The 144,179-nt window shown below is 47.6% G+C and overlaps 2 long non-coding RNA genes and 1 pseudogene across 7 annotated transcripts; 2 read left to right on the top strand and 1 right to left on the bottom strand.

Annotated features, from left to right (window-relative positions):
- Nucleotides 1-5,939: 5,939 nt before the first annotated feature.
- On the bottom strand, nucleotides 5,940-33,177 carry LOC128096349 (uncharacterized). Of its 4 annotated transcripts, XR_008213625.1 has the most exons (5): nucleotides 33,064-33,177; nucleotides 31,570-31,716; nucleotides 20,382-20,539; nucleotides 11,055-11,265; nucleotides 5,940-6,276 (listed from the first exon to the last, which is right to left on the bottom strand). It is a non-coding gene; the product is annotated as an uncharacterized LOC128096349 (long non-coding RNA). The 4 variants fall into 4 exon arrangements; XR_008213624.1 differs by lacking the exon at nucleotides 5,940-6,276 and having other exon boundaries at nucleotides 8,569-11,265; XR_008213623.1 differs by lacking the exons at nucleotides 5,940-6,276; nucleotides 11,055-11,265 and having other exon boundaries at nucleotides 16,277-20,539.
- An 836-nt stretch (nucleotides 33,178-34,013) lies between these two features.
- On the top strand, nucleotides 34,014-105,924 carry LOC128096350 (uncharacterized). 3 transcript variants are annotated; one of them, XR_008213629.1, is made up of 4 exons: nucleotides 34,014-34,128; nucleotides 97,472-97,577; nucleotides 100,579-100,685; nucleotides 101,195-105,924. It is a non-coding gene; the product is annotated as an uncharacterized LOC128096350 (long non-coding RNA). The 3 variants fall into 3 exon arrangements; XR_008213628.1 differs by adding an exon at nucleotides 47,894-48,098 and having other exon boundaries at nucleotides 34,023-34,128; nucleotides 100,579-105,924; XR_008213627.1 differs by having other exon boundaries at nucleotides 100,579-105,924.
- Nucleotides 105,925-107,224: 1,300 nt separating this feature from the next.
- LOC128096348 (microtubule-associated proteins 1A/1B light chain 3B-like) lies at nucleotides 107,225-107,848 on the top strand (annotated as a pseudogene).
- Nucleotides 107,849-144,179: the final 36,331 nt, after the last annotated feature.

Below are 144,179 nucleotides of genomic sequence, written 5' to 3' on the forward strand. Positions count from 1 at the left end.
AGCAGCTATGGTTAATTGCACAAGACCAAGCCAGGCAACGTTCCAGCATGGATGGGAGAGATGCTCATGAGAGCCTACCTCTAGCTCAGGAGCTATTGGCATTAGCAGCTGTCGGGATAAGGGAAAACATTTTCCTTTGGAGTTTGGCTGCAGTAGTTTGCCCATGCCTCAGTGGATGACCCACAGCCATGTGTATGTAGGCAGCACTAATCGAATTCAGAGGGCTATAGAAAAAAAAAAGGATATGGAGGTGGAAGGGGAAAATATTGGAAAGGGGGTTGGAAGTGTTTAGAGAAAGAATAAGAGCTGGAATGTTTAAAAAGTAATTAAATTTTGGGCTGGGGAAATGGCTAAGTCAGTAAAGTCCTTGTCCTATGAGTATAAGGACATGAGATCAATCCCCAGGACCTATGTAAAAAGCTGGGTGTGGTGGTGCATCCTTATACTCCCAAAGCTGGAAGGCAGGGTCAGGCATATCCTGGTGTGGCGGGGGTGGGGGGGGAGAGGGGGGCTTGCTGACCAGCTAGCCTAGCCTAATTGGTGAGCCCCAGGCTCAGTGAGAGACCCTGTCTCAAAAACTAGATGAATAGTACCTGAGGAAGAACAATACCTAAGATCCTCTTGTGGTCCCCACATGCACATGCACACACTTGCACACACACCTCCACATACACACATTAAAACAAAGAGGCTGGGCAGCAGTGGCGCACGCCTTTAATCCCAGCACTTGGGGAGGCAGAGCCAGGTGGATCTCTGTGAATTAGAGGCCAGCCTGGTCTAGAGTGAGATCCAGGACAGGCACCAAGACTACACAGAGAAACCCTGTCTCGAAAAACCAAAAAAAAAAAAAAAAAAAAAAAGAAAAAAAGAAAAGAAAAATAATTAAATCCTAGCTGAATATTTTATACTGTAGGATGAAGAACTTCTCCAGTATTTTTCAGAGTTGACCGATATTTTGATTTTGTAATTGTCAATGCTGAGAATGTTGTTTTGCATAAATACATAACATGAAATGGCAGAAGTATGTTTTGGGTCATTTCAGAAGTTGTTGGAAATTATGTCCTAATCCCAAGCTGAATTTGTCTAACAGTTTTAAAAAGGGAAATCCAAGCCAGCAATTGAAACAATTAAAATAAAAAAATTATGTTTGCTCTTCAATGTAAATCTGGATTTGTTCCTGGCCTTCTGCCACATGGCTTCCAGGAGTCAAACTCAGGTCCTCAGGCTTGGCAGCAACCTTTACTCACTGAGCCATCTCATCTACCTGAAGACAGCATTTTTAAAACCCAAATATTCTAAACACAGTACAATCCAAAGACACTAGTTTGATGCTTACATGTTAAAGAATGATAATAGAAAAATGTTAAACGTTTTCGTTTTTCATATATCCCCAGTGTGTCTATAAAAGCAAAAAGAAATGTGTGTATGCAATACAATCTCTGCAGTTCTTATCCCATGGTAGTCTCTGCTCTGGGTTGAGGTGTTTTGGACAGCATTTGTTGGCATTTCTTGGTGTCAGGGCATATGTAAGGCATATGTGCATATAGTGAGAATCAAGGCTACAGCAAAGTCACATGATGCAGCATGGACCAGCACTGCTGGAAACACCTCGGGATTCATCACTTGTTTGATTTTTGAATTAATTGTTGGTTGTACATTCATAAACCTTTAATGGTACCAAAAATTTCACAACCTCAACCTTGAGTTATACGACCCCATATAAGGTTGTGACCCATAGTTTAGAAGCTGGAGTCCAGATCAGCACAAGTTTACCACCTTGACAGTCCTCGGGGTCAGAGTCTACAACATGTCTCACCAGATTAGGATGGTGTTGGCAGGGCTGCTGGAGGGGAGAATCCCCCCTCTTGCCTGTTAAAGCTTCTAGTGGCCACCTGTTTTTGTCTTCTCGTGGGCCCTGAATGCTGCAGTCTCTGCTTCTCCTGTCCCTCCTCTCACTATGACCTTCTTCCCTCCCTCTCCTGGGGCCCTTGTGATGATATTGGATCTGCCTTGATGTCCCAGGATCATCTCCCCACTTCAAGGTCCGTAGCATAATCGCATCTGCAAGATCCCACTGGCCACACCCTGGTGGGTGTGGAGGAAGGGCCTAGACATCCTGAGTGGGGGGCTATGCAACTTTTGGATGAAAACACTAGGATTCGAGAGGATGGAGGAACGTGCTTAAGTCATCAACCAGAAACTGGCAAATCCAGCCCTCCTTGAGCTCGGCCCCAGAGTTCTAACCCTGAAGCCAGAAGGCTGAGTATGTGTGTGTTGGGCATGAAAGATGTTTGCGAGTGAACCTTGAACCAGGGTTTGAAGGTGTGCCTTGAGGACCAGTTCAAGCAAAAGCACAGTGAAGAGCAGCTTAACACCTGCAGGGTAGTGGGGTTGGGGTTGCTAAGACTGACAAGTATATGAAGTCAGGTGAGATGGGACTGCTAGGCAGGATTTGGGTCCAGTAGCGTGAATGGCAGTCAGCATGACCTGAAGCTCATCTTTAAAGGTTGGAAGAGGCTGGACAATTGGAGCTGTGGGTCTTGCTTCAAATGCCTTTCCTTCTTTCCAGGCATGTGAAATGGTGGGTCAGCTCTTCTGCCAGCCTCTGGCCACCTGGCCTGGGCCCATCCATTTCCCAGCAGGAACAGAGCTGGATGGTCAGCCCCTCCCCCACCCCCAGGACAGCGACGGTTTCCAAATATCTGTCTGTTGAAATAATGTTCTCTGGGCGCTGGCCTCCCCCTCCCTCACATTCCTGGGCGAGCCCGCCTGTTTGGCTTGCTCGGACAAATATTGACTTTCTCTGTCCTTCTCGCTCTGGGTCTGTTTAAAAGGCATCAATCTTTGCTGGGGTGTGCACTCCCTCTCTGTAACCTGTGGCCTCTGTGGGCCCATCTGGGCAGGGAGTGGTTGGGGAGGGGCCACGGGCTCTGGGGAGACCTACAAGATTTCATCTGTAGCTTTCCACAGTTGTCCTGTAAAGGTTCCGGATGCCTCTTGCCCTGGCACACACCGGTGACCTTTCATGAAGATTTCCTCAGACTTTACAAAACCCAGGAAGGACAGTCATATGCTTCCCCAGGAAACTCTGCCCATTCAGATTCTACTTTAAAAATGTGTTCCTCAGTCAGGCATGGTGACGCCGCTGTAGGCTGTGACTGGAGATGTTGGCTGGAGGATCACTTGAGCCTTGGAGTGTGAGTTCAGCCTAGGCAACATGCTGGGACTGTCTCAAAAAGGGGAAAATCTACTGTTCATCCACTTCTTGGCCTTCACTGCTGTCATCTGAGGCCAGATGTTTCATCTCCTGCTGGGATTGCTAGGGAGTTCCATCTATCTGTTGTCAGCTTTGGAGCAGGGGGATTCTGCAAAGGTTGGCCACACCTGCTGCCCTCCCGGTCCTCGGCCATCCTGGTTTGCTTGGTTTGCTCCATGGGCCATCCTAGCCTCCTGCTGGCTCCTCACTATATTAGCTCGCTCCATCGAGAAGCCCTGGGCCTCTGCTGTGGCCTCTGCCTGGGGCAGCTGTCTAGGAAGCAAAGACCCCTTCTCACCTTTGTACAGTGGTTTTGCCTAGTAGCCTCCTCCCCAGTGAAACATTTCCTGAACAGTAGAGTTCCGAGGGAACCCTGCCTGGGTCCTCTCCATCAGCACTTTCCTGGTTTGCTTTTTCACCAACAGACACACACACACACACACACACACACACACACACACACACACACACACACGCACGCGCACGCACACGCACACGCGCACACGCACACACACACAGGCACAGACACACACCCAGACACAGATACACACACACACACATCACAGACACACACACAGACACAGACACACACACACACATCACAGACACACATATGCTCAGAGCCTTTCTGACTTTTTTGTGTGGGGGGGTGAAGAACAGAAGAATGATAAGAATCATCTAATCAATACTCCTCTGCCCTTTATCTAGAGTTAGTAATCTTTAATATAGTTTGTCTCTTCTTTCCTCCCTCATTTCTCCCCAGCGTGTGCGCTCTTTCTCTCTCTCTCCTTTCTCTCTCTCTGTCCCATCTCCCAACTTTGGCACATGTCTCTTGACAAAAAAGCATGCTTCCATGCTTCTCCATTACCACAACACAGTGATTGTCCTAAAATTATAACTCTGACATTATGCTATCATCTAATATAGAATCTTATTCAAATTTTTTAATTTATTAAACAATACCTTCTAGAACATTCCATTCTAGTTACCTTGTCTCTTTAGTTTCCTTTAATCTCCAAAAGCCTCCCAGCTTTTTGTTTGTGTTTTCTGGGTCTTTCCTGACAGTGACACTTTTTAGGAGTTTAGCTCGGTTATTTAGCAAAACACCTCTGGATATGAACTTGCATGCTTCCTGGAGAGTAGGCTGAGACTGACCATGGGCAGGGCTACCCTCTGACTCTGGCATCTGTCTTACTTCCAGTCCCCCCTCCCCTCAAGTTTCCTCTGGTTTCACTAGTGCTGGACCTGCCTCTGGCCCTGTCCAGCCTCATGCTCTGGAGGGTGGGAAGTCCTGATCTGGCATCAAGCGACTGCATCCGAGGAGCCAGGACAGCAACCAGGATGAGTACTCAGCTAACTGTAGACCTGCCTCTGCAGAGGCTCTGAGGCCGTCGTGCACCTCAGAAGTTGGAACAGGAGAACCTCTACCTAGACTCTACCTAGACTTGTCTTATGAGGCAAAGCAATGGAGACTGCCCTCACTTGAAGGGTGCTGTGTGTGATGCATGTGTGTCTGTCCACATGTGGTATATGTGCCTGTACACACACACACACACACACACACACACACACACACACACACACACACACACACACACATCTTCTTGGGCTTAAGCTCTGATCTCTGCCTATCAGATTCCCCCTGTTCCTGACAGGCCCCTAGAGACTTTCTTAGAGTCCCTGGGACAACTGATTGGAAGAGCTCCACAGACATCCATGAGACGGACTCTGTGAGCTAGCTCTAGGGGATGAGGGATGGAGAGTGGGGTGTCCCAGCAGCACAGCATGTAGCTTTGCAGGCAGGTGGATCTTACCCTGCTTCTTCCTGCTGTGCGGGTCTGGGAAAGGAGGTGACTTTTTGAGCCCTGGTTTCTCAATTTGTCTAGTGGGAGAGTACGACATACTTCCACACATTCTTGTGAAGGTAAGATGCCCTCGGAGGCCCGGCACACAGGGGATGGATGCCTCTTAGTACACGAGGAGAGGAAGACAGTTTCTAAGGGCTGAGAGGCTGCCTGCCTGCTGCAGTGCAAGGCTCAGGACTGATGGCCAGACAGTTGCCTCTGAGGCACACAAGGCTCCTTCCTCTCCATTCTGAGCCTGTGTCTCTGCCCTGCATAATCAAGACAGGTTTTGATGGCAGATGTAGTGGATTAAGACTGGGGAGAGTTTCCAAGTCTAGTCCTTGGCAGCTACTTTGAAGAGAGAGATAGATGTCCAGGGTGGTGGAGTGGGGCATCAGGGAGGTAGGGAGCAACCTAATTCACCCCAGCAGCCTCTCTGTTGGTATTACCCCACTCCATGCTTGAAGACCACAGCAGCTTGTCCAGACATGGCAGAAGAGCTGGTTCCATAGCTCAGTAGTTGGGGTTCTGAGTTCTTGACCTAGCCCAGCCACTGGCTCTGAGTGTGAAGAGTGCCCTCCCCCCAAACTCTGGCATCTGTAAATGCTCTGTGTGATGCACGTGTGTATATTGGCTGCATTTATGTATTCCCTGACATTAATTGAGCATTTTCTATGTACGAGGTGCTGGAATACGGTGGAAAGCAGGCAACAATCCTTGCAGAGCTTCCGTTCTGATGGGAGAGATGCACAATGTGTCGTGAGAGAAGTGGCATGTATTGGTGAAATTATTAAGGCCACTCCACGTAGTTAAAAGGAAGATTTATTTAGTGGGTAACTTACAAATGAAGGGATAGGTAGGTCGCGCAGGGTCTGGGGAAGGTGTATCGCAGTCCAGAGGCACGTTCTCTGGAGCTCTCTCGGTCAACCTCCACCGTCTAGGGTCCAAGAACAGAGAACGCTCTGGCCCATCCAGATCTTGGGTCTCTCGGTGCCTCCCTTGGCCCCACCTTGTAGGCGTGACAGTTGCTGAAGCCTCATTGGGGGTTGGAACTTCCTGATCAAAGCTGGAATGGCTACCCACTACAGGCACTGAGGTTGCATGGTGCTCTGAGGTTCACTGGACGGTTGAGAGAGCCAGGAAGGCATTCCTGAGAGCGTGACACCTAAGTGAGCCCTGAAGGATATGTAGGAATTGGTTATATGACGTGTATAGAAAGTCAAGGGAGCACTCTTGGCAGAAAGTTGTATGTTCAAGGGTCCTGAGGCAGGAAGAGCACAAGTGCTTCACAAGGCTCTGCCACCCAAGAGCCCTGCCATGCCCTCCTCATCTTATTGGATTTGTGGAAATGTCTCTGCCAGAGGATAGGATGCTCCCACCCTGCCTTCTCTTCTTTGTTCATGTGGAGTGGGAGGGGCAAGAAGAAGTTGGGAGGGAAACGTTTTCTTGGTTTGAAGACCCATCAAGACTTTTCTTGCATCTTGAATCCCACCGTTTCCCTTTCTCAAAAGGACACACCTCAGCACAATCAGAATTTCCTTATTTCGTATTTAGTTTCCTCTTCTTCTGGTTCTGGTTCCTTTCTTCCTATCAATCATGGCGGGGGAGGGGGCTATTGTCTGCTATTTAATTTCAAAAAGACTTTTATTTTTTAAATGTGTCAGACTGCCCCATCTTGGCATGGGTGAATCCCCCACTTTGAAAGGCAAACAACAAACAAACAAACAAAACAAAACAAATTGTGTGTGTGTGTGTGTGTGTGTGTGTGTGTGTGTGTGTGTGTGTGTGTGTGTGTGTTTTCCATGAAGTTGTGACCTCTACAGGGAAATCATTCCCAGTTCTGAATGTTAATGGGGGCATCTGGTCAGGCCTGTGTGGGTGACAGGCAGTTACAAAGAGGTGGAGTTAATCACAGTCAGGAGAGCTGGCCTTCAGCTCTCTCTGGCCTTGGTGTGGATGGCAGGAGGAAGGGCATTGGAGGGGGCCTCTTCTCCTGGAAGTCCTACTCACAGGAGTAGCCACGGCCAGAACTCCACTGCTACAGCAAAAGGATCTGTTCTTTGGCTTGTTGAAGGTGCTGCTGTTGGTGTCCTGGGGTCAGACAGGAGGCCAGACTCCTCTGGCAGGTCTCCAATGCTGCTGGGCACCTACAGGCTCCTGTCAGAAGTCCCACTGTGCCCACGTACATAGCTGAGAAGGCTAAGATCACCCATGTGGCTGGTCTCTAAGCAGACCTCTATTAGGGGATTCATTCAGGAAACTGGAGGGAGAGCAAATGCTATGTGTGACCATTCATTGACTGCTACATCTGTACAAAGTGGTGGAGATGGAAGACCCAAGTGGGAACAGCCAAGAAACTTGGTTTTGGAGACCTCCAAAGGATTTGTTGGAAGTGACTGTCTGGGAAAGTTATCACTGAGGCTGGGGAGCCAAAAGGTATGGGTTGCCCCAGCCTAGTGGGAGGGTGACCTCCAAGGACCATGGCAGGTGACAGGACATCCTACGGAGGGATGGTGCATCCTCTAAGCTGCCTGAGCCTGTGCTCTGTTGCTGGTTGAGCTACTTCAGGTCCTGCAAGTGTGGGTAGGCTAATCCAGTACAGATGGACTTGACTCAGAGGACAATTTAGAAGAGCTCTGCTTCTGGTCCCTCTATTCTCACGTCCACCGATCTCTGCTCTAGGGAAAGGGGCCATGCCCTGAGCTGAGCTGAGCCCTCTGAGAAACTCAGCATGACTTCTTTTCAGCCCAGTCAGTGAAGTCTCGCTTCATTTTCCCTTCCCTAGGATATCCATCCTCACATAATGTCAGCCCCTCTGACCCACCCCCATACTCACTCCATTCAGTGAAGAGCAAACCACTTTCAGAGCACACATGATGCCTTCAGCTCGATTCCCTTCTCTCCTCAGTTCAACCTGAATCCAGTCAACAAAGTCTAACTGTGTGCAGACTGTTTAACTCCACTGAAGAGTGCTCAGTGTTACTTAGTTTGCATAGACTGGCTGTGCTGTGTGGGCGGAGCCTAGTCCTGTGCCTCCAACCATGCCTAACAATTTAGCCTATCAGGTGTCAGCTGAGCTGATTCAATGATGCTCACCTGAAGTTTCCTCACATGGATTTATCTTAACCCTTCAATAACTCTCCTTAGAATACAGACTCTAGGGCCTAGAGAGATGGATCAGGGATTAAGAGCATGCACTGATCTTGCAGAAGACCAGAATTCAGTTCCCAGTACCTAGGTTGGGCAGTTCACAAGTGCCTATAACACCAGCTTCAGGAGATTAGGTGTTTTCGTCGACTCGACATACACTTGTGCTTAATATAAACACATACCCACCCTGCCCCCCATATATATATATATATATATATATATATATATATATATATATATATATATACACATAATTAAAAATATGTTAAATCTTTAAAAATTTATTTTAAAAAGATTATGAGCTCTACAAGGGCAGCTTTATTTGTTTAAGTCATCCTGTATCCCAAGAGCATATACAACACCTATGATCTCCATAGTGGATGCTCAGTATGTGGTTATGAACTGGCATGTTGAGCAAAGTCTTCCTACTTCTCTTCAGTCCAGCCCAGTGAAGCCCTGCTTCGCCCCCCACTTCCTTTGGCTATCCACCCTAATCTAATAACCCCAGTCCCTCTGACCTACCCCATACTTACTCTACCCAACTCTAACTCAGTTTGGTTGAATTTTAAAGTTCATTACTATCGACCATGCAAACATGTTCAACTCTGTGCCAGGAATACTAGCTCTGAGAGTGTTACAGTAATGGGCTGGAAGTCTCTACCCTGCTTGAACTTACACTTCATAGGTACTTAATATGGGACAGTGATAGGTATACTATGGCTAAATCCATCAGGGTGAAGGGTGGTGTCTGTTAAAGAATATGGTGGCCACAGAAAGCCTCCTTGAGATGATGTTTGAGCATACATCTGAACAAAGTGAAGGAGAGATCTCTCTGACTTTCTGGGGTAAATGTTTTCCCAGAAGAGCAAACAAGTACCAAGGCCTGGGGGCAGCAATGAGGCTGGTATGTTCAAGGACTGGGAAGCAAGTACGTCTAGAACAGTGTGAGATCCAAGAGAATTATGTAAGGCTAGTTTCCCTTTGCTATTCTTTTAGCCTTGGGCAGTCAGGATTGTCTTTCACACAGCTGTATCCCTCACTTTTGGCACAGCCTGATGTACAGTAGGCACTAAAAAATTTTTTTTCAATGAATGAATGGATTCAACTGAGCACCATGCAAATTAATTTAAACTGAGTTAGCATAATTTCACTTGACATATTTGAATTCAGCTCACCAACAGGATGTGTTTGGGTCTCATAGCTGCTCAAGGATGTTTTTTGTTTTTCCCAGAATTTTAGTTTCTTTGACTCCCCAAGCCTCGGTGACCTCTACATGAAAGTGACATCAGCCTCACTTCTTTCACAGGTGTGGTGGGGTCCACTGAGATTCTGAGTGTGGAAGGTCTTTGTAGGCAATAAAGACTGAGGTGACCTTTCTGACTTTGGAGCTGCAAGGCCATAGCCACTTCTGCTCGCAACATTCCACATATCTGTGGTTCTCTGGGAATGCTGAGGACCCAAAGGTGTGCATGCCCTCTCTGGTTAAAAGCATTTCCAGGGGAGCTCAGTGGACATAGGATAAAATTGCAAATCCTCGCAATGGCACAGAGACCCTAACTGGCCCAAGCTTTGCTCTGCATCATGACCTCCGCCCTCTGCTCCATTTTCCTGCTCTCCGAGAACTGCTTATCTCCCAAGACTCTGCCGCCTTAGGGTCTTCCTGCAGCCCTTGATTTTCGTCTCTATCCGGTTGTTCCTGTGACTTCTCTTTTTAAATGGACTTGGGTAGGCACAGCAAATGTATTCTGTTCCCTCCTCTGTGTGCCAGCATAGTGTCCTCATCTTTTCCGCCAGGCCTTGCTTCAGTTCATTGTATTTTCTGCTCCCCTCCCCCAGCTCCCAACCCCCCTCCCACCACTCTGTTCCCTATCAGATTGTGTTGGTGCATGTCATTGGAAATGCACGTTGTTCTGAAAAAATATAGGGTGTTGTTTTCTTTCCGTATGTTTTTAATTTACGTAACTGGCATTTTCCTTTACTGCACCTTCTGGTTCTGATTTTTTTCTCATTTGACACATTTTTAAGGTCTATCCATATCACAGCATATTCCTCTCTGGCCTCGTCAATCCCTTCTCTGTCATATGTGCTGTAGCCACACAATGCCTCTTCTTTCCCGAACAGTACCTCAGTAAGTGCTTCCACACCTTTCTTCCCAGGAATCAGGGCATGTGTCTTTGTTAGACATGCATACCCAAGCAGAAGATAGCTCTCAGGGCTCTAGAGGTGCCTGGGTTTCACTCCCCTGAGCTCTGCCTGGTTGGGCCTGGACAGTACACTAGAGGGGCAGGTGTTCAACAATATGTACAGAATGATGGATGCAGAGACGGACCTCACCATGTTAACTGAGTACCTCTGAGCACTAGTGAACTTGAGTTTCTAGAGGCTCCAATGCCTGTGACTCCTTCTTATCCATGAAGCTTCTGGTCCTTCAGGTCTCAGTACAGACCTCCCAGAGGTCCTTCCTTGACTCCTGTTGTGGCCCTGTTCTCTGCTACCCTGACATCCCCCATGAAAGAGCTTACTCAGTGTTTCCTCTGCTCTGGGCTGAAGACTTCTCCAGGTCTAATTCCTTTCCCCATCTCTGGAACTCACACAGACTTGGCTCAGTGGAAGTGTCAGGAAAGCTGCTGGTCCTTCAGGTCTCAGCATAGATGTACCTTCCTCCAGAGTTCCTGTCTTGGACACTGGGTACTCAACTGCTTTTCTTGCATATACTGGTTATCAATTGTTACCAAATCCAATCATGTTTCTTACTCTCCTGCTTCACCCTAAATTTACATCCAAGATGTTTCTCCACGGCTCACCCTTTGCCTTTATCTTGGGGATGAGAGCTGATGGGTCCAATGCGGTCAGGGCATCAAAAGCCCAAAGTGCCTCACAGCTGCGCGTGTGGTTCTCTCCTGAAAGGCTGTTGGCAGTGGCCTGAGGCCCAGCCTGTGGCTGAGGTAATCCTCACCAGCGTCTGCTCCCTTCTCTTCTGCTCTCTTCTTTTCCTTCCACATGGTTTGGCAAAGGCTGAAAGGCAGAAGATTACAGGCATGCAGTACAACCCCGCAAACCAGCGTGAAACCCCATGCTTGTCTTTTTCCACTCTCTGTCTCTACTTAGTTTTTCCTTTCTCTGAGGAACTAGTTCCCGACATCTCCTGCTTCCCCAGGATCAATCAGTTGGCAGGGTGTTGTGGGAAAAAAATTTGCATTCAATCAGGCCCATGGCGACCATCATAAGCGAGGCCCATGTTTCTGTCCCCAAGCCCAGGCTCCAATCTGTTTTGAAGGCTTGGGGTTTACAAAACTCAGTGGACTAGAACATAACTCTTAATGGCACATTTGAACAGAGTTTAATGAGGTTTTAGAAACAAAACTATAAAGTGGTTTTTTTGGTGAGGACTATTATTAATCATAAGAATAGCCATAGCAATTTATCTCATCTGCCCAGTATATTCCAGGATTCAAAGTATTTTCTCATTAGTCACCCATTTGACACTCTTCACTCTCCTGGGAGGTCGGCGAGGCTGGCAGTGTCTTCTTCAGATCTGGGCACTGTATTTCCTTAATATTAAGTGCATGTCCAGCACCTGGGGATCTTGCTGATCTGCACATTCAGATTCAGCCTGTCTGGAACTGGCCTGAGGTTTTGCTGCAGATCCACGGACCACACTGAAGTGATGGTAGGAGTGGCTTGAAGCACTGGATCTCAGAGGGTGGGTGACAGATCTGTGTGTGCACAGATGAGTAGACCGGGTGTCCAATGTTCTCTTTATCCCCCCCCCTTTCTCCCCTCTTACCTGTTTTTCTACAAGCACCAATCAAGTCCTCACTACAGGCTAACAGTTTCTAGGTGTGGGAATGAGCACTATAAACATATGTAACCGATAATGGCATTCACATAGGTATCGTGCTCCCAGGCTGGATGGAAGCTTGTCTGCAGGCCCCGGGGAAGAGTGACCATAGCCAGGCAGATGTGGATGGAGTGAGGATGCTTAGTACATACTCTCCTTATTCAATACCAGCTCCAGAACAAAAGGAGAAACAGACTCAGACCAGAGAGGCCACAAGAAGACTGTGGGAGCTGGTAAGCTCAGGAGACCGTGACATTCCATTCACAGGACTCCTTCACTGTACATCCCCAGGACTCAGCCCATGCAATAGTGTTTTATAAAAACCCACCTCCAGGCCTGGTGACAAGGTTCAACAGGTAAAAGGGCTTGATGTGCCAGCCTGACAACCTGAGTTCCATCCTTGGAACCACGTAAAAGTGAAAAGAAAGAACCAGCTCCACCAAGTTACCCTCTGACTTCCACACGCGTTCCACAGCATGTGTTCACTCACACACGTGCATTCATACACACATATACACATTATACACAGTTGTAACAACACCACCTTACACCCTGTTCTCCAAGAGAGAATGCCTGGGTAGGGGTAAAGGGTATTCAAATGAGGAAGTGGTTGGGTCTCTTTATGGTGAACTGAGTGAGATGGAGCCATCAATAAAGGATTCCTTGAGCAGGCTATCCTAGAGTTGACTTTAAAGGTCAGGGCATTTGTCAGGCTGAGAGTGGGGTAGTGGGCAGGCCTCACAAGGCTTGCCTCCTTAGCTGCTCACTCCTCTCTGTGTTCCAAGCAGTTATGCAAAGCTTTCCCATCCATGGCACCTGGAACCATCTGGGCATGTTCTCTAAGTTCTCTTGGCTTCTTAGGAACATCCTCACAGAAGCTGAGGGGCCCCTTCCTGGAGGATAACTCTGGAAGCTGGAGACACTGGGCTTCCAGAAGACTTGAGCCTGCCTGGGAAGGAAGCATCTCATGGCAGAAGCTGGGGACTCAACATGAGTCAAATGGGTCCTCTAGCAATTCACAGCCACACACTTCCAGGTTTAGCCTCATAGGCCGATGACTATCCTAGCTGACAATGCGCACTTTCCATGAGCCCCCCCCGCGTCTACATTCTGTCTCCACAGTCCCTGGCTCTGACCCTTACTGCCTTGCCTGTCTGCTCCTGCTTCCCACCCTTTATTATGGCTTTCAAATCCGGGCAGGCATTGTAATGCTTGTCCTGTGGGTATGGAGACTTAGGATGTACAGGGAACTTGAATGCAAGCTCTGGACTCCGATTTCGGGTCCAGCCACCCATCCTCAATCAATCAATCACTTAATAGACAAATACTTGGTTGTGCCAGACTCAGTTCTAGGCTTTGAGGAGTCATCAGAGACAGCAGAAGCAGAATCTCTGCCTTCATGGAGCTTCTCTTTGTTCAGGGATGGGAGACATGAGCAATTACAAATGAGAAGTAAAACACAGTGTGGGAGATGGTGACTACATTACAGAGAAAATAAAGATGGGCAGGGGAAGTAAAGTCGGCCTGCGGGGCCACGTCTGCCATTTCAAGCAGATCAGTAGAGTCTGCATCCCGAAAGCATGGCTTTCTGATAAAAACTCGAGAAGCCCTGCCAATACTGGAGGGAAGAAACTTCCAGCAAAGGAGGAATAAATTCAAAGGCCCTGAGGTAGGAACAGAAGCTGCTGTACTTGTTAGGAGCCATGATGTCATTTGGTCCATAAGCCTCACAGGGACTCCTCACTTGTGCCCTGTGTCTCCCCTGCGGGACTCCAGAGAGTGGCATTGCTAAACTGGAGCACCAGGAGTCCCTGCAGCTGCTGGAGTGAGTGGTGACAAGCCAGCGAGATCATTTGAGGAAAGTCCCCAGTGCAGGGGTGCCAGCTCTCTAAAGCTCAAGGACCTGGACCCAGCCTGCTGTCTGCTGCCCTGGGATGGATGTCTCAAGAGCAGCCATGGTAGTATTGAAAAGTTGATCTCTCTATTAGAAGGGATTTGTCAGCACGAGCTGGGGCTTAGTTGCCTAAGCCTGGGTCTGAAGGCTCAGACAGGTTCAGGGCCCAGAGGAGCTGACTCAGGCCTGGCTCCCCCGGGAATCCAGGAGGGGCCAGCAGCCAAGGCCACTGGGGTCAGGCAGGATGAATTACTCCATATCTCCAGGGACACTGCCAAAGCTACTGTCATCTCTAGCGTTTTTCCCAGGATCCGGAAGCAAGTCTCAGATCCCTCAACTGGCACAGGAAGCCACACAAGCCACTGTGCTCACTTGGGCCCTATGTGTTTCATACTGCACTCTCTACCCAGGGCAGCTCCTCCTTTGCCCTAGTCTTGGGGGTACCATGTGCACTCCAGTAGTTCCAGTTTCTGCTAGACTGATTTTCCAAGGGCCAGAAGCCCTGTGATAGCTTCTGTGATGACCCACAGACTCTCCCATGAAGGCATGCATCCACAGTGGCTCCCTGCATCCTCCCTGCATCCTCCCAGCCAGCAGTCACAGTGAACTTCTACCACTGCACCCATTTCCAAGGAGTCCGGACTTTCAGCAGCTTTTGGCTGTCTCCCAGATGACAAGGCCCTGTCTCCCAGATGACAACATTGAGGAAGGGTGTGTGTTTTATATCACATAACAATTGTACTAAGTCAATGAATTTAAGTTCAACTGGGAACACCCTACATCCACTCCCCCTCTGCCCCATGTCCTATCTGGGCCACCATCATTGATTGCTCTTTTGAATTTCCCCATTAGGTCTCTTCCACACTGTTTCCTCAAATCTTTTCTCTCCAGAGTGCTCTGGGTGATCTCTAAGAAAATACAGCTCACCTTTAATCCCAGCATTTGAAAGTCAGAGGCAGGCAGGACTCTGTGAGTTCGAGGCCAACCTAGTCTGCATAGTGAGACTGTCTCAAAAAATTAAGTAAAATAACATAAAAGATAGAATGGACTATGTCCATTATCATTATTTTGAGTGGCGTTTAGGCTAAGACCCAAGCTCTTCAACATGTTCCCACGACTCTCAGAAGTTTGTGGGAACCAAACATAACTGAGTTACAGTTAAGGGATTGCTGAACCCAAGGCTTTCCCATGGAGCTCACAGCCCAGCAGCAGGGTCTAAGTCTATGTGGCTTGCAGCCGTCTCACTCATAGTGGACAGCAGGGGATGCTGATGAGGAGGCTCTCAACCTCTCTTCACTTGGCCCTTATTCTTCTCCACACGTTGGATGCACCACTGAAGCTGTGTACATAATTCCCTTTACAACAGTATTCTCAACCTGTGGGTTGCAGCTCCACGATGTGTGTGTGTGTGTGTGTGTGTGTGTGTGTGTGTGTGTGTGTGTGTGTGTGTGTGTGTGTATGTGAAGTGACCCTTTCATGGGGGTCATCTAAGATCATCAGAAAACACAGATATTTATATTAAATTTCATAACAGTAGCAAAATTAGTTATAAAGTAGCAATGAAAATAATTTTATGGTTGGAGGGGGTCACCACAACATGAGGAACTGTATTAAAGGGTCGCAGTGTTAGGAAGGCTGAGAACCACTGCTCTACACAGTCGCAGTCACCAGGCTCTCAACCTTCACACCTGCTGCTCTCCACTTGCCCAGGACTACATGTCCCAAAGGTCCCCCACTCTGGACTTCACTCCTGTAGGGGCCTTCTTTCTGTGCATGAGCTGGTTGAGGGGCTTTGCTTGTTCTCAGCATCTTGCTAGCTCTCCTCTGATACAGTGCAGAGGGGAGGCCTGGGCTAACCCAAGCTTCCCCTACAGTGGTGACCTCGGGGTGGGGCTCAATGAGGAGTTGAGGAAAGATGCCCTCTTAGAGGAAAACCCCTGTCTGTGGTCTCTATTCCTCCTGATCTCTCAGGTTCCTCCAGGAGGCATATGCCTTCCCACCTTACCCCCTGAAACTAGACCATTCATATGCTGCTCATACCCACTAATTTCCATGAAGGGTGGGAAAGCAGAGGCAGTGGAAACAAGTGTTTTAGAGTCAGGCAATTACAGACCAGAATCCTATTATGTTGTGTTAAACTATAGGAATCTGCCTTTTCTAGACACCTAGCTGCCATACAGCAGCTGTTTCGAACTCTCTCTCTCTCTCTCTCTCTCTCTCTCTCTCTCTCTCTCTCTCTCTCTCTCTCTCCTTCCCTCCCTCCCTGCTCCCCCTCTCTGTAGAGCCTTGTGTATATTGGGCAAGCACTCTATCACTGTCTTATATATCCAGTGCCATTTTATTTTTTTTTAATTTGAGGCAGGCTCTCACTAACTTTCCAGTCTGGCCTTGAACTCACTCTATAACCCAGACAGTCCTTGAACTTGCCACTCTCCTATCTCAGCCTCCTGAACAGCTGAGATTACAGGCTTGGGCCAGAAGTCCAGGCCTAGATCTCTTTTGGGTTTCGTTTCCTCATCGGTAGCATGGCAGAAGGCTTAGTTGAAGAGTTGTGGAGAGGAGAGGAGAAATTGGGCCACGTTGTGTGCATAGAAGGTTGAGTTCTGGAGACAAGAACCCAAACTTGAGCCCTAGATTTCCTGTTTTATTGCAGTTCCTTACAGAGTCTATTTGGGGTAGATTAAAGAGAGTAGAAATTCATTCCAAGTTGTTGGACAGCTCATAGGTGCTGGGGAGCACCTCAGGAATATGGTTTGAACAGTCTGCAGGGATGATTTAGTAAAAACCATTGCTTGGTTACCTAGTCTCTACAGCATTTGAGCTGGATGCCAAAGCCTCCGCCACTCAGAAGACTGGATGCTTCTGCCATAGGTCCAGACACAACGGTCCCTCCCCTGTCCCTGTCTCTTCCTCCTTCTAAACCCAGGTTTCCCGTAGGTATGCTGATTGACAGCATCTACATCAGCTGCCTTAGCCTGGCTCTCAAAGGGTCCTGAGGATGAAGGAGAGTTTTCTGGCTTCTACCTGCTCTACATTGGATCAATGCAGGAAGGGAGGGTATTCAGAGGACTGCTATTTGCAGTATCTTCCAGAGCACAAAGTAAGCTGTGTGATCAGAGGCTAGAAACTTACCCTTGTTGAGACTGTTTTCTCATCTACAGAATAGAATAATAGTAGTATATCAATGATTGTGAGGCTTTAATGCATTGATTTGTAAAAACTAAAACAAAACAAACTTCAGAAGGGGAATATGGCCTAAGACAGAGCTTCAGTAGATAGTAGCTGTGCTTGGATTATATTGTTATTGTTGGAATTCAGACCTCTGGGCACAAATCTTAGTTTGGAGCTATCATTTGAATGCAAATCTTGGCCTGAGATGTAGATGCTCAAAATTCCTCTTGCAGCTGAGAGCACCTCAGACAGCCAGGTCCAGTGGTGCCCTGGGATCAACCTGAATAGCTAGTTGTTATCTAGCTTTTTGGGAATCTCTTGAATTGATTAATATCATCTTGGCAACTTGAAATCTGCAATTATGGGAGAATTTACACCAAAAGAGTTAGCTGATACTCTAGACTTCCTCTCTTCAGCAACAGCAACTTGGCACCATTACATCTAATCAGCACATCACGGCTGGTATGGAGTATGTGAAGTACATAAGACACTCAGCACATCACAATTGGTATGGGGTATGTATGTGAAGCACATAGGACACTCAGCACATCACAGTTGGTATGGGGTATGCATGTGAAGTACATAAGACACTCAGCACATCACAATTGGTATGGGGTATGCATGTGAAGCACATAGGACACCCAGCACATCACAGTTGGTATGGGGTATGCATGTGAAGTACATAAGACACTCAGCACATCACAGTTGGTATGGGGTATGTATGTGAAGCACATAGGACACCCAGCACATCACAGTTGGTATGGGGTATGCATGTGAAGCACATAGGACACTCAGCACATCACAGTTGGTATGGGGTATGCATGTGAAGCACATAGGACACCCAGCACATCACAGTTGGTATGGGGTATGCATGTGAAGCACATAGGACACCCAGCACATCACAGTTGGTATGGGGTATGCATGTGAAGTACATAAGACACTCAGCACATCACAGTTGGTATGGGGTATGTATGTGAAGCACATAGGACACCCAGCACATCACAGTTGGTATGGGGTATGCATGTGAAGCACATAGGACACTCAGCACATCACAGTTGGTATGGGGTATGCATGTGAAGCACATAGGACACCCAGCACATCACAGTTGGTATGGGGTATGTATGTGAAGCACATAGGACACCCAGCACATCACAGTTGGTATGGGGTATGCATGTGAAGCACATAGGACACTCAGCACATCACAGTTGGTATGGGGTATGCATGTGAAGTACATAAGACACTCAGCACATCACAATTGGTATGGGGTATGTATGTGAAGTACATAGGACACTCAGCACATCACAGTTGGTATGGGGTATGCATGTGAAGTACATAGAACACTCAGCACATCACAGTTGGTATGGGGTATGTATGTGAAGCACATAGGACACCCAGCACATCACAGTTGGTATGGGGTATGTATGTGAAGTGCATAGGACACTCAGCACATTGAGGTTGGTATGGGGTATGTGAAACACGTAAGACACTCAGCACATCGAGGCTGGTATCGGGTATGTGAAGCACAAAGACACCCGGCCCTGTGCCATCTCTTTTGGTCCTTTTACATGTGATTCTTTTACAAGTCACTTAGTCCTTATAATTAACTTCCCTTTTCAGATGTCAGATCCTATAGACAAATCTCTGAGTTCACAGAGTTTTCATGATTTTCTTAGTGGCTACCTGCGTTTGTGTTTATATATGTGGGTACATGTGTGTGAGGATACACATGTCTATATGTACCTGCACATGTGGATGACAGAGGACAATTCCAGGTGTTGTTCCTAAGGCACCATTCACCTTGCTGTTCTGTTGAGACAATGTCTCTCACTTGGTCTGGAATTTGCAGATTAGGCATGACTGACTGGCAACGAGCCCCAGAGATCCCCTTCTTTTGTTTCTCCAGCACTGAGATTACCACCATGACTGGCTTTAAAAAAAAAACAAACACAACAACAACATGGGTTCTGGGGACTGAATTCAGGTCCTTGGGTGTATGCAGAAAGTGCTGTGTGGACTGAGCTATCACCCCAGCTCTGGGTACATCTTTTTCATTCATGATTTCCTACCAGACAGGAAGTCCTTTGAGGACAGGCTCCAACAGAAGCTACTGCTCACAGCTGAGGAGGCAGTACTGGTGGGATCCCTCCATGGACAAGCATTTTGTAACCAGCAGCCTCTCCCCTATCCCCACTAACTGGCAACACTTGCCTTTCTTTCCCTTTCCTGGGGCCTGTTAGGAAGGCATTGTTGATTCTGCTCCTGCTTTCCTGGTGTCTTCTGCTGTGTGGCTCACGTAAGGTGGAGCGTTGTAGAGACTGGGGAGTGGACGGGGATACTCCAACATCCGGTAAAGCTCATCCGGCTAGGAGGCTGCCTCCCGCTTTGGACTCATTCCTTTGAGTGCTCCATATAGCTCAGCAGGCTGCCTCGGCTGAGCAGGAGAAGGAGGGAGAGGCAAACACCCTTCATTTTAATTAAAGCCAACTTTACATTGTTGTTCCATTTGCCTGTGTTATTGCATGAGCTTACAATAAAGTTATATGGTGCCCCCAGGGCGACTTGAGCTGCGTGATAGAATGTGTCCAAGTTCAGTGCTCTAGGACTGTGCATAGCTTCTCTGCAGAGTGAGTCAGAGCCCCAGGTTCTCTCTGGGGCTCCAAGCCATTGCTTAGGCTGAGACCTCTTAGCGGTTCCATTATTTATATTGCATTTGCTTGAAGAAACATTTATTGAGTATTTTTCTATGTGCCCAGAAGTGGGCTAGGTGCCCAGTCTGCCCCTGGCACATTGCTGTGGACCCCAGGGAATACATTCCCTAGTCTCCAAGGATCTGGCCTTCAACCAGTCTCTCCAATGAGGAGCCCATGTGATCACTCCCAGCTCCCCTACATGCTTATTCTGTTCTTTTTTTCCCTTGCTTTGAGGAGGTACTGGGGTTCCAGCTACACAGCCTCTTCTTACATTGCTATGCCTGAGTTCCTTCACGTTTCTGATTATCACATTCCCTTCCAAATCCTACCCACTCTTGAAGGCTCCATGTAAATGCTGGATCTTCCTTATAACCTTTCTCGATGACCCCTCTCATAGACTCTGGTGCTTCCTATGCCAGTTTTTCATGGATCTCATTGTGAGTTCTAAAGTGTATATCCTACCACATTCTGTGATATGTATCTAAATGTGGTTTGATGAGATTTGACAAATGAACACGCTGATGTATGAGCTCACTTTCATGTCACTGTGATGCAACACCTGATGTCTTAGAGATGCAACACCCGATGTCTTACAGTTTGGAGAGCACAGCCCTCTTGGTAGGGGAGGCAGGATGGCTGAGGTAATGGCTGGGGTGGCTTGGTCCCTGGTGGAGTTGTGGGCCAGCTTGTTCACTGTAAGATAGGAAGCAGAGAAAATGAATGGAAGTGGGGTGGGCTATAAATTCAAAGGCCCACCTCCAATGACCTGTCTTCTCCAGCTATGCTTCTGTCCCCAAAATTCTATGGTCTCCCCAAACAGTGCCACCATCTGGAAATCAAGCGCCCAAGCATATGAGCCATGGGAGGACATTTCAGATCTCAAACCATAACCTACTCCAATCAAGCTAAAACATTCCCATGCCCCGCCCCCTCCAACTCCCTCACGGCTCATCTTAATCAGTTCCACCCTCCATAGCCATTGTTATAACTCCTAACACTAGAAATTACTGTTTGCATATGCTCTTGAACTTCATACAGATGGAATGAAACTCTTCTGCTTTTCCTAGACTGTTTGTGAGCTTTGTCTGTGTTGTTGGAGGGTTGTTCTTCATGAAGGCCGGATTGTACTACATGAATGGATCTATCCTATTTTGTTTATACATTTGTTTGGGTTGTTTATACCTTGGGGGATATTATGAATAAAACTCTCATAAACATTTCTTGTATGAAAGAAATGGATATATGTTTTCATTTCTCTTGTGTAAATGCCTAAGAGTAGAATTGCTGGGACAGAGTTGATGTATTTTTTTTAAAGTGTGTGAAAATGACAAAGGGTTTTCCCAACTGGTGGTACTGTTTTGCCCTCCTCCTGCCAGCGATTATGAGCATTCGGATCACTCCACATCTGTGCAACAGTTGCTATTCTCAGTCTTTTTAGTTTTATATTTTACTCTAGCTGGTGTGCATGTATACCACTTTGTAGTTCCAATTTAAATGATGATTAATGATGTTGAGTACTCTTCCCTTTTTTATGAAACCAGCTGATCTGGAACTCCCAGTTCTCCTGCCTCAGCCTCCTAAGTGCTGGAGTTATAGGTGTGTGCCACCACACTGACATACTGTGTTCTCTTTTGTGCATTTACCAATTATTTGCATAGCTTATGAAATGACTAAGAATCTGTTCATTTCTTGTTGGACTGTTTATAACTTTATCAAGATTTTTTTCTATGTACTTAGGTACATACACACACAGGCATACACATTGTGCATAGGATGCTGGAATACTCACAAAGCAATGACTCTACCACTTGAACTACACCCCTAGTCCAGAATCCCTTATGCTTTGGACACAGGTAATAGGCAAGCTGTTTTCTTATTATCTATCGATGAACAAAAGTTTTGAGATTTGGCCAAGTGCAACTAATCAATATTTTACTTTGTGTTAGTGCTTTTTGTATACTAAGAGGATTTTGGAGGGGGCAGTTTTAAAATTTACAGATCTGTACTCATATGCTTTCCCTAGGACTTTTACAGTTTTTCTTTTTAGGTTTAGACTTATAACCAATTCTGAAGTAATTTTGGGGGGCATGGGATGAAACAGTGGTTGAGGTTTGCTTTTCTCTATGTGATTATCTAATTGTTCCATTGCTACTTATTGAGATACTTTATGCTCCCTCTAGAATAGATGTGTTTAAAACCCAATTGACTTTGCATGCATGGCTCTAGGGTGGACCCCAATTGTTCCAGAGATCTGCCCATCCTTTCACCAGTTCTCTTCCTACGACACTTCCAGGGAGACTTGAGCTGTGTGCTAGAATGTGCTCAGGGTTGTGCATGGTTATTTACTCACCTTCTGAAACCCAGCAGCCATAGTTCCTCTCAGTCTACGCTTTTACACCGTCATTGTGTGGCTTTCCTAGGTCATTTGCAAATACACATAAATTGTTCGCCCATCATGGCGAGGGAGGCATGGTAGAGTAGAGTTGAATGGAGCACCAACTGGAAAGGGTCAAGGCAAGACACTACTCTGGAGGACCTGCCTCCAGTGATCTACTTCCACAATCAAGGCACCATCCACCTTCCAACTGTCTACTCAAAATTTGAATCCATCAGCGGATTAAACTCTTCATTAGTCAGAGTCCTCATGACCTAACCATCTTTCCAAATCTTCTCACAGATGTGCCCAGAGGTGTGTTTCAACAATCTCTTAGGTTTTTCTCAGTCTAATAAAGTTGACAGTCAGCATGAACAGTTGTTATAGCTTATTTGGATTTGATTAGGTCTATGCATGTAAAAGATATTGATGGATGACTTTTTTTCCTTTTAATGTCCTTATCTAGTTTGGGGACCAGAATAATGAATTGGGAAGTATTTCTGTCTTCTGTATTTTCTGAAAGAGTATATGCATATTTTATATAATTTATTACCTGAATCTATGTATTATTAATACATTATGATCACATATGATCTTAAAATTTTATATAATTTTATTTGTGACATTCTAAAAAAACTATGAATGGAATTTCTTTAAAGATACAAGACTATTTGGATTTTCTTTGGACTACTTTTCTTTTTTTCAGCAGTGTTATTAGTTTTTTTTTTTTTTTTTTGGTTTTTCGAGACAGGGTTTCTCTGTGTAGCTTTGCACCTTTCCTGGAACTCGCTTTGGAGACCAGGCTGGCCTCGAACTCACAGAGATCCGCCTGCCTCTGCCTCCCGAGTGCTGGGATTAAAGGCGTGCGCCACCACCGCCCGGCGTGTTATTAGTTTTATGCTGTGGAGGAATCCTTTTGCACACTGTAAAAATTTGTCACTCGAATTGGTTTAATGAAAAGCTGTCTGGTAGCTAGACAGGAAGTATAGGTGGGACAGCCAGACACAGAGGAGGCTGGGAAGAAGGAGGGCAGAGTCTTGGGAGTCTTGAGCAGATGCAGAGAGAAACAAGATGGACATGCTGTACTGAGAAAAGGTACCAAGCTAAGTGGTAAAGTGTAGATAAAAATATGGGTTCACTGAAAAGGTAAGAGTTAGCTAGTAACAAGCCTGAGTTATTGGCTGAACATTCATAATTAATATAAGTCTCAGTCTTATTTGGAAGCTGTTGGGGGACAGAAACTTCCACCTACAGTTTTAAGTACAAGGGTCTTGCAATATATATGTATATATATATATATATATATATACATACACATATATATGTATATATATTATTAAGAAATTTTTTATTCATTTTACATACCAATCACAGATCCCCCTCTTCCCTCCTCCCACCCCTCCACCCCCCCTCCCACAACCTATCCCCAATTCCCTCCTACAAGAAGGAAAGGCCTCCTATGGGGAGTCAGCAGAGCCTGGTATATTCAGTAGAGGAAGTCCAAGCCCCTCCCCTTGCCTCAAGGCTGTACAAGGTGTCCCACCATAGGCAGTGAGTGGGCTCCAAAAAGCCATCTCAGGTCTTGCATATATTTTGCTAAGTTTATTCCTGAATTGTTAGGTTTTTGATGCCATTTGAAATTGTATTTAAAATTTTTATTTTTCTAATTGTTCATCACACATATAGATACATAAATAATTGATATAATATCATATTCTTGATAAATTCATCTATCCTATTATTTTTAATAAACTTTTGAGATTTTTCTGCAACTCAGAATCTTATGACAGTATTGGTCAGTTTGCACCACTCAAGAAAATTGTTTATTCCACCTAAGTTTTTCTTAATTGCATGAAGTTGTACATATTATTACATCATTTCAGTGTCTGTAGGGACTATTGTAACGTTTTTTATGTTTCTACCACTGGCAATTTGTGTCTTCTCTTTTCATTCTTTTTTCTCATTATGCAGTCTAGGCTGACCTGGAACTCACTGAGTAGACTAGGTAGGCCTCAAACTTAGGGATCTGCCTGCCTCTGCCTCCTGAGTGCTGGGACTAAAGGCCTGTGCCACCATGCCTGATTTTTTATTCCTTCCCTGTTTGAGGCAGCTTCTCTTATTTATGCTGCTATGCTCCTACACCAGCTTCCAGCACGATTGCTTGTCTCTGTTTCCTCTCTAGCCACGAGTGCTGTGATTACAAATGTATGCTACTACAGGTAGCTAAAAACAAACAAACAAACAAACAAACAAACAAACAAACAAACAAACCAACCGTGGAGCCCAGTGGTGGTGGTGTATATGCCTTTAATCCCAGCACTTGGGAGGCAGAGGCAGATCGATCTCTGAGTTCAAGGCCAGCCTGCTCTAGAGAGCGAGTTCCAGGATAGCCAGGGCTACACAAAGAAACTCTGTCTTGAAAAACCAAAAACTAAACCAAACCAAACCCAAAACAACATGAATTCTGGGGGTCAAACCCAGGTCCTCAGGTTTGTACAGAAAGTACCTTTACCCACTGAGCCATCTCCCAGAACCTCTTTTTTTATTAACCTCAAGCAATCTAGTTGGAAGATCATTGATTGATTATCAATTCCTCCAAAGAACCAGCTTTTTAAAAAACACTTACTTATTTTTATTTTATGTGCATTGGTGTTTTGCCTACATGTATGCCAGATTCCCTAGAACTGGACTTACAGACAGTTGTGAGCTGGCCTGTGATTGCTGGGAATTGAACCCAGGTCCTCTGGGTCAGTGCTCTTAACTGCTGAGCCATCTGTCCAGCCCCCATCGTTCACTTTCTATTTCAGTTAATTCAATGCTTTTGGGAAGGGGTGGGAAGAGTTTATTTTTTATTTTTTTGACATGGTTTCATGCTGTGGTTTTGTTTTCGTTTGTCACTCACGACCTCAGACTGGCCTCAACGCACAGAGCTCCTTTTGCCTCAGCCTTCTGAGTGCTGGGCTTACCATTGTGAGCCACCAAACACAGCCTCACTCTTAAAAATTGGTAATTCTTCCCATCTCTTCGTTTCTTTAAAAAAAAAAAAACAACCTCTAAAATGACAATGTTGACTGATGATTTAATATCATCCTTCTTTTAAAAACAAACTCTGAAACTTATGAAACTTACTGCAGGCCCTGCTTTAGCTACATCCTGAAAATTTTATTGCCTTATTTTTACCAATATTATGTGTATTTAATGATCATTTAAAGATCATGCCCTTATTCCATTCATGTTTGTGTTCAGTAGTCAGTTCCATAGTCCTTTTAATTGATCTATGTAAGTTAACCCTTTCATGCTTCCTTTCTGTAGCTAGAGTTTTCCTGCCTGGCCCACAGTCAGGACAAATCTCTGTCACCTGCCAGTTTCACAGCCGCTCAGACCCAACCAAGTAAACACAGAGACTTATATTGCTTACAAACTGTATGGCTGTGGCAGGCTTCTTGTTAACTGTTCTTATATCTTAAATTAATCCATTTCTATAAATCTATACCTTGCCATGTGGCTCGTGGCTTACCGGCATCTTCACATGCTGCTTGTCATGGTGGTGGCTGGCAGTGTCTCCCTCTGCCTTCCAGTTCTCTCAATTCTCCTCTCTGTTAGTCCCGCCTATACTTCCTGCCTGGCCACTGGTCAATCAGTGTTTTATTTATTGACCAATCAAAGCAATTTGACATACAGACCACCTTACAGCACCTTTCCCCCCATTTTCTTTCATTTTTAACCACATCTAGTCCTCCAGATTTAAATAATATGGTCAACCAATCATCAATCAATTAATATTTTTGACACTTTCTTAGTAGCTGAGGATCACCTTGAACTTGGTACCCTCCTGCTTCCACTTCCTGATTATTGGCAGGCACCACCTTACTCAGTTCTTGCAGTGCTGGGCTCTAACCCAGGGCTTCATGCCTGTGAGGTAAATATTCTACCAAGTAAGCTAAGTCTCTAGACTTCTCTGTTTCCATCCCTTTATTAAATTTATTTAATTTTTTTATGGTATCTGTGGTTATATCATTAGAATATATGATACAGTGCATGATTAAGTCATTATTTACTTTTATCTTTTTATTATTAGTCCTGTCTACTAAGACACTTAATAACAGGAACTGTATTTTTTGTTTGTTGATACATTCCATCACTTTAGAAGAGCCCCATAGACATTTGTTGGATAAAGGAATAAAAATGTATTTAAGCCCAGTGCAAACTTGGAGTAAAGTTGGGAAGCAGCATCCTTCAGTTTTTCAGTTCAGCCTGTTCATTCATATGCATCTTGTCCTGCATCTGTTTGATCCCTGGCTGCTGCCTGTCTCTGTTTCCAGACTGACCACTCATCCAAAGGCAAGTGCTATGGCCGAATTCACCAGTACCTGGTGCAGGTTTTTAACACCATACACAGGAGGGCACAGCAAACCCTGACAAATGCCAAGTGAGATGTCAAGTTAGCAGTAAACAGGGCTTACCTGCCAGCCCAGAGACCTCCCCAGGACTCTGGAGATTTGATATGGTGAAAGCTTTTATGTTTGGATGATGATGGGTTTGTCTGTGATCTGGGGCATGAAACACATCTGTACCATGCTTTCTGGTTTAGAAAGCTCTTTCCATTGTATCATCATGCTGAACGGCCTCATCACTATGAGGAGGGCATTTTTATCCTCATTTTCCAGACAAATAAGCAGAGATTCAGAAAGTTAAAGACTATGCAACCAAGAACTGGGAAACTTGAGACTGGATCCAAGGTTTCCGACGCCCCTGATCTCCTCATGACATCATGAGAAGAACCATGTGTGTGCCTTCCAGGCAGGCTGGGTTCCAAGTCCTCATGGATGGACAGAGTGGTGGGGGGTTTGTCCTTGGAGGGACTCAACAGGTGCAAGAGTGCAGCAGACTCCAGCAAACACAGTTTGGACTTCGTTGTTCTCTCATGCAGATACACACAGATTTGTGTAGGAAAAGGCCACTTCCCACTATTACTAGTTAAGATCTTTGGACAAAGGCTCATTCTGAGCCTTGTTATTCACATGTTTACAGTGGGGCTTACATTCCTACTCCTAGAGCTGTTGTGAGAACGACATGAAACTCAGGGAAGTGCAGGGCCCCTCTGCCTTAGACAGTCTTCCCTGTTCCCTTCCTGAACCGTGCTGTTTCCTTCCTGAACCGCGCTGTGTCAAGACTGCTCTCCTGTGCTTTACCTCTCACTGCTATCAGGCAAAAGGATGGTGAAGCAGGGCAGAGTATGGGAATCTGCCAACTGCCCTTCTTCTGTTATAGAAAATGGTCCTGGGGGCTGGAGAGACAGCTCAGCAGTTAAGCATGTTTGTTTGGTTTTTTTTTCTCTTGCAGAAGACCTGGGTTTGATTCTCTGCACCCACAAGGTGGTTCACAACCATCCATAACTCCAGTTCCAGGGTTCTGATGCCCTCTTCCAACCTCCATGGGCATGAGGCATATGATAGCCATACACATACATTCAGGCAAAGCACACATACACATAAAAAGTAAAAAGATGGTCCTAGCTCTGTGGCAACGACCTTCTAGGGGTCGGGAGGTCAGCTGGTGTGAAGCCACAGCATGCACAGAGTGCCGGATGGGAAGAACAACCGAGCTGTCATTTCTTGACTACTACTGATTGCTCACTCTGAAGGCATTAATTGCTTTTGATTATTGTGATACAGCACCTGACACAGACAAGGGAGGAAGTATTTATTTTGGCTCATAGTTGCAGAGAGTTCTGTCCATAGTCCTTGGTTCTGTTGATTCTAAGTCTGTGGTGAGGCAGAACACCCCAGCTGTGGGAGCGTGTGGAGGAGGGGGAGGTTGTTCATTTCATGGTGGGCAAGAAGCAGAGAGCGAGGAAAGGACTGGAGACTCCAGGAACCTACTTCCTCCAAATAGGTCTCATCTCCTAAAGTCCCAATAGTGCCACCATTTGGGAACCAACCATTCAACACATGAGCCTGTTGGGGACATTTATATTTTAACCACAGCACATGAATATAACAGATCGGAGCCCAAAGTCCTTGAGTAGACTTTTAAAAATTCCTCCTAGACTACGAGTTTTCCTTCCCCTGATCTTTGGGCAGCTGGAGTCTGTTCCTTCTACCCAGTCTCTGGCTGTAATTTTGCTTCAACTCAGACCCTCTGGGCCTCCTCCTTTAACATAGCAGCAGCAGCAGCAGCAGCAGCAGCAGCAGCAGCAGCAGCAGCAGCACAGATTGGATGTAGCAGGATCTGACTCCAGCTACTTCATCCTACACATCTGTCCTCTGCAGTCTTTCCTGAATTGTCCTCAGCACCAATCTGCCTCTGCACCTCGGTTTACGCTGTGCCCTTCTCTTGGAGCACTTTTCCACAGAGTTCCCACTGTATTTGATCACAGTTGAATGGCTAGTCCAAGACCACCTATGCCAACCCTAACCTGTTTTACTTAGAGGGACCATGGAGCTATGGTTCTGTAAACCTCATTGTATACAAGGTAGGAATGCCAAATTTACAAAGTAAAAATACAAGACACCCAACTAGACTTGAATTTCAGATGAATAAGGCATAGTTTTTAGTATGTATGTATAATGCTTAGAATATACTTATACTCAAACCTATGTATTTATTATTCATTATTATTGTTATTAATTTTGGTTTTTCAAGACAGGGTTTCTCTGTGTAGCCCTGGCTGTCTTGGAACTCACTCCACAGACCAAGCTGGCCTCCAACTCAGAGATCTGCCTGCTTCTGCCTCCCAAGTGTTGGGATTAAAGGCATGTGCCACCAATGCCCAGCTCAAACCTATTTATTTATCTGAAATTTGTAATTGTATTTTAGGTGGCTACTTTGGTTTGTAAGTCTATAGTATAGTAGCTCAGCATCCTTTTGGGAAGGGTGTAGCTAGAGTTTTCCTGCCTGGCCCACAGTCAGGACAAATCTCTGTCACCCGCAGTCCCACAGCCGCTCAGACCCAACCAAATAAACACAGAGACTTATATTGGTTTCAAACTGTATGGCCGTGGCAGGCTTCTTGCTAACTGTTCTTATAGCTTAAATTAATCCATTCCATAAATCTATGCCTTGCCACGTGGCTCGTGGCTTACCGGCATCTTTACATGCTGCTTGTCATGGTGGTGGCTGGCAGTGACTCCTGACTCAGCCTTCCACTTCCCAGAATTCTTCTCCTCCTTGTCCTGCCTATACTTCCTCCTGCCTGACTACTGGCCAATCAGTGTTTTATTTACTAACCAATCAGAGCCAAACATTTGCCATACAGAACATCCCACAGCAGAAGGGTGAGGAGTTTTGTGGCTTAGACTGGAATAGGGCCTAGGAACCTACAAATGAAGGTGGGCTGGGGCCCACTCAGTCTAGGGCCCTCATTTCACAAACCAGAGATTCAGTTCACACTGTGGGTGGGGGACAGAGGGTGGCTGTTACTCAAAGCCTGACCCTCACTTCCATCACAGCTCCCTCCTGGGCCAGCAGCCTTGTCTTCTGGGCTGACTGAGAGCTCAGGTTCCCACTCCCCTGCCCCTGACCTGCCCTTGGCTGGCTTCAGAGGGGGGTCTGATGACGAAATGTGATCCTGTCATAAAATCTATACCAAACCAACTCTTCTCACAGCCCACCCGTCTGCCTCAAAGGGGGCCACCTAATCCTCATTTATGGAGACTAGCAGCTGGGGCGGGTCTGAGTCTTTGAACGTGAGCTTGGGGTACTCTGGATCAGTCAGTGTTGGCCAAAGGAACCTGAGAGTGAGAGCATTTAGCTGAGAAAGTTGAGGGGCCAGCTGGTCATGGGTCACCAGCCCAAAGAGCACCAGGCAGAACTAGAGCAGTCAGAGGTGCTAGAGATGGAGGAAAACCCCACGAGGCACCTCTCTGAGAGTGTGGCAGCTGGACCTTCTTCTATCAGTGGAGGAAGGAGACTACAGAGCTTCCCGGAAAAAGCAAGGAGAGATAACTTCTGGGAGATGACTTCAGAGCCCTTAGAAACCTCTGGGCATATAAGTGAAGGTCCAGTGAGGATGTCAAGGTTGGGGTGTCTGGATGCCGAGATTGGGTTAGGAATAAACCATGGCTCTGGTTTAGGTGATGTACAGGGCAGAGGGACCCATACAGAGATGGGGACACCAGGAAAGGAGCAGGAAGAAACTAGGCTCCTTTGAGCCATGCCACCTCAGAGGACTCTTGGAAAGCTTGCAGAGATGTGACTGGGTAGGGAGAGACAGGATGGAGATCCTGAGGTAGTGTCTTCATCTGGACCCGATTCCCTTTTACCAAGACTAGAAAAGAGGGTCTAGAGGCCAGAACTGAGAAGGACCCACACTCAAAGCAGGGCAGCAACAGAAGAGCCTTCAGGAGAGATGGAGAGGGTGGTCAACAGAGACAGAAAAGCAGAGGAACAGGGCAAATGGGAACCAGGGAAGCATCCAGGTGTTGAGGCTGAGTCCCCAGGCCCAAGGGGAAGGTTGCTTGGGTTTACAACTGGCCTGGTTCAGTGGATGAGCAGGAAGAAGGTGGCGGTGCCTAGTGTAGACAACAGTCTAAAGAAGATTGCTGGTGGAGACATCGGAGGGGACAGTAGCTGGAGGAAAGATGAGGCTTCCCGAGGAGTGGCTTGTGAGAGTTTCCAAATCTAAGTTGAAGGTCAGGAGGTGGGAAAGAGGGAGAGAGCATGTTTTTTGCACTCTTGACCTCAACTCAGTCCCCCTGACATTTCCTCTCAGTCCTGGGTCACCAGCACTCTCTGACACACACACACCCAAAACAATTGTGTCACCATGCACTTGTCTTTACTGTGTGTGACAATTTGATCTTGTTTCTTTTAGCTTTTTTTTAAAAAACCGTTGGCTCACAATGGTCAGTTTGAGAGACCTGGGAAGCTAGATAGAGGAAGGGTCAGGGTGGACTCTTCAGGGGACAGTCAGATGGAAGGACTGTCTTCCTATGGGGAGAGGGATCATATTAACCATTTGAATGGGAGGAATGGAGGCTGAGGTTTGGAGTTCTGGGCATGGCACGCCGGTGGGGATTATCTGGCCTTGATGAAAGCTAAGGTTGGGACCCAGTCAGCTCTCCCAGCCCTACACCCCTGCCATGGAAGTACGAAAGTGAGAATTACATGTTTTTTGAAGTGTGTGGGAACACAAGCTATAGACACAGATGTACAGGGACAATTATAGATGCTTGTGCAAAGGCAAATGCACGCATCTTTATTCCTGCTATTACAGCTGCATACACATAGCACTCATATTCATATACAAATGCTGATCTAGACAGCATGTATATATCTAAATGGACAAACACATTTTAAGCATGCATACATGTGAGTACACATCTTAGGGCACATTCAAATCACATACCTACGTACATGCAAGCTCACATACTCAGCAGGCAGGGAGATCCAGGATGAGGCTCATCCATTGCATTCAGATGTGCTGACCACTGTGATTTCCACAAATGCCAGAATCGGCTGCATAACTTGTTGGGGGCTCTGTTCCCACATTTCCCTGTAAAACAAAAGAAAAAAAAAGCATGTGTACAAGCAAGAGCACATAAATACTGAACCCCAGGACTTAAGAGTGCTCCTTGAGAGTTTCCCTCCCTCCACTGGCCCCACTTCCGTCTCTGTGTGTCTTTGTCATCCCTCACTGCTCTCTTTCTCAGGCCCAGTCAAGTCCTGGAACACTTTCTCAACTGCCTTGGCCCTCTCATCTTTCAGCCACAGCTATGTCGTCTCCCTTCCCAGAGGCCTAGTCTGGAGCACCCAGTCAGCCCCCTCCACTTCCCTTCCCTGACAGTCCGCCTCCTGTCTTCCTCCCTTGCAGGTTCCCCCGGATCACCAGCTCTTTCTTTCACGGCCCTATGCAAACAGGCCTTAATAAATAAATACAGGCTGATGAAAGAATAACTACTGTGTGGAGTAGTTCTGAGTCTCAGGAGCTGGAGGAGGTGGGTAGTGCCATTATCTTTCCATTATTGTCTTTATTTTCTTTACATTTATTTATTTAAAAAATATTTTATGTTTACGGTTGTTTTGCCTGCATGCATGTCTGTGAGCCATGTGCATGTACGTCTGTGTACCATATGCATTCCTGGTGCCCGGGGAAGGCCAGAAGAGGGCACCAGATCCCCTGGTAGTAGAGTTACAGACAGTTGTGGGCTGTCATGTAGGGGATGGAAATTGAACCCTGGTCCCTTGGAAGGGGAGCCAGTGCTCTTAAGCCCTGAGGAGCCCTTCCAGCCTCCCTATTTTAAATTTTAATTGTGTGTGTGTGTGTGTGTGTGTGTGTGTGTGTGTGTGTGTGTGTGTGTGTTGTGAATATCTCTGTGTATGGGTACCCACAGAAGTCAGAAGAGGGTGTTAGACCCTCTGGAGCTATAGTTAGAGGCATGTATGAACAGCCTTAAGTGGGTTCTGGGAACCAAACTAGGGTCCTCTGGAAGGAGCCGCAAATTCGCAAATGCTGAGCCATCTCTCCAGCCCCCAATGCTTCTACATTTTCTAGCGGAGCAACATAAGCATCCTGTGTGTCACAGCTGGGTCTGAACTCTATTGCCAACTGTTGGCTTTTCCTCTGGCCCTGGAGTCTGGTCCTACTGCAAGGGAGTACAACCCCTCTTCACAGCACCCTTTACTCTGTTACCCAGGCAATCTTATTGCTAGCAAGGGCCTAATACTCTGCTGTGGATCAGCTTGACGAAAAGGAGTTACAGGGAACACACCTGGCCAGGTGTGTCTGGGGTTGCAGCTGTCAGGCGGTTTCTGCAAGGAACCCTGACACAGGACAGAGAATGCCCTCTCGGAGCTGGGTGCGAGTCACCAGTGGAGGCCAGAGGGTCGCCAGCGCTCTCACCTGTCGGGCCGCCGCCGCCTGGGCGGGTGCTGGGTGGGCTCGCACTGCCGCTGGGTGGCCTGGCCCGGGTCCGACAGCGCGCGTGCTCTGGGGACCCTCCGGGGACTCGCTAGGGAGCGGCGAAGAGGCAGTGGCCTGGCGGGGCCAGGTGGGGCGGCAAAATAGCTTTTCCAGCTCTGGAGCCCCGGCCGCGCTGTTGACACAGTCGCCGGTTTAATGAGAAATCTGGAGCGTGCGTGGGAGACGCGGCGCGGGGCGCACAGATGCGGCGCTGGCGGCGCGGCCCAAGGGAAAGCACTGGGGCGCGCTCACCTTTGAACTGCCGGGGACGCTGTTTACCTTGGCTATCCGAGTGGCAGTTTTACAGATATTAAATACCGACCCGAGGGAAAACAGGGCTCGGGGGCTGCCTGCGCCAAGGGATCCCGCGCCCTCCCTGCAGCTGGCGGTCGGATTCGGTGCTGGGGAGACGCCCGGCGCTCGCATCTCATCCAGTCCCAGCCGGGCTGTCTCCTAATTCGATTTTCCGTGTCCGGAGGAGGAGGTTGAGGGCGGTCTGGGCCTTGCTCACACGCCTCTTGGCATGTCTGTGTCTAGAGATCTCCAGTCCAGGCACCTCCTCGGCGGCATTCTGGGTTGCCTGACTCTCCTCGTCTAGGGGCAAGAGAGATTCCCCCACCCCCAAGACTCTTGCGGGACGGAGGAGGGCTCTGCCCGCGCCCCAGGCTTCAGCCGGCAGTCAGAAGGCTCCCCGCAGAGGCACAAGCCATGTTGATTTTACGGAGAAGGCTGCTATGCACATTTCACTGCTGATTTATTGGTTTTTAACTAGATCCTTATGCTGGGCTAAAAAAGCCATCTTGCACTTTGTAAGGCTCTGCTGACTGCTGCTGAAAATGACACAGGGGCTCCTCCTCCCCTCCCCCACCCCACCTTATCCTGCCGAAGAGGCGAAGAGGCGACGGTGGAGGTGTAAGCCTGGGATATGAGTCTAGGGCCCTCTTCTGAGCAAGGAACTTTCCGAGGCAGCCTCCCAGCCACTGACTACCTGCGGTGTGCACCTGGGTGAGTGTGTTGGTGAGTGGAAGACTGCATGGGTCTGAAGGGAGGGTCTGGGAAAGGCTGGAACATACTGCTCACGTTTTCTCTCTCAGACACCATAGAGCTCTCGCTGTACATTTTAATGAACTTGGGAGGGAGGGGGTCAGCAAATGAAGAGGGACACCCTGGTTCTTTTCTTGGCTGTGTGATTTGGGAAAGTCACAAAAGCTCTCTGATCTCCTCTAATTTGTCATCTCTTACCTGTGATGTGAGGATCAAACAGAATCTTGTTTTAAGCTCTTCTAGCCCCAGGCCCAGCACACAGATCACAGATGGGGTAGGGACTTAATGGTTAGAGTCCCTTTAGAGTCTTTCCACTCTGGCTGTTAACTCCTGACAATGGAAGACTCCTCAGCAGAGGTTGGCTAACTTCACACCACCTCCTGGGGCTGCATATAGTGTTTCATAATTCAAATGGAAGATTAAACAGTATAAACCACACATGTATAAATTATAAAGCACCTTCAATCCATCAGCTTACCACATCCTCAGGTAAGTTCTATGAGGGAAGAGACAGGCTAAGTCTCCCTGACTGTATGTAGGGGCTTTCTCAGACCTGTAACTTGGAGCTGGGATGGACAACTTATGTCTTGATGTCCTGGTTGCCTCTCCTATTACGTAGCAGCACTCCCCTTTTCCAGAACAGTTTCATGGGAAGATTGTTGGTGCACACATGGTGTAAATTCATGATGGGAGCCAGGGGAGCTTTTTAGGGGATGGAGACCCACATAGCCAGCCACCTTTAAGAAGGCCCCTTTGGCCAATCCTGGAAAAGCCACCAGAGAATAGGGTGGGCACAGTGAAGACAGGTCTGATTGAGACCCCCACAACTCAGGGAGCTGAAGGAGGATGCTTATGCATCTGTAGAATCCATCAGCGGCTTGATGGGTCGCTGTTAAACAAAGATGGGATAAGGTTACATGTGTTTTCCGTGGGAGTCGGCTCCAATTTCAGCCTGATGATTTAGTCAGGTGTAAGCATGAAGTTTCCAATTTAGAGGAATAAATCTCCAGTGATTTTATTATCCCCTGTTTTACCCTGACACCCAACTTCACCCCGGCCCCCTGTCAAAGCCCTCATGATGTGTTTATATAGGGCGCACTGTAATTGATTGGCGTGCAATAGAACATGACACAGAAAATGTGGCCTTCCCCACCAGGCTAACTCTGGAAGCTTCCATATTTCATCATCCTCCAGGCCCAATCAGTGGCTCCCACTCACTGTGGTCACAAATTCCTGGGATTCTGGGTTGTCTGTGAATAGGAGTATGGGGCCAAGAGGTTCAGCTGGAACCCCCCAGGTGGTCCCGGAGAGTGTTTTGGCCTGGGGCTGTGGGATGAAGAACACCAGAGAAAGGCTTCTGCCCTGGGCTATTGGACTGACTGGATTCAGGACTCAGAGATTCTGCCTGATGTGAGAGTAGCCAGATTCAATTTTCCATGGCTCTAAGATATGGTCATTCCAATGTCCTAAGCTTCTAAAAAGGTCAGTTTTGAGTAATATGTTGTTTCAAGTGTCTATGAGTCCATGGTATTAGAGTAATACATCTACAATAAGACCATGTGATATAATGGTATGCTGTAGTAATATCACTAACAAATATGAATGCAAACATAGAAGTGGATCTTCATATTAACAGCAATGTTAAAGCCAATATTAGTTTCGATATTGTCATTTATTAAGACTTTTAACATGCTCAGCATGCTACTAGGCGGGCTGTACATTCTTTTATTTAGCTTTCCCAACAATGTTATGAAGACATTGCTATGTTCTTTTGTACATGGTACCAATGAAGATCAAGAGGGTAATAACATTTAAATTGGGTTGTTTAAGATTCTGAAATCTTAGTGTTACTACATTATAGGCAGCAAGCCAAAGTGGGGAAAGCAGACAGATGTGGGGTGAGAAGCAGTCTCAACCCCTTGAGTTGTCAGGAGCATACTTCATAAATGCTCATAATCTAGTCCATGGTCATTGACCCTGTCCTCAGCCCCAGGAGGTATTAAGGTAAAGATCATCCAAGTCCTAGGGTGGAGAATGAGGGCCCAGACAACCCAAACTTTGATGGCAGAAAGTTTCCTCTGAGTCCTCTAGAACCCTACAGTTTCTTAGTCTAAAGGGGAAAAGATCACTGTAGCTTAGTCTTTCAATCAACATCTGGGTCCTTCCTGCTCCCTGCCTCCTGTCATGAGTGGGACACATCCAGTGATAGCAATCCTCTGCTTATAATGAGCTAAAGATTACTTTGTTGTAGCTTTGACTTAGGGTTCTCAGCTCTGTCCTGTAGGGCCACAGAACACATCTGCTTCCCGTGCTCCATGACTCTGGAGAGTTCAAGATACAGTAAATCGAATCTGTTTACCCACTAACCACTCATCCATCAACACTCTTTCCACCCTTCCTCCTTTTATCTACTTGCTCATCCATCTATCTGTCCATCCATCCATCCATCCATCCATCCATCCATCCATCCTCCCTTCACCCACTATCCATTTTCATCAAATAGTTCAGCTATCCATCAAATTTCCACTCATCCAAAAATGATACTGGTTAGGAACTCTGGGGTGAGGCATAAATATATGCTTTTAGTAAACTTGAAGAGATCAATAAGCAAGATTTATACTTACTGATCTTACTTATTTCAAAATACTTATCATCTCCGGACTTTCTTGGCAACTTGTCCCTTCACGCCCAGTGAGGAGTCCAGTTTCTGCATGCAATCAGGATGGAGAGGAGAGGGGTCAGTGTGGGTGAGCTCAGGGTAATTTCTTGTGCTCTTCACTTTACAGACTGGGGACTCAGATACAATCTTTGCTTGGACCAGCACTGAAGTTCTTCTGTCCCTAACCCCATTCAAGTCCACCCACCCATTCCTTTGTTCAGCACAAACATTGCCTTGTGTCAGATTCCTCAAATATGGTGGTGAGCAACACCTAGGTCCTTATGCTTGGAGAGCTGATCATCAAGCAGGGGAAACAAATGCTGAACAAACAAGCCAATGATTAGGATGCTTTTGGATTGTGAAGGGTTATTAGGAAAAATAGAAGTCCACAGAGCAGGAAGGCAGACATTGTTTTAGACAGGACAATCAGGAGTCTCTGGCAGTTTTCACTGGAGATGCAGAAGATGGACTAGGGTCAGAGGTGGCGGGAGACTTGGGCTCCTGGTTGTAGAGAGAGAAACAGTAAACCAGGAGGTAGGCACTGAGAGTGCCCTTGAAAAAACTGCCCCGGAAACCAACCCTTGGTGCTCTCCACAGGGCATTTCTGGGTTTACTATGCTTGTCTGGCTGGACACCACTCTCATTCCTGCTGAGGAACAGAGACAAGTGATTTGTCTGGATTCCAGAGTGGGCCAGGGGGAATCAGGACATATCGTGTCCAGTGTGCAATGTGGCTCCTGGTGCTCACCTGTCCTCCAGAGTCCCGTGTCTCTGCTGCTCTGTATGGCAAGCCTCTCCACTCCACCTGTTCCCTTCAGGAGTGAAGGCATTGGGGGGGGGGGTCTTCTTCCTTTAGGTACAGAGCATAGAGTTTGCATTATCTGAGCTGATCTGGAGGCTGGGCATCCAGATACTTGATCTCCACCCTGGCTCTGGCTTGCTGAGGGACACTGGGAAATCTCTATCCCTCTGAAGAGCTCAGCTTGCCTCACTGTAGAGGGCTAAGCTAGGCAGCCCCTATGAATCTTTCTAGGGAGAACACACTTGGTTTGAATGGGGATAAACTAGATGATGACTTCAGCATTGAGGGCTCAGTTCTGATATCATATGCAGCTACCCTATGAAACAATTTTCTTAATGTAGCAGTACATTTTACCTTCCTGAAAGCTGACATCCAGACACAGGGTTAAGGTGGGATCTAGCCTTGAGGAATTGATGGTGCTTTGCTGGTATCCAAAGATGATTCACTACGTATCATAACTCCTGGTGTGCAAAGCCCTATGAAGTTCCCACTCATACTGAATCTGGACTCACCTGCTGTGACTCCTTCAACCAACAGAATGTAGCAAGGGACCTGAGGTTCTGGCTGGAAGGTATTTTATTGATGTATAATGAATTACTACATACTTAAGGCTTAAAATAAAACCCATTTTTTTTGTGCATGTTGAGACATGGTGTGGGTGGGCTCCTGCTCAGGATCTCATGGGTTGAATCCTCTGGAGCCCCTGTTCCTTGTTCAAGTGCATGCTGGTTGCTGGCAGAACCCAGTACTTTGTGACCACAGGCCTGAAGTCCATGTGCCAGGATGTGCACATGTCAGCTCATTAAGTTCACACAAGAGCTCTAAGAAGTGGGAAGTAGCATAGCCCCATTTTACAGATGAGGAAATAGAACACAGAAGTGTTAGATCACTTGCTCAGTGTTACACAGCCAGGAAGGGACAGGTCCCATCGCTTCTCTGTATGCATGATCTAATTATGAGAGTCTAGAATTTCAGAATTCTAGAAGTATAAGATTCAACAACCTCCTAGCTATTGACAGCCCCAGATTCTATCTGCTTGAAGATTCTTGAATTCTCAGGTGCTAAGATTCTAGTATTCTCATATTCCAGCTTGAAAGGCAAATGCCTTCCATCTGTAGAGGTGAGGGTCAGGGACTTGAGGGAGAGTGACCCTCAGCTTGCCAGTCTCTCTGCTCCAAGAGTCCAAGAGGCTGCTGCTGCCCCTTGAGGAACTCAGTTCATGTCTCTGAAACCTGACACCTCTTTAGAACGGGGAGCCCTGGGTAGTTGAGAGCAGGAGGGAGACCTCACCAATAATGCCTGCAGCATCCTCGGAGAAGGGCCAGAATAAGCAGTAAGCCTGGGACACGGAGTTCCCTGAAAATGATAACATTCCCTGCACCCTGCAGACCCCACACAAACCTATGTTGCTTTCAGCACTGCTGAGGCCAGAGGAGGAAGAGGGAGATGGTGCGACCACCACCCCAGGCAGGCTTATTTCTGATGGAGCCTGGGCATAGTGTCCAGTGGTCCTGAGATAGATGTCTGCTCCAGGACCACAGGGAGGCCATCCAGAGCCCGGAAGCAGAGCTGGCTGGCCACGTTGTGCAGGCAAAGCTAAGGAGCCCTGCAGGTCAGGGTTGACATGTGGAAGCATTTAGGAGCCTGGGAGCTTAGGTCCTGCAGAATGAAATGTCCTGGAGGGCTGGGGGCACAGAAGTTCCTGGACTCTGGCAGCCTCATTATACAGATGGTGAGACTGAGGGAAAAGTGTTCTCTCCATGATATAGTTAGTGCAAAGCTCAGTAAGTTCTCTGGTACCCATGGGGTTCTGCTACACGGGCCAGCGTCTTTCACCAAGCTTGGGACCTTTGCTGATGTCCTGCACTCCAGTGCCCACCACTCCCTTTCTTCTGTTGAAGTCTTACTCCTTCAAGGCCCAGCTCCAGTGCTCTTCCTCCAGGAAGCCTTCTGCAATCTCTGGTGTCCTCTTCTCCTCTGAGTCTTATGAGCGTTCCATCTACAGCTCCTCGTTTGCCATCACTGTCCTTCAGACTAACGCTGGCATCTTTGGCTCAGATTCTCTAGGCAAATTTCCCACACTTCCCTAGTGAATACCCACAATAGCCCCTTGGACAGACAACAAGCCCTGAGAATTAGAGTTACCTGCTTGAAGTCACACAGAAAGTTCCAGGGATGGGATTCATGCTGTAGTTTAACTGGATCCCTCACCTGCACTGAAACCCCTGGGTTCCCACTCCCTTCGAGGTCACTCCTCTTCAAGGACATGGCTTGTGTCCATGCTGCCTTCATGACATCATCTGAACACTTGACCCTTCACTGTCAGGGGAAGGCTCCTGCTTTCTGTGTATAGCTGTTCCCAGCACTGGCCCCAGACTGCTTGGTGGAGGGTAGGTTAATGATAGACTCTGAGGCTGTACAGAGTCCAAGTGGGGAGTGTCCAGGCATGGCCTGGTCTCTGCTCTGGAGACTGCCTCCTGGGTGGCTAGCTGAGCTAGCCTTTGAGAGACCGATGAGAGAAGTAGGAGGCTGCTCTACCGGGCCATGAAGAGAGGCCGGCTAGAGGGGAGCTGTATAATGCTGAAATCAGAGCCACAAGCCACAGTTGTGATGGGGATGGGGGTCCATGGGGCTTAAGGAGTGTCAGAGTGATGGAAAGTTCCAGGGCTCCTCAGGTGGGATTGTCACTGGACATGCTTCATGGCCTCTCTCAGGGCTCTTGCCTCTGTTTTTGGTGACAGAGATCGCTGCCTCCCCGGAGGGTGACTCTGTGGCATTTCCTGGAAGAATTTCTGGGGTAGAAGCATTTGGAGACAGAGTGGGGTCATGGGGTGAACATCACTCTCCCTTATCACTCCTGCATCTGTCCATCCTATCCATCCATCCATCCATCCATCCATCCATCCATCCATCCATCCATCCACAGAGCCCGTGGCTTGTGCTGGAGAAAGGCAAAAGATGGAGGCGCAGGGTTAGAAGCAGCCACAGCAGGAATCATTAAGAATCTCTTGATCCCATGGTAGAAACTGGCCTATAAACAGAAAATGGCAATAGAGGGGCAGTGATACCCAGAGGAGAGTGCATGAGAACGGAGTGGGGACCAGGCCTCAGCTCTCCAAGTGCAGTCACATTGGCAGTGAGATCTGTAATTGTCGGCCCATCTCAGCCTGAATGGCCCAGAATTTGAGGGACTGTTTCTCATCCTCGTAGTTGTTCTTGCAGGAAGTTCATTGGCACCTGGAAAATAAGCAAAGCCAATAAGACTCCTTCTACAGGCTCAGCACCCTCCAACTTGCAAGTCTCTCCCTGCTTAGTACATTCCCCACTTCAGTTTCCTTACAAGCCTTGGGAGGTAAAAGAGCATTTCACAATCACCCTTCAGAAGAGAAGAGTGAAACCCAGCGGGGAAAGGGGTTCCCCCAAGCCTGTGAGAAAGCCTAGGAGAGTTAGGATCAGGATGTCTATTTCCTGGCCTCTTAGGCCATGTGATTGGGACCAGGTACTCTGTGTTTGTGTGTGTACGTACACGTTCATGTGAACATGTGCATGTGTGTATCCAGGTGCATGTGTGCATGTGTGCACATGGGTGTGGAGGTGAGAGGCTGACACTGTTTTCTCCAATTGTTCTCCACCTTCTTTTTGGAGACAGGGTCTCTCACTGAACCTGGAGCCTGGCAGGCCAATGAGCTCCCAGGGGCTGCCTGTCTCTGTGCTCCTACCACTAGGGTTACAGGCCTGCACCATCATGCCCAGCTTTTAGGTGGGTGCTGGAGATTTGAACTCAGGTCCTCACATTTGAATGGCAGGCATTTTACTGACTGAGCCATCCCCCCCACCCCCCAGGCCACCAGGAATCTATCTGTAATGATTCCTGAGGCCTCAGCAGAGGCTGAGGAAAAGACCTTGCTGGCAAAGTCTTGAGGAGGGGAGAGCCAGTGAGATTTTTATATCTCTCCCTACAGTACATAAGTGACAAATGGAATTGGGGCCCATGGGAGGCTTATAGGGCTGTCTTTGCACAGAACCCTATAGGTCACCAAGGTGGGAGCTAAATGGAAATCCCAAAGTGAAGACAGGAGAAATGGCCTATCCTCTAGGGGGCCCCATGGAGCCCGAGTGAAGGATCCAAGAAGCAAGCACACTAGGTTTGAAAGTCTACTTTACTGCCTCTCATCAAGCAAGTTACCTACATCTGCGTTTCTCCGTTTTCCCCAGGCCAATATGTACACAGCCATCCTGATAGTCCAGAGCGTCAGATGAGGTAATTCCTGAAACGTGCCTGGCAAGGGTCCTACACACTCAGGGGACATTAGATGTCGCCATGACTTGCTTTCTCCTTGCCAGAAGGGAGTAAGAACATTTACAGCTAGATTCTCCCTTCCTTGGGAATCTCGACAGCACAGGGGTCACCTGGAGGGAGGAGGGTGGCCACACCCATCTCCACAAACCAGCACTGAGGAGGAAGTGGCCAGTCGGACGGACTGCTGTGCCTGCGAAGCTGAGCGAGCGGCTGCCTCGAAGTCCCATGCCAGCCTGTCCCCAGTGATAAATCACACACACATTTTTAATGATTATTTAAAGCCTTTGGCTGCGTGCCTGAACTGGAAGGGCCGTTTCAGTCTTGGTCAGGCTAGGGCAGATGGAAGGGAAGCTTGTGCATCACTTCATGATGGTGGCTTCTTTTATTCCATTATTTTCTTAATAGACTCACTGACAAAATATTGCTCTTGGCCCCAGCCTGGCCTACAGCTTGTGTTTGGAAGTAGCAGGCTTCCCTGGGCTAGGGAAGAACAAGATTCTCTCCCAGGCAGAGGCAGGCATAAGGGCTCAGCAGTCCCTGTTGCCCCAGGGTATTACAGGGAGCGAGTCTCCATTTGGTGGTCTTCAGGCCCGGGCCCCAGTGTGCTCTCTACCCAGGAGGCTGTGGATCCTTTCAGGGGATTCTGTCACTCGTTAAGGAAAGTTGACAAAAAATGAACTCAAGTGCTCAGTACTGTTCCTATCACACCCTGCCAGAACCTGGGAAGCTTTGGAGGACCTTCTAAGGCAGGGTTTGTCAAAGTGGGCCTCATAGAACTCTAGTGTTCCTCAGAAGTAGAGCTGGCTCATAACCAGGGTTGAGGATACAGGGAGGGGAGATCCAGCCTCCAACCCTATTCCCAACCCAAGCAGCCATGATTTTATTTTGCTTTAATTTTGGCTTTCTCTGTAATGTTTTGTTTTGAAGACAGATCCTGCCAGTTAGGGGAAAAAAAAAGTTTGATTACTGCTGGCTAACTTTCTCATTGTACAAAAGGGGAAACTGAGGCCCAGAGGGTGGACAGACTTGCCCTAGGTCATGCAGACACTGGCAGAGTAAAGCTGTCTCTCTTGACTCCCCAGGTGTGTGGGGGGCTGGAGTCAGTGTGTGAATCGGAGACCAGGAGACCCTGGTCTGGAGCCAGGCTTACTGAGTTGCCCCAGGTATGTGTGTGACTCCAAAAGAACACACTGTCCCAGAGCCTCAGTCTCTGGGTGACACTGTAACAAATGCCATTGGCTGGGTGGCTCACACACAGAAATGTGTTTTCTCACAAAGATCAAAGTGCCAGCTGCCTGCGTGGCTGGGCTCTGGGGAGGACTCTCTTCCAGGGTTGCAGATAGTTTTTTTTTTTTTTTTTCTATGTCCTCATCTTGGGAAGAGAGACAGGAAGGGGGTGAGGGAGAAAGTGAGAAGGGGGCAAAGAGGAAGAAGGAAGGGAAGGGAAGAAAGGAAGGGGTGGGGAGAAGACATCACATCTCTTCTTCTATGAATTCCATCTTGGGGACCCTACCTCATCATCTAAACTAATCCTGGTACCTCCCAAAGGCTCCTTCCAAATATCCTTACACTGAGGGTTAGAGTTTCAATATGCACATCTTGGGGAACAGAACAATTTCTTCCATTATATAGGAGATTGAGTTTTCATGGCTCAATGGGAATGGTCTCCATGGGGTCCGGTCCCCTGCCTGATCTCCAGCTAGCTTCTTGAGTCCAAGGTTTAGGAACTTGGGACCTGTTGGAGAAGAGTCTCCTGGAAACAGTGGCAGGCAGGGACTGGAGGATGCTCAGGTTGCTTAACGTAGGTGGATTTTAGAAGACAGTTTTAGAAGGACTCTGTTGAGTTGCCTCAGCAGGTAAAAGCCCTCGCTACACAAGCCTGATGACCTCTACACATGTGCTGCAGTAGGCACACACACACACACACACACACACACACACACACACACATGAACACGCACATACATACACGCATGTGTGCACACACCACAAACACACATGTGTGCACACATATACATAGGAGTGCACCACACATATACTAAAAAGCAAAATGCTATAAAGCATTTAACATTAAGTTACCATCTTGGGCAGGGCAAGGGATGTAGTTGAGTGGTAGAGTGCTTGCTTACCATGCCGGAGGTGCTGAATCTGATCACAGCACTCCAGCACAGAAAAAGAAACACATCTAAATAGATCATCATAGTTTTTAAGCTTCAGCGGTACTGAGTACAGTTGCAGGGCTGTGTACCACCATGACCTCTCTTTCCTAAAACTGTGCCTTCTTCCTTGGCCAAAGCTCTCATCTATGAACTGCTAGTTCTCCATCCACCCTCCAGCCTGCTCACCCAGGGTAACTGCTGATCAACTTTCTGTCCTTAAAGTGGCCTGTTCTAGGTATGGAGAGAAATAGTTTATTATTACTATTATTATTAAAGATTTATTTATTATGTATACAGTGTTCTGCCTGCATGTATGCTTGCACGCCAGAAGAGGGCACTAGATTTCATTATAGATGATTATGAGCCACCATGTGGTTGCTGGGAATTGAACTCAGGACCTCTGGAAGAAAAGCCAGTGCTTTTAGTCTCTGAGCCATCTCTCCAGCCCATTATTATTATTATGTACTAAATCTTTTTCTGTCCTGCCAGCTAGCTCCCAAATAATGACATGGAGACTTCTTATTAATCATGAAAGCTCAGCCTATAGCTTAGGCTTGTTCCTAACTAGATCTTATAACTTAAATTAACCCACTTATATTAATCTATTTCCTATCACATGGCATTACCTCTCTTCCATCCTGTACCTCCTGTTTCCTCTCATGTCTCTTGGTGTCTCCCACATGCCTAGATTCCTCCTCCTCTTCCTTTCTCTCCCTGGAAATCCCACTTAATACCTCCTACCTAGCTATTGGCCATTCAACTTTTTATTACACCAATCACAGCAATACATTTTCACACAGTGTACAAATATCCTACAACATTATTATTTTATTTTAAAAACTTTTATGTGTATAATGTTTTGCCCTGTGTGGTGGTTTGAATAGGTATGGCCCCCAAAGACTCATGTTTTTGAATGTTTGGCCCATAGAGAGTGGCACTATTAGGAGGTGTGGCCTTTTTGGAGTAGGCGTGGCCTTGTTGAAGGAAATGTGTCATTGTGTGTGGGGGTAGGCTTTGAGGTCTCCTAAGCTCAAGCTAGTTCTCTGTCTGCTACCTGCTTATCTAGATGTAGAACTCACAGCTCCTTCTCCAGCACCATGTCTACCTGCACATTGCCATGCTTCCCACCATGATGACAATGGATTAAACCTCTGAAACTGTAAGCCAGCCTCAATTAAATGTTTTTCTTTATAAGTGTTGCCATGGTCATAGTGTCTCTTCATAGCAATAGAAATCCCAACTAAGATAGCCTGCATGTAAGGCTGTGCACAACATATATGCCTGGTGCCTGAGAAGGCCAGAAGAGGGAGGGCATCAGATACCCTAGAACTGGAGTTTAGATGGTTGTGAGCTGTATTATGGGTGTTTGGAATCAAATCCCAGTTCTCTGAAAGAGAGAAGGCAGCTAGTACTCTTAACTGCTGAGCCATTTAACCAGCCTGGAGAAAGTTTAAAGGTGTTGTTTACAAAGGTGTGGACAGGGTTTAGAAAACCAGCAAGGAATGGAACTGGCCCTTGTGGTTGGTAGGACAGGAACCTTGGTAAGACATCAGGGAGGAGTTACTGAAGCCTGGGCTGACTTCACAATAGCCTTTCCTGTTGGGGGTATGTGGGACCTTACCAACAAGGCTATGGAAGGCCTTGGAGCTGTTTAAGCTCTGGTAAACTAAACCACAGGGTAAGTGCCCGAAATGAAAGGCTCTTGTGGGGGTTTGTATGTTGACCAACAATGGGAAGGTGTAATGAAATTCCAGTTCCTGTCCTTTGCTTTCTGACAACGTCCCACACTCAATAACTTGCTTGCAAGTTCATTTAGCTTTGTGAAAGATGAACTACATGCTGGGAGAGTTCCCTTGCTCCACAGTATTGCTTTTTTTTTTTTTTTTTTTTTTTTTTTTCACTGAAATGGCCTATTCTTTCCTGATTTCACATTTACTATCTGCTGACTTTGGTTTGTTCCAGGTTCCAGCTTCCCAACGAAATAGTAGCCTAAATGCTGAAGCATGGACAAGTGCGTGGCATGGAATCGGGGAGTAGGAGAGACCTCTGGGGCACTGTAGATGTCCAGTAGACTGCCTTGGTGGGCTAGGGTGTCTAGGCAGGAAGCAGGCAGAGCTAAGGGACAGGATCTCTGTGCCCATCCAGCTTTGGTCTACTTCTATTTATTAGTTATCATACACTGATGATTTTCTATGAATATTGCACATATTTTTAAAACAAATTTACTGTAAAAAAACCTGTAAAACAGTAGTTCCTGTTCAGAAGGAATTACTTCTGTTTTTCAGAGGAGGAATTGTAGGTATAAAGAGGTCAAATGACTTATTAAAGGTCACACAGCAGTCTGTTACTGAGCTAAGATTTGAACTGAGGTGGGTCTCTTTCAAAACTCTTTCTAACCAATAAATGCCTGGTCACTGGAAACCTGTAAGCAGAGACTGAATGGCCACTTGTCATGGACAGAGTATGGCTCAGCAGCTCAGGAGAAAGTTTCTTTGTGCTCAGAGATGCCAAGATCCATTCTGGGGAGTTGGATTCAGATATTCATACTGATAGGGCCTCTTGGGAAGTCAGTAGCCTCACCTCTCATCCATGGGGGCAGGGTGTAATCCAGGTCCTCCAGTGGATGGATGCCCTAACTATGGAGAGCACAGAAACTCAGATTCACTATGTCTCTTCCTGTACATGCACAAACTCAATGCCTTTGCCATTTTAGGTAAGCATTGGCCACACACCGTGGTCATACCTTTTGCTGCTTGAGATGCGACAGTTAAATTCACATATTTCTTTTTTCCTTCTTCACAATTTCATAGATATAAGATTCATTCTTACTGCAGATCTGGGCAAACTTAGTTTAAGATTTTTTTCCTCCTTGCTAAGAATATTCAGCTTTTTATTTGATGGAAGCACTTTATAGCTCATGTTTGGCATATCCTAATCACCAACATCACTACCCTTGTTCACTGTGGCCACTGTTAAGTAAAGTAAGGACTCTGTAAACACAGCACTGTGATACTGTAACAGTTAATCTGGTAACCAATATGGCGACTGGGTCATAGGTGAATAGCTCATATAGTGTGGATATGAGGGACTGAGAACCCATTCACAGCCCTACAGAGCTGGGCAATATGGAGTTTCATCACACTACACAGCAACACACAATTTAAAACTTACAAATTGTTTATTTGCAGAAGTTTTCCATTTGACACTTTTGAGATTCTGGCTGACCTTATGTAACTGTGAAATTAATCTGTAGACAAGGGAGCTACTGTAGATGCTTTGGTGTGGCATAGTTATGTGAAGAGGCAGGAGTCCTGGTTTGTAAGGAGTAGGGAGAAGGCATGCTCGCATGCTCGCGCGCGTGCGTGCGCACACACACACACACACACACACACACACACACACACACACACACACAATGGCCACTAGTAGATGTAATCAGGCAGTGAGCTCACTTCTTCCCTTCCTGTTGTTTCTGGTTCTTTCTTGTTACCCTGGGCCCGTTTCTGAGTCCCAGATAGACAATATTTAGAAATACATTTTCTGTGCAGAAATGTCACCAGACTTGTAGTGTGTTCTGTCTTTACTTCATAGAAATAAGCCTAGGGTGGGAAGTCAGAGTGTGTGGGTATGTAGTGTGACTTTGGGCATACCTCCCCATCTGTTTTATGAGGGGCCAGGGAGGCTCACTGTGGAGGACCCTTTGGGTTAGGGCATTCTGAAGCAGGCTTATATGTGTGTTGAGCCATGGCTGCACTTGGGGCAGGTATGACATGTATTATTCTGTTTTTTTTTCCTGCTCTTTCCAGCCCAGGCTCCTTTACACCCAGTCTCAGAGAAAGAGGTGGTTCCAGAGAAGGGGGAGAGCTGGGTAGAAGAGAGGTAGGACCTCTCTCTAGGAAGCAGCTGGCAGAAAGGGACCTGGCTCATCTTCATTTTTCGTGAGACTCAAGCCACCTGCTGTCTCTGTAGCGACACTCTGCTCGGGCTCTGGTCCACATTGCGGATGACCAGGTTAGTGAGTGGGAGAAGAGGAGATGATGCTGGAGCGTATGCTATCTGCATCAGTTATCTAAGGCCTTAACTGACTACTCCAAACATAGTGGCGATGCTACCATTTATAAGCTTTGGGTTGGTGACTAGAACTGGACTCAGCCAGCTGGTTCTTCTGACATTCTCAGTCAAGCTAATACATTGTGGCCATGTATACAATCTAAACCAGGCTTAAGATTATTCTTTGTGACCTCTGTTTACAGCATTCACACATCCATATGTGGTCTTACTCCGTATCGTGTTTGGTCTCTGTGATCAGAGTAAACAGTTGGAGTGATGGTATATCACTTCTGAGGTTGGGTTAGGAAAGACTGTTCCTTGTGTGTTGAGTACTTCCCACCCTTATCACTTACTTGGGAGGAAGCTAGCTTCCATGAAGTGGGCAGTCCTATGGGTAGACCATGTTGGGGCATCAAAGACCTTGGCACCAACCCCTCCGGTGGGGCATCTAGGCCTGACAATGAAGAGCAACTGGAAGCAACTATACTAGCTCCAATTTGGCAACTTACCTGTAGCCTTGTGGTATCTTGGCCCTGAAGCATGTAGCTAAATTGCTCCCAGGGAAGCCGTGAGGAAGACAGTTTTTTAAATCTGTTTTAGAGGTAATTGATTATGCAGCAATAGCATGGTGCTTATACATTTGTAATCCAGTGGCAGTGACAGCCAGGTGATGGCTGGGGAGACAAGGGTGTCTGGGCCATGTTTCTCTCACTACTCACCAGGCTAGCCGGAGATTCTCCCCATAGTGGCAGCTAACTCGCCCCCAAAGGCATCAAGAACAGGTAAACCTTACTTTTCATCCTTTACCTGCATCACATTTGCTGGTGGTCCATAAGCCAAGGAAAGCACACAGCCAACTAGCCTCAAAGGGTGAGGACACAGTTGTCTCTTGACGGGAAGGGAAGAATCTGTGGCCACTTTGGCAAATGCAAAACACAGGCTCTTGTACAAGCTCCCATCACATCCCACGTTTTCCTTCCGCTGCTTCCCCACTCTTGAAGGGCTTCCCTTTTGTTAGACTCTGACTACAAACACTCAGTAAGTCACTGTTACGTGCAGGTGCTTTAGCAATCAGGGCCTTGATCAGTGCTAACAGTAGCTTCTTTGAGAAGTTCCATTTCATGAATGGACAGACGCGGTGACAGCCTGCTATTGTAAAGCCAGTCACCAGCAGAGGCAGGACTCTAACCCGGCCCCCAGGCACACTAAGTGTGTAACTGGCTCACTTTCCCCAACCAGAGGGTCAGAACTTTCTCCTCAACTTTAAGACGCACACAAGCAAAGTGCATGGAGGCTGGTCTCTGACCGTGTTCTCTGGAGGAACGCCAATCGGAGACTGCTGGTTTGAGGTGCAAGGGACCTGACCTGGAGAGCATGAAATTCCAGGTGGTGACAAAAGCCAAGATGACTTTTAAGTTCCATTTCCTCCTTCTAGTCCTGATCTGAAAAAAGAGAGATTCTGATCATGAGGAGAAAAAAAAATAACAACAACAACAACAAAAAATCCTTCCATCTTCATCACTAAAGAGCAGGGCAAGGAGGCAAGAAAAGAGGGAAGCTAAAGAGGAGGGGGCGAGAAAGGAGAGACGGAAGACAGAAATAGCAGAAATCAATAAAAGTCATAGAAAATCAAGATGCGGCAGCCAGTGAGAGGCTTAGTAGGTAAAAGTGCTTGCCATGCAAGCTGGACAGTCCGAACCCCATCCCCAGAACTCACCTAGAAACCAGATGTGGTGGTGTGCACCTGTGATCTTCCTTGGCAAGAGGAGAAGTGGAGACAGGAGACTCTCCTGGAAGCGCTCCAGTCAGCTAGCCTGGAGTCCAGAGCAAAGTAGAAAGGAGACAGAGTGTCTTGAAAACAAGGTGGAAGGAGAGAACCGACTAATGAAAGCTTGTCCTCTGAGAGGAGAGAGAGATGGCTCAGTGGTTAAGAGCACTGACTGATGTTTCAGCGGAACCAGGTTCAATTCCCTGGCTGCCTGATCACACCAGGGTAAAATTTTTAAAAAAAGGAAGAAAGCTTGTCTTCTGACCTCCACACATGCTAAGGCAAATGTATACAACACACACACACACACACACACACACACACACACACACACACACACACACACACAGACAATAAAAAGAAAAAAGAAAATGATAAATGGTGGAGTCAGAAGACACATTGTTATGGAGATGATTGTGTCGTGAGAGGGGAACTTAATGCTAAAAGCAGGGTCAGAACATGGATGCTGATCGGAGGGCGAACTCCTCTTCTAATAAGTGGCTCAAAGTCAACCAAAAATTGGAGTTTCTTGATATTATGAGGCTACTTGCCAGGTGCCCTATTGATGTAATTACACCTTGGAGTGGGGAGAGACTTGGCACATCAGAGGTGCACACTTAAGGGAATACTCTGATAGCACCCAGCTGTCCCCATGTGAAGGGCACAAGCAATGCTTCAGTGCACGCTGGACCATCACTGGTTCTCTCCTGGCGCCCTTCAGTTCATCAGCAACTGCAGAACACCACGGCAGTGTGGCTGTGTGTTTGTGTATGTGAACTCAAGCCTTCTCTCTGCTCCTCTCCCTTCTTTTCCCTTCTGCTCCCCTCCCTCCTTCTTTCTGTCCTTCCCTCCCTCTCTTTCTCCCTTTCTTCCTTCTTTCTTTCTCTTTACCTACTTCCTCCCTTTCTGAACAAGGCCTCATATAGTTCAGGCTAGTCCTGAACTTACCATACAGCCAAGGTTAGCACAGAACTCTTTATTTTTTATTTTTGAGATTATAATTTAATTACAACACTTCTCCCTTCCCTTCCCTCCCTCCAAACCTTCCCATAGACCCCTCCCCTCTTTCAAATTCATGACCTCTTTTGATCACTAATTGTTATTGCATACACATATATGTATATACATATGTGTTCCTCAATATAACCTGTTCAGTTCATACAATGTTATTCATATGAATGTTTTTAGGGCTCCTGAGTGCTGAGACAACAGGCGTCAGATACCAGGCCTATCTGAACTTTATTCCATTAAAATCAACAGGATAGGGATGGGGAAGGAGAACAGTTAGTGGCAGAGCACTTCCCCTACAGATAGGAGGACCTGGATTCAGTCCCCAGGACTCTTACCCCCCTCACTCCAGTCAACACTATAACCTCAAGACCTACTGCAGAATATTAGTGTTTTGTGAGCATTTCTGATTTGGATAAACACACAGGTTTCTCCCTCCACGTCTTCATATTTCTGGAAGTTGAATAGCTTTTCAAAAAAAAAGTTAGCTGGAAGCTTAGACAGGCATGTGTTTATTGCCTAACTTATAGGACTTGATGGATCAATTTGTCAGGCCCACTCCAGAGCATTCTCTGATCTATTTGAAGAGACTGGGTGGTTTTTCCTGCCGGTAACTGCACTGACAGGTGGGTGACAGGCTGTCTGCTGCACAAACAGAAACCCGATTTTTACATCAAATTAACCATTTCTGAGGACACAGAAAGCAGTAATTAGGGGTCCAAATTTAACAGTCAATGCTGTGGTTCCTATTGTAGGTCCCATAACTGAAGTCACACTGCACACACATCACACAGTGCTTACATCTCGTCTTGGAGACCGACTTGTGAATGTGAGACACATTCTGATTCATAACCTGAAGTGAAGAACAGATCTATGGAATGCTATGGTCAAGAGAAATGGACATAGGGGCTGTAGAGATGGTTCAGCAGTTAAGAAAGAGTGCTTGCTGCTCTTTCAGAGGACCAGAGTTTGGTTCCCAGTACCCATATCCAGTGGTTCACAAGGGCCTGTAACTCCAGCTAGAGTGAATGGATATTCTCTTATGGCCTCTGTGGGCACTGCACACACTTAGCACACACACATAAATAAAAGTAAATGTTAAGAAAATGGAAATAGCCTGAGGGTAATTTACCAATGAGAGGTAAAACCAAATGTTTGGTAAAGATTCTGTTATGTCTAATGTATTAAAACAACTGTCAATTGAGTCATGAGATTCTTTCAGTTGTTGAGTCTACCCCTGCAACAATCCATTGCTGCCACTAGGTAGTGGTACTAAGTTACATAACCTCCATGTTTGAACTTGGTCTTTTTGTGAACAGATATTAGAGACTTCTTTCTTTCTTTCTTTCTTTCTTTCTTTCTTTCTTTCTTTCTTTCTTTCTTTCTTTCTTTCTTTTCTTTTCTTTTTTTTGGTTTTACGAGACAGGTTTTCTCTGTGTAGTTTTGCGCCTTTCCTGGAACTCACTTTGTAGACCAGGCTGGCCTTGAACTCACAGAGATCCGCCTGCCTCTGCCTCCTGAGTGCTGGGATTAAAGGCGTGCGCCACCACCGCCTGGCAATAATAGAGATTTTTACAGATATCTAGCTAATGACTCCCCCTTCTAATTCCATTAATTAAGAAGATACACTAAGCAATATAGTTATATTACAGCTCAACACCTCCTTTGAGCCATGGTTCTGACTAGATAGGCGTTCTTACCTGAGGCAAGGTGGATAGCTTTGGAGCCATGTAGGACTGTGGCTTTTGTGTTTGAGATCACTTCTAGCCTTATCAAGAGCCCTCTGGCCTTGCACCTGTAGGTGCATCCATGCTCTGGAATGAGACTAATCTTTCAGTTCAGCTGTGTGCAGTACAAGGCACGGAATGCCATTTATAACTGGACTAACCCCATCCATTGGTACATTTACCAACCCACACTCACACAACAGCAGTAATCACTATTTATTGAGTCCGCACTCATTACCCATCTCAGTAGCAGTTCTCGGCATTCTCACAGCAACCCCACGCGGTCTGTATCATTAGTATGCCCATTTTCTAGAGGAGGAAACCCTAAGAGTGTAGGAAGAGCAAACGAGTTCACACATAAAACTCACTTAGCCCTGTGCCTGGGACCTAGTGAGAACTCATGATAGTGATTATTTGCAGAAGAGGAAATAGCCACTCAAGGGCTGGCTGGAGAGACAAGGTTATCTGAAAGGCACGAAGGAGCCGCACACAGAGGGCTATAGAAGTACAGAATCGGGCAGCCACTTCCTCTTGGGAAGTTAGGCAGGAAGACTTCACAGAGGAGAGTGCAAAGTGGCCAAACTCATGGCTGCTTTCCCCAGCTCAGGGCTTTTCCTCCTTCACTAAGTAGAAATGTCCCCCCAACCCCCACCTGGCAGGTCCCACAGGACACACTGCCACCTGGCTTGATGTTATAGTCACCGTCACCCCTTGCAGCTTGGCGAAGGTGAGTCTGAGATTCCATACTGCATGTGAATGGAGGTAAAATCGCTTGCTACCATGGCCCCAGGCTGCACATGGCTACAGTACAGGGGAACAAGTTTTGGCTATGAGGATGGAGAGGAGCCACAGAATAGTGGGAAGCTGGGGCCCTGTCATATTTTCTTGTGGACCACATGCCGCGGCTAAACCATTCCATGAGAAAGGCCGCACTTCTTTCCTGTTTGAACCACTGTGCTGTGGGCTCTTCTCTCTGAATCCACCTTAGTTGGGAGCCTAAATAACACTTCGGGTAAAGAGAGAGAAGGCACATAGGGCTGGCGGAACAGTGAGTCCAAAGACACGAAGAGCAAAAGGCAGGAGAGTTTAAGAATGTCCTCAGATGGTCTTTTTGAGAACCAGGCAGGATGCCGGTGTACAGAAAGACCTTACGGTACCCACCACATACTAATTTCACAATAGCTAAGAGCCATATGTATTCTTCCTGTGTGATACAGATGGCTTCACAGATCCTTATCCTAGAATGGGAGTGAGGCCACCAGTGTCATGAAAATGGGAGTCTAGCCCTTTCTGTTCTAGGATAGTATGAAGGGTCTGGAGAAATCCTATAGGGGAGCAAGATTAAAAGAAAAATAACTACGGAGAGATGAATGAGCACCTTGGCTCCAATGCTTGAAGTAGTTTATCTTAACACAACCTTTTCGGCTCTCTTGTCACTCAGCTCTGGCTGATACTTGTTGGCTCAGCACTAGTCCTTTCTCAACGAGCCCTGGGGATGTTGTGCTCCGAAGTTTTCAGGGTGCGCTTAGAGCGCTCTCCCCTAAGAGAGCTCCTTTAGCCTACAGGATCCTACAAACTCGAGTGCTGCTGAAACCTCCCTGACCTGGGTGGCCTGATGGATGGATGCCCACTCTAGCGCCTCACTGATTTAGGTGTTGTTACTCCTGCCAGAGAGGGAGCTCTTCCAGGGCAGGAGTGATTTGTTTTTCTGGTGCTCGGCCTGGCAGGAGGGACCTCAGTTCACAAGGCTTTCTCTCTGTGACCTCAGGAAGTGTCTCTCCCTCTCTGAGCCTATTTCTGGCTGTAGCCTCTATGATCTTCCAGGAAGCCCTCCGGCTCTCACCATGCAAAGAGCCTTGGGGCGTGCCATGAACAAAGACCCATGCAGTCCTTCTCTCTTCTCTTCCTTCTCTTCTATTTCTGTCCTCTTCATCTCTTCCCCTTCTCCCTCCTTCGCCTCCCCATTCCCTTAGTCCTCTGCCCTCTCCCTGGCTCACCCTCCTCCCTGTGCTCCTCCCTCCTCTCGGCTGCACTCCTCCCTACTACTCTTTCCCTCCTCCCTGCATCCCTTCCTCCTCCACGTGTGCGCCTCCTTCCTCTCCTCATACCGCTCCTTTCGTCTCCCCCGAGCTCCTCCCTGCTCCCTCCTCCCGCTTGCGCTCCTCGCCAGGCCGGGGCGCGGGCCGGGCGCACGCTGGGTGGTCCGGCGGCCGGGGGCGGGCGGTAGCCTGCAGGCGTAATTGGCATGCACGCCGTTGTAGCCGAGACCGCTTAATAAAGCATTACATATCTCACCGCTTCCATATTTCATTACCTCACGCGGAGCCTGTGAGAGGGCCCTAATGGGAGTCAGCTGTGTTTTTACTTTCTGTTGTCGGCCGGGGACGGGCTTCTCAGTGGATTCTTTGAAATGAAATAATGCGATGCACGCCGCGATAAGGGCCGGCCATAATGAGGCCCAGGCCGCTGGGCGGCTGCGATTGCTCCAGGTGTCGCGTATTTGGGCTCTGAGGACCAGGAGGAGGAGGGGGCGGCGCCGTAGGAGGACGAGGAGGGGAAGGAGCTGGGCTGAGAGCCGCAGAGGGGCAGCCGAAGAGGGAGGAAGCGGAGGCGAGACAGCGGCTGCTGGCCAGCCCAGGGACCTGGGTTCAAGCCCTGCCTGGCCCAGGGTGGTGGGTGCGCCAGACAACACCACTCACAGCGCTGCCACACTGATGATGGGAGTGCATGGATGTGGGAAAGGGCATCGTTTATGGAGAGAGAGGAGCTGGCATCTTCCGGAGCTGAGATTTGAGCTGAGATTTCTACTCTCTGCAATGATCTCTTTCTAGACGTTAAGTTCTCTGGGGATGGGACTGTGTGGAGAAGCGGTGGTGGGAGCCCCTGTTCTAAGTTCCATAGCTGAAGTCCCTTGATTAAAGGTGGCTGTTTGTGCTACAGATTTGAAAATCCTCAAGTGTGTGTGTGTGTGTGTGTGTGTGTGTGTGTGTGTGTGTGTGTGTGTTTTGTTTTGTACCAGAGCAATCACCATCACTCTTTTGTCCTCTAGAAAACCAATGCTCTTTGGAAGGGCTTTTGTTTTCTGGGTGCCTCTTAAATAGGCTCACTTCCCACCCTCTCTGGGTGCAGATATGCGTGTATCACACTCTGGTCCGGTGTGCATCTCACACTAAAGGAACCTCTCTAAAGTGCTGACCCAATGCCATTGCTCTTTTACCTGTGTCTTTCTGGGGCTCCCCCAAGCATCCAACTCCCCCAAACAGCCTCATGATGTCTCTCTGCCTTGCATGCCAGCACTTCCTCAGCTGTTTCCCTCACAGCCTCCTCACTAACTATGACAGGCTAGGGAATTAAGCTTTCCCCGTGGTCAGTCAGAGATTGCACTCAGGGATGGCTCATGCTGTTCTCTTGGTGCTGAATGCCCTTCCCACATGGCCACTCCCACATGTGGAGTCCTGCTGGCTCTCCAATCAGTGCCATGACTATGCTTCCTGGAAGACTTCTTACCTTAGGCTCCATTGCTTCAAAGCTAGATGTACTCTCTTCCTTCTCTGAGCCTCAGTTTCCCCATATGAGAAAGTTGGGGGCTGACCTCTAGGATATACACAGTCATGAAGGGGCCTGGGGAGCAGTAGTTTCTTCTTAAAGGAGAAACAGGCAGTTTGAGTTTGTGAGCTCACCATCTTACACCATGCTCTGTTTCAGGTCAGGTGCCCTGTGTGCACATGTGCATGTCTGTGTGTTCATGTACCTGTAACACAATGGCACCGGTGTTGGTGGAGCATGCTAACCTTTTCACAGCTCTCTAACCCCTTGGAGACCTTTGAGACAGGCTAGGCAGAGAGACACAGATTGAGAGATTTGGGACACAGTCTCTTCTTAGTCACCCAGCTGTAAGGAAGGGAACAGTGGGCGAGGAGAGCAAGGAGAGGTTCTGCCCTAGCCCAGGGAGCCAAGCTGGACCCTCACAGTGCAGGACTCTCTTCTTTCACTGCGGCCTATCTGTCTAATGACTCTTCATTGTCTAGTAACTGCATTCAGGCCTGCTTTGGAGGCCCTCCCATTGGAGAGCTCTCCCCAGGGCCGGCCCCTGCAGCCTTCTTCCTCACCTTCCACAGCAGCCTAGATCTCCCATCTTCCCAGAGGCAGGCAGCCCGAGGGCCCTCTCGATTCTCCACACCCTGGGAATGCATTTGTGTGCACACAACTTATCTGCAATCCAGCTCTAAGCTTCAGAGCTTCAAGGTCTTGAGACCCAAGGTCAGGGGCTGAGCCCCATGTAGGCCAGTGTGGACCTAGCACAGAAAAAATGCAGAGGCCATTTGACCATGTCGAATGAATGGGTTTTGAGACTTACTGAAGTCATATTTAATTCCTTGCTTAGAGAGAAAGATGTCCCATGAACAGCAGCTCATCATGCTTCAATAGGTTCTTTTTTGGACCAGGATTTTTCTTGCAACCTGTTTTGTCCTTACAATGTGTGGATGAGGTTGATATGGCAACCCCTTTTTACCAGTGAGAAAACTGAGGCTAAGTGATGTCCAGGAACTGGCTTTAGACTGCAGAACTATCAGAGGCAGAGCCAGGGCTAAAACCCAGTTCTGTGCCTCCAAGTCCAGTCTTTTCTGCATGCATCCCACGGGCTCTTTGCCAGTGAGCACTGGTGCTCTCAGTGTCTGTCAAGCAGGGCTGCTCTATTGATTAACATGCAAATGATTTTTTGAGAGAGGGCTTAAGTGTAGTTTGGTCTCAGCCAGCCACAACTGAGATTTGCAATCCAAGCTCTTGTCCTCACCAACCGCTTTGCTATCAGGTTTTCATCTCTAGAGTGATTGACGGGGTATTTTTTTCCCCTCTCTGACCCAGAACACCAGGCCTCCAATACTACTGAAATGTTTGCACAATCTTGAAGCATTTATTTAAAAGTTGCTTTTCCCCAAAGGGCCTGGCCTCAGCCAGATCCTGAGCCAGATCCAAGAAAACAAACAAATCCTGTCTTTACAAGTTCTTCAGCTGGGCTGTGTGGGGTGGGTGGGGGCAGGGGTCCCCTGGGTCCTACCTTTCCCCTGGCTGGTTGACAGGCCTGCCCCCAGGGCGAAGAGCCTGCCTGCCTGTTTACAGCCCTCTCCAAATCACAGGCCAAACCGGAAAGGGGGAAGGGTCTTGGGGAGGGGGCCAAAATCAGAACTCACAAATAACACAGATGGATGTTCCTCAACACAATAGGCGGTGAAGATGCTGTGCGGATGTCACTAAGCTGTGTTTCTTGAGTGTTCTGCAGTGAGTAAGACCATGCATTCCATTTTGCTCGTCTCACCACCAAGTGCTGAGGCTCCTGCACCCCTCACAGCATCCTAGTTGATAGAGGATCCCATGGAGCTGTTTGTAGCCCTTAGTGCTCTTCCTGCCTGGGTCTGCACCACACTTTGTGAACCTGGGAGAGTCACTTATTCTCACTGGCCTTGACCACTCTGATTCAACCATGGGCTGAGCTCCAGCCCTGACACCATCTGCTCTGAGTGATGTTTGCCCCTGGCTTTTGTCTTGGGCAAACAGGTGGGAAGGGAAGGGAGCCACTATTTACAGAAGCATCTCGTGGGCCTGCCAGTGTGTTTAAAGCTCTGTGGTTAGCTAATGCTTTACCCTGCTCCTTGGCCCCCCAAAAGATACTCACTGCTAAACCTTTCTGCAAGTAAGAGGCCTAGTGCCAGTCCTGGATCTCATAGTCCATCTTGGCTCCTCCTCTCTTTCTCCTGGTCCCCACAGAACAGCACTGACTCCAGACTGGTTGGGCCTGCTCTGGAACACATCTAGTGTGTGCACTGTGGTATGGCCTGTTTCATTAACAGTGACAAGACCGAGGTGAGAGAGTATTCTGCAGAAGGAGATTCTGAGACCTGGGAATGGTAGTATCTCACCTTGTCTTTCCCATCTGCTTAGATAGGGGCCAGCTAGCCTCAGATGAGTATGCCAACACCTGCGGCTGGGGTAGGCTCAAGCCAGTCCTCTGAAGGGCTGCTGAAGAAGCAGGGATGAAACCTTATTTATTTATTTATTTTCCGAGGCAGAGTTTCTCTGTGTAACAGTCCTAGCTGTCCTGGAACTTGCTTTGTAGACCAGGCTGGCCTCGAACTCACAAAGATCCGCCTGCGTTTGCCTCCTGAGTGCTGGGATCAAAAGCGTGTACCACCACACCTGGCAAAACCTTTTTTTATTTTAGTGTTTTAAAGATTTATTTTGTAGCCGGGCGGTGGTGACACAGGCCTTTAATCCCAGCACTCGGGAGGCAGAGCCAGGCGGATCTCTGTGAGTTTGAGGCCAGCCTGGGCTACCAAGTGAGTTCCAGGAGAGGCGCAAAGCTACACAGAGAAACCCTGTCTCGAAAAACCAAAAAAAAAAAAAAAAAAGATTTATTTTGTTTTTTAATTATGTGTATGTCTCTGTACGCATGAGTACAGGTGACTGCAGGGGCCAGAAGAAGGTGTGGAATACCCCGGAGCTGGAGTTGCAGATGGTCTTGAGCTGCCAGATGGGGGTGCTGGGAACTAAATTCAGGTCATTGCAAAAGCAGTACTGCTTTTAACTATCAATCCCCCTCTCTCAGCCCCTTGGTGAGGGGTTCCAAGCATTTTGATTGCTTGTTGCAAAGCCCCTAACATGTGACATCACATAGGGTCCCTGGTGCGCCGTCAGTGGCTTCTACCATGGCACCTCTGCTCCTACAGAAGATGCCGAGATCTTTAATAGCCTCTGTGCCCACCTCTTTGTCCTGGACCGAGGCCACTTGGACCCTAGGCTAGGAGGTCACCATCTCTCCTTCTGGTAGTGCTCTCTACAAGAGAATGTTTTCTGTGTCATCTTGGGAAGTGACTTCGGTTCTTAAATCCCAGGGTCTTCATCTACAAAATGACCTGAGGCAGAATGGCTTCATAAGCACTCTGTGACCATGAGGTGAAGCCTGACGTACACTGGGGTCACTGTCACTGTTGTTGCGTCTGCTGGCCATGCTGTAGCAGAGTGACTGTTCAACTGAGGACTGACTTCTCCCCTTCCTGCCAGCTAGACCCCTCTATGGGTCTCAAACAGCTGTTGTGGGCACAGGCTGGGCTCTAAGGCAAAACAAAGGAACACTTGGCTAGCCTTTCTCTAAACTGAGCTCCCAAGCCCTTACGTGTGTGTGATGGGTCAGTCTGGCAGAGTGGGGGAGCAGGCCAGGCCCCACATCTCCCCATCCAGGAGCTCTGGCAGGGCTGAGGTCATGGATTACTTTGCTTTGTGTCCTCAGAGCTCAGCACAGAGCAGGCACTCATTAATCATGTTTAAGTTAACAAATAAACGTAACCCTGGGAAAAGAATCTCTGTTCCCAGCCTCGGCTTCCTTGTCTACAAAATGAGGAAAATAACATTTGACCCATATTCATTTTGTGAGCCAAAACTAGCAGTTCAGGGCTTATGAAGTAGCTCACCAGGTAAGGGTGCTTGCTGCCAAGCCTGAGGACCTGAGTTCAATACCTAGGACCCACATGGTAGAAGGAGAGAACTGACTCTTGTAATTTGTCCCCCAAACCTTTTACACACACGTAAATGTAAAGAACAGAAAAAGATCAGGATTGTCCAAGAGACTCTCAAACCTTAATGGCTATTGCTATTGCCCTTGGTTGCACCCAAGAGGTGGAAGGTAAGACACCATGCACTTCAGACATAGGGTCCAGAGGCCCCAAGTTGGAACTGACCTAAAGGCCTTCCTCTCTGAGGACTAGCTTTCATGGTGTCACAATACACCATGCAAACTTCTAAAGGAAGGTAGTAACCAACAGTCCTCCCCAGCTATGGAACCTATAAACTACAATAACCATCAACATAGGACTCTAACTGTAAGGGTGCAGTAGCTGTACACATACCTTGGTAGTAACCAAAAAGTCTCTAATTGGACTTAAGACCCACTCAATCAGTGGGAAATCATGTCTAGTACTGGAAACCTAGCCAACTCCTCAGGACTAGTGAAGTCATGAATCTAGGAGGAGAACCTACAACCACCACTCTGCTAAACCAACATAATCCCAGCTACATTCTAAATATTTGTCCTAATACCCACAGATAAGTGTAGTCCTTATCCCTCATCAAAGGAACTTCTCTTTGCAACAGAGATCATTATAGAAGACCACAACCAATTAAAATGCAGAGTTGTGGAGCCCAGTCCCAGTGAATACATCTACTATACAATTGCCACACCTAAGGCTCAGGGATCATTGCAGAAGAGGTGGCAGGAAGATTCTAAGAGCCAGAGGATCAGGGAGTTTGATGTGAGACTGTATCTCTTTATAATGTCAGTACTGCACCTCTACAATCTCACCAATATGGATGACTAAACATGAGCTGAACAAGGACAATAGACATGCTAACATGGACAGGGAGTGGGGATCCCAAGAGACCTCAACCCTACACAAAGAACTACAGGCAACTAAGAAATGCTGAGAATGAAAGAAATAGTCTTTTCCAGGAAGAGCACACCAATCTAATACCAAATGGTTGCCCTGAAAACATACATTTTATGTAACATTATACAGACTGAGAAGATTATACCTATGTATTTAGAAATATATATACATACATATACATACACACGTGTGTGTGTATATATATACATATATACTTATATGTATGTAACAACAGTTAATAAAAAATGGGACCATGAATTTGAAAGAGAGTGAGGAGGGGTATATGGGAGGGCTTGGATTAAGGAAAGGGAAGGTGAAAATAATGTAATTATAATTTTAAAAATAATAAAAATGGTATTAAAGAAAGGAAGAGGAAAAAATAGTAGTACATGAAAAGTACTTAGAACAGTGCCTGACATGTGGTGAGCATGCTATCATGTGCTCATGTAAGTAGATGCGAGGAGGAGGTACTCACTTTGCTCAGTTTCACACAGCTAGGACATAGAAGCTAGGATTAGAATTCAGGGTTGTGTGATTCCTGCATCTGAGATATTGATCACTGTTGTATATTGCCCATATAGTTATAACCATTAGTTGCCTCACAGAATTCTTTCTCTCTACTGCAAAGTGACAGCAACATGAATTCTTTAGTTGAGTGCCTAGCCATCTTAAGACTGTTTGCTTGCCTCCCTTACAGATAAGCATGGCAACTAGGTTCTGGATAATTCATTGAAGCTTCTAGACCATGCCCTTAAAGTGAGAGGACCAGTGTATCCCTGTCTCCCTCCCTCCCTGTCTAAGGGTTGAGTTAGTAACCTAATAGATATGGCACCAGTCAGCAGATAAGCCAGGTCTTAAAGGTGATGATAGCCCTGCAGGCAAAAGGAGCTTGGGTCTCTGATCCCACAAGATCTCACTATTTTTGAAGTGAGCAACTTTTGCCTGTTTCAGCCACTGTGACTTTGAGTGTAAATATAACCCCAATTCATTGTTTTTCAATGGAAGACCATAAATAACTAAAAGTGCCCTACTATAGCAGTGATTGAACTGTAGCATTTAAACATTTGTCTTTGATATAGTCAAAAACTAGTCATAGTAGAGACCTTGGCTTTTCTCCAATACATCTTCACTGACTAGTCTTGTGCCAAGCACCCTGTGGACTTAGTAGTGTTCTATGGGAGTATCATGACTGATGGACTTGGTTCCCAGAATCCCTTTCCATGCTTGGTCCTAGGGTTAAAAGGGCTGCAGGGACAGCTTGTCCGGGGTCTGGAGGGCAGCACTGGACAGTAGCTGGGAAGGGTAGTAAGGCCTGAGCTCAGGCTCTCTGGCCTCTCTGTTAGTTTTCCTCAGTGGTACTGTTTCCTGGAGAGATCTAAACAAGCATCTATGCACCTCAGGGCAGCAATGTAGTGATTCCATCCAAGTCCAGCTTGTTTCCTGGACTTATTTAAAGGAGCATGCATGATTCCTCTAATAGCTGCATCCTGTCCCATCATTGGTGACAGCCTCCTAAAAGCTGATAGTAGAGTTCCCCCCAGTTAATCTCCCACCCTCCTATGTTCCAACAGCTCCCGAGACAACATGCATCTGAGGCAGGATTACCTGCAGCTGGTGTGTGTGTGTGTGTGTGTGTGTGTGTGTGTGTGTGTGTGTGTGTCTATGTGTAAGGAGTTTAGGTAGTTGTGCGTCACACAATATGGGTGCTGGGAATTGAACTTGGGTCCTTTGGAAGAGCAGTAAGTGTTCTTAACTGATAAACCATTTCTCCAACTCAGCTGTTCTGGTTTTGAGATGAGAGTGGAAATGTTATGCCCGAGGAGAGGGTCACACAACACTCCACCCCTTCCTCTATTTTGCGTTCTTTCCACCCTCCCTTCTATGACACTTCCTAAGCTTTGGAGTGGTGATAACACATGTCTGATGATCTCCCATTTAAGAGTGAGAACTGGTTATTTTTCACAGCAGCAGTCACTTTGGCTGGTGTGCTGGTTAGTTTTTGTCCACGTGACATAATCTAGAATCATTTTCTAAGAAAGAACCTCAACTGAGAAAATGCCCCCATCAGACTGTAAGCAAGCTCGCAGGGGTTGGGGGTTGTTCTTACTTGAAGCTTGATGTGGAAGGGCCCAGCCCACTCTGGGTGGTTCCATCCTTGGCCGGTTGGTTCTGGGGTATACAAGAAAAAAAACTGAGCAAGCCAGTAAGTAGCATTCCTCCATGGTCTTTGCTTCAGTGGCTTCTAGGTTCCTGCCTTTTGTTCCTGCCTTGGGATTCCCTGATGACTGACTGTAACCTGTAAGCCAAATAAACCCTTTCCTCCCCAGATTGCTTTTGGCCATGGTGGATTATCACAGCAATAGAAATCCCAACTAAGACAACAAGTTCTGCATCTGCACAGTAATCACTGCCCATTGTAAAAAGAAGCTTTCTGACCATGGCCGACAGCACCATCTTTAGATATAAAGATACGTGTTTAGAGGACAGTCTGACAGCAGAGGCTTCCCCGCTTGTGTCTATGCTTCAGCCACAAGCTTTAGTTGTACTGGTGTATTTGAAAAGTGGCGGAGGGAGTCACACTATACAACAGGAGGTTTATTGAGGGGAGAGGAGAGAAGGGTCAGAGACCGGTCCTTGGGGATGAGAGCGGAGGAAGAGAAAGAAAGAGGCAGGAGAGGTACAAGGCTAGCCTTTTATAAGGAAACGTAATGTGCACAGGAGGTGCTCTAAGTGGCTGCAGCTGGGGTATATTCTGTTAGGACCCTAAGGGTAGGCCAGTACAGATGCCCAAATGCTAACATGTACAGTACCAGACACAAGAGCCTATCTGTGGCATGTTGATTTGGGGTGCTCAGAGGGGGCCTCCCAGGCCAATGACTTGTAGGCAGATAGCCTATCTCTGACACTGGGATTTTCATTAAAAAAAAATCTTCTGTCCTCTGGGTGTGCCTTCTCGCACTTACACAGGTTGCCTTCTGTGTTTACCTTCTTAGCTGATGTTTTCACATTCACAAGCAGGCTGTTGTAGGATATTCTCAGTCACCTTGTTAGTAACTGTCTGTGTTGTTCTCAACCCTAAGATTCCCAAGAATTTTATAGTTGTGCCTGGTCTCTGCACCCTGTGTGGACTGATTGCTCCACATATGTTTTCCTGTTTTTCAGTTGCTTTTCCAATCCCGTGAGACTGTCAGAGTGAGACAGCAATTATGGGGTTAACATGATACTGTGAAAGCTTTTTTTTTTTTTTTTTTTTACAGAAGGTCCATTGCCCTCTACTCCAGGCAAGCCAATTGGTCTTGGGATACAACAACTAAAGGAATTCTAACAAAAAGTTGGCAAGGTTTAATGTAGCGTGAAAAAAATCCCATCACTCTTGTCAATTATTGTCTCCCCCAAAGAGCAATGCTGAGTACTGTGGCATAGATGAGAGGCACTATATTTAGTTCTCTGTAAACCACAATCATTCTCAAGTCTTTCTGCTTCTTTATCCTGGGGCATTGCTGTGGGGCCATTGCACATCTTCCCATACCCACTCACTAGGCAGGGCTGGCTCAGGTTGCTCACCCATCTGAGTGCCAAGTGGGAACAGGGCCATGCTCTCTCCAGTTGTATTGTCCATGTGCTCCAGTGGGTTTCCAGACTGGTACTACAGCTGCTGCATGCCAACAGGCCAAGTCTAACTGTGGAAAGGGCCCCAGGCTGGATAAACAATCTCCACCTCCAGGGTATATATGTACACAGCATACACTGAGGGGATAATTGCCCACCCTTGGGACAAGTTTAATCATTTTTTACTTGAACCACTGTATCTCCAGATTTAACTTCTGATGCCTATGGCCACTGATGCTCCTGGAAGCTGTCAGGACACTGGATCCACACAAATCCAAATATTCTGCACATTCGTAGGAGAGCAATGAGTCTTCAGTTTCATGGGAGGCCTCCAGTTACCCTGCATGGTTCTAGCAGACAGCCATGGCCATCCCATTAGGGAAGCAGTTGAGGCAGTTTCCACCCTGTGCAAGCACCTTCCTCCAAAGCAGTGCCACAGTGGGTTTACCTGCACCTTCTCTACCCCTTTGATGAACTTTCAGGTTTGTCAAGTCTTCTAGAAACTCTCAAGTTTAGCATTTGGTTGCCCTTATTTTCCCTAGGAGTGTCAGCTTAACACAAATCTTTCCATATTTGTTTCTGGTAACATGGACAGTTCCCTACCCCCATTTGTATTTTTCAGTTTCTCACTTCCTCTTGTTAATTGCCTTGGCATTTTACAGAGCTGATTTACAGGCCATTCTGTCACTCACATCCTCTGGAGCCTCACCTGCATCACCACATGACTCAGCAAAGCCACAGAAGCCCCACTGGTCCTGAGGTCCCTGCTGACCTAACTCCCTTCTTAACCCCAAGGCACAATCCTGTCTCACCTGGCCGACTGGGAAGTAAACAACACTCCACTCATGCCCAGTTCCCTCACTATCATTTTTACCTTATTTTTTCGCTCTTCATTGTTTCTTTCCACAGGTTCCAGGTTTTTGGGTCCCTGGAAGGGCTACTTAGTACAGATGTATTTTTTAGTCTTTTGTCTCCTCCCCAAGACATAAGAAATGGCAAGCCTGTATTTTCACGGCATCCTCTCTTTTATCCAATTTGCCTACCAGATCAGCTGCTAACATCGAGGACTTTACCTGCGTGTCTTTTTCTTGTTATAACTCTTCCCTTATGCTGACTAGGTATTTCTGAGCAGACAGCTGAGCCTCAGTTGTCGATCTTATCCTCCACAGCAGAGGCAAAGTAAACTCTGCCACAGCTTCCTTACAGTCCTATTCCAAATACGTTACATATTCTCCGGTCTTTCATCTCTCTTTTTTTTAAAAAAAGGAATTCCCACCCTCTCTTGGTGGACCACATTCATTAAGAAGGAACACTTCTCTGTAAGACACAGAGGAGGACAGACCTACTGGGATTTTCCCTGTGGACTTCCCCTGAAGCAAACCTCTGCATGTCTTGTCACCATAGCAGACACACTGCAACTGCTGCTACAGCAAGAAGTCATTCCATACTGTGACAGGGCTTGAGGGATGGCTTCATCAGGACTGATCCCCTGGAGGCCTCAAAGGCCTTAGTTTTAGTGGCATGTCTCATCCACCACGGCAGGGCCAAGGTGACTGCTGCTCTCAAACTCATCTCTGGTTCTGTTTGGATGCCAAAAGTTGTGATGACCTTCCCCCGGGAAGATGTTAACAGGTGTCTACTCATCCCATCTAGGTTCATTAATGATAAATGAAAGTAACAATTGGATCCTAGTCTGCCTTGGTGAACAATGCATTTAATGTACTTACTAAAACACCCGTATCACTGAAAAGTCCCATGTCAGAATGGGTGACAGCCTCTTGACAGCTCTATAGATGGAGTCCCCTCCTTCATTAACCTTCTGCCCTCCATAATATTCTAGCACATCTTAAGACTATGTGCAGCTAAGGCAAGATTATTTGGGGGATGGTGGGAAAAAAGAAGTGTCTGGAATCTCAGGCAAAGAACAGATGACCCTCCCTGTATAGTCCTTCTATGAAAAAGTATCAACACGTCTGATCTTGTGAAGAAGGTCTTGTGAATGAGAATGATTACAGCCACTCTGATTTTGAAATGTCAACAGCCATGCCATGTTTGGAGGACAGTGTCCCAACAACAGCACCAGGCACTAGCCAAGCTCCTGGTGTCCTCTAGCTCCTTCCTCACCTCCTTCTCCAGCACTCCCGAACCCTGGGCCAGGTGTGTGTGGACTCCTTGGCACAAGGTCCCAGCTTCTCCCAGAGAACACATATTTGGGGTTGGAGGTAAGCCCTCAGAGATTCCTTTGTCATTGTTTTCACGTCTTACCAATCCTTCAGCTTCTATCTGCCTCATAACACAGACCAGGTCACCTATTGAAGCTGTGTTAAACACTGTGTGTGACCTGGAATTCCTGCCTGCATGATGGTGTCCTGTAACATCTAGATTTTCTCTTTCTCTCTGTTCACTCATGTGGTTGAAGACTCAGGTCTGTGCATCCACAGATGACCATCGTCAGTATCACCACCCACAGCTTCAGCTTGTAAGACTGACTCTTCAGTTTTTTTCAGTTCAGGAGACTCTTCTTGAAAGTAGAGGAGCCAAGTCCAAAATTTGTTTCCCATCATAGAAAATCTGTTTATCCATCAACCCATTTATCCATCCACCCAGCCACACATCTACTCACTTATCCATCCAATCATCCTTTTTGCCCACCATCACCTAAATAATCTTGCCTTAGCTGCAAATGTCTACCTACTCATTTGCCTGCCCATCAATTCATCCACCCACCCACTCACCTATCCACCTACCTATTCATCTACCTCCTTATCTACTCACCTGTCCACCCATTCATTTCCTCCACCCATCCAGTATCCATCCATCCATCCATCCATCCATCCATCCATCCATCCATCCATCCACTCATCTATGTAGCTAGAGTTCTCCTGCCTGGCCCACAGTCAGGACAAATTTCTCTCACCTGCCAGTCCCACAGCCACTCAGACTCGACCAAGTAAACACAGAGACTTATATTGGTTACAAACTGTATGGCCGTGGCAGGCTTCTTGCTAACTGTTCTTCCAGCTTAAATTAATCCATTTCTATTAATCTATACCTTGCCACGTGGCTCGTGACTTACTGGCATCTTCACATCCTGTTTGTCATCTTGGCGGTTGGCAGTGTCTCTGATTCAGCCTTCCACTTCCCAGCTTTATTCTCCTCCTTGTCCCACCTATACTTCCTACCTGGCCACATCAGTGATTTATTTATTGACCAATCAGCAACACGCTTGACATACAGACCATCCCACAGCACATCTATATCTTTCCAACATGTTCTATTCTACTCTGGACCAGGCCCTGTGCTGTGAGTGAAGACAAATCCATTCTTTGCTCTCCTTCAGCCCATGATGGGATAGAGAAAGACTGTGTAAGACATCACAAAAGTATAAACACCTAAGTGCCACGCTGAGATGAGTCAGCAGCCATGGGGGTACAAGGGAGGTCCTTAGACATGGAGTTGGATGGGCTTCCTGCAGGAGCAGACACATGAGTTTCCTGGAAAGGCAATAGGCATTATCTAGAATCTAGACAGTAGCATTTTTCAAAATCTAGATTCTAGATAAAAATAGTAAATTCAATGCAGAGAGAAAAGCACATGCAAGTGTGTGTGTGTGTGTGTGTGTGTGTGTGTGTGTTAGCATTGTTGCATTGTTTTGCAAATTGGGTGTGGTAGAGAAGCATGAGGAGAGAGAGCAGGGTGGGAGGAGGTCAAAGCTAGAGCACAGCACAGATTTCTTGACCCATGAATTAGTTCCAGGTTTTTCTGGAAGCAGCAGGGAGGAGGAGCAGATCAGGCCTCAGAGGCAGAGTGGCCTGGATCATGCACTTGACCCCAGAGCTGAATGAGCCCACATTGGCGCTGGAATCCTTGGGTGTGAGGGCTGAAGAGGCCTCATTAGGCCATCTCCTCAACCTGGTGTGTCAACCTGATGTGCCACAAACAGGAGCGAGGCAGGCAGGTTAGATGGGCTCTGACAGGCAAGTGATCTCAGATAAATCACATCTTCGAGCCTCAGATTCTCAAGGCTCAGCTGCAGATCAGTCCCAACAGGGCTGCAAAGGCATTGCTTTTTACCCTGTCTCCTTCCCCAACAAAATGACCCTAAAGAATCATTCCTACTGAGTGTGGAGTGTTCCCCCCAGGCACCCAGACTCCTTCCAGTTCATGAAGGGCAAGTGATTATGTACGTCTCAGTTAGGGTTTCTACTGCTGTGATAAAACACAGTTTTCAGGGGAGGAAAGGGTGCATTTGGCTTACATATCATAGTCCACTGAGGGAAGCCAAGGCAGGAACTCATGGCAGGAACCTGGAGGCAGGAACTGAAGAGGAGGCTGTGGAGGAGTGCCTTACTCCTCATGGCTTGCTCAGCCTGCTTTCTTACACCATCCAGGACCACTGGCCCAGGGGTGGTATTACCCAGGGGGCTGGATCCTCCCATATCAGTCTTTAATTGAGAAATGTGATACAGACTTGCCTCCGGGCCAATCTGATGAAGACATTTTCTTAATTGAGGGTCATCTTCCTAGTTGACCAAGTTGACAAACAAACAAACAAACAAACAAACACTACCCAGGACAATGTAAGATGCAGTTCTCTTTGCTTGGGGAAGAAGGCACTCTTTCCTAGCAAGGCCTTCCCAAACCCCCATCTACCTGTCTGGCTTTCCATTTCTCCATCCAGCCATGCATCCGCTCAGGAAACATTCATTTCTTTCTTCTTTATGTTTCTTTGAGACAGGGTTTCTCTGTGCAGCCCTGGCCATCCTGGAACTCACCCTGTAGTTGGCCTTGAGCTTGGAGAGTCACCTGCCTCTGCTTCTCGAATTATGGAACTGAAGATGTGCACCACCATTGCTCAGCATATAAACATTCATTTCCTTTCTCACTCCCTCCTACTTTTCTGTCTCATGTCCACTCTGTCCAAACAGCAGCATCCTTGTCTTGTGTCCGGGGGTCAGGCTCTTCTTTCTGTTCATGAGGGATGGGAACTGCCCCTCTCCTCTGTCTGTCGCTCACCTATATTTTCTTGAAGGTCAGACTCAAAGGTCACTTCCTCCACAAAGCCTTCTACTCCTTCCACTATGCCTCTACTCCTAACAGCTTGTCCCTTTACGGGACATATACTTCATAGCATTGTCTCAGTGTCTGTTACCACTGAGCCCTGCTCCCACTCCACCAGGGTGGCCTTTTGGGACAGTTGTTTGGGTCATACGCTGCAAAAGAACATGCCCAAATTGGAGCCAGCATCTGCTTAGAGGCAAAAATCCTTTGCTTCTAATTTACACAAAGGTCTATCACCCTGTTTTCCAGTGAAGGGCTCAACTGGCAGATCCTGTCCAGTGGGGCTACTTTCTCAACTCACGTAAATGTTTTTGAACTAGTGTTGGCCTCGCTCTGATTTGGAGTTCCTAAAGGCCAGGACTGTGGTGGGTTTGTTAACAGCCTAGCACAGAACCACTGCACCCTAGAACCCCATGAACATTTTTGGGGCTGAGAGGAGCCAGCTGTGCCCATCACCTTTCTCTCTGGGTGACGGAGGGACAGGACTCTCCCAGCTTGGAGGGATTGCGCTTCTGGGTTGCTACAGTGGTGGTGGCAGGTTTGTTTGGAAATTCCCCAGTAAGTGGTGTTTGGGAACCTCTCTCCTGGGAACTTTGAGAGCTTGGTGGAGGACCCAAAGACTGGGGCTCCTCCAAATATTGTTTTAAACTGATTGATGCTATGTCAGGCAGAGGAGGGACAGGCATTTTTCATACACGAAAAACAGTAAGTTCTGGGGCCAAGCTGAAATTATTTTACATTTCTGTGATAAGAGGCAGGGGGGCAAAGACGATGTTTGAGGACGTTTCAACCTCAAAATCATTAGTCACTGTCCTGGCGGGCTACACAAATAAATGATCAATGCACAGAGAAACATGGCCTCCGAGGTGTTTGCCCAAGACCACTTATGTGTCAAACAGACTTATTAGATGTGAAGGGAATGGTTATTTGGACAAAGTGAAAGGAACATGTGCAATAATATTGTAAAATGTTTATTAGTCTAAAGTGTGCTGAACGTTCCTAAAATATATCAGCTTCTCAGCTTGCATTTAATGTACTGCCATAAATGATATCACATCCTTTCGAGCCGATTTTCTGCTTAACGCTAAGCTGCTTTGCTGGGGAAACTTGTGTTTTCAGATTCCAAGTATGAAAACATAGTGGGGTTAAACTCTCTCTGTGCTCTCTGCCCCCCACCCACCCCATTCCCTCCCTGTAAAACGTGTCCCGTGTCCGGCAGAAGGTGTGGGACAGTTGGTTGGGCCAGGTGGCGGTTGAAAAGTAAAAAAGGCGGTGAGCCTGCCTTTGTGGCAGGAGTTCTAGCCAGGGAGTTCAATTTTTAGTACCTGTGTATCGATTCTCTGATGGATTACCTCAGAAAGTCCCTCTCCCTCACCGACCTCAGTCCTCTCCATTGGAAAATGGGAATAATAGCTAGAGAGATCCTCAGAGTTTAACATTTACGTATTCTGAGTCCCAGTTTGCTGAAACTATAGTCTGAAAGAGTGAAAGTGATTTTTGAAAGTAAATGAAGAAAGTGCCATAGAAATTACTGTTTAAAAGCGTGATTTTGGGCCGGGCGGTGGTGGCGCACACCTTTAATCCCAGCACTCGGGAGGCAGAGCCAGGCGGATCTCTGTGAGTTCGAGGCCAGCCTGGTCTACCAAGTGAGTCCCAGGAAAGGCGCAAAGCTACACAGAGAAACCCTGTCTCGAAAAACCAAAACCAAAACAAACAAACAAACAAACAAAAAAAAAACGTGATTTTGGCAAACTCCAGCCCATCCTCCAAGGTCCTACTTAAATGTCCTCCTCCTCTGAGAGGTCTTCCCTGTTACCCTACAGTCTACCTTTGATCTGATGGCACATCCTCTTTGCCACACCAGCCAGTAGTGTCTCCACATCTTGGTCTCCTGGGCCAGTCACATGGTTGGTACTCAGGAGATGGTGAGTATGGGCAGGGGAGGAACAGAGCTGGTAGGACCTCTGGAGGCTACTCAGCGCTGCTGGTGTGTAAGGGTGGTACAGAATCTGTCTGGGTGTGCTCACCGATTCCTGTAGATTTTTAGGCATGAAAAGAGCTACAGAGAGGGGCCTGGCTAGTCCCTGCAGCCTTGGCCCTTGGTAAGGGTGGCCGGAAATGTGGTAGGCTGTGTGTAGCATGGGCTGGGGCATACGGTTACAGGGTATGCAGGTGGATGGAGTGGGGCAGTGTCTGGCTTCCTGGCTGATTCACATTCCATCCAAGGTTTGCTCCAAGTGCCATTGGGGTGACGTTCTGGGAGCCTAACTGGCATGCTGGTGTTCCTTGGGGATCTCTGTTGAGAGCGCTGGCAGCTGTACTGAGTCAGCACCAAGGGTCCTTTAGTTCTTTAGTTTGGGAGGCCGGTAGTTGTCTGACTGCAGAATCACCCTCTGAGGTTGCTGGGGGTCACGAATGCAGCAGGAATGACCTCTAGTTTTGCACTGAACAAACTTGTCCTCATCTTGGTCCCTTGCCTGCTGCCCTTGGAGCCTGTCCCTGGGTCTGTCACTTCTACCTTAGCCCCTAAGAGACAGGGGCTCAAGGCTCACTGGTACCTGCACTCCTCAGTCTAGGATGGAATCTCATGTTGAGCACCTGAATCAACTTCTTGGGCTTCTGTGGGTGGGCTGGGCTGGGTGGTGGGTCAGGGGTGGGTCAGAGCGTCCTCCAGCCGTCAGCTGTCATTACAGCAGAATCTACATTCCATACCACACTCACCTAGATGCTGGCCCTGTGGCTGGATCGCCCCCCACCCCCTCCCCGGGCCGATAGCACTTGGTTCTCCTCACAGGACATAGCCCTCTGGCTTCATGTTAGTAGAGGCTGCTTGGCTGATGTGACCCTGTGGCTCAGCTCAGGCCTGAACTTTTTGTTTCAAGGAGTCTAACAGGTGGAATTCTGTTTGATGGCTCTTTGGTCCTATAGAGTTTTGACCCTCTGTTGGCAGGTGGGGGCAGAAACTGAGGATATGAAGAGGGCCCTAGGGTGGCGTTCCCAACCCAGCCACTTGACTGTAGTCATGTGGACCCACCTAATTGCACAGGAGGTTGGGAGGAAACTTCAGCTGTGTGTCAGGGTGAGTGGTAGCGAGTTTAGAGAGCAGCTACACTGCCTCTGTTCAGCAGCCAAAGCCTCTTCCTTTGCTTTCATAGTCAGATGAACAGGCCTCGGGATTAACACACATGACCCTTTTCAGATGGGAAACAAGGTTCAGAGAAGCTTCCCACTTCACCCAAAGTCACACAGCAAATTAGTGTTTGGTCTGTGTATTGGCTGAGAGCCTGTAGCTGTTAGCTGAATGTGGCCACCCTCTCCGCCCTGGTTATCGTCTCCTGGCCCTTCTGACCCTTTAGGCTATTTCTAATCTCTGCTTGGTGTCAGAGGTCTCCAGGAACCTGGGTCGATGGGCTCTTGGAGGCCCAGTGTGGTTTGGCCCACCTCTACATCTGGGTTGGTACACAGGGGTAGGCAGGGGCTCACTCAGCACAGGGCACAGAGAAGAGGTGATTTCTTCAAATCATGGGCAGAAAGAAGCTGTTGGAGAGGGAGGCAGGAGGGAGCCCTCCAGCAAGGCCAGTGCAGGAGCACCTGAGAGAGAACTACAAGCATGCATGTACTTGAGCTGATCGTCTGAAAGACGGTCAGCACCTGACCTGCTGCCCATGAACCCCCTCCAGGAGGCACGAACCCTACTTACCCTGTCCTGTCCTTATGAGTTGGCTCTCCCTGCTGACCAATGACCTCCCTTCTTGCAACGAGCACTCCCACCCCAGCACACCCAGCACAAAGCCATGGTAGCTGTAGACACTGCAGGGCATCTTGCCTGCCTAGGCTGCACCACCACTGACTTGGGTGGCCATCAGAAGACTTCCTGAAATGTGGCCCCAGCGGGGTTGGTCCCTGGGAGGCACACACAGGTGGTAAGAACAGAACTAGTCAAGGAGCCCTCTCCCTGGAGGCATCATGGACTTTCTGCTTCCGATGCCAATAGTCCTTCAAGGAAATGGACAGTGAATTCCAGCAGGTGTCCCAACTTCCCTTCACATAGTAAGAGGCTCAGGGTTATGCTCCCCTCCTCTTGTTTCCTTGCACACCAGGAAGGATGCCCCCTTGAAGCTTCCTATTTCTTACAGGGATGCTGCTTACCCAACTGATGGTCTCCATTCTTTCTGTTCTTGCTGCCTCATTGCTTTTCCCTTGGCTCATTACATGGGCAGTGACTCTTCAGGCTCAAAGCTGCTGCCTAACTGACAGCTCACCAGGAAGGCTTTTGCAGAGAGGAGTCACTTCCAGTCACAGGGGTCCCCCTCAACCCATGGGCCTTAGTATATGATCTCCATTGCTTGTGTTTGTGTCTAACTCTGGAAAGGGGTCTGTGTGTGTGTGTGTGTGTGTGTGTGTGTGTGTGTGTGTGTGTGTGCGCGCACCCGCGTGCACACGTGTGCGCGCATGCAGGCTCCTGAGTGTTGTGTGCATGTTCTTGTGTGCTGCATGTACTCCTGTGCTGTGTGTGTGCTCTGTGTGTGCACATATTTCAGCATGTGAGCTCCTGTATGTTCATGTGTCAGTGACAAGGCTGAAGCTGCCACTCTTTCAAGCCCTGGCCTGGGCATTACCCTCCAGCAGCGTGGGTTCAGAGTGTGTCCACTGTCTCCCAGAGGGTGGCATCTGTCTTGGGATCCTTGCTCCTACACCTCCGAAGTAGCAGACTGTCTATTGAAAAGTTCTCCCAAGAAGGCTACGTGTGTCAGTGCAGATTCTTAAGGGCTTCCTGGTGGGCAGGGGACAGGAAGCGAGAATATTAGGGTGCCCACCCTAGGCAGGGAGAGGCTGTCAGTGCTGGAGACCTTTCCCTGGAACTGAGGGAAGTGTCCCACAGGACCATCTCAGAAGCTCTAGGAAGGAGTGTAAACATGCCCAGAGGGTCAAAACAGGGTGACTTCGGCACTGGCATCCTGTGTCTGCAGTGTGACTGCCTTTCTCAGTGGGTAGGGCTCTTCTCAGCCACCAGCTGTCACCCTTACACAGCAAGGAAGAAGAAGCCAGGTATGCTGACAAAGATGACACTTCCTGTCTTCTGTCCAGAAAGTTATCAGTCTAACCATCATCCCAACCATCATCCTTTCCGGTGCTTGGCATGGGGTCAGGTGCTCAGGGAGCTGGGGAAGGTCTCCAAGGTAGACTTGTTTCTGTCACCTGTTGTCCACACATGTGTACAGCCTGTGAGGTACCACAGATTCTCTGTAATGGGCTGCTCGATCTGGTCCTCTCCAAATCCATATGCTGTTGTGCCCCCTCCAGGACCTAGCGTGTGCACTTATATCAGATTGGACTCTTTACCGAGGAGGTGGGTGCTCACTCAGGATGGCTGGTGTCAGTATAAAAACCGGGAGTGTGAGAGATGCTGAATGAAGGTGATGATTGAGGTTGGGGTGATGCTTCCACAGCCCAAGGAACCCTAAGGATGCTAGATAACCCCTAGAACTTAAAGGAGGCGGGTGGAAACAGCTTCTTATCGCTCATGAGAGGAACCAACCCTGCCACTACCTGGGTCTCGGACTTCTGGCCTCCAGAGTGGAGAGATGTGTGTTTGCTACAGCAACACAAGCAAATTAAAGTGCTTTCTTCAGAATTCAGACTGTGAGAACTGTAGTGATGATGGACTACAGGGTCTGGAGAACAGCTGGGCTGGGCTGGGGATCAGAGTTCAATCCCACATGATCACTGTTGTCTCACTGGGTCACCTTCCTGTCTGTAAGCTGAGAAAGGGACCCCAGGATTTCTGAGCCTTTTCCATGTTGGGAAAAGGAAGCTAGCAAGGTCTGGTAGTCTGACAGAGGTCGGTCAGCAGAAGGGCACCAAGTTGCCCTGAGTCAAAGCCTCTGGTCAATTGCCTTGCTCCTTTGCCTTGATGTTTCCTCCTCTGTCCTCTGTGCTCAGTCCCTGCATGGCTTTGTATCTGTGTGTTCAGTGAGGCCCTGTTTCCCGCAAGAAGGAGTATGAGGGCCTCCATCCCCCAGAATTTGCTCTGGTGCTGCCTGTGTGGAAGGCAGAGACCTGTGGGTGTGCAGTACACTGTGGTGGTATTTTACTTGTACTGAAATGTGATTTTAATTGTATGTTAATAAATAAAGTTGTCTGGGGGTCAGAGCTATTAGAGCCATAGCAAGTGCGTGGCGGCGGTATACTTACCATACCAAGCTACGCCCAAATTCCCAAATATACCAAGCTGACTTTAGAGATATGTAAAGGTTAAAACCTTCCTTTTTAAGAAAAGAAAAGGGGAAGTGCTGTGGGATGGTCTGTATGTCAAATGTGTTGCTGATTGGTCAATAAATAAATCACTGATTGGCCTGTGGCCAGGCAGGAAGTATAGGCGGGACTAACAGAGAGGAGAATAAAGCTGGGAAGTGGAAAGCTGAGGCGGAGAGACACCGCCAGCCACCATGATGAAAAACAGCATGTAAAGATGCCGGTAAGCCACGAGCCATGTGACAGAGTATAGATTAATGGAAATGGATTAATTTAAGCTGTAAGAACAGTTAGCAAGAAGCCTGCCACGGCCATACAGTTTGTAACAAATATAAGTCTCTGTGTTTACTTGGTCGGGTTTGAGTGGCTGTGGGACTGGCGGGTGTCAGAGATTTGTCCTGACTGTGGGCCAGTCAGGAAAACTCAAGCTACAGTACACTTTGTGAGTCCCAGCCACACAGATATCTTTGTCCAGTCAGGGTTTAGGGGGACCAGGAGGTTGATCACATGCATCCCATCCCTTGATGAGAGGCCTGAGGCTCTGGTGGTCTTTTAGGGCTTCTAGCCTGCTCTCCTCCAGTGGGGAGGCAGCTTTGGAGCTTTGCTGTTCTGCACCCAATGGGCAACAGCATCCCAGAATGGACACCAGCAGTGTCACAGGACTGCAAGGTAGCTCTCTAACTCTGGGTCACACAGGTCTCCAGGAAGCTATGCAGGGCTCTGCCCTCAGCAGGGCTGCTTGGCTACTTCCTAGGCTGCTTGGTAGAATCAGAACCCACAAAAGGTTGAGTGCTTGAAAACCTAGTTAGAGAGGTGGTGGCTTGTATGAGCGGCAGTGAGGTTGGCCTCACGGTACCCTGCGTGAAAGGAGTCTGGTCTGGAGCTCGTAGTGGTGACCAGGCTCAGTGCCAGATGACGATGCCAGAGCCGGGAGGACAGTTGTGGCTGCAGGAATGGAGAAAGCCGGTCTGCTGTCTTTGGCTTGGCTCTCTTTAATCAACAAGGAACCCTGCAGCATCTCTGGAGAGTAGGCATCCTCTCATCTGGACGGCGTGGGTCAGTCAGAAAGCTCTTTTTTGTACTCAGCTTCCCTGTAATTACATTTAAAAATGTTTTCCAAGTTCCTTCCGGGTGCTAGGATACTTTAACCTCTGCTCTCCGACATTCATCATTCTCAGCTGCTCACCTGTCTGTCAGTTCTTCACAGTGACACAGCCCCTCCCCCGGCACCAGTTTTTCTTAGGACTCGGTTTTTGTTGTGACTCATTTTATTATTTTCTCTTTTTAACATTAAAAACATTAGCATTGATTATATCATTGATATTTAATTATTATAACAATCATTATTAATTAATATAAGAATTGAATGTTACAGTGAGTTTCATGATGGCATTTTCATATATATACCTAATATATTTTGATTATATTCACCCCTCTTATCCTCATCTCCCACACACAGATCCTCTTCCTCTTTCCCACTAGCCCCCCTCTGCTTTCATGTCTTTTTTCTCCTTTGTTGACGACCCATGTGAGTTTTATTGGGGTTGTTTACTAGAAGCTTCACCACTGAAGAAAATCCCTCATCCATCAACCACAAACTGTCTATAAACCCTCAGATGGGGACCCAGTGAGCCTCTCTGCGTCCCATGACAGGATGTGGATGTGGATGGGCAGGTACTCACAGTCACTGTGAGTCAGTGACCCCCACCATCCCACCCTTTCTCCAGTTCTTACATTCTTTCCACCTTGGAGGAGACAATGTAGATGTCCCCACTGAGTCTTATTTGGAACTCCACGTGCAGCCTGGTGAAGCTATCACCTGCCTTGTTCTGATGACACTACTCCTCTTGACATGCTGGAGTCTGAATCCCTAAGCTTGTGACCCATGCTGAGTGTTTCTTCAGCAGTGGCTCCCTTGAGCTCTCCTGAAGGAGGTGGCAGTGAGTCAATGTGAACTAGAGAGCTGTTCCTGCCCTGTGCCAGAACTGACCCCTCCTTCAGCTCCTTGATTGGGGATTTCTAATTTGAACCTGTCTATGTTGAAAAAAGGGGATAACCCTAAGTGCCCTCTACCATCTCTGAAAGACATCTTCAGCCCAGGTGTGACGGCACACACCTGTGATCCCAGCAGAGGAGAGCTGTAAATTTGAGGTCCACCTGGGGTACAGTGAGAATTTCAAAAGCAACAACTGATAAACAAAACAGAAAGGAAATGAAAAGTACCCCCCCACCCCACCCCTGGACTTAGTTTCCTCGGGTAAAATTAGGGAGTCAGTCCAGCTCCCCTGGATAGACCCTTAATCTGTTATCTGGGCACTGAGTACTTAGCAGTTCTACTCCAGCGACTCCTCAGGTGCATCTCCATCCACACACATCTCACGGGGGTAGCTTCTTACCAGAGTTCTCCCATCAGGAAGCTGAAGGGAAGAAGGGTCCTTCCCCACCTCCCACGGCATCTAGAGGGTGGCCCAGTCCATGGGGAGGACCAGCCTTAGCACAGTGTGGTCACCGATTGCCACATACATCAGGCCTCTCAGAGGCGAGGGGTAGTCTGTGGACAAGACCCTGAGTAGGCAGCCGGCTCCAGCTTGATGGGCGGAGCTCTCACTATATCAGGCTGCGCTCTATGACTGACTGTAAATTCTCAGTGAAACAGCCCCAGTGGGCCTCATTTCAGCCACTTAACCCAGAGGTTGCATTCTTGAAGCATTCTGCCAAATGCTTTCGTCTCCAGGTTAGGAGAGCACAGGGGAGTGCCCGCAGGCATGCAGCAGCTGCACTGCCGCAGGACTTTCTCACCTGCCCAGTCCATGTTGAAGGTGCGAGGTCCTTTCTGCCACAGCAGGCCAGCTGGAGTGACTTGCAACAAGCAAGTGTAGGGCCGGCCTGGCCATCCCTGTGCCTGTTAGTGGGAGACCAAAAGCCAGGTCAGCCCTGGAGACCCCGTGGAAAGGATGATTGACTTCAGCTAAGCCCTGCTGGCCAAATGGAACTGAGGAGACCAAGATCATAGTTGGTGGGTCCCAGAAGTGCCTGCACAGCCTATCCGCAGAGCTCCCCAAGCAGGGTGCCTGTAAGCAGCTGGGTCAGACTGCAACAACACGTCCTCACGGGTTGAATAAGTCAGCAGTCAAGCGATCCCGAAGCAATCGTTCAGCACAATCAAACCACCCATCCCCTTGATCCAACAACTCAAACAGCCTGTCTTTAGAGCTAAACAAAACCCAAACAGCACAGCAACTCAACAACCAGCCTGCAGGTCAAACAATGCCAGAACAATGGGTCGGCTGGGTCACATAATAGCAGCACACCCAGGCTCTCATAAACAGCCAATCAACAGCCTCAAACAACGTCTAAATATTTGGATTAATTCACCCAAACATCCAGTCAGTTCAATCAAACCCAGTCAACTGAGCTAATGAATGCCAAAACACCTATCCAACTTAAACAGCCGCTCTAACCGTGACAAAGCAACTGGTGGACTTGGTGAAACCGCCCATCACCACAGCCAAACAAGCAGTCAGCCCAGTCATACTGAGGAAAAGCCACAGGTCACACTGGTCACCAGGCAGTAACAAAACACCCACTTCATCCTGTCAAACAACCACTCAGGCAGGAGAGCCTGTGTCTAAACATCCAGTCAACTGCACGATTTGCTGCTTGCCTCCATGCAGTGAAACTCAAACAGCCACTTAACGTGGCTAAAGGAACGGGGCACGCCTGGATCTCTGGACACGCCTGGATCTCTGGACACGCCCCTCCTGCCCAGCACTCTCAACAAAGCCTCAAAGGAGGGTGCTTCACCAAGATGCCCAAACAGCTTAGGTCCCCGGCAGTCGGAAGGAAATCAGCCCTGTCCCTCATCTGGTGAATAACTTTCAGTGGAAGATGGAGTTTTTCTAGTCAGAGCGGCTGCAGATGGCTGGGGTGATCTGACAGAATATAGCTTCTATGCCTTCTCTCCACACTGTGGTTGGGAGGGAGCCCCCCAGAATTCCTTGCTGCAGAGTATTTGAAGAGGGACATGTGTGCCATGGAGGGTGCACTGCTCTGCACCCTGCAGGAAGCGGCAAGCCTGTGCCTAGAGTACTGGCTGAGTGAGTTCTCAGTGTCAGACACCAGCAGACCCAGGCCTAGCCTGCTGTCCAAGGTCCCAAGTCATCATAGAGACCAGAACTCTCTCATCAAATCCAGAGCCCTGATCACCTCTGACCGCCTCTGTCCAGAACCCAGTAATGACAGTGACACTCCTAAGCACTTACTATGTGCCAGACACCAGGTAAGAAGCCCTTTATACACTCCATGACTTGTCTACAGCACCCAATTGTCCCCATTGTACAGATGACGTCCCTGGATATTCACAGAAGTGAAGAAAGTTGCCTGAGGCCACAAGGCTATTAAGTGGCAGCATTTGAAACCAGCTCTAAATTGAGGAGCCAGCTGGACCTTCGAAATACTTATGAAAGGAGAGTCAAGGGAGTGACTTGGCCTGGCCTGTACTATACTGAAGATGTAGGTGTGATGGCATGTAAGGAGCTCCCTGCCCTCCTGCTGTGTGTGTGTGTGCGCGCTCGCGCGCGTGTGTATGTATGTGTGTGTATGTATGTATGTGTATGTATGTATGTGTGTGTATGTATGTATGTGTGTGTATGTATGTGTGTGTATGTATGTATGTATGTATGTGTGTGTATGTATGTGTGTGTGTATGTATGTGTGTGTGTATGTATGTATGTATGTGTGTGTATGTATGTATGTATGTGTGTGTGTGTGTATGTATGTATGTATGTATGTATGTATGTATGTATATGTACACAGTGGCCTCAGGGGAAGAGGCATTCCACTTCAGTGGAGACTCAGTTGTAGACAGGTTGGAGTCCTGAAGAGCTAGTTCTCTCTCAACTAAGAGCCCACCCTGGTGTTGAGCTCTCTGGCTCAGGAATGCTGGACAAAGACCGGTGTCCCCAGAGGCCGGCAGTTCCTGGGCTATATAGACCTATATATAGGCAGCTTTCAAGAACGGCTTCTAGGATTGGGAAAGAGAGTTCCTGACCCCTGAGTAGCCCTTGCTGCAAAGCCTAATTGGCCTCCCACTCCTGGGTGTAGGTCCGAGCACACTACTGACCACAACTGACCCCCTGCTCAGCCCAGGGAGAGGCCTGTCGACCCACCCCTGCGTTAGTCACAGAGCGTTTTGTTGAAGCCTAACACAAATCACAAGGGCAGGAAATGTCGTAAAGAGAAAAGTAATCTTCTGACAGAAAAATAAATTATCAGCCGTGTTCTGAAGGAAAAGAAACATTCTTAAATAATTTCTCTTGCTGTTGGTATTGGCTGGCAGTGTGGGCCAGCCAAGCAAATGGTAATTTCCAAATTAGATTATACATTATGTCATATTAGTTTTATATTAGAAAAACAAACGGGATCAGAGAAGAAGTGCCAAGGTTGGCGGCCGTGCTGGCCACGTGACAGCGGCGTTTCCACAGCAGCTTGTTTAATGATTTGTGGGGTGAGGAGGCACGGAGCAAACATTCGGCCCACCATGGTCCAACATGGGTTGGTGGCATGGAGACAGGCTCTCCAGGGAAGGAGAAAAGGGCAACACTGAGCCCAGGCCTTTGTGAGTGAGAACACAGGCAGGTCAGGGAGGCAGGGACACCCTCAGAACGTGGTCTTCTCACCTTCCTCTGGGGGCTCTATCCTCTTTAGGAGGGGATGGCTTAGAGTCCAGCCACCATAGCTGGTAAATGCCCAAGGAGGCAGCAGGTGGAGATGTTCACATGTCACTCTCAGGGAGGGGAGGCTGGTGTAGCTCTGTAGGCATCTCTGCTTCTATGTTGAGCTTTCCTGGGGCCATAGGAACACTAGATGTCTGTGTCTCCCCTGAGTGCACAGCCAGAGAAGTTGGGAGATAGACTCAAGGTGGGAAATCACGGGTCCCAAGGCTCTGCGCCAGGCTGCCTACTGTACTTACTTCTCTCTGCCTCGGGACAGACCCTCCAGGTCTTGGGACAGAGGGAGAAGTGGAGAAGCAGGGCAGATCCATCAGAGATCTGTGACCATGGTTTGGAGAGCTGGCACAGCTTGTAATAGAATTGCGAGGACCTGTGATCATAACATACTATGCAGGGTATGAGGCTTCTGCTGTCGGGAAATAGACAGTGGGCTTTAGTGACAAGATTCCTGAGAGGTAGTGGGGAGCAGGAGACACTGGGTTCCTTCAGTTGTTAAAGCATCTGTCTGACCTCTGACCCTAAAGCCTCTTTGTCCCTCAGACTGGGCTCAGTCAGCTCCAGTCGTTTGCACGTGGATGTGGGCAGGTGTCTCTTAGCCAACTGTGAACTTCGTCAGGACAGAGGGACCAGCCTGTCTTGGTTATCTCTGAAGGGTTCACATGTGGCACAGGGCTTCAAACCATTCTGGATAACCACAAAAGAAGACAGGAGAAATGAGAAATAAAGACGTTCAGATCAGGAAAAGGTACACGGGCCTTAGGAGCATTGGTCAGGGTTTCCAGGTCTAGGGATCCCCTAATTTTTATTTATAAAGCTGCCTCTTGGCCCTAGCCAGGCACCACTAATCAGCGACAGCACCCAACCTCACAGATTTCAAGCGGCTAGTACTAATCAATCCAAGGTGGCACCTCTAGGAAACCTTTCATCTGCCACTCAGAGTCCAGCTCATTCTGTAGTGCAACTGAGGAAACCAGCAGGTAAAGAGAGGGAGGTGGTGGAACTCACATGCCGGTCATAGGCAGAGCTGGATCCAGATCCCACCTTCCTGAGCAGGCAGTAGGATGGGAAGAGAGAACTTGGAACCGTTCAATCAGCAGGTATCTGACCTCCGATAGCATGTGCTCAGCTCTGGGTGCATGGCTGGATGAAGAGAGAACATGGGTCCCAGCCAGGCTGGATGGCTGGTGACTGCAGACGCTCCTGCCCTTTCTCTGTTCCCCAGGGGAGCTGGGCTCTGCTCCTTCAACATCTGTGTCCTCTCTAGGAACCTCAAGCTTTCTGCCTGATGAGTGGGAGCAAGGGTGGTGCTCAAGCTCTTTGAGAAGTAAAATCTGTCCAGGTGTGGCCATCTCAGGATCCTGTGGACTCAGACTTCTGTTCAGATTCTCTTTGGGGTGTCCTACAGTCAGTACTGGGGCCTGGGAAGCCACAGCAGTTCTTCCTGTGAACCACCAGGGGGAGAGGGAGGCATTCCGCCCGATTCCAGCTTGATTTCTTTTTTACCCCCCTGGTGGCCTGGAGGGTTACTGCAGCTCCTGGCTTGCTTCCTGTTTCCGGTAGAAGGCTCAGCTCCTGGGATTAATAGTCCATGCAACCAAATCCTGACCAGGCCCTCGCGAGGTCCTTCCTCTTCTCCAGGCCCCTTGCTGAATTCCAGGAACCCCTCTCTCTACCCTGGATGGTGCTCACAGACTAGCCAAGAGAGAAGAGGTCCCCTAAATGTAGCCTGCCTGGTAATATCTATGATGGTGAAAGCTGAGGGAGTGCAGGATAGGGAAGCCTTGCTAGGAAAAGTGATGTTGAAGAAGAGTTTAATAGGGCCTGTGGAGGAGTGTGTGTGTGTGTGTGTGTGTGTGTGTGTGTGTGTGTGTGTGTGTGTGTGTGTGTGTGTTGGGGGGGGGGCGTAGATGAGGTGGAGGGTGTGGTTAGAAGGAAAGAGAAACCACTATTTTTATGAGCTGTAGAGGCAGAATGAGCAACAGGGGAAATAAATAGAGGAGAACATTCATTTGCTCAGAAGATTGTGTTGAGCAGCTACTGAACACCAGGTTAGGTTATGAAGGGTCTTGAATGACAGCCTCAAACCCCAAGTCATCTCTCCTGGGCCCTGGCCTGAGTATTTCTAACATTTACAGTAAGAGTTTGTTTCTAAGCATAGCTTGTCTCAGTGGGGCCCTCCATCACCCTATGGGACAGCTGCAAGGGAGGGAGTTGGGAGGATGTCATTGGGGGTATTGTAGTGCAGGTGAGATGAGGTGACAGTGGCGGGCCAGCATGAGGCCACCATGCTCTGCCCACTTCTCCTGCAGCCTCTCTTTGTCCAGAACCACCCTTTACCTGATAGTCAAGCTTGGTCTCCTGTCTGAAGAGTCTGTTCCTGAGGGCAGGATTTTGTAGCTATGCAGTGTGTTGAGAGAGTCCTGGGCTGACAGGTGCCCGTAGAACAACCAAGTGCAACTGTAGAGTGACATAGTTGAGGGGGAGTGTCCGAGTCACTGTTCTACTGCCGTGAAGAGATGCCATGACCAAGGCAACTCTCATGAAAGAAAGCATTTAATTGGGGGCATGTTTACAGTTTCAGAGTTTAAGTTTATTATCATCATGGAGGAGATCTTGGCAGCATTGGGGCTACATCCTGATCCACAGACTAAGAGAGAGACACTGGGCTTGGTATGGGCTTTTGAAACCTCAGATCCTACCTGCAGTGTCACACTTCTTCTAACAAAGCCACACCTCTTAGTCCTTCTAATCCTTTCAAATAGTGCTACTTCTTGGTGACTAAACCTCTGAATATATGAACCTATGGGGGGCATTCTTATTCAAACTGCCACAAGGTGGGAGAGAGGGCAGAGAGGGCAAGACCCTTGTGAAGAAAATTCTAGAGCAGGAAGTAGGCAGTGGTGGTCTCAGATAGAAGGCAGGGACCCATCAGTGCAGGCTGACTCTGAGCAAACAGATATTGTGAGAAGAGGAGGGAGCCATCAGTGATGGCACAATTATATGGCATATAAGGAGCTTTTTTTATATTCCTTACTAAACCCTCTTCATCACTGGGTAGGTCATCATGGAGATGGGTTTAATCAGAGCTGAAGAAGCACAGAGGGGTTAAGGACTTGCCCCAGGTAACACATCTAGAGCAAGGTGGCACTGGACTCAAAGCCGAGCCTATCTGCTGACCCCTACTCACTTTTTGCAGTGAGCCACCATGGCCCTTGTATTGTCTTCCTTCCTTCCCAAGATGCAGCCTTCCTTCCTTCCTTCCTTCCTTCCTTCCTTCCTTCCTTCCTTCCTTCCTTCCTTTCTTCCTTCTTCCCTCCATCCCTCCCTTCCTCCCCATCTTCCCCTGGTTGGCTATAGTTTGGTTTGGAGCTATCTCTCCCATCTGTGATCTTTGGATGGTGATTCTCTCTCTCTCTCTCTCTCTCTCTCTCTCTCTCTCTCTCTCTCTCTCTGGTTTTGTTTTGTTTTGTTTTTTTTTGAGACAGGGTTTCTCTGTGTAGCTTTTTGCCTTTCCTGGATCTCGCTCTGTAGACCAGGCTGGCCTCAGACTCACAGAGATCCGCCTGGCTCTGCCTCCCGAGTGCTGGGATTAAAGGCGTGCGCTACCACCGCCTGGCGGTTTTGGTTTTTTTGAGGCAAGGCTTCTCTGTGTAGCCCTGGCTGTCCTGGAACTCACTCTGTAGACCAGGCTGGCCTCAAACTCAGAGATCCACCTGCCTCTGCCCACTGAGTGCTGGGATTAAAGGTGTGAGCCACCACCACCCAGCTAGCGTGGTGATATTCTTATTTTTCAGGTCTTGTTCAGATATCCTTTGTGAAAGGTCCTCTGACTCTTCCAGGTAGATTTGACTTTACTTTCCTCTTAGTCCCTCCTCCTACTCTCTCTTACCACTTCTTACCATCACCCATCAGTCATCTCTCCATCCCTTCTCTTGCTTAAAGCATCTGGTAGAGCCTCCCTTGTAGCCCCACAGCCCTGTGTGAGTGCACAGGTGAGTGCTACTCACCATTGCATGTTTGAGTTTTGTCCTGGGGCTTCTCAGCCCATAAGTTCCAAGGCCAGGGAAGAGCTGGCCTTCCCTGTTCCCAGGCTGTGCCCAGTACAGTGTCTGCTTCCTGTCCCTTCTCCTTCAATCATCTTGCTCAGAAGATTCCTTGTAGTCAGCTTCCTCCTCCTCCTCCTCCTCCTCCTCCTCCTCCTCCTTCTTTTGTGTTTTTTTGAGACAGAGCTTTTCTGCAGCCTGGAACTCACTCTGTAGACCAGGCTGGCCTCAAACTATTAGAGATCTGCCTGCCTCTGCCTCCCAAGTGCTAGGATTAAAGGTGTGCACCACCATGCCTGGCTCAGCTTGCTTCTTAAAGAAGGGACTTTTCAATGTCTGGAGTGATTAGGGTTGATATTATAAGAGCGTTTTTGGTGGGTGCTAGAAAAAACAAGTACTATTACATGGGGAGACAGGAGCAGAACCCACCGGCAAGGGCTTTCCTCAGGTCCATGTGACTCAGAAGGAGTGATAAGAGCCCCAGGAGCAGGGGCTGTAGATGCATTAGGAGATGGCTGTGAAATTGCACAGGAAGGAGGTTGGGCACTTGGGGCACAAGGGGAGGGGACAAAGGGCATCTCAGGAATATCTCATGGATAAATACTCAGGGACAGTGTTGTGCCTTGCCTAGGACCCTAGTCTTGGTATCATCAGGAAGATTTCAGACTTGTGCATGTCCCCAAAACTTGTTGCAAGGAATTAAGTTTTAGGGAACTAAGAAGTGATATTCCTTGTGTCCACATGTTCCCATGCCAGTCTGTAAGATGGGGACCCAAGATTCCTTTCTCATCTAGGAGTGAAGCAGATCAGAGAATGGTAGATGTCATCCATAAAGGAAGCTGCCTTTCTCTGTGGGCCATATGATTTCTGTTGCAACTGTCCAATTCTGTAGCTGTTGGACAAAAGCAGCCAGACACAAAAATGGCATGAATCTGAATAAGTGTGGCTGTGCTTTAATAAAACTTTATGTGTGGATACTGACATTTGACATTCACATAATCCTATGTCTTACTATATTTCCCCTAAACATAAAGAAGCATAGACGAAATCCCAGCTCCCTAGCAGTGGCTGCCTACTTTGTTGTCCCTGATCCAGATAATGGAGTGAGAGTCCGGCAAGGCAAGGGAGAAGAGATCAGCCTGCTGAGAGAGTTGCTTGCTCCTCTGTACCCCACTCACCCAACTCTGAGGGACCTCTCACCACTACCAACATCGGGGTGCCTGTCCGCAATGAGCTGGCTTCTCTGTGAGTGGATGGCTAGCAGCTGGACTCATCGAGGTGGGCGGGCCGGCCATGCTCAGTCTCCGGGAAATGAGTGTGGACATGGTGGGCCCAGCGGGGCTGCCCACCCTTCTCTGCCCGGATCAGGTTCCCTGACTTGTCTGAGCACTGTAAACACAGCGGCTGGACAGGCCACCTCTCCTGAGCTCCACTGTAGGCGGCCCTGCCTGGGAGGGAAATAGGATTGGGCCTGACAATTTGACATAAACCACGGGGCAGTGTCCGCAGCTGGGGGAAGTCTGGGGACCCACTCTTGGAGGCCCCCATGCTCACCCCAGTGACGGCTGCTCCCAATTATCTTTCTCTGTGGATCCAGGAGTCTGTCAGGTAGGGAGCCCCCCAGGGGTCCCCTATGTCATCCCATTTTGATACAGGTAGAGAAACCGAGGCCCAGAGAGCAAACTCTCACTAACCAATGGGGCTCTGGACCCTTCCCAGGGAAATATAGATAAACTGGGACCCTGTCCCTTAGCCATCAGCTGCCCATAGGAGGACATACCTTTGGAGCCAGCCAGGAACATTCTGGTAGGAGTCAGCCAAGCCATCTTCAGGGCGAGTGTGTTTACTGCTTTTACAAAACAAGCCATTTGAGCAGATGGGTATCCACTGTGTCAGGTTAACAAATATGGCCTCTTGTGCCTCTTGCAGCCCAAGGGCTGCTTGTGTGCAGATGTGAGTGTGTACACTGATCATGTGTGTGGAGCCACAATGTGCATAGATGCATGTGTAGCTTCCTTCCAGCATGCAAGTTAGCATCGTGTCTGTTCAGGTCTACCCTTGGTGCGTGCGCATGCATGCACACACATACGTATATTTATGCACGCAACTCCCTACCTTTGTGTTGTCAACTTAGTATCAGGTTAGTTCCGGAGCCAACTGTCCTCTTTGGGGTCCTTAGACATTTATTGTGTTGTTCCTGAGAGAGTATGAAGTTCTAGAGATCTGCGGATGTGGGCTCTGGGTCTGTGAATGGAAAAAGTCAGTGACTTTAAAGATTCTTGCCATTTTTGAGCACTTTCCAAAGACGCCCGCTGAGCCACAGTGGGGCCTGCCATGCCTAACCTTAGACTTGCTGCCATGGAGCAGGGGCCTCACTGGACCTGTTCATTCTCATCAAGTTCATCACACTCTGATGGCCTTGCCCTCTATCAGTGGGTCCTTTTGGAGAGTGCTGGGACTGCTCACCTTCCACCTCCTCACATACCACCCCAGCTGAACATACCCTTTTGTAGTTTGTCAGTGACCACCGAGGACACAGTGCGTGCTGAGCACTGGACACTGTCCCAAGTGTCTCATATGCGTTGGTCCATTTTCATAACAACCCTGTGTTATAAATGACACCCATGTCCATTTTATAGACACGGAAACCGAGGCATAGACAGACAAAGCAACAGGCTCCAAGCTACACAGCCAGGAAGTTAAAAAGGCAGAATTTACATACTTGTCATCTGGCCCTAGTCACCTTCTTAATCCCTCCTGTTGCTGCCCCTGGGATAGGGCAGGGGGTTCATGCAAGTCCCTGCATCATGGACCCCAGGGGGAAGGTCACAGGTGGTGATGTGGACTTCTACTGTGTGCCAGACCCTTCTCCGGGAAGATCCACTGGCCTCCCTGCCACCAGATTCTAGCCTACATGTCCCCCTCCCCTCCTCTCTAATTCCTCCAGCCTAGACTAGGCTTTATTGCTTAATACCCTGAGTAGGGATAGCCTCCTCTAAGGACCTGGGATTTTCTTACAACAGTTCCTGTGGGTGTGGCTGGGGCTGTGCTGAGAACTGGGCACCCGGAGGCTGAACCCTGTTGCCCTCAAGTGTACAGAGGGAACATGCTTCCCAGCCCCATTTGTTCCTGTCTTTTTTCTCCTTCCTCCCGTGGTTTGAACATTCTGGCTTCTATATTCTACCATGTGGCTTCCCAATCACTTTCTAGTAGTCTGCAGACTGTGACCTTAATTACCATCTCTTCTGGGGAGCACCCCCTCCAGGTCACATGACTGTTGGCGGGATGCTCTCTGCTTGGGCCCTTTGTCTGCGTCTCCATGCATTCCCTTAGTCTTTTGGGGGCCAGGTACACAAATAATTCCACAGATGTTTACCAAGTGCTGTCTGTCACAGGACCCCAATCTTTCCCATCGGAACTGGACTCTTTGCCAACCAGACATTATTAAATTTGTTAATTTTGTTCTCAATGCTTTACATATAGAAATGGATAGTTGACTTCATGACCCTTTATGATGCTTTTAAAAGATGAATTAAAGCAGATAAATAAATTACCATTTTACCGTTCTAACAGTTTGGCATGGGAAGAAAAGGGGTCCCAAGGGGCAGGGCACAGGTTGGCTAGTGGCTGCAGAGCAGACCCTCTATCTCTGGCCTGGGTTTGGCTGCCCACCCGCTCCCCTGCTTACCATCCACATGGGGGAGAAGCTGGTGAACAAGGACCTTCCTGTCTTCCCTGCTCTTTCCTATTTCTAAAAATAAGCTGGAATCTTCTCCTCATCTGCCCCCAATTTTCTCCTGCTTGACCCTGATGACCCCATGCCCTCAGATGAGGCCGCATGTGTGCCCGCTGCTGGACAGATGGGCCAACCCTGAGGTGCAGATGGTGGGATTGTTGAGACCGCCATGGCCTCTGCTCCTCCAGCTGTGCCCTGCAGGGAACCAAGTACCCAGCAACCCCCAGACTGCAGAAGGGGGTAGGGGTCTTGTTTACAACAGGACCCTCTGTCCTGCTTTCAGGAGCTGTCCCGACAGTGATGGTCACTGCCCACTTTTGGTGCACTGAGCACAGTCACATCTGCTGTCTTCTTGTGTCCGTGCAGGGAGTTGAACAGACAAAGAAAACAGGGAGGTTGATTTACTTCTCAAGGACTGCACAGCTAGCAAGGAGCAGAGTCAGGATTCGAAACTGGATCTCTCTGCTTTAAAATTCTGCCATTCACACTGTCTTTCTTGTTTCCTGACATCAGAACCAGGGCATGGTCTTACAACTTTGCACCCAAAGAGTTTCATAGTGTTCTTTTAGCTGCCGTTTACTGAGCAGTTACCCCATCTATGCTCAGCCCTGGAGAGGAGGGAATGTTAGCCTCATGTGGAGAAGGGAGCTGAGGCTCTAGGATGATACCATGCCACTTGCCATGGCCATTCTGTAGTGAGAGGGCATCAGGCTTTGGACTGGACTCTCAGGTTCAGAAGTTTTTCTTCTGCATAACAATTCACCCCAGCTGGCATGATGTGCTTTGCTCTTGATTTATTACTTAGCTGAGCAGGCCATCTCCTATGTGTCTGCTCTGACCCTGGCACAGGGGCACAGGGATCTAGAAGACGAATAGGCCTGCTTTCAAGGGTGTTATAAAGGTGGGTATATGAGTGGCAGTTCTGGTACAGGGTGACAAAGCATTGCGATAACGGGACTACCCTGTGCTCATGGGGGTCCAGATGGAAACCTGGCTGGTTCTGCGCCCTGCTACCAGCAGCCCAGTGGCTTCCTTTTTGTTCCATTGGCCTGTTTGTCCTGGCCTAGTGTTCAAGGGCATGGCAGTGTGGTAGAGCCCATCTCTCTTTCCCTGCCAGCCCCCGGCTCCCTTTGTATCTCAATACCACCAAACTGCTCTAGGGTCTTCCCCATCAAGGGAGTTTTTTTTTTTTCTTCTTACTTCAACCATGTCGTCACGACTCCTGGCTTGTACTGCCTCCTTTCTCACACCTCACTTCTCCTGGTTGCCTCTTACCCTGCAAATAGCACCAGAGATGCCATGTCCCTAGGTACCAGGTGGCTGGGCGTGTGTGTGTGTGTGTGTGTGTGTGTGTGTGTGTGTGTGTGTGTGTGACTCAGAGATGCCATGTCCCTAGGTTACCAGGTGGCTGGGCCTATCTATGTGTGTGTGTATGTGTGTGTATGTGTGTGTGTGTGTGTGTGTGTGTGTGTGTGTGTGTGTGTGTGTCTACAATGGGTACATGTTGGCCAAAGGAGAAGAATCACCTAGCACTAATAGATCTTGCTCTTCACTTCTGTGAATGGGCTCAGGTATAGGAAGATAAAGGCCTTGCTAGAGGGAGGGCCAGTGGCCTGGAGGGCTAAGGCGAAAGTGCAGCCCTGCTTGTGAGATCAGAGAATCTTCCTGGGGGGGGGGGGGTGTCTCATCCCCAGGCCTGGGCCTCAGATGATGCTGTTACTTAGTAACTCATATTGTGCTTGTAAGGTGTGTGATGCTGCTCAAAGCCCTTTCCACACATTAAGGTGTTTGCTCTTTGCAACAACTCTGTCCTTATCCCCATTTTGCACATTTGGAAGTAGAGGAATGAAGGGGTTCATTGACTTTCTTTAACCTGCACAGCTAAGGACAAACCAAAGCTGAATTCTTATCCAGGCTCTTGTCTCTAGCGGCCTGTACTCTAGTCTCCTTGCTATTACAAGAAGGGGGAAGAAAGACTGTCTGGAGTACAGAGGATAAACATCACTCTACCTAACACAGCCCAGGAAGGCAAATGCCTGCCTCCCTCCGTGCTAATACTGGATCCACATACTGGATCCACATGCGCTCCCTGTCCAGACAGCCAGTACTATCTTTTTGTGGGTTTCACACTCCAGTGGGGTACCAACTCTGCCTGGGCAGGGGGGCGCCACCTGGGCAGCAATGGCTGGCTAGAGCTTCCTCCTCTGATAATGGTCTCTGAAATCAGGAGAGGAGATGCTATTCTCATTCACAGATGAAGGAACTGGAAGTAGAGATCAATATCTGAGATGTCCCCCAAATGCTCACATGTTGAAGGCTTGGTCCTAGTTGATGGATCTGATCATTGACAAGTAACTAGATCATGATGGCTCTGATCTCATCAATTGATTAGTCCATGGATGAATTGATTTGATGACACTATTAGTGGGTGATGCAAATGAGGATGTGAGACCTAGTTGGAAGAAGCATGTCTCTGAGGGTATGCCCTGGAAAGACATACTTTGTTCCCAGCTCCTTCCTGCCATGCTCACTTCCTACCCATTTTGAGGTGAGCAGACTCCTGCAAATTCATTCTTCCACCACCAAGACAGTTGGCCTCATCTCAGGCTCAAAGCTGTGGAACCCGGTTATCTCGGACCCAAACGTTTGAAACTGTGAGCCTAAATCAATCTTCCTGTCTTCAAACTTTTTCACACATTTGTTGCAATGATGGAAACTCTGATTAATGCAGAAGGTAAAGGATGGGGACAGTCCCCAGGAGGCAACTTGAATCTGAGATGCCACACTCTGGGGCCAAAGCTTGTCCCTAGCCATCAGGGCCTGAGGGGCCAGTCCCTGTGTACCACAAACGAAAAAGCATCTATAAAACACCTAGTGCCAGGATGCCTGACACTTGCTCTCAGCATGAGTGTGCCCTCAGTGCACAGCGAGGGAGCATGGGAGTATCGGACACATCCAAGGGTGGAAATGATCCGGACTGCCTGCCCCATCGTTCTCATGCTGCCCATGTGCAGACACGGCTGTGGATGTGGGCAGCTTGGCCCAGCTCTGCCTTTCTTCCCATGGAGGCCAGAGTCCAGAATCCAGCGCCAGAATGATTTCTCTCCCCTTCCCTACCCCATCTTTCTAGCCTCCACAATGACACAAGGTCCTGAGCACAACATCCCCGAGACTCTTCTGACCTAGGACTAGATCCTTTTCTTTCTGGGAGGGGGAGGTGTCACTCAGTGAGTGGGGGCCACAGAATGACTCCTCCCTTCTCCAATTTTCAGTGACATTTTGTGCCTTTCAAAACACATTTCCAGTCTATAATCAAAATTCATTTTTACGGACAGAGAAAGAGACAAAGATAAGTGAACCAAGTCCATGATCAGGGGACAGAAGCCAGGACACACAAACATGGTTGGTCCCATCGCTACTTCCAATCCTTCTTGCTCCTTTTTTTCTTGCATCAGAGGAGGAGGGGCCAGGAGTCTGGAACAGGCAGGAACTATGATGCGGGAAGATTGCTGGACAGAAGTCAGGAGCCTCGCATTCTGGTTCTGAATTTACAATTCATTTACTAAGAGACTTTAAACATGTCATGTTCCCTCTCTTGGCCTCAAGTATTTAATTATGAATTATTTTATTCATTTAAATATTTAATAATTTGTTAATTATTAGTTAATTAGGGAAGGAAGCTATCATTCTATTCTTTTACTTGGCTAGAGGTTTATAGAAATTGACCCAATGAAGTATTTTTTCCTTCCTCCCTCCCTCCTTCCCTCCGTCCCTCCCTCCCTTCCTTCTTTCCTTCCTTTTATCTGGCTCTTCCATCTATTTACATATCTAATCATCCATCCGTATGCTGGTACACCTCTATCTACTCACCCACCCAGCTACCTACTCATCCATCCACCAATGCTTTTTATCCATACATGTACCTACTCCCTGGGTCTATCCATTTGAGGTCTGGCTTAACTTCTGTCTTTTCTAGGTTCCACAGTGGAAATTAATGGCCTGTTTTTGCTTCTTTTTTGATATCTATCCCTTCAGAGTCACATTTAACCAACTGTCTTTCGTCACAGTTAGTCCTTTGCTAAACTGAGTGGTCTTCAGGGGGAAGGTAGAAGGCTGATTCAACTCGATGTCCTCAGCATGGTGCAGCACTCACCATGCTTATTGAGTATCTTTGGAGTTCGTAGTTCCCTGAGCCATTCCAACAAGGTCCTGATTCACGTCCCCACTTTCTGAGAGTGTGAATCATGCTATGGAGCCTCATCTGAATGGTGAACAGGCCCCTGAATCTCTCTTCTCTGCAGACTCTGAGTCTCATCCTTACTCTTTCACTTCAGAGATCTATGGAGGTTGAGTCCTACCTGGATCACATAGCTAGCCCATGGGAAACTTGGAATAGGAGCCCAGCCTACTCCTCATAGCCTCCCTCATCTGGGACACTGCCTGGAGACCTACCACGTGGGCCACCAGAAGAGGGAGCAGCTCTGAGTCACCCACATCTCTCTCCACTCTTCAGCCTCAGGACTCACACAGCCAGCCCAGGAAGCCTTGCCGTACCAAGGCCCTCTGGCTATCCTGGCAAGACACTGGGTTGGGTGGGGATTGGAGGCTTGCTATTTTCAGGCCTAGGCTTCTCCAGAGCTGCCAGGCCTCTGCTGGTTGGCTTGATTCACCCAGGCTGTTCTGGTTCTGGCTAGCTGGGGTGGTCCTCAGTGCCATTCTCAGTGACAGAGGTCAGGCCCCCCCAGTGCCTGCAGTGTATCACTGGTAGCTCCCAAGGGCTGTTCTAACTGGCTTGTACACTTGATGGGCGGGCTGTAAACAAGCCATCAGCAGAGGTGGTCTTGGCCCTCCCTCCCCTCCTCCTTCCCAGGCTCAATAGCTCTCAGCCACATTGTAAGAATTAGGGGGTGGCTGGTAGAGGGAGGTGGCTGCCTCCCATAGCAGAGATGGGGGACCATGCATAAGTCCTACCATATTGGTAGGGTGTGTGTGTGTGTATGTGTGTGTGTGTGTGTGTGTGTGTGTGTGTGTGTGTGTGTGTGTGAGAGAGAGAGAGAGAGAGAGAGAGAGAGAGAGAGAGAGAGAGAGAGAGAGAGAAACAAGTAGGTCCTGTTTGTGTGATGCTGTCCTGGGTGATCCGAGGTCAAGATCTATCCAGAAAGGACCTATTCTACTGGCTTCAGGGCATTTTTGGAGCAGGGAGAGGCCTCCAATATCGTCCTTCTTACTTGCTATAGATTCTGTTCACTGGGCCTGGGTCATCAAGAGCTAGGATCCCCCCTGCCTTGGAGAAGCTATTTCTTCTCCATGTCTCTGTCTCCTGTGACGGCTTCTGTGGTGGCTCAGAGCCAGACTGTTGCTGTTTAAGAGGCTCCTCGTGTCTCCTCTGTCTAGATCACTTGGGATTTCCAGGCCATTTTTACATATGAGGAGACGGACTCTGAGAGAGTGAGCATGTGCGATGGAAAGCAGGCCTTCGGTCTGGCTCCTCTGCGTCCTTTGGGGAGTCTAGTGCTCCCCATGCTTCTGGCACTTGCTGAACACACACAGAGAGCTATGGGGAGGCAGGCTCTGGCTGTCATTCCTGCCCTCACTGAACTGCGGAGCTGTGGGTCAGGGAAACAGCCAGAGGGAAAGGAGTCTCCTGTGCTTCCTGGGGGTGATCGTGTGGTTAGGTTGCAAGAGTGGGCCCATTCAGAGCCCCCAAGAACTGCTATGTTCTGCTGTGGGATAGGTGGAGGTGGAGGGGTGGGGTAGGTTGCTTCAGACAGAAACAATCCCAGGATGGTGCTGAGGGGACAGAGTGTCCGTCCTATCAAGGTCCCTACTCCCGCAGGACTCCAGAAGCGCACTTGCTCGCTTCCTTCCCTCTCTGTGGTATTCAAAGCTTAACTCCTTTGCTGGTCATTAAGATGTGACCAGGGTACCAGTATCCTAGAGGAAGCTTTTCACACACATTGTCATTGAAACCTCACAGCTGCTCTGTGGATGAGGCCCTGTTCTTACCTACAGTTTGGGGACGAGCAGATGACAACTCCAGGGGTCGGGGCGGGTGGCTTAAAGTCTCAGAGCAGACACTAGGTCACACGTCTGTGGAGGACTGTTTCTCCCATAGCACTCGGTCACATGGGCAGAGTGGGCACTACTGCTGCCCTCCCATTCAGTTCACACAGCATTGAGGTGGGCTTCACTAGGGAGGAAGACGTGTGGCCAGGCTGTCAGGGCATATCCAGGATTTCCCTGGCCCTCAGACTGCTTCTCTTTCTAGACGTGGTTTTCCTTTTATCCTTTGGCCTCTGGGGTTTCTGAGGTCTGGAAGCATTGACAGGTGTGGGGATTCTGGTTCCTGGGAACCACACTGGAGTCTGGACCTTCAGGAAGGACCAGACTGGTGGGGCACACAGCGTTTAGTGGCACTGTGAGCATCCAGCATTCACCTCACCCAGCACCAGGCCCGGAACTGGTAACACGTGGATTTGATTGCTTGGGAAATCAGTGTGGGGGGTCTCGGTAGGAAGGCAGGGTTGGAACAACTGATCCATCTAAAAATAACAGAGCTCAGAATCCCAAGGGGCTCACGGCGTCCCATTCCAGATTTGGAAGTGGCCTGTAGTGCTGTCTGTCGTAGGCAACCTATGTGGGTGGCTTTTTGGTGACTGGGGCAGCCCGATGACAATGACAACAGCAATGTGGGGCTAGGGAAGGTCTGGGTTCAGGTCCTGTGCAATGTCTCTTCATCTGGGTGACCCAGGCAAGGAAGGTCATCCCTACGTCTTTAGGATGCTGATCTTACCTAGCCACCTGTCTGAGTACGTGCAAGCAAGTGCTTCATATACGTTTGTTTGTCACTGGCAGAAGGGAAGGTCTAGGTATCTGAGACAAAACTGTGCTAGATTACGGCTTCTAGTACAGTACCTCCCCCCCCGCCCCTCCAGCCTGGTCTCCTTGATGTTCCCTGTTGTTACTTCACCAAAAATGCTTCCTTTACCAAGCTGCTATCAGAATGTTTCTACCATTGCTACACTGGTAGGTGATATGTTTTATATCCTTGGAGGCATTCAAAGCAAAGCTTGACATGAAGTGGCATGGAAGTCATCGATGGCTTAGACTAGCTGGTGAATATGTGACCATGGGTCTGGCCCTTTGTCTTTAGGGTTCATGCCCCACATTCTCACTCACCTGAAGAGTGTCCTGCTGGGATTTGAGGCAGATCCCTGCATGGCTATGGTATTCCAGATGTTCTTCAGTGCTCTGATTATGTCAGGCCCCAGTTCCTCTGTTTCCCTACTTGCAAAATAAAGATGCTGATGTTTGGCACTCTAGCTTCACAGAATGTGGCAAGAAAGTCTCAGCTTGTAGGCATATTAGAAGCCACCACATTCTCTGGCACGGCTATCCTGGAAAGGGACTGCTCAGGGTCGTAGATGAGATCCTGGAGTCTATATCCAGGCCTATGCTTGGAGCACATGCAAATTGTAAAGGGGTCTGTTCTCAAAGTCATATGCTCAGTGGTGAGAATCTCTGCTCTAGGCTGTGTGGCTTGGGCAAATTAAACTGCTCTTCTGTGCTTTCGTTTTCTACATCTTCCTGGTAGATGCCGAGGGGACTGAATGAAACCCCACGGAAGCAGAGACCAAGGGTGTGGAGGACAGTTCAGAGCAGCCAGGGCACATTGCCCTGGTGCTGAGACACGGGCATGGAGCGTCCATGCAGCTAGTAAGGCTTCTCCTCAGCCAGTCTCCTGTCTAGGGCCTTGTGGGGGCTCAGTATCAAAGGAGCTCCTGCAGAAGTCCTTCTTGGACCCCTGCAGAGTTCTACCCCTCCAGATCTTTCAAGCTTTGAGCTTCCTACTTCAGAGATGTTCTTTAAGACCATAACAAGGGTGTCAGATATGTGTGTGAAAGCCACACTACCTGTGTAACTTCAGGTGAGTCTCCCTCCCACCTCTTTGTTTTAGATGGTCTCACTATGTATCCTTGGCTGGCTTTGGATTCACAGAGACCTACCTGCTTCTGCTTCCTGAATACTGGGATTGAAGGCGTGTGTTGCCACACCTGTCTTAGGTAAGTCGTTCTTGAAGCATTTGTTTTCTTCTCTGTGCTAGTGTTGACCTTGTGGATGTGTTGTGAAATGTCTACCCAGGTAGCCTCTATTGCGACAATGACGATAGTGGTAACATCAACTTGTTCATTCATTCACTCAAAAATCCCCCATGAACCCTTTTCTGAGTTCCTGCTGGACTCCAGGGACATGGCGAGGGTCCAGCACTCCCAGGGCCTGGACAAGTCCAGGTGTTCATCCTGGAGGCCAACACTCCACCTCAAGGCAGTGCAAGTTAAGGAGAAAGCAGTCCTCTTGCATCCAGGGGCACACAGAGGGAGTCCGGGTGCCACAAGAGTTCGGGGAAGGCTTCACAGAGACCCAGGTGTGAGCTGAGAGTTGGAAGAGCGGACCTTGGTCAGGCGGAGAAGTTGGAGACTCAGGCCCATCATATTCCATGGCCCAGAGGGGAAAGACAATGGGGGACCCCGAAGCAGACTAGAGAGGTCAGAGCACAGAGCACTGAGATGCTGGATCCCACAGCTGCTGGAGTCCCAGTAACATCTTCTCTAACAAGTGGCTGTGGACAGCCAGGGTCAGGACGCTTTAGCAGGGCTTCAGTTTAGTGATGATGATGAAGAGGAGGTAACAGTCACCTGGTATTACTGATGCACTATCTAGGCCTGAATCTCTGAAAAAATGCTGCCTGCAATTGGTTTGCAAAGACCCTTTTAGGTTTGGGGGTGCACAGACTTCCCCAGGATGCAGAGCCTCTGGATGCCTTGCAGGTGAGAAAGCTCCCAGGTAAGAAAAGTTATCCTACATCCCGCATGCAAAACTCAGCCCTTGGCCAGTTAGCCTGGGTCTCCAGCACTCAACACAAGGTGGCACAGGCTAGGTATTCACAACTATCACAAGGCCAGATTCCCTCATGGCCCCACAGATAGAGAAGGACTCTTAGTGAGGTGAGGGACAGGGTTGCATAGGGAAACAAGGTGGCCCCAGTCTGCCTATACCCACTAGTCTTCTCCATTCCACCTGCCAGGCTCACCCCCTGCTCTGACTTCTATGGGCAGAGGCTTCTCAGTAATTCTCTGGCAGCTAAATTGGTGCTTACCTCTGCTTCCCCAAGACTCTGGGCCCCCACCTTGCCTCCTAGGACTGCCCACGGGCAAGCAGTGACCTTCGAAGGACTCCAACAAGCCATCCCTGTCTGCTTGAGGAAAGGCATCTGTGGCCCACTGGCCCCCCTTCTCCACCAGAGCGGGAAACACAATACACCGATAATGATCTAATATTTATACAACGCCTTTCTACCAGATGCATCCCAACAAAGTTTACAAGCTGTCCCCGCGGACGGCGCAATGTATTCCAGACCCTCTCCCTGCTCCGCCCTGCCCCCTCCCTGGTGTGTGTGTGTGTGGGGGGGTGCAATGCCAACAGAGCTCATAAATCCACCTGAGGGACAGGCCTGTCCAGCTGCACACCAGGGCCTAGCTGTGGCACGCCTCCCTGGGCACTGCCCTGTAAGGAGGTCACGTGCTTATGAGTGGAAAAGAAAGCCTGACCGTGGAGAGTAAGGCTGCACTCAGGGTTGGGTCTGAAGTTTGGCCAAAACTCACAGCACCCAGAGAGCCTCTCCCCAGCCCTCCACATCCTCAGACCCGTGGGAGGGACACAGGGAGGGCCGGCTGGCTGGGCACAAATGTTCCTCCTAGTCACTTCCTCTGAGGCGGCTCCATGAATGAGGATTTGTGTTCGCTCCCTCCCCATAAATTGCCCTTGGTCACCAGGGCCATGTTGTGTGTCAGAGTCCCTGGCCACCAGCCTTGGACAAAACCTGCTTTGTGAAGTCAGGGTGGAAGACAAACAAATGGTTATTACCTTTGAGTGTCCCCTCCCCCAGCCTTTTCTCTTGGCCTGGAGTTAAGACCCTTTTGCTCTGTCAACAATCTTGACTTTGTTCCGTGAGAAGGAAACAGCTCACAGAGGGGTTGCCGAGATGCCTCTTGCAAGAAAACCGTTTGGGAGGCGGGTGGAACAAGACAGGGGTTACAGGAAATGGCAGGCATTTTTTGTTGAATTAAACCATTAGGAGTGACCCCCAAACCAGAGCCAGGCCGAGGGAACAACTGGATACATTTAGGTCAGGACAAGCAGCCAAGAGAGGAGCTGAAACCAATTACCATAAATGAATGTTTCTCTTTTATTCACGACCACCGTGCCTGTTCCCAGGATGCTCTTGGGCCTCTTATAAAAACAGATGAACTCTCTGGTTTTGTTCGGGGAGTTATTAGCTAATGCAACTGTTGGGCAATTTATCAAACATTAACACATGCTGGGATTAATGACCAGGAGATGTCCTTCTCACTGCTGGTTCTGAGCCTCAGAGGCTGCTGGACTTGGGGGCTCCTCTGGTAGGCCCTCCTCCTCTGTGGGAACCTTTAAGTAGGCTGTTAGAGTCCTGCCTGAGGTAGGGTCTTTCTGGCTGTGACTCCTCACTGCCATTTGGGTGAGGTCTGGAGCCCAGGATGCTGCTCTATATCCCAGGTACTCCAAATCTGCTTAAGGGTCCCCATTGTTTTCCATGGGCTGTGGCTTATGCTGTGCCTGTGGTGGCCAGCCCAGCATGCCCTCCTGACCCAGGTTTACTCCCCTTTTGACTCTCCATGAAGACCTCCTTTCCTGACAGACTGGCAGCCCAGAGCTGCCTCTCTGTGCTTTACGGCCTTGAGATGGCACCGCATCTGGACCTCAGTTGGGTTGGAAACCAAATGGTTGGTGGCTGTGTAATTTTGGTTGCCTAGACTGATTGCCCTGGAGATAGTGTCTGATCCTTTGCCTAGCCAGAGCCTAGAGCTGTGTGTGTGTGTGTGTGTGTGTGTGTGTGTGTGTGTGTGTGTGTGATTTTAAATGGGAGTAAGTGAACAGCAGACTCATACACAGGAGGGCTCTCTCTGATTTCTGTAGGCTCAGGCTGTCTGTCTATCTACTAAAGAAAAGGAATTGTGTCTCTCCCACCAGGTTTCTCACTGCTGTGGAGCCACAGGAACTGGCATCTGGATGACAGCCACACAGGGGAGAATGGCCTGGTGCTTCATCAGGCCTCATTCTTCTCATCTGTGAAATGGGTAGGAAATATGTGGTGAAAGTTTAAGACCACATATTGCCAAAGGCAGCAGGAAGGAAGGAAGCGGAGTTCAAGCTCCCTTACTGATGGAATCAGTTCAGCTTGATAGACTTTTGGTTAACATCCCTTTGGTGTGGGGGTGGGAAAGAGCTGGTGTTTGGTCAGCAGGAGGCAGGCTTCACCCTGCTCAGCTGGGGCCTATTTACACCATCTCTTGGAATTTACCGTCTGAAAAATGGGACAATAATGCTTCGCACCCTGGGGGTGTTAGTGTCTGAGAAGTGCTAAGTTCAGCTGCTGGCCCAGAGCTGGGACTCATTAAATAGTAGCTGCTATTATTACTATTGATTATATTAACAGCCGCCACAAAGCAGGCGGAGAGCATGTCAGGAAGGTCTCTGCCTGTCGTCCTCATTGTTTCTTGCTGAGAAGATTTTGTGGGAGTCGGGTGTTCCAGAATTAATATTCCTTTTCTCTGCTCGTCCACATGCTGCATTTGTCGCCTCGCAGAAGCCCCTCTGCCGGGCTCGGCAGCCTGCCTTGACCAGCCCACCTACACCATTCAGGCCAGCTGGTGGAGGCTGACATCTGCCAGGAAAGCAGACCACCTTCCCGGATTTTCCGTTTGCAGATGCATGGAGGGTGAGCTGGCAGAGAATGCAGAAAGCAAGCTCTGGCACAGGCTCTGGCTCCTGTCCATGTGTTGGGCCAGTGGCTGCCAAGTAGCAGATTCTCAATGGGTCTACAGCAGGAAGCATCCTCTCACTGGAGCACACAGGAGTCCCCGTCCCACATAGCGAGGAAGCCAGAGTAGCAGAGAAGGACCAGGCAAAGGCACTAGCGTCTTCCTGGCTACAGACTTGTCCAGACTCTGGGGCTTAAGACCCTCAGACTTAGTCTACTCTGTAAAATGTGAACAAATATGGGTTCAAAGCCCTTTATCTGATGTATTTGGATGTCTGTTATTTGGATTTCTGGAGAGTAGTGACATACAGAGTATATTTTGCATCGTCGAGTAGCTGGGTAGGGGTGGCAGCCTCTGAGCAAATGCTGATGTCTGCAACGGGATATGTGAATGCCGACATCATAGAGACGTGCTGAAGATGGTATCACCAAAAACAATCTTGCTCCAAATTTCTGCAAAAACACTTGATTCTGGATCTTCTTTAGGTTTGGAGTTGAAGGTACAAGGCTGTGGACCTGTACAGTCTAATATTTTTGGAGTCCAAGCTCCTTCGTGTAGCATCTAAGTTTGATTCTTTTCCAGGACAACAAAACAACATTTTGCTACCCAGTCACCTGTTAGGAGACAATAGGGTCATTTTCACCTTTGGCTGTTAGGAATAATGCTGCTGTGAAGAACTGTAAACAAGTTTTTGTGTGGACATATGGTTCCTATTCTATTGGGTATATTCCTGGGGGTGGAACTGCTGTGTCCAACGGTAACTCTGTGGTTAGCTTTTTAAGGAAATGCTAGACATCTCCCCTGGCTCACTCACAAACTGGCTGCACCGTTCTATATTTTCACCAGCAGTGTCTGAGGGTTCGATTTCTCTACGTTATTGTGATTAGCTGACTTTTTTTTTTCTTTAACCATAGGCATCCTCCTGAATGCGACCTGCTATCTTATCAGGATCTTGATTTGCATTTCCTTGACGATTACTCTTTAAGTGTGCACTGGCCATTTCTATCTTATTTGTGAAAAAAAAAATGTCTTTTCAGATCCTTAATTATTTTTAAACTGACTCAATTGCTCATTATTAGTTGCAAGTGTTCTTTGTTCTAGACACAAGCCTCTTGCCATAGATGACTTACATGTGTTTCCACCCGCGCCATGCATTGACCTTTCACTGTTTTTAATATTTATTTTTAATTGTGTGTCTGGGTGTGGGTTTGTGCCTGTGAGTGCAGTACCTTCAGAGGCTGGAGAGGGTATTGGATCCCGGAGAGCTGGAGTTACAGGTGGTTGTGAGCTGCTAGACACAGATACGGGGAACTAAACTTGGGTTTTATTTAAGAGCAGCATGCTCTCGTAGTCACTGAGCCATCACTCCAGCCCCAACCTTATACATTTTGGAGAGCTCCCTTGGAAGCACAAAAGCTCAACGTTTGGATAAAATTCAATTAATTAACTTTTCTGTGGCTTTGCTTTGGGGCCCCTGTCTGAGAACCCAGTGTCAAAATCAGGTTGTTATGGGTTCATTTATGTTATTTTCTTCCAAGAGTTTTTTAGTCTCAGCTCCTACCTTAGATCTTACATCCATGATATGACTTAACATTACATTTATTTATTTTGCATATGGCTGGTGATGTACATGCAGTTTGAAGACCTCTGCATGAGACTGTAAACCCTAGGAAGGCAGAGTTCATATGTGCTGTACTGAAGTAGGGATGGTCTGGTGGGTGAACGGAACAGGGAGGACTCTCTATAATCCCAAGGCTGTAATGAGGGTGAATATGCCACAAGTCAGAGATCGGCATCAGATTAGAAAACAGTCTGGTACTGATGCAGACCAGCCTGTCTTCTGGGAAAGCCTGTCTTGGTGCAGTGGAGTTTCTCCAAGGTCCTTTGGACAAACCCTTGATTCTGAGCAGTCTAGTTACCAAACAAGGGCCTTGTTGACGTGAAAGAATGTTTTCCTTTTGCACAGAGATACAACTTGACTCCATGCATAAAGGGTCTCCATCTCCTTCAGGCCACAGTTCTGCCCTCAAGGCCCCCACCCAGTTCTTCAGTTTCCTCCCTGCAGCATGTCTTGGGCAGACGGAACAGCCATCTCTAACAGGGTTGTTTTTTTTTTTTTTTATCCCTTCACACCACGGTTGCTTCCCTGAATCCATTCAGATGTCCCTGTCTACTCAGTGTCATGGCTAGAGCCTGGCGGTCCACTGACTGTCATCTTAGCAGCCAGTTTGAACCCTTGACTTAAGGAAAAAAATATAAACATCAACTATTTTTTTTAAATTGACTCAAACACATTGCTTGCTCAGATCAGATTTTCAACACTTATTAACAATATAAAATAATCAATGCATTATTTTATTATAATTGGTATTATTAATGATGTGTTAAGACATAGTATTGATAACTGCTGAACACTTCCTACATGCCAGAGTCATGCACAGTTTCTTGTATGCATCTCATTTCATTTTCTTCTTTTTTTTCTTTCATTTCATTTTCTATAAGGCAGCTGTGATTATTCCCACCACTACAGAGATGTGAGAGCCTCAGAGTTTAGGTAGTTAACTTGAGGCTAGAGCTTGGATTTGAACCAGTGACACTTGCCTTCAGAGGCTCTGGTTTGGACTCTGCACTCTCCTGCCCTGCCTGCCCTGTACTACTCTTGTTTAGCCGGTATCAAGCATCACACTTTTGACATCCAGGCTGCTCTATTCCTGGCCTTTGACTCTCCCATCTCATATAGCTGCTGTTCCTTCGGCAACTCCGGGCTCCCCTGTTTCCAGCTTGAGAAAACTCTAACTGGGCCAGGGAGGAACAGGGCTGGAGTCCTCTGTTTCTCACTCCAGCCTCTGCCAAGCCAAGTACCAATCTTCCAAGAGGGCCTGAATGGAAGCCCTATCCAATGGATGTGTCTTGGTCCAGGTGCCTGCCCTGGAGGCCAGAGAAGATGTCCCCTCCCCTACAGCACCTTCCTGCCTCTCTTGTGCAGTCTCTCCTGGGCATGACATGAAGGCCAGAGTCACCAGGGGCCTCTCTGCACAAATGTCCCACATCCTTCTGTGGCATTCCTATGCCTTCAGCCCAGCAGCCATGCCATAGGAGTTGGCTGTATCCTGCAGAGCTCTTGGAGGGGGCATGTACAAAGTGAAGAGAGTCTAAGAACGTGCCAAGGCTTCACACCTGCAAGGCCAAGTAGGCTCTAGGTTGTGGAGTAGCTGGTGGCTTTTTTAGTCAGTGCAATTTGACCACTGAAAGGCAATTCATTATAAAAATCCGTCTAGATATAGTCTCTTGCTGCCTCATTTATTTGCTTGTTCATTCATTCATTCATTCAAACATATACTCTCTCATTTATCACTATATTCAGTCATCTCTGTTCATTGGCCCAGCACTTCCTCATCCATCCATTTCCCCAGATATCTGCACAAGGCTACTTCCTTACCTCCTTGAAAGTTTTTCTCAAGCGGCAGGGCAGTGTTCCTGAGGTCCTCCACTCTGTTCATCACCATGGGAGACACCTGGCCCCATTTAACTTTCTCTACACCTCTTCCTAACTCACTCTGTAATTTACTGATCTGTTCTACTCATCATCTGGCTTTGCTGAGGTGGCAGAAGCCTTTGTCTCTTGGTGTTATTACTAGATCCTTGATGCCTAAAATGGATGGACAGAGTCTGGCCTAGAAGGGGCTCAAGAAATGTACATGGGATTAATGATCCCACTCACTTATTCACCAAATCAGGCTTTGAGAGTCTGTTGGGAGACTCTTAAAGTTGCTTTGGAAAGGACTCAGGGTCCAAGCCAGGTAGTTAGGAGCCCGAGGACTGGGTGTTGTGCTAACAGACCTGTTGATGGGTGATGGGTAGGACATTCCTGTGGTAGGACATCTGGAACAAAGCAAGTGGGGAGACGCAGATGGTTTGCAGAGCTGAGGCCTGTTGGCTGGACTTGGGAGTACTGAATGTGAGGCTGAGGGGAGGAAGCTCAGGGAAGACTGAGGTTAGACGCTGGAGAGTCTGGATGGAAAGTGATGTCATCTGCCAAGGAGAACCCTGAGAGCTTCAAAAGGAGAGGGAAAGATGATGGCTTCAAGACCTCCCTTTCAAACCCCATTTTCAATTACAAGTGGACCCACAGTGTTTGGATTGCTATTTTTCTTTTGATACATGTTCTTTGCCTAGTGCCACAGAGGAGGCGTCTGGCTACCTTATCCATCTCTGCCATCTTATTTCTGGGTGTCTGTGAAATATGGTTTCTCAGGCAGGCACACAAGGTGTCCCACAATGGGAGACCCGCCCATATACGTTCACCAGTCATGACTGGTGTGGGCCGTGGTGAACCTGGGACGTGAGACGAAATGGTAGAGTCTGACGCTTGGACCCACGTAATTCCTCTGGACTGTCTGCTTTAGAGCATTATAGATAAGCCTGCTTTGAAATTTTGAATGAACATCAGCCACAGCTCCATGGCTATGGAGCTAATGTGAAACCACAGCCCGAAAGGGGTGTGTGTGGGGAGAGAGAGAGAGAGAGAGAGAGAGAGAGAGAGAGAGAGACCGAGAGAGACTGAGAGACCTGTGAGCTTGTCTCTGGGGGGGGGATTTCTAGGGGCGGAGGAGCTTGGAAGGGCTGCTTCCTGGAGAAAGATGTCTTCTCTGAGGCGGGGGGGGGGGGGGGGGAGGCTAGTGGGAGGCCTGAAGGAGGGGCTCTACTGATGGGGTGTCTTTGACTATGAGTTGCCTGGCCCAGTAGCCAGTGGAGAGAGGCTCCAGGGAAGTTTCTTGTTCTGGATGTGTAGCTGGAGTGGGCTTTACCTTGGAGATATGGTCAGGACTTCTAAGGGATTCCCAAGATTAGGCCAGTGACATTTCCTCTCTCCATCTCCCCAGATACCCCCTTTGCCCAGGGAGCCAAACCCTTAGCATTGAATGCAAATGAAAGTTTCAGGAAGAGGCCATAATTGGTGCTGGAGAGGTGACTCCATACGGAAGAGTGAATACTGCTCTTGCGGAGGACCAGGGTTCAGTTCTCATAGGTTCCCAGCTCTCCCATCAGTGACTCACTGCCACCTAGAGCTCCAGCTCTGGGAGATATGACTCCTGTACTTACGTATGTGTGCACACACGTAGGCACTCACACATAATTAAAATAAAACATATATTTTAGAAAAAATAGGATATAGTTTAAAGCTAAATGGATGAACAAATAAAATAAAAAATGAAAGTCAGAGGTTGCCATACTCAGTAGATGTCTGAATCCAGAGGATGAGCAGCGAGGACCATCAGCAGTTCCAGAAAAAGGGGCAGCTAGACATCATGTGTCTCTGATGGATGAGTATGGCTGCCTGCCATCTTTCCAGTGTCTAATTTTCACCAGGACTTATTCCCATGGGAGCTGGCAGTCAGCGCAAATCCAGACTGTGGAAGCCCAGCAGGCCTATGTGCTGACAATACAATGTCTGAAAGACAGTGGAAAGCTGGGGAGTAAAAGACCTAAAAGGTACATTTAAAAACAGAAATGACAGTCTGGATGTGGTGGCGCACGCCTTTAATTCCAGCACGTGGGAGGCAGAGGCAGGTGGATCTCTGTGAGTTGGAGTCCAGCCTGGTCTACATAGTGAGTTCCAGGATAGTCAGAGCCAAATAGTGAGACCCTGTCTTAAAAAAACAGACAAAGGGCTGGAGAGATGGCTCAGGGGGGTTAAGAGCACCGACTGCTCTTCCAGAGGTCCTGAGTTCAATTCCCAGCACCCGCATGGTGGCTCACAAACATCTGTAATGAGATCTGGCGCCCTCTTCTGTATACATAATAAATAAATAAATCTTTAAAAAAAAAAAACCAGACAAAGAGAGCCTCCGACCCAGGACTCCCGCGCCATGCCGTCGGAGAAGACCTTCAAGTAGCGCCGCAGCTTCAAACAAAGAGTGGAAGATGTCCGGCTCATACGGGAGCAGCACCCCACCAAGATCCCGGTGATAACAGAGCGATACAAGGGTGGGAAGCAACTGCCCGTCCTGGACAAAACCAAGTTCCTTGTACCTGATCACGTGAACATGAGCGAGCTCATCAAGATAATTAGAAGGCGCTTACAGCTTAACGCCAATCAAGCTTTCTTCCTTCTGGTGAACGGGCACAGCATGGTGAGTGTGTCCACACCCATTTCTGAAGTGTACGAGAGTGAGAAGGATGAAGACGGCTTTCTGTACATGGTGTATGCCTCCCAGGAGACATTTGGAACAGCACTGGCTGTGTAAGACTAAAACAATGCCTAATGTTTGTTAAGCCCTTATCAAGGAAAAAAGGGACGTTACCAGCGGATGCTGGTCAGCTCACACTCACAGATCAGAACGTGGGCGCCCACCTAGGGTGTTTGTCAGCCAGAAACTGAGCTCCATGCAAGCGCATTCAGCTTGGAAACTCATCTAAACTAGGCTCTCTTGTGTTCAAACTTTAGAAGTTTAAAAATAAAATACTTTGCATCCTAAGTTGCCAATAAAAAAAAACAGACAAAGCAAACAAAAACGAAAACAGAATGACATAATTAAATTATGGTGTCTGGGGATCTGTACTTGGGTGCTAAGTGTACAGGGAAAAGCAAGAAAATGCTGATTCTAAGAGGAGTTGTAGTTATTGTGGGAAGGGGCATGTGTGAGGCGATAGTCAATGAGGGCATGCTCCAGGAGGGTCCTAGGATGGCTTCCACAGAGATTTTTCCTGACCTGAAAATGACTAAAAAGGTGAGTTTCTGCTCTTTTACAAGAGAACAAGTCTTAGTTATGGTGGGGTTTTATTTGGGGAGGGGAGCACGTTCTCCAAGGAAGTCTTTTCACTCTGTTCCCTGGCCCTGACGAGAGGGTTGTCTCCCTCTTTCTTCTAGACATGCCTTCCAGACATGGAAATGTCAAAATAGAATGACAATGAACATAGTTGAAAAATTTATGACTAATTTTTTAGAACAACATCAGCAACCACGTTGCAGCAGTGAGCTGAGCTGAGAACCACGGACTACGAGGAGGGTAACCTTTCCCCATTAGCCCCTGGCTAGGGGAGGGCTGTTAGTCCCAGAGGGAGAAGGTGGAGATGGGGGACCTGGGTGTCTGTTAGTGGCTGAGGCCACCTCATCCTTCCGCTGCCTGGGGGTCCCCTGAGGCCTGGCTGCCGAGGTCTGGGAAGCGCTACATGGCCCCGGGCTTCTCAGCCACCAGGGAGAGGGCTAATCAGTTTCCTGTGTGATAAGGCACAGGGATATATTTAGATAGAAACAAACTTAAGTTTAGCTCCCTTGTGAGGGTGCAATGGCCCTGGAGCCTGCCTAGTGGCTCCACAGCTCAGTGTGGTGAATGGGGAAAGTGGTCTTTATTTGGTGGTGGAGGCAGCCACCAGGCAACCACCAGGGTATGGGTTGGGGGCTCTGGAAGGGCTATGGCTGACCCCTGACCTTGGAGACTCAGATGAGGGTTTCCAAAATGAGTCAGCAGGGAGCAGTGGAGGACCTTGGCCCTAGGTGTTGGGAGCCCTGGGCTGTCTTGAATCTTGTGATGGGACTTTGGAAAGCCCTGTGGTGGTCTACTGTGTCACCTAGAAAATGAAGGGCAGATGAAGTGAGCTGGGGTGCCTCCCAGCTTTCCCAGAGAGGGCTTTGCATCTTCTGGCTCCTCTTGTTTTGTCCCTTACGCTGGGTGCCAGAGGGCTTGCTTGCTACCCCAAAGCCTGCAACCTGAACTGGCCCCTCTGCTGTCCCTTAGGGAGAGGTAGAGAGCTGCCTATTGTCTAACCTGTTCATCTAGAATCATGGGAAAGAAAGCACGTCACTAGCTTCCGGCCTTGTCTCATAGCCTTCGGTGCCTCGGTGCCTCACAGGGACATGTCCAGCATATGCAGAGTCAGGCTGCTGGACAGTAGGGAGGACACATAGCTTGGGGAGCCCCTCTTAGCCAGTAGGGAGGTTGTCTTGGACAGTGAGCATCCTGTGCAACTGGACATTTGACTGCCTTGGGTTGCTGGAGGAACAAATAGCCATTTTTCTCCTGTAAAAGAAAATGAGTGAAGGCAGCTTTCAGAGGACCCCTTCCCACATGTATGTAGTGCTGAGTCCAGGGCCTGGAGGGAAAAAGGAACCGAAGGGTTTGTGGATCAGTCTCCATCAGCTCCCAATGTCAGCAGACACCAGACACAGTCTGCAGCCGCTTTGCAGACTGTTCGTGTGTCACCCCACTTCCCCACCCATACTGGTGGAGGGGCACAAGCCGGACCCAGGGGACACCCTCAGCTCTGAGTGTAGGGCAGCTCCCCACTGTCCTTCCCTGTCTGCAGCCACCTCCCTGTGCTCTGAATTTCTTCTCCACTTGTGCCCAATGCACCTACTCACCCTCAGATCTCTCTTAGTCAGAACCCCCTCCTGGGCCCACCCCCCCCATCTCTCAGTTAGGTCCCAGGAGAGTTTTCATTTGTGTTTTGCAACTGTTTTTTGTCACCAACTTTCTCAGTCTCTTTTCTTCCCTTGAGGGCCGTGGCTGAGCATGGGCAGAGGCTGGTGTTTGCCCTGCTCACTGGCTGCAGTATTGAGCCTAGTCCCTGCCTGGCATGCGCAGTGTGAGGGAGGCTGGCAGGTGGAGACTGCATGGGGGAAGTGATGTTATATGAGTTTGTGGATGGCTCTAAACCCTCCCTCCTCCAGGCACATCTGCAACATGGTGCCACGGTCTCAGCAGAGGTGGAGACAGCAAAATGACAGGGCCATACTGAGTATCAGGCTCGCCCTGCTACCCACACTTCAGGAAGCTAAAGACCAGAGAGGGAAGAAGGGCCCTACCTGAAGCACTGTGGTGAAGGATGGTAGAACTCAAGATCCAAGGAGGGCTTCACTTCTTGGCCTATGGCCTAGGAGAGAGATTGCTCAAGGGACAAGTGCTTGGTAGGTGCCACCAAAGCCGTGGACGCCTCCACATGTGCAGCCCATTACAGTTCCAAAGGATATGTCCCACCTTCAATCTGTAAGTAGTCCCATGTGGCTGGCCAGACCCAATGTTCCAGTGGAGAAGCTGAGCCCAGTGTCTGCTGCCTGCATCTCTGGAAAAGACTCCCTAAGAGGCTGTATAGGTGAGGGCCGCCATCAGCATGCTGGCTGTGGTATTCTGGAATCTTCCTGCATAGGGCGTGGACATGTGAGTAAGGCATCTGAGTCCCTCTGAGGTTCCTGAGAGCTGGAGGCTGTGGTGTGAATGGGGGCCATGTTTAGACTTGTTTGTAGCACAACGTGGGTGAGAGTGTGTGTGAAACCTCAGGCTCACAAGGGTGAGAGGCAGAGCAAGCAATGTGGGGGTGCAACTCTGTGCACGTGTGGGAGTCTGACTGGGTGTGCACCTTTGTAGAGGCAGGGGTTCTGGAAGATGAGACCTGCTTGCTGGTTACCGCAGAGCCTGCCTAGAGTCTTGCCCCCTTTGCAGAGCTAGGGATAGAAAGTCAGCAAGGTCGATGCCTGGCAGTGAGGGGCCAGCTTTGAACTTTGGAAGCCCTTCCCGGGGGTCAGAGCACAGAGTTGCAAAGACCTTCTCTCCTTCCCTGAAGGGTAGGACAGTGAGGCCTCCTGGGAAGCCCCACCAGCCCTCTACCTGCTGTGCCTGCTGCCTCTCACCTGGGCTGCACACCAATGTGGAGGCTGGGGCCAAGGACGTCCAGCAAAGTCGTGTCAAGTGAGAACCTTCAGACCCGGCAGCAGCTCGAGTAGGGACTTAAATTCTAGTTGGACTTAAATTCTAGTTTGGTGCTTGAAGAGAGACGGAATCAAATCAAACCTGGGCAAGAAACAAGACCCGGAGATCACTCTCTGTGACCTTGAATGAACACTTGGCTCTCTCGGGGAAATGGGTGGATTAGCTTTAAATCAACCCCACTCGGTGGGAGGGGGCAGGGAGGTACCCCCATTATTCCTTAGAGTGTCTTCTAACACTTCGGATCCAAGCAGAATGTAGCCAGCCTGCAAGATTCGGGGAGCACCTGCTAGGGCAGCCCTTGCGATCTTGGAGCTATGCATCACGCGCAGCAGCGAGGTTGCAGGTTGCTGCCCAAGTAAGGGGGCCCTGGCGGGTGGAGCTTCGGTCACCAGCCTGGGGCTGACCTCTGAAACAGGGAGGATTTCCACGGCGCAGCTTCCCGAGAGAGCAGGATTAAGAAGAACTGCTCGGGTGGGCTGAGCCAGGGGCCAGGGGGAGGCCGGGCGGAAACCCAAAACCTCTGCAGCTGTTTCCAGTTTGCCGCCTGTGTTGGATCGCGCTGAGTGCTGCGCCTGTTGGTTCCCCCGAAGCCCGCATCCTGTAGAGCCCTGGAGCGCCTGCTGCCGCCCTGGCCTCGACAGGGGCTCTCTGCCGGACTGCCCTCACCTCCGCGCGTCAATCCCACCCACTCTTTCTCTGACTTCTTTTTAAAATTCTCATGGAATCACGAATATTGTGGAGGTTCCCCTGCAATACTGGGCTCTCTTGATCACGCTCCCTTGGGCTTTTCTGCACTGGACACTGGGCCCACCTTGAGCGGGCAGTCCTGCTCACCATCATATATACATGGGAGGCCTGCCAAAGGCTTTGGGGACATATGTCACTTCCCTCCCTGGCTCTATCCTCCGTGCCCACTCTCCCCTCTCCTGGGTATCTCTTCCCCCTGCTTCTGTCCCATGCTAGGTGCAGCAGCATGGGAGCCCCCAGGATGGGCGAGGTTCCAGTGCTGGCTTCATGCTCCAGATGGAGGCAGAAAAACTTTGCTTGCTATGGTCTCGATGCCAGCCTCCCATCCAGGAGGAGATGCAGGAATAACTCACGGGGAAGGGAAGGGTAGTACAGGAATTAGGGTTTATGTTTCAGAGTCAGACCGGCCTGGTGCCTGCCAATCTTGCTTCTCTGCCTCCTCACTGTCTTTTTGAGTAAACCCTCTGGGCCTTAGCTCTAAGTGATGCAGACCTCAGCAAGCAGCAGCCACAGGGCTCCATACAGAGTAAACCTGGAGCTACAAAAGTTTCTGCATGTTCCCTTTTCTATCTATGAGACTGTGGGACCCCAGCACTCTTTAGCCCTCCATGACACCTTAGGACAACACCCTAGAATAAAACCCAATTTCTACATCAGCAATACAGGCTCTCCATGATGACCCTCAGATTTATCTGTCGAGTTCTTGTTTGCTAAGCACCTGATAGACACTGAAATACATTTTCCCATTGCCTTGCCTTTTCTCAGGTTCTCACCATCATGGAGCATACCTTCTCACTCTTATTTATACACATTTTTTTTATATATAAAGCTCAAGGTGTATGAGGATTTGTCCAACGCTTTCCTAGTCTGTCAGCCAGGAGAGGGCCATATCCCTTGTGTCACAGAATGCTAGCAGAGTGCCTGGCCCTGGGATGGAGGGTAGGTGGGAGGTGAGTTTCATCTCCAGCCTCTGGGATGGGTCAGGAGGTCTTCCAGGGAGCTGAACAGGGGAGCAGGTTTTGCTGAGGTAGGAGAGAGAGAGAGAGAGAGAGAGAGAGAGAGAGAGAGAGAGAGAGAGAGAGAGAGAGAGAGAGAGAGAGAGAGAAAGATCCACCTTTCTTTCCCAGGTAGTCTCCCTCCTGCCCTCCTTACTGTTCAACTCACCATACAGTTTCAACTCCAACTTATAGGCCAGATGCTGTCAAGTCCAGCCATATTTAGTTTAGTTAGTGCTTTCAGACAATTTGTATTTACTCTATTAATGCAATGTTGGTGTAATATATTGAAAGACATTCACCACATCCTAATATTAAGTCAAAAGATTGAAAGTACAAATGATCTCAGTAAACTCAGAAAAAAAAAAACACTTGGTAAAATGCCATTATGATAAGACATGGTAGTTGCTATGGTTTGTATGGTGCCTTAGTTAGAGTTTCTATCGCTGTGAAGAGATGGTGTGACCATGGCAACTCTTACAAAGGAAAACAATTAACAGAATGGCTTACAGTTCCAGAGATTTGGTCCATCATCATCATGGTATGACATGGTGTTGTGTAGGCAGACATGGCACTGGAGCTGAGAGTCCTACAACTTGATTAGCAAGCAACAGGAAGTGGTCTGTATCACTGGGTGTAGCTTGATCATATATGAGCTCAAAGCCTGCCTCCACAGTGACACACTTCCTCCAACAAGACCACACTGACTCTGTGACTTGTGGGTTCTGGGGCAGGAGGGGGGAATTTTAAAAAAGACAGGGAACTGTGGGAAGTGCAACACCGCAGCTGTGGAGGTTGAGGGTGGAGGCCATGTGGGCGTTTGGAGTTTATCCACCCTTGGGCATCAAATGTAGTTGGAAGTTTCTCCGGTCCCACCTGGCCGCACAGTCCTGCAGCTAGCTGCTTATAAAATAATCATTCAAAGGCTTATACTAATTATCAGCTGTATGCTCTATGGCAGGCTTCTTGCTAGCTAGCTCTTTCATCTTAAATTAACCCATTTCTATTCTATGTTTTGCCACATGGCCATGGCTTTATGTGCGTCCCATTACATGTTGCTTCTTGGACAGCAATTAGGCATCTCCTCTCGCTCTGCTTTCTCCTCTCATTATCTCTCTTGGATTTTCCCTCCTGGGTCCATCCTGCCCTGCCATAGGCCAATGCAGCTTTATTTACTAACCAATGGGAACAGCATATATTCACAGCGTACAGAAAGACATCCTACAGCACTATTTCAACAAGGCCACACCTCCTATTAGTGCTACTCCCTTTGGGGTCCATTTTATTTCAAACTACCACACATGGTTAAGGGTCTGGTTACCCCACTGTGACACTATGTAGAGATGGTGGAACTTTTTGGAAGTAGAGTCTAGTGGGAGTGATATAGGCCATTGGAAGCATGTCCTTGAGGGGTCTCGCTATCGGGAGTCTAGCCCCTACCTCTCTCTTTGTTCTGTGACTGCTGTGAGTTGAGTGGGTTGCTCCACCATGTTCCTGTCACTGTGTACTACCATATTCTAAGCCACAAGCAATGTGTCAGCTGATCATGGACTAGAACAGCTAAATCTGTGGGCCCAAATAAACCTTTTTTTTTTGTTTCTAGGTTGATTATTTTATAATAATAACAGAAGTGGACACACTAATAACATAAGGAGCATTCCTTAATTAGAGAGAGGATTTCTACCACATACTTAACAACAAATGAAGTATGTGACAGGGCTTGTTTCAGTTCCTCTCTTTAAAATTAAGACTGATGCAAAGATGTCTGCTGTCACTGATTTAATCCAACAGTCCAGTATAGTAAGGCGACACAAAAAAATGAGTGAAACTCTGATTGATTATCACATGATGTAACAGTCTATGTAGACTCTGGGAGCACCTGCAGACACACTGTCAAAATGAATAAACACTCAGAATATTTCTGGGTTATAAATAAGATGTATTTATAATTATATTGTATTAGATAAGGTATATACTAAATATTAGAAATATATACTATAAATATGTTAGAAATCAATTGTATTTCTACATACCACAAAAGTGTTAAAAATTAAAAAAAATAGTATTTATAATATGAACAGAAAACATAAGTTACTTGGTAATAAATCTAACCAAATTAGAGACCTTTTAAAAAATAAAATTTTTTTTTTTTGTGTGTTACAGAAGATCCAAATAAATGAAGAAGTGGGAAAAGTCAATGCCATAAGGTATGGATTTTCTTTGAATTAATGATATATTTATTGGAATTAAAATTGAAATCCTAGTGTGTGTGTATATATATGTGTGTGTATCCTAAAATTTATATGGAATAATTAAGATTAAATAATAGTTCAAAAACATTTGAAGAAAATGAACAAGATACTTAGATTTGTCCTGGCAAAACATATGATTTACTTAAAAAATCTTAGTAATTAAGATATTGTGAAATCTGGAATAATTATGGTTGTGTAAACCAATATGTTTTTCTCTCCCCTTAAAAATTACCCTCAAATAGCAACAATAAAAATATAAATAACGGGCAGTGGTGGCTCATGCCTTTAATCCCAGCACTCGGGGAGGCAGAGCCAGGCGGATCTTTGTGAGTTCGAGGCCAGCCTGGGCTACCAAGCGAGTTCCAGGAAAGGCGCAAAGCTACACAGAGAAACCCTGTCTTGAAAAACCAAAAAAATAAAATAAATAAATAAATAAATAAAAATAAAGATGAAAATGGAAAGAAAAAAGACCCCATATTTGAGAAAGCCATAGTGTAGTTATTACTAGGACTGCTAACATGTGTAGGAACAGTCCAAAGGAGCTGAAATAGGAAGTAAGTAAGGAGGAGGCAATGAAGACAAATACCCTGAGAGTCAACTTCCTTTGATGAGACAACCTGGAAAATATCCTTCCTAAAGGCAAAATTGTTGTAGGATAATCTTTTTATGACACTGTGAAGATGTGTCTTTGTCAAGGTGCCTTCTGATTGGTTTAATAAAGAGCTGAATGGCCAATAGCGAGGCAGGAGAGAATAGGTGAGATTCCCAGGGAGAGAGAGGAAGAGGAGAAGGAATCTAGGTGCAGGGAATTCACCAGCAGACTTGGAGTAAGTCAGATATGCCGTGCTGAGGGGAGGTAACTGAGTCACATAACAGAATGTAGATTAAAAAATATGAATTAATTAAGTTATTAGAACTAGTTGGAAATAAGCCTAAGTTGAAAGCCAAGCTTTCATAATTAATAATAAACCTCTGTGTCATTATTTGGGGGCTGGAGGTCCAAAGATATTCCAATAAGAAAGCTTACTAAACAAAAGGATGTGAGAACCCCACCTCCCATTTCCAAAACTTGTACAGTAACCAGAGTTACATGGGCTAAAGAAAGGAGCCTCCTGGACTAGATCTGGTTGAGAAAAGCTGAGGATACAGATCTATAAAAGATCCTCAAGGAGAAATCATTTACAGAGTGGTTTGTTCCTATGGCAGCAGAGAAGAGACCTCGCTTGGAAACAGCAAAGTCTGAACTCCATGTATTCCTGCCAGAGAATCCTTCTGTCTGTCAATTCAAAGTTGAGGAAACTGGATCCAAACTTATTCAGGGCTAGCTAAGATCTTTAGGGTTTTTATCAGGGATAGTAATCAGGCTCTAACAGCTCCAAAGATGCTATAAGAAATACAGCAACACAAAGCTAGTCTTGTATGCAAGAAAAGAAAGAAGGAAGACTATGTTCAGAGGTTTACTGCTATTCAGACTCCCCTCAGAGAAAAGCTTCCACACAGCATATGAAAATTGGGACCAAATATTTTACCATAAATTTACAACAATTTTCTGAAGCCATTGCCTCTTTAAGTAGTGAAGTAAAGATCCCAAGGATCACAAGAATAATAATACAAGAACTTGAAGGATTCAAGAAAGAGTTAGAAAAAGAAATTGCCCAGAGGTGAAGACAGCTTTACCTGTAGAAAGAGTATAAAGGAGAAAATGGGCCTTGAGGGAAACACAGCAAATGACCTAAAGAATAAAAACAAGACAAGCTCACAGAATGAAACAGAAAGACATCCTAAAGCAGTATTTGAGAGAAAATAATTAATATAGAAAATAGGCAATGAAGATCCATCTTGTACACTTTGGATTTCCCCAAGCAGCTAACTAAACAACAGTACAGAGCAAATATTGAAGGGCTAAACTCATGAAGACTTTAGGAGGTAAAGTAGTCTTGACTACATATTTATTTAAATATTAAGAAAAGAATCTTTTGCTAGCTCAGGTAATTTTAGGTCATGTATAAGAGGAAGAAAAGCATGGATTTAGACTTATTCAGATAAACTTCCAACACCATTGTACATTTTGTAAGTTCCTCACAGAAAGATCAAGAACTGGGGATTTTTATACCCAATCCAACTGTCCTCAGATCTTCAGTTATAAAAGGTATAGGCAAGCACAGATGAACATGTGTGATTCCTGGTCTATAAATCTGTGGTTAATTAGGAAAATGGAAGCAAAACCACCATGAATCTAAAAGCAGCATGATTATATTAAAGAAGAAGAAATAAATAATGCTCTAAATTATACAATTGATACATCTAATATAAACTGTGAGAGGTGGAACATTTGCTTTTTGTCTCAAGTTAACTGAAAATAAAACATTTTAAAGCTGACAGAGTAATTGAAGTGTATGCCCATGTTGATTCATCTTGGTTGTCAAATTGATAGACAAATAATAGACATACCTCTGGTGGGTCTGTGAAAGAATTTCCTGAAGGGATTAGCTGAAAGAGGAGACTCTATGCCAGAGCAGGTAGTGCTTTTCTGTGGAGACCCAGACACCAAGAGGTCTGAGGAAAACAAAGGGTTGCTTTTGCCTGCCTGCTTTTACTCCCTGCTAGTGAATGCATCAACTATGTTGCTGCCGCCGCCATCCTTTGCTGCTATCAGAACACAGCTCTTCAGTCTTCCAACATGGACTGAATACCAGTGGTTCCCCAGGAATGTTCCAGGCCCTCAGTGCCAGATTGGGACAGCAGAGGCCTCCAGCCTTGTGCACTGAGCAAGCTCCTTAGTTTACAACCTCTCTAGGGTACAGATAACCATTTTTGAACTCAGCGGCCTGTATTGTGTAAGACAATCTAGCCAATCCTCTCTGTAATATTCATTTGTTCTGTCAGTTCTGTTCCTCTGGAGAACCCTGACAAACCCTGTGCTGGTTGGTTTTGGTCAACATGACACAAACCTAGACATATCTGGGAAGAGGTAATCTTAGCTGAGGAAATGCCTCCATAATATTGGCCTGTAGGCAGGTCTATGGGGTATTATCTTGACAACATAATTCTTTAATGATTCTTCGGGAATTTCACTTTATGCATCCCAGTCCTGCTCACCTCCCAGTCCCTTCATATTTGCCCCTCACACTTGCAGTGTCTCCTCCTAAAAAAACAAACAAACAAAAAAACAAAAAAAACCCTCAAATTAATTAAAAACAAAACAAACAAAAAACCCACCTTGTTCCTCTGTCTTTCCTGGCTCTCCAACACCTCTTCATTCATCCTAGTGACATTGGGAGCTGTGGTGTGTCATGCAGTATACCCTTTTTCCAATCAGCCTTACCCACAAATGTTCACTGCAGTGAGTCATTGGTCTGGTTCAAGACCTCTGGCCTCTGGCACACCATCATAGCTGGGCCCTCACTGAAACTCCTCTTGGGTATTCTGCTGTTGCCTTGAGTCATAGAGATCCTCTGACTATTGTTTTGCAGGACTACTCCCTTTGTGTGCGCCAGCAGGTCATCCACTGGGTAGATGTTAGGGTGGGCCAACCCAAGGCCCAGGATGTGGGCCTGGGTGGTAGCTGAGCTGGTCAGTCAGGGCTGCTGGGGACTGCCCTCCTCAGGCAAGGGGCAGAGCCAGCTCTCTTATGGCCAAAGCTATTGGGGCCAGCTCTCCCATGCCAGTGGTGAGGGGTGGGGCCATCTCTCTCAAGTGCAGGTGGGGTGGGGGTTGGGTTGGCAGATTTCCTATGAGGGGCTAAACAAGCTCTCCTGCTGTAGTGTCTAGCAAGGGGCAAGGTCAGCTACCCAGGGCAGGACTGACTCAGCACAGTCCTCAGATTTCAACACACATGGTTCCTATGGCCCCCTGTGGTAACATGGGCCATGGACATCAACACAGAACCCAGCTGCAGCAGGACCATGGACCTAGACATGGCCGTTGGCAAGTCACTATGTCCCGGGTGGCAGCACAGGCCACTTGGATCAGTATGACCCTGATGGCAGCATGGCCCTTGGACACCAACATCGTTTCAGGTGGCTGAAGAGACCCCATGCATCTGTACAACCCTCAGTGGTTAAAGGAGCCATGTTCAACAACTTAGACCTCGGCTGCTGCGGGGCCATGGACTCAGACATAGCAGTTTGGCCCAGATGTCATCAAGGCCCTTGGTGGCAGTGCAGGGCACTCAGATCAGCATGGTCTCAATGGTGTCACAGCCCTCGGACACCAACATGACTACAGGTTGTGGCCTAGACCCTGGACATCCATGTGGCCTTTGGTGGCAACATAGGACATGGACATCAACACAGAGCCTAGCTGCAGTAGGACTATGGACCCAGACGTGGTCCTCGACAGCAGCCTGGGTTCGGATGTCCCCATGGTCCCAGCAGCAGCATGGCTCTTGGACACCAACATAGACTTATGTGGCTGACCAGACCCTGAGCATCTGTACAGCTTTCAGTGGTTTCTGAAGCCATGGACATTAACACAGACCCTGGTTGCTATAGGGCCATGGACCCAGACATGGCCCTTGGCAGCAGTTCAGGCTCAGATATCATCATGCTCCTTGGTGGCAGCACAGACCACTCAGATCAGCGCAGCAGTCCAGACCCTGGGGGTCCTTGTGGCCTTTGGTGGCAGCATGGGTTATGGATGCCAACACAGACCCTGGCTGCGATAGAACCATAGACCCAGACATGGCCCTTGGCAACGGCCCGGGCTTGGATGTCCTCCTGGCCCTAGGTGGCAAGAAGGCCACCCACATCAGCCTATTCCTCACCACCTTTGCTTCTTCAGTTCTGCCTCTTTCTGAAACAGCACATGAACCATTCTGTTTCTCTTTCTCATTTCTCCACCATGTATTTGCTCATCATAATGGTACTTACCTGCTCAGCACTGCAAGGTGCTGGGTGGGCCTGTGGATGTCTTCAGCCAGCCCAGACTGTGAGGACCCAGGTTGGCCTGTGGGTGTCTTTCGCCTGCCTAGGCTGTATTGTCTTGAATTATGATTGATGTGGGAGGTCCCAGTTCACTGTGGCTGGGTGGTGCCATCCCTAGCCTGAGTTGTGGTCCTGAGTTGTGTAAGAGAGCAGGCTGAGCAAGACATGAGTAGCAAGCCAGTAAGCGGCGTTCCTGCCTCTACATCAGTTTCTGCCTCGAGGTTCCTGGCCCGACTTCCTCAGTGATGGACTATAATCTGTGAGTTAATAAAACCCTTTCTCCCCAGTGGTTTTGATCATGGTGTTTTAGTACGGCCATAGGAACCCCAACTAAGACAAATATAACCCCTATTTTTTTTTCTGTCTTCCCCATCTCAGATGCTGCTTTTCTAACAGCTGAGAGTTAGGAGCAAAAAGGTAATATGACAAAATCTGAAAGCAGGGGAAGGAAAGATGCACAGGGCTTTATTGCTTGTTGGAGGGGACTAATGATGCCGTCTCCATAACAAAGTCACGTGAAGTTAATGATAAATATAACACCCAAACAAAACCACAACTTTCCTCTCTAACAGTTTCATGAAATTAGCAAGGCAAAGCAGAGGGCTGAAGAACAGAAACTAACTGTAAGACTGAAAGACATGCAGCAACCAGGGTCAAGCACATCATTCATATCGGTAAATGTGGAAAGACTAAAGCCATACATTAAGCAAAAGGGGACAAAATCCCATGCAGCCCAACAGAGACAGGACTAGAGAAAAGCCGCTCGCATAGGTTGAAATCTAAGTTCTGGCAGGAGTCCATCAGTCCCAGCAGAAGGCGCAAAGGGAACAGGGGCCATCAGCCGACCAGGAGGACTTCTGTTCCGAAGCATCAAATGAGCCAGAGACAGGCGCATGCGATGAAGGCTGTAACTGCAACGGACATATTTATGAGTTATCTAGAGCCGTCTGTCAAATTGCCCTCGGATTTAGCAGCTTTGGACAAGGAACCTTTGTTGGTGTGGATTAGGATTCTTGCAGGCGGCAGCCTAGCTTTGGGGTTGCTGCTTGCTCCTCAGGGGTTTTAAGGAAGCTCCTGGCCCAGGGCTACAGGAAGCTAAGACTTCACTGAGACTGACACATTCTCATCAGTGCTTACTTATCTGATGGGAGGGAAAGTGGGTGGTGGTGGGAGGCAGCTCATGGTGAAAGCTGTGGTGCTTTATGTCACCCAATCTTGGAAGTGGTAGATCCACCATTTCTGCTGTTCTGTATATATATAGGTAGATGTGGAAGGAATCACACAGGCTTGTGTATACTACACAGCAGAGGCCACTGCCCATTTATGCACAAAACAGCACAGTATTGTCCTCCACAAAATTGAAACCATTGGACCTACAGATAAACTAGTGTTCATGGACAGACTACCTGGACTAGCAACCAATATACTGGAAGGAAGACAAATGGGTAAGAAAGAACTGAGGGTAGAAAAGCCTAAACATTGAAATCTCTGTTCTAAAATGGACAATCCACCTCTTCAAAACAGCTACCTGTAAAAAGAATGCTCATGGAAATTAATGTTATGGCCAGCAAGGTGGCTCAGTGGTAAAAGCACTTGCCATGCAAACCTCAGGACCTGAGCTTGATTCCCAGAGCTCACAGTGGAAGAAGAAAACCAACTCCTCTGACATCCATGAGCACACCAGAGCAGGCACCTGTACACACACACACACACACACACACACACACACACACACACACACACACACACACGCAAAATTAAAACATTAAGACCATGTAGAAACTCTTGATAAATCACAAAATGTGAAAAGTAGTGTGCATTACATTCTCTGATCACAAATTTAGAAAATAACCACGAGATGAGAAGACAAAGAGGGCCCCTACCTGAAAATTAAAACGAGCAACAGCAGCAGGGATGGTGGCTTTTGATGGAAGACAAACTCGAAGTTGAAGTGAAAAGTACCTTGATAATGAACACACTGAGCACGCCACATCAGAGCCTGATTGGTCCAGGAATGTTCCAGGGCATCTACTGAACATGCCTCATCAGAGCCCAGGGTCCTCAGGGCCAGGCTGCTGCCAATGGCTGCATGAGTATATAGAGATCAGGCTTTCTAAGAATTAAATAGTATCTGTAACCAAGTCTATTCGCATGTCCATCTGCTTTGTGCTCAGTGGGTTTAGAATTTTATCAAGGAACTATGTTATTCTTTGAGCTGCCCCTATACTGCTAAAGGGAGCAATTAGACAAAAGAAAAATATCAGAAGAATGAAAACTAGGAGGGAAGATGTGGAGTTTGCAGGTGAGTGTGTGCCTAGACCAACTGACGAATGTGGGCTTGGAAGATGACTCAGAGAGTGAGGGGGCTGTCTCTGCAACGTGAGGACCTGGTTTTTAATACCGAGAATCAGTCTCTAAAGTGAGGCCTGACTGCAGAAGATGACTCAGTGAGTGAGGGGGCTGTCTCTGCAACGTGAGGACCTGGTTTTTAACACTGAGAATCAATGTATAAAGTGAGGCCTGACTGCATGTGCCTGAACCACAGCACTGGGGTGGGAGCTCACTGCCAAGGCACCCTAGCTGAATTGATGGTTCATTGAAAGACACTGCTTCAATAAATAAATGAATAAGTAAGTAAATAAGGTGGAGGGGCTTGAGAAATGGTGCAGCTGTTCAGAGCATTTGCTGCTCTTTAAGAAGACCCCAGTTTATTTCCCAACATCATGTCTAGTGGCTCCCAACCACCTGTAACTCCAGGGGATCTGACATCTTCTTTAGGCCTCCTGGGCATCTGCATATGTGCACACACACACACACACACACACACACACACACACACACCACACAATTTAAAAAAGGAAATGTGGAGAGTGATAGAGGAAGACACCCAATGACCCAATGTCCTCTTCTGGCTCCTGTCTAGGCATGAACAGACACATGTACAACACCTCCCCACATACTTCACACAGTGCACACATATATGCACAAACTACACACACACACACACACACACACACACACACACACACACATGCACGCACGCACACACTTCACACCATGCACACACAGATGCACAAATCACACACAGACACACACTTCACACCTTGCACACACACGTACACATTAAAAACATAAGAAAACTTAAAGAACATGCAGCAAAAACTGTCAGCAAGATTAAGCTTGTTTTAGTGAGATGATTAAATGAAGTTAATGAGAAATAATTATTTTTGTGTATAAATATTACTACTTTGGAAGATATAATGAAAAACACGTTTCACTCACAGGAGCAATGGTAATCCACAGCCTAGAGTGAAGTTACACGTTGGAGCAAGGCCCATGCAATGAAAAGGCTGAAACACTCCTCATAGACACAAAGGAAAACCTGGAGAAATGGAAAGACCATGTTTTTGGCCAGGAAGACTCAACACCATAAAGCTGTCAATTCTCCCTAAGTACATTTCTAAATTTAATGTGATCCCAATAAAATACCAACAGTTTTTTTAAAGCCAGACAAGCTGAATTCTAAAGTTCATGTGAAAAAAAAATGAAGAAATAAAAACATTAAGAAAAACTCCAAAAAGAAGAGTAATATCAGTGGATTCATTCAAGCAGATACTAAAACATATTAAAAGTCTCAGTAATTGAAACCATGAGGAACTGATGCATGAAGAGCGAGACAGGCCAATCAACCATAATAGAAAGCCCAGAAATAGAAGCAAATATGCACGTGGGATATTAGTGCACCAAAAGAGTGTCTCTAAAATCAGTGAGAGAAATGATTAACTGTCCAATAAATGTGGCTGGGGTCACTGGTTGGCCATGTGGAAAAATGATAAAGTTAGCATCAAACTTATGATTGTCTACCAGGACAAATTCCAAATGGATCGGGGACTGAGGAGCAAAAACTATGTCACCAACATCCCAGAAGAAAACATGAGAAAAGCCTTTTATAAACTCAGAGTAAGAAAGCTCTTTCAAGTCGCGACTCAAAAAGAGAGGGCATCAGAGGGGAAAAATAGAGAAATTAAGCTACATTAAGGAACACTTTATATCAACACAGAGAGTGAAAAGTAACTAATTGGAGATAAACTCATTTTGTCAAAGGACTGATTTCCCTGATTTATGAAGTGGTTTTAGAATCAGCGAGATGAAGGAGCAAGGGCCCAGAAGAAAATGCACAAGGCAGAGGCAAGCATTCAGTGAAGGGTCTGCTTGCTTGTGATCACAGAATTAATGCAGATTAAAACTATGCAGAGATCCAAGTTTCATGAAAGAATGATAAGAAACACCCAAGAGCTGAGGACATATCCTTTCTGCAAGGATATGTGGTGGTTAATATTGCCTGTCAACCTGGTAGGCTCTAGAGATACCTAGGGGACAAACCTCTGGACACGCAGGAGAGGAAGTTTCTAAGCTGAGTTCTACGAGGGAGGAGGAGTCAGTATGGTGGTTTCATTGAGAATGGCCCATAGTCTCATATGTGTGCTTGGGCCCCAGCTAGTGGAACTGTTTAGGAAGGATTAGGAGATGTGACTTTGTTGGAGGAGATGGGTCATTGTGGGTGGGCTTTAAGGTTTACAGAAGTGCAGGCCAGACCCAATCTCACTCTCTGCCTGCAACTCATAGGTCAGATGTGAGCTCTCAGCTACTGCTCCAGTACTATGCCTGCCTGCCTGATGCCATGCTCCCTGCATGATGTTCATGGACTAACCCTCTTACCTGTAAGCAAAGCCCTAATTCTATGCCTTCATTATAAGTGTCTTATCATGGTGTCTTCTTACAGCAATAAAACAGTAACTAAGACAGTTTCTACCTTTCTATTTGGCTCTGTATGAATGCATCACATTACTTGATCAGTAATTAAGCACTTTATTTATTTAAATTGAAAAAATTTTATACAGTGTATTCTGATTACCTTTTCCCCTCCCCCAATTCCTCCCAGACCATACCTACCTACCCTACTACATGTCTTTTCTTCCTCTCTCTTTAAAAAACAATAAAAAGCAAGTACTTTATTTTTTAAAAATTGTATTATCATTACAGTGCATATGTGTATTGGGCATGGTGTGTGTGTGTGTGTGTGTGTGTGTGTGTGTGTGTGTGTGAGAGAGAGAGAGAGAGAGAGAGAGAGAGAGAGAGAGAGAGAGAGAGAAAGAAAGACAGAGACAGAGAAAAAGACAGAGACAGAGAATTGGGGACAGTGCACATGTCAGAGTGCATGTGTGGGCATCAGAGGACAACTCTCAGGAGCTACTTCTCTCCTTCCACCATGTGGTTCTGGGGATCAAAGTCAAATGCTGGCCTTGAGAGGTAAGCTGAGCCCTATTGGCACTTCCAGTAATTAACTTCTTTAATGTGTACACCTATGGAAACTTTAAACATGACACGCAACACACCAAACCAATGAACAGCAACAGACAATGCAATCAGTTCAACTGGGATAATGTAATCTAAATGGAAAAGTAAACCTGCTCTAACTTGCTCCACAGAAACTTAAGTATCTTTTACAACAACTGACTAGAAAATGCAATGTAATTTTTTGTTTTAATTTTTACAGCAGTAACAGAAACTATAAATTATCAAGCTATTAACTTATTAAGAATGAAGCCCTGGGGTAGAGCCCTTGTGAGTCCCTGGGTTTGTTCCCCAACACGACCCCTACCCTCAAAGCATAAGAACTTTATGAGGGAAGATTTAAAACTTCTACAGAAGATCTAAAGACTTAACCAAAGAATAGGAGCCTCTTGTTGATGCACAGGTGTTCAATCACCCCAAATTAGTTTATAAACTCAAAATGTCATAAAGTCAGATGTTCCTCTCCTCCCAGCTTTGATGGGGACAGCTGGTGTTTGCTTAGCTTTAGAAGCTAAAGTGTCTGATGTACTGAGCATATCATGTCACCTGCCCTTACAAGGATCTCACGTCTCTTCAGTGATGTCCCTGCTTCTCTGTAGACCACACCTGCCTACGGCCTTCTGATCGCTCTTCTTGCTGTTCCTAATGGTAACCCTTTCTACTTCCTCCCCCAAGGTGCTTGTCATGCTGAGGATGCAGCACACCTGTTTGACTCCATGCTCTTCACAGATGCTGTCCCTCTGTCTGTGGTGCCTTCTCCTGCTCCTGTCTGGATGATGAAGTAAAAGATCATGTCCTTCCAAAAGCACCCCAGAACCTCACCACAGTGGGTTACCTCTACTTACTTCCACATGACACTTCCTCCCACTCACCCCCACCCTGACACTCTTTACCAACCCATTTCCACATCTCTTACTCCTCGCTAGACCATGACTTCCTTGGGAAAAGTGGATCTAACCCATCAGGGTGTTTCCAGGGCTCTTCCCAGGGCCAGACACAATGTTGGTGTCCTATGACTGATGAATGAATTAACGGCACAATGTCAGGATCTTGGCACTCAGGTTGAAATCCCAGTTACTGCATTTTCTTCATGTGACAAAGCACAAAAATGCTTTTCTTCCATGTTTCCTCATCTGTGAAATGAGGCTGAGTAGGAGAGCCTGCTGCATGGCATCATCCTGAGTACTCAGAGTCAATACACCAAGTGGTTAACTTGGTGCAGAGAGTATGTAAGTGGTGCAGCAAATATTACTTACTATTGCAACTAAGTCATTTATTCATGTATACAACCATCCAATTCATCATTCTTTTTTTTCCATAAAAGTTTTTTTAATCTAGTTTCTTTTCTGCACCAGGTTTTGGGTTGGGTTCTGGAGCCACACATATAAACTAGACAAATACTATACTTAATGTGGGTAGGCACTGGGTAGACAAAAGTAGATGTCCAGGAGGGATGGTGTTCAGACTGTCATGGCTCAGGGCTGGTAAACAGGGACCCCTGACTGCTGTGAGATAATGCTTTTGTACACTGGTTTAATAAAACCAGGAAGGGTTGAGTCAGGAGTCACCAGCCAGACACAGAGGAAGCAAGATGACAAGGCAGAACTGAGAAAAGGTACCAAGCCACATGGCTAAACATAGATAAGAATTATGGGTTAATTTAAGTGTAAGAGCTAGTCAGTAGTAAGCTTAAGCTAATGGCCAAGCAGTTTTAATTAATATAAGCTTCTGAATGATTATTTTATAAGTGGGCCAGGGAACTGCAGGGGCTTGGTGGGACCGGAGAAATCTTCCAACTATAATTGGCACCTCACTGTTGGGCATTGATCCACACAGACCTAAGAAAGCTTAAAGATTCTGAACACACAGAGATGGAGCCACACTAGGATTCATAGTCTCACAGCCTCATGCCAGCAGCAGTGCAGACTCATCTCCCAACAGCTGCCTGCAAGATGGAGCTGGCCTACAGCTGCCATGAGCTAAGCAGCATGGCTGCAGATTCCTACCACTGTATACAGTGGCGTCTGCAAGCCATGCAGCATGGTGCATGGTGAATATAGCTTTTGCTAGTACAGACCAAAAAAAAAAAAAAAACAGAAATAAATAAATAAAAGGTTTTTGGGCTACAAGCTGCTTCATGGAAGCATAGACCCACTGCTACACAGAGTCAGTGATGTACATGATTTCCCCAGAGCTGGCAGTAGTTCTACCATGTTGGAAAGCTGAGGTGGGTAGAGCCAGCAGCTAAAGCTGCCATTTCAGTCCTAGTCATTCTGCAGTTTAAAGCAACAGATTCACAAAAAGACAGATTCAGATGAAATAAACCTAAAAATGGTTTACATTGTGTATAAAAATGTACATAGGCTTGGAAGAGAGAGGAAAAGGAGTATATGCAGTTAAATAAAAAATAGTTTTAAAAATCAAGTCTTTAAAGTTAAAGTAAAAGTAATATAATAAGCCATATAAAGATGGATATTACACAGAGAATCTGGATTATGTTGTCTTTGGGATTTTTTTTTTTTTTTTTTTGGTTTTTTGAGACAGGGTTTCTCTGTGTAGCTTTGCGCCTTTCCTGGAACTCACTTTGTAGCCCAGGCTGGCCTCAAACTCACAGAGATCCGCCTGCCTCTGTCTCCCGAGTGCTGGGATTAAAGGCGTGCGCCACCACCGCCCGGCTGTCTTTGGGATTTTTAGCTGCAGAGAGACATTTGATTGTAAAGGCTACTCAGTTAAACCAATATGTATATTTCAAAGGTATCTTGACTTCAAAATTTGGATCTAAGGATATGTTGCTTTGGAAAGGAGGCTCTCCTTTTGTTTACACAGAAGATGAGAACCTATGGATTTGTTCCAGGTTAAGATGGATCAGATTTGATCAAGCCATACCTCATGAACTTTAACAGATGGTACTATTAACAAAGGTTATAGCCAGTCTTCCCAGGACTTGACCATTATCTCAAATTTTCTCAGGATCCCCATAAGACTACCAATGCCCCTTATTAGCAGGAAGTAGCCTAGAAAACTATGCCCACATTCCAAAAAAACTGAACTATGGAATTTGTCTTTGTTTAGAGATTGGTTACAAATTGTTATTGGTCATAGTTAATATCTTTCTAAAGATAAAAGGGGGATAGGATATAGATATGATTGGATGAAAGGGTAGATTATTGAATCTACTTTTAAAGAGCAACTTGTTTTAAATTGCTATAGATTTTAGTTTATTGATACAAATTTAAAGTTAATTTTGTTATACTGTAGGTATATTTCTACTCTTGTTTAAAGTATTTTGTTTATGCAACTCATTTAAGATTGTCGTGTATAGTTGAGAAATACAGCTTAATAATTAGTCATCTATGATAATCAAACTTATAGTCATGTTAGTTAAGTTTTCTAGCTATACATAGATATAATTCAATTAGGTAGGTAATCTTCAAACACTTCAAAGACCTACAGAATATGGCATTTAAAATGTTTTAAAAATTTAGACTTTTCTGGACAATGAGACACGTCTACTCCTGGCAGCACTGATTTACTTCAAAGAGAAAGATGGGCATCGAAGACACTCTATGGAGTTTATCTTCTTCTTGGCAAAAATAACCATTTGGGTGAGAAACTGCTCTTGCCTGGACTGCTGATAATATGTTATATAAATTGGACATACAGGACCCATAGAAAGGTGATCACTGAACTTTGCAAGGCGAAATGGTTCTTTAGGTTCCTGCTTCACAGAGTAGACTGCCAAACATTCTACAGAACACAGAGAAGTGACTGAGAGACTCTAGACCTATAGGCCGAAGATGGATGCCCCAACATGTGGTGATATTTTATTTGTGCTTTAATAAAGCTTGCCTGGAGATCAGGGGGAAAGGCCAGCCATTTTAAGTAAACAAGATGTCAGGCAGCACACGCTCTTAATCCTATCACTTAGCAGGCAGGATCTCTGTGTGCTCAAGGCCATACCAGGGAACAGAGCCAAGTGTGGTCACACATGCCTTTAATCCCAGTACCAACCATAGAGACCTGGAGGTCTGTACAGACAGGCGATGACAAGGAAGTGAGGTAGCTGGGCTAAGATAGCCAATAAGAGGGCAGAACAGCAATGCAATAAAGGCGTGGGTAAGACAGGAAGTAACTTGCATTTGGAAGCTGCAGAGTTGGTGAGGTGAGGTTGGCTGGTGGCTTTCCCTATTTCCCTGATCTCTCTAAGGCTTTCATCCCCATATTTGGCTCCATGTTCTTTATTTAATAAGACCATTTAGAAATTCATCTATACCAACACTACATAGGAACTTTGGATGACTGTCCAGGCAGACAGCTGTCACTGTCATTCTAGATTTTTGGAAGTTGCTTACAATGTACTTTCTGTTTACTTAGGCAATATTATATCCTTCTGAGGTCTTTGATGTAGTTGAAGACTAAATAGTTATAATTTTCCTTTGTTATTATAAAAGATAAATTATATATGAAATTTTAGACCCGAATATAGGATAGATGATAGAATATTTTCTTTAATTTTGCCAAATATAAATAGATTAGATATTGTACCTGTAATTCTTGCTTGATAACTTTTCTATTATATGTAATTTTATTATGTTAAAGTTAAAACTTTCCTTTTTGATTAGACAGAGAAGGGGAAATGCTGTGGGATAATGCTTTTGTACTCTGGTTTAATAAAACGCTGATTGGCCAGTAGTCAGACAGGAAGTATAGGCAGGGCAAGCAGATGAGAGGAATTCTGGGAAGAGGAAGGCTGAGTCAGGAGTTGCCAGCCAGATACAGAGGAAGCAAGATGACAAGGTAGAACTGGGAAAAGGTACCAAGCCCCATGACTAAACATAGGTAAGAATTATGGGTTAATTCAAGTGTAAGAGCTAGTCAGCAATAAGCTTGAGCTAATGGCCAAGCAGTTTTAATTAATATAAGCTTCTGAATGATTATTTTGTAAGCAGGCCACAGAACTGCAGGGGCTTGGTAGGACCAGAGAAATCTTCCAACTACAGAGGACACACCCCTCTTCTTTTGGAACGCAGTGGGAACAAAGCCACTTATAGATAGGGAACTGCGTAAATAGGGGCTGGGCTGGGAGGCTCTGCTCAGTCTTCATTGACAACTGAACCTTGAAATTCAGGGCCTTTGGTTTTTCATTGACTAATGCTGCATTTCATTGAGCAGAAGCTTCCTGTTAAATCAAAACAGATGAGGTTTTTAAAATAGGTCTAATTGATTCCATCCCTAAAGTGAAAATCGGTAGCCCCCAGGCCCAGCTAAGATGGGAGAGCTGTGTGCAGGTGGATCCATGTACTCCTGAGTATAAGCATGTGCAAGTGCAGGTGTGTGTGTGTGTGTGTGTGTGTACAGGTAGTTGCCTGATCAGATGTTGACACTGCACCTATCCCAGTGCTCAAGACTTTCCTTACAGGACTGCAGTAATCTTCACGATGCCTCAAGGTTAAGGCCTCCTCAGAATCATTTCAGAGTGGAAACTGGGGTCTGAGAGCAAGAAACTTAGCATCTGAGAAAGCAGGAAGTGGCAGAGCCAGGCTCCATTGCTGTCTGTCCTCACTGCAGAGCCTCATTTTCTTGTAGTGAAAAGTGAGGGATCAGGAGGGGAACAAGGCCACAGAGCAAGTCGTAGGTCCCCTCTGACCAGGCAAGGAACCTAAGAAGCTGCAACAAAAAAGAACAATGACAGATGCCACCCAGTGAATGAACCATATGCTCAGTGCTACCAGTGACTGATATTAAGTCCTCACACCATTTAAATGAGAAAAGTATTCTTCCCAGGTTTGAATGAGGAAATTGAAGTCTTCCAAGTGTATCACCAGTAAAAATAAATATTTTCCTACTCCTAACCTCTTGTTCCTTTACAGATACTTATATAGTATATGTACATGATGTAGGTAGGGAGGTAGCAGTGGTGGTGTTGCCTTAGAAGACTGGATTTAGCTCTTGAATTGTGAACTGAAATCAGATCCATCCATTCATCTGTCTATCCATCCACTTGTCTGCCCATCCATCCATTCATCCATCCATCCATCCATCCATCCATCCATCCATCCAATCCATCTGTCCATTTGTTCCCTCAACACCTGTCCTGGAAACAACCTTGTTTCAAGGTTCTATGACACCTGGTCAAGACATTGGAGTGAACAAGAAAAATCATCTCTGTGCTCCCTAGTAGAAGCAGGAGTTATGTATGCCTTAGACAGCAGGAGGGCTCTGGTGGGTGGGACAGTAACTATATTGGGAGTGAAGTTAGGGAAAGTGAGTCTTTCCTAAACTAAAAAAGCTAAAATCACATTATACTCTCCAGAGGAGCAGTCCAAGTAGAGAGGACAGCTACTGAAAAGGTCCTTGGGGATAGGACAACCTTGGTATGTTTGAAAACTAGAAGGAAGGTGTGCGTGGTTAGTATGTGTGGGAGAGGGCACAGATGATAGATAAGGTCCATGGGGCTGGGGCCTGGGTTAACAAGGCCTTCAAGACCAGCACGAAGAGATTAGATTATCTTTCATTGCAGTGGAAGTCAATGGAAGGTGTCAGACAATGTGGATTGATATGATCTATGCTGTAGGGACTGCTCTGGCCACAGAGTGGAGAATGTTGCAGAAGGAGGTAGGACAACATGCAGAGCACTCTACGGGAGTGACGGTAGAATCTGGATTAAAATATCAGTGGGCCTATGCAGGATTGTTTGGCTTGGCCTGGGAGGAGGGGACTAGACCTACCTGGACTGAGTCTACCAGGTTGACCTCAGTCTGTGGGGAAGGCTTTGCCCTGGAGGAGATGGGAATGGGGGGGGGGGCGTTGGGGGGAAGGTGAGGGGGACGGGAGGGGGGAGAACAAGGAAATCCATGACCGATATGTAGAACTGAATTGTATTGCAAAATAAATTAAAATAAATTTAAAAAAAAAAAATATCAGTGGGGAGATTAGAGGGGTGGACAGATTTAGGATATGTTTTTTTAGGAACAGTGCTTTTTAATGCACTAAAAGAGATGCATGAGAGACAAGGGGATGAAAGGTAAGCCACCCACTGGGTTTCAGAAGACCAGGAAGGAGTGTGTGTATGTTTGGGGGTGGTGCTAAATCTAGAGTTGAGGGGGCACAGAGAAGACATCAACAGGATGCCTGTGTTAACACATATGGAGTTTATGTCTGTGGTTTTGGACTTCCGAGTCAATAACATGGAAAGAACATGGAGAGCCAGAGACGGGCTGAAGACATTTAAAGGGGTGAAAGGTACAAGATGAAAATAACCCAGTACTCAATGTGTGTTTGAGTCAGCTATGGGTCTTTTCAAAACTTTGAAGTCCAAAGTCTGTGCCCAGGTAGACTTTTTAAGGGCAACCGTAGGGACTAGGGAGACTGGCATTAATCTTAGCCCTTCTCTCTACTAGTTTTTAACTTTAGTGACTTCTGTCCTCCACACAATGGAACAATAATATTGTTGTGTGACAAAACTTTTCCTGGGGAGATGCAACACACGTGCCTACTCACCCCGGACAGGGGTCCCACAACAGACCAAAGTACTGCTAGTGGCCAAGTCCACCTTGGTGAACCAATGAGATATTTTTAATTTGTTTTGTTTTTCCAAGACAGGGTTTCTCTGTGTAGCCCTGGCTGTCCTGGAACTCATTTTGTGAATCAGGATGGGCCTTGAACTCAGAATCCACCTGTCTCTGTCTCCTGAGTGCTGGGATTAAAGGTGCACCACCGTTATCTGGTTAACCAACAAGTTTTATTGCGGTTACTTACAGGAGCAGAAAAGACTCAAAGATAGCTTCATTACCAAGGCTCACCCTAGCATGGGCGACAGCTCACAAAATCTAGGAAACATAAACACACTGCACAGCCTTGAGACAACTCAATAGGTTGGAGAGTGTCCTTTCCAAGTGACTGTTCTGGATCTCTTACAGATAGCTCAGCTGGTTTCTGCTATTCCCAGGTCTGGTCTCAGAGTCTTTACAACTTAGCTTGGCTGAGAGTCTTCCTTGCAGCTTGGCTCTGCTCTTCTGAGAGGGACTCCCAGCTTTTATTGCTTACTCTGGCAGATAGGGGACTGGTGAATCCGGTTGGTTTCAGGGACTTCCTGAAGTTATTTTCACTTGTTTACCTTCCTGCTTATGGACCTTCCCTGCAGGCTGGAAAGTTTCAATTTCTGGAGGAAGCTGTCACAGAACAAATACTCATCACAGAATGAGGTTGTGTGATGCTTCATATTGATTATCAACTTGATAGGCTCTAGAATCATATAGAGACAAGCCTCTAGGCATACCCATGAAGGATTATCTAGATGTTTGTGATTCTCTAGATTAGATTAATTGAGGTGAGAAGAGCCACCCTGATGTGGGTGGCACCATTCCACTGGCTGGGGTCCCGGGCTGTATAAAAAGGAGAAAAATAGTTGAGTAGAAGTGAAGCAGCCACTCCTCTCTGCTTCCTGACTTCAAAAATGCAGTGTGACCAGTGTCCTAACTCTCCTGTTACTATGGCTTCCCTGCAATGATGGATTATACCCTCAAACTGTGAGTCAAAACAAAGCCTGCCTTCCTTAAGTTGCTATATATATATATATTGGTTTTTCGAGATAGGGTTTCTCTGTGTAGCTTTGCACCTTTCCTGGAACTCACTCTGTAGCCCAGGCTGGCCTTGAACTCACAGAGATCCACCTGCCTCTGCCTCCTGAGTGCTGAGATTAAAGGCGTGTGCCCCCACCACCCAGTTTATTAGTATATTTTTATCACAGCAACAGAAAAAGTAACTACAGTCCAGGTGGTGATTTTAGACATAGTGCAAGTGTGCTTTGGAATATCTTGGGGGGAAGGAAGAAGATAATTCAGATCCTTTGATATTATGGACCAAAATCTTTTTCTCCCAAGATTTTGATAGACCATACTCAGTGGAGATACCAACATCTGTAAGTCACCTCCTGAATAGACTCTGGTACTGGGGTCTCGCATCAGTGTACCCACTCTAGCTACTCCCTGGGTGGAAAATGAGGGCTCATCTGACTACTGAGTGTGGGAAAGATGTGGGCCTGAATAGTCCAATACCTTCCTCTCCTAGGGATCAAGCTGCTTAGAGAGCAGTCATCTGGTCTACCAGGCCCACATTCATCTTTCACACAGGAATGCCAAACCTCCAGCCTGAGGCCATCCTTTCTTTCTCTTTTGTCTTCCTCCCTGGAGGTGTGAATGAACTGTCCAGAGAGACATATCTAGAATTTAAGTTGTCCTTTGTGCCTGCTGTGGGCAGACCCCAGGATAGGCTCAGGGAGATGAAACTTATCACATGAGAAGCAGTTGGGAACAAATTGGAAAGAATGTTGAACCCAATGTGGAGTGTAGACCAGGATCCCTTCTGGAGTCAGGTAGGGTAAATAGGAGACTGGTCCATGTGGATAGGCTCCACATCTGAGCCCCAAACCGTCTCATCCCTCCTGCAGAGCAAGTATCTCCTTCAGGGACCCAAGTCAACATAGCCCTAGCTAAGCCCTGCTCTTTCCCATGTGACTACTCACAGCAAGAACAGTGATATCACTTCAGCCTCTTCCAAGAGAGGAGCTACAATGAGGACAGCCAGGGTGCCAACTCTACTCTTGGTTCTTGAGCTGAGTGCCGTCAAGCTAACATAGATCTGGGCTGTATGAGACTGAAGGATGGACTGGTTATGCAGGCTTTGAAGTAGCTGGGTCTATGGAACAAAAGTAAGCTGCCAGGTCCCCTCAGGGCACAGGGAACAGTGCAACTTGCTTTCAGCCCCACTGGGTCTAGTCCTTGCAAATGGCTCCAGGGTTTCTGAGAAGCCTGGGAGGTCTGCTTGCCTGGTTGTCCCAAATCCCAGCCCCAAGACAGAAATCAAGGGAGCTGAAGGCACAGGCCGTTTACATGGGGAAATTGTAAAGGGGAAAGATAAACGTTGGAAAATTAGCCACTGACCCGTGGGCTGAGCAGTGGGACAGGGAAATCCGAGCCGAGCTCATGGAAAATCTATAACCAGAGCAGCCTGAGCCACACTGTCCCAGAAAAGCAGATGGGGGCAGCCATAAAACGTGACCCCTCCGCGTCAGCCAGGCCAAGCTGTGCACTATTTTTAGATGGCAGTATTATTTTAAAGCATTCCTTCTCCTTTATACGTTGCCCTTTGCCCTCGTGTGCAGATGGGCTATTGCCTAGCTTCCCGGCTCCTACCTCCCCACTGTGGGCCGGGGTTATCTCTCTCTCCTTGTCAGCCAGCGTGCCTCCTTGGCTCAAGGAGAGAGCACTGTTTGTTAGGACAAACTAGAACTCTGGGCCTTTGATTCCACCCTCACTCTTGATCGTGACAGGCTGAGAACGAGCGAGCTGTGGAAGGCACATCCACTCAGGGTCCCCCACAGAAAGCACAGACCGCGAAGGGGAGAGCCATCTGCAAACAACCACTTATAGCCCCAGGCCAGCATGGGCTGGGGAGGGTGGAGGTGCCAGACTAGAGCCTGAAAAGGGAACAAGGGCTCCCAAGAGGAGAAAGTGGGAGCCAGTGTGGTTATAGTCCAGAGAGCCTGTATGCACATTCCACCGGGAGCATAAACTGCGCTGTGGGAAGCGAGTGGAGGGTGCCAGAAAGACCTTAGCAAGTGCAATGTAATTAGCTCTTACTCTGCCCGAGGGGTCTTAAGTAGACCAATGGCTGCAGTATGTGACCAAGGATTGCATGTGATTTCCCTCTGTGTGCCACAGTCAGCCCGGTGCCCATGTAGACAGTTATTCATTATTGCCCTCATGATGTTCCTGTCCCAAACATCACATCCTCTAGAAGCAGGACAAGACCTTAAAGGTCATCTAGTGCAACTATCCTTCATTGATGAAAAACAGAAAGTCACAGAAGGGCTGAGGAGGAGTGTCTATGGAGGAGTGTCTATCTCTTCACTCTGTCCCACGGGTACTTATCTCTAAAAGCCTGGAGTTGCAGTGGGAAGAGGCAGGAAAGCCAGTCCTGGTATCCCCTGTCCTATATCTTGGCATTCAGCCTCCTGAGAGATTCTTTGCATCCCATTTCCTCTCAGATTTTAAGGGCAAGTTGCTTGTAAAACAGCCAAAAATTTAGGTCACTTATGAACTAGTGTATGTGTGTTTGGAAACGAGTTCTGAAATTGTGTGATAAGGGGTAGGCAGAATAGTTTTCTCCTCCCATTTCTCTTGAGTTTGCCTTCTGAGAGTGATGAGTTGTCTGTGCCTGGCAAACTCAAGAAGTGGGAAGGTGAGGGGCAAGCTGGAAAGAGTTCAGGACAGGAAGGAGGGAGGCCTGCTCAGGTGGGGTGGGCAAGAGGCAGACTGTGACGTGGGAGGAGGGCTTTGAGCAGCCATGGGGACACCTGGCTTAGGGTCCTGCAGCCAGCTGTGAGGACTGTAAGCACCTCCAGACACCCCGTGTTCTTACCACGGGGCACCTGAGCGGTCAGGTGGCTGTTAGTCAGTGGAGATCATGAACTAACAGGATCTTACAAAGGCCCGACAAAATGTGCTCATGTTTTGGTCATCATTGTCATTGCGCAGGGACAGTGGTATTCCACACAAGACCTGGCACAAGCAACTTGAGGGGGAAGGTGGACGTTAGCTCACGGTTTCATTGCTTTTGGCCCAGGGTTGTTGCTTCTATTGATCTGGGTCCTGGCAAGGCAGAACAATAGGGCAGGAGAAAGACACCCTGGCTCCTCACTGCATGGGCAGAGGGCAGAGGGCCAGAGAAGGAACCAGGACGAAATACAGCCCCACAGGGATACTTCCCAAGTGACCTGCCTCTTCCAGTGAGCCCTACTTCCTAAAGTGTCTGGAATCTCCCCAAGTGGAGCCACTGGCTGGGATCCATTTCTTGAATACTTCATGTTCAAATGATGATAATAATCAAGTTTGGTCCTGCACCTGGGGTCAATTTCGGCAAGAGAGCCTGGCCTCAGCCACCATGGCTCCCAGGGGCCTCCTGGTTCTGAGACCAGTCCTGTGGATTCTGCCTAAGACAAGTTACTGCCCTGTCTCCCCCCCCCCCCCCCGCCCCCGTAGAACCACTAGACAGAGTCCTTGCCCCTACATGGAGCACCCTGCCAGGGCAGAGGTAATTTTGCCCTCAGTGTGGCAACCAATTGACAGCCACGTAGTTACTAAGAAAGGAGAAAGTTCTGGAACTCCACTGGTGGAGGCCATGACACCAGTGAGGCAACACTGCAGCCATAAACAGAGTGGGCAGTGGGTGCTCACATTTCTCCTTCTCATCAGGTACTCATTTAGAAACTTGATAAGCAGAGCATGGCATCTGTCTAGGAAGGGCGTGCTGCTCTCATCCCAGGTTTATTGGGGAACCACGAGCACAGACAGGATAAAAAGCTAGCTCAGCACCACACATCTAGGAAGCAGTTTGAGTCCGGGCAGTCTGACTTCAGATACCATGTTCTTAAATGCCGACTATGTGCAAATCCCTGGAAGAATTTTCGGGAACTAAGTGGCATGTGGAAACTATCCTAATCTTCCTGAAGGTGCACTAAGGGCCGGCAGGAGGAGAGGCAGCAGTGTTGGGCACCTAGCACAGAGCTTGTGTAAGCCACTCCTGGTTCTGAGAAAACTCAAGTTGCAAAGAACAGGGCTCTCTGCCATCTCCCCATGCTGCCCTAGCTCTGTGTGGCACTCCAGACACCTGGGTGTCACCCCTTATCCCGGGTCCCTGTGCTCTCCTTTCCACAGTCCCCCTGTCAGAGACCGTTGAGCCCAGTTTTAGAAGAACTCTTGATTCTGCTCACCTCACCTGCCTCCCTCCTCCCCAACTCCCACTCCCCTGCCACCACTTCCTGAATTAAGAGCCTTCGAGTAGGTCTTGCCCTTCTGCTCACATACCCTGCCCTATCCATCTCTGCACAGCTGCTAGAGGGATTTCTTAAAATATAAATCAAACCACATCACTCCTCAGCCCCAGACCGCTTCACTGCACTTAAATAGTATCCAGATTTCTGACCAAGTCCTCTGTCCACCCCAATACCTTCATCTGTGCCACTGGACCCCTTGCTCCCCACGTCCCAGCTCAACAGGCCCCTTTGCGGCTCCCGGAACATGCCAGGTGACTTTCCTTTGCCAGTGTCCTCTCCTCATCCTTCAACATTCCACCCACGAGTAATGCCATCTTCAGAGGCGTCTTCTTGGGTCACCCATTTGTTCCTCTTGATGATTTCCTTAATAGCACCAGTTAGGACTCAGAAGCATGTCAGTTATTTGGCCACCCTTCTCTCATCAGGTGTGGTGGCACACACCTTTAGTCCCAGCACTCAGGAGGCAGAGGCAGGAGGATCTCTGAGTGTGAGGCCAGCCTGGTCTACAGAGAGAGAGTTCCAGGACAGCCAGGGCTACACAGAGAAAAACCTGCCTCCAAAACAAAACAAAGCAAAGAAAAACAACAACAACAACAACAACAAAATCAAAACAAACAAAAAAATCAACCAACCAACCAAAAACAAACAAACCCCTTCTTTCTGGAATGTAAAATCTGTGAAGAGAAAGGTGGCCCCTGGGAAACTGGGTTCCTGTTTGCATAGCCCGCATTTAGCATTGGTGTGAGGAAGATATGCAGTGAATATCGGTGGAGGAGTGAATGAATGGACAAGGAAGGTATTCTTGCATAACCGGAAGGGACCCTATGAAGCCTCTTCTTCCTCAGCTTACTCCCGGCCCCACCTGTCTCACCTCTCAGGCAGCTCTCTCTGCAGATACCTCAGAGATAGCACATCCATCCATGCTTCTTGCAACAGTCTCATTGTTTTTAGCCGTGGGAAAACACTCCTTAGCAGATTTGGTTAGTTGGAACAACCTTTAAGATGGGAATTGGATGATTCCCATTTTATAGGTGGGAAAATAAAGATCCTATACTGTGCCCAAGGTCTCAGGATAAGGAAAGAAGGAGGTAGGGCCCTGGAAACCTGAAGCTGGGTCCTTGCCCTTCATCATGGCACCTGCCCACACCATGTAAGGAGTGCATGTGAATGCCTCTCCTTGCACAATCCTGTCAGCAATTTGGTCTCATCTGGCAGTACTTCCCAAGCTTGCGTGTTTTCAAGAGTCACCTGGAGTACTTGATAAAAAGACAGATTCCCCAGCACCTGTTTCCTAAGTTTGCAAAGGAAAACTTAGTTTCTCCAATGAAATCTCACTGGGAGTCTTACCCACACTTAAGGGTAGGCCCCGTGCCTGCATTCAATGGCCAACACACACAAACTCAATGGCGTTTTTTTTTGTTTTTTTTTTTGTTTTTTTTTTTTTTTTTTTTGTTTTTCGAGACAGGGTTTCTCTGTGTAGCTTTGCGCCTTTCCTGGAACTCGCTTTGGAGACCAGGCTGGCCTCGAACTCACAGAGATCCGCCTGGCTCTGCCTCCCGAGTGCTGGGATTAAAGGCGTGCGCCACCACCGCCCGGCTCAATGGCGTTTTTGTAGACTTTTGTTTTATATTGCTTTGTTTGGGCATTTTTGGTTGTTGTTCTTACTGGTCTTTTGTTTGTGTGTTATGGTTTCCAATTTTGTGTTTTTATGGGTTTTGTTTTGTGTGTGTGTGTGTGTGTGCCTGTGTTTCTTTGTTTGTTTTTTCTTTTTTTTAATTATATCCCTCTGTTGTGGAGTATTAATTTAAGATGTGTTACATTTGTTTATGCTGTGGAATATTTGTTTAATGACGCAAAAGTGTTGCATTCTTTTATGTTACATTTGTTTAACTCTGTGATGTTGTGTTACTTTGCCTGTATAAAACACCTGATTGGTCTAATAAAGAGCTGAACAGCCAATAGTTAGGCAGGAGAGGGATAGGTGGGGCTGGCATGGAGAGAGGATAAATAGAAGGAGAAAAAGAGAAGAGGAAGAGTGAAGAAAAGGAGAAGGAGAGAGGGCATCAGGGGCCAGCCACCCAGCTACACAGCAAGCCATGGAGTAAGAAGAAAGGTATATAGAGAAAGGTAAAAGCCCAGAGGCAAAAGGTAGACAGGATAATTTAAGAAAAGCTGGCTAGAAACAAGCCAAGAACAAAGAGTAAAATGACCAACTACCCCCAGCTCTGTCTGTTTTCTAAGAGAGAGAGAGAGAGAGAGAGAGAGAGAGAGAGAGAGAGAGAGAGAGAGAGAAAGAAAGAAAGAAAGAAAGAAAGAAAGAAAGAAAGAAAGAAAGAAAGAAAGAGAAAGAAAGAAAGGGCATGAAGTTGGGTGGATAAGTAGAGAGGATCTGGAAGGAATTTGGTGAGGGGAAACTGTGATCAGAATATATTATATGAAAAAATATATATGTATATATTAAGAACAACAACAATGAAAAAGAATCTCTGTCTCAGTTGGGCTGTGGCACAGATGGGAATCTGGACTTTCAACGTTGCCACAGGTGAGTCTGATGACCAGGAAAGCTTGATGTCTTCTGATAAACAAGAAAAAACCTTGGCTGCTCAGCTAGGCCCACAAGACCTTTGAGAGAACAGTCCTGGCTCACTGGTTCGACGTTATCTATCCATGACACCCTTGGAGTCAAGTCTGTTTCCCTAAGCCAGTCTGCTGCCTGGGGCCTGTCCTGCCCATGTGGTACCCAGGCCCTCATCTCAGTTTCTTCCTCTCCTTCCCCTTTGCTACTGCTGCTAACACAATCTCATCTAGATAGGAATCCTCAGAGCCATGGTGGCTTAGAGTTGTATAACCCCAGAACTGTAGGAGACATGGAGGTCTTGTTAACCACCAATCTTTATTTGACAAACATTCCCAGAGAGAAGAATGGACTTCCCAAAGCCACAGGGTACTGTGGCAGAGCCAGAAGTATGCAGATATAAGTAGGAGCACTCTTAGTTCAGTGAGCTTTCACACTGCCCTTCCAAGGGAGTACGTCTAGAAAAATCCACTCATGACAGCGCAGAGCTGACAGTGGGAATCTTTTAGTGGCTCTTCCAAGTGGCCTTGAGTCCCATTGATGGTTGATGAGAGATAGTGGTCACATCTCTTGTAGCTCCTCCTAGACTATAGAAGAGATTGGACAGAGGGGACCAGGAAGCACAGTCATCATCTTCATCATGGTCATCTAATAATGTACACAAGAGATGCCTTACTGAGTGCCAGCCTGTGAAAGAATGGATGTTCAATCCTCACCATAACCCCACAAGGTAGGAGCTTTTCCCATCCTCATGTTGAGGTAGGACCTTTCTGTAGAACGAATCTTAAAAGGTCTTATTAATAAAATAAACCCGGAGCCAGGTATTGGGGTGAACGCTGAAAGATCAGAGAGACAGAATAGGCCACAGCTAACCTCACCTCGCCAACTTCTCAGCTGATCTTGTTTTCTCAAACTGGAAGCCTCTGAGTCCTTATCTGAAATGAATCTTAGCTGAACTGCTGCTAAAAGCCTAAAAGCTTAACCAGGCCTAGTTCCTGGTCCTCACGCCTTATATACCTTTCGGCTTCCTGCCATCACTTCCTGGGATTTAAGGCATGAGTCACCATGCCTGGCTGTTTCCAGTGTGGCTTTGAACTCACAGAGATCCAGATGGAAATCTGCCTTTGGAATGCTAGGATTAAAGGTGTGTGTGCCACCATTTTCTGGCCTCCATATCTAGTGGCTGTTCTGTTCTCTGACCCCAGATAAGTTTATTAGGGTGCACAATATATTGGGGAACACAATATCACCACACCTTTTTTGTGCCCTAAGTCAGGGCCATTGCAGAGAACCCTGGAGCAGAGTGGTCTTTTTGAGTGTGGAGTGGAAAGAGCATCCTGTGATGGCCGAGCTACTGCGATTCAAGGATGTGAGGTGAGGTGTGTGTTCCTGGTAGTGAGAACAGCCTGCCAGTCTGGAAAGAGGAGTGAATGTTTGGCAGGGGCAACAGGGAAAAGGGGCAGCAACCAGCTCAGGTTGTGGTTTGTCTCCATGGCTCACGAGTAGCACCATCAGGGAGAGCTTGGAGTGGCTTTGAACTTGGCAGTGGGAGCCAGGGAGCCTGGTGAGGCTGGATTCTTAATTTCAAGACCCCAAAACAGTGGCTTTCTAGGGCATGCTCAGGGACAGCGCCTTCTGCCAGCACCTTCCTCAGATTAGCTGCCAGGAGTTCTCTCTGGTTGAGAGAGTGAGGGAAGGCAGGTAACTGGTGTGGCAGCGCATAAGGCTGTGTAAAGTTATGACTTGGTGTATGCACACATGCTGGGAATATGGAGGGCGTGAAGTTCGTGTGTGGGGGCACATGTGTTTCTAAGGGATGTGCTGTATGCCCAACTGTGTCTCCTCAGGGGAAGGTTCAAGTGTGGGCGGTGTGCTCAAGGCTGTGGTGTGGGGCTGTCCTGTGCACATGCGCTGCCCTCAGCTGGTGTTAAACACTCTTTGGATTGCTCACTAGGTAAACATTCAATAATGTAATTTGGAAATTCTGTCCCCAGGGTCCCGCTGTGTGGCCAGGCAGCTGGCGGGTGGTGGTGGGATTAAGATATTAGTGTATTAATGCCATATCAAAGCCCGGCACCCTCATCCGTGGGAGTGTCTGCTGACAGCCCTGAGCGCCCAGAGCTTTGGGGCCCTGCAGCCCCCACTGCATCAATCCGAATCACAAGAAGCCTTGTGTGCAGAACTTGCTCTGAGAGCTGCGGGGCCTCCAGACATGAGCTCATGCCTATAGGTCCCTTCAGGAAAAGGTGGGTGGCCTGCCCTACCACCAGGCTTCGCCACTACCACAGGGGCAGGCTGTGGGGAGTAGGAGCAGGTTTTGGGGGTCTGAGCTGGTCTTCTGACCTGGTCAAGGTAGGCTATTATGTTTGCTGAGCGACAAATGACTGACTCTCTTGCCAGGGACTTCCTTGAATTCTTCAATCATATGGGTCGTGTTTCATTTGCCTTGTTATTCCTAGTGCTTAGCAGTGTATAGTATACAGCTAGTGCTCAATTATTGTGCTTTAGATGGGTAGACTGACAGCAGAGGCAGGAAGACTGGCCTGAAAGACAGGAAGTCAAAACATTAAGAATTGAATTTTACCCCAATTCTGCTTGGTGGCCTTTTACCTGCCTGGGGACAAAAACTCACAAACAGTTGTCTGTCTGTGTCTCTCTCTCTCTCTCTCTCTCTCTCTCTCTCTCTCTCTCATGGTTTTTTGAGATAGGGATTCTCTGTGTATCCCTGGCTGTCCTGGAACTCACTTTGTAGGCCAGGTTGGCCTCGGATTCACAGAGATCTACCTGCCCTTGTCTCTCGAGTGCTGGGATTAAAGGTGTGTTCCACCATGCCTGGCAAGTTCTTTTGAAATCTTCCAGCCTTCAGTGTGGATTGTATGGGCTTGCAAACGGTGCCTGGGTCTGGAAGGCTTAGAATATCAGTATGGATCCTGGAGGGGGGGTTGCCTGCAGGACTAACCAGCAATGGCCAGGACCAGGTAGATGGCTGGAAAGAGAGAACACACGGCTCAGGTATATGAATGGCCTGTCTGAGGCTAAGAGAAGAGAAGGAATGTCCTTCAGAAAATCAGTGCTGACGTTGGGGCCAGGACTAGGTTGAGCAGAGAGAGCCTGCAGGGAATGTGAGTGCACATTCCTTGTGAATGAGAACGGGGTCTGTGAGAACTGGAGGCTGCTGGTAATAAGTGTTGCCTTCTGCTCATCTACTCAGAACCCAGCTCAGAGTGGAGAAGCCCTGTCTGGCAACAGGCTCCTCAGCACTGTCCAGTGCTCTCAGGAGTTACTGCTGGCCAGGGCTGATTCGGTTCATGCTGGGAGTAAGAACCTCCTTAGACGACCTTCTGCTGTGGTTTGAGTGAAAGCTCTCCTCAACTTGGTTCCCAATTAGTAGCATTGTTTGGGGGAACTTTAGGTGGTGC

This window comes from Peromyscus californicus, unplaced genomic scaffold, assembly GCF_007827085.1.
Source record: "Peromyscus californicus insignis strain IS unplaced genomic scaffold, ASM782708v3 Scaffold_5__1_contigs__length_169319896, whole genome shotgun sequence".
Lineage (NCBI taxonomy): Eukaryota > Metazoa > Chordata > Mammalia > Rodentia > Cricetidae > Peromyscus > Peromyscus californicus.